Consider the following 120,094-nt stretch of genomic DNA (forward strand, 5'->3'; position numbering starts at 1 on the left):
ACTTTTTCCATTGTCAATTTGCCAAGCGTCGGCTTTTGAGGTTCTTTGATGTCGATGCCGACCATTGGCGTGGAAATTAAGAAAAGGGATCAGTTATCAAACGCATATTTCAAGAAAAATCATATAATTTTTATTAATTTTTACATAATTATATTCAGGAAAATTTCTCAATTTTTGGGCAGAAATTGTTTAAACAATTTTTTAAACAAATTCAAAATATCACCTTTTGTGCTCCAAAAAATATTTTTTAGGTTTTTGGGTGACTCTAAATAAGATCTATGTCATTTTTCTCAAAAGTTAATAGTTTTGGAGATATAAGCGATTTAAAATCCGAAAAATGCGATACCTAATATGCATTTTCGAGGCTTGAAAAATATGTAAATGAGTATTTTTGAGATTCAAGAGTATCTAAACTAAAGTATCAACATTGATTTTGCTGAGAAATCGGAGCAATATTTTCCGTAGCAGAAAAAGGTGATCTTTTGAATTTGAATTGTTTCCGGCAAAAATGTCCGGCACCCTTCAACCTTCGATTTGTTTAAACGGGGCATTTTTGAATAGGACTCTTCAAAGGACAGAATCAGTTTTTTTTTTCAAATGGGAGCGGGCTCACAACACCGAATAAATAACAAATTAATTCTTTCAAATTAAAGCTTGTTAATTTTAGTGATTTATAAGAATATTGGACTTATTATTTAGTTTTTACATAAACCATAATATTTTTTTACAATTATCTGTAAATAATGGCTCATTCTGTCAGAAAATTTTAAAACATTGTCTATCCAGCAATTAAGATAGTCAACTGAAATTTAATTTTTAAACACGGCCTACTGTTAATGCACAAACAGGGTGAATCTTCAATATTTTGCTTCGAGTTAGAGATATCTGAAAAAGTTATTTGGAAAAGATGTTCCAAATATTATTTTAACCCCACATAACAAAGTTTTATGTCAAAATTCGCACTTTTACTTTTTTCATTAATTGAAGAGCTTATTTCCAGTGTCTTAAATCCAAAATTTCGATTTTTTAAATTTTCTTTTTTTAAACTTTATAGATTTCTTCAAGTCTAGAATAAAGTTATATGTACCAAAACAACTTCTTATTTACCATTTAAAGTGCATATGAAAATTGTAAAATTGTATAATTTGTATGTTAAATTTGTATGAAAATCTGTAATTTCATGGATTTCATTATATGGATGTAAGACACTTTGGAAATAAGCTCTTCAATTGTAGTCAGGATTCTAAAACGGACAGTTGGCTGTCCCGAGATGCATCTTAAGACAGCCAATTGTAGATTTAGGATCGAGATTACAAATAATACTGAAAAACTAAAATTGCGAATTTTGTCATGAAATTTGGTATGTGCGGTTACAATAAGTGGAACAACTTTTCCAAATAAGTTTTTCCGATTTCTCTAACGCGAAGCAAAATATCGAAAATTTACCCTGTTTGTGGATTCGCAGTAAGCCGCGTTTAAAATTTAAATTTCAGATGACTATCTTAAAAAAATGTGCACTAACAACATGTATGACTGTGCAAAATGTCAAATCTGTATGTATTTTAGTAGCTGATATATAGAGTTGTCTTCATCTTAAATGCGACACACTGTATAATAATGAATACTAGTGTTCAAGATGCATCGCGATAGCTGTAAAGAAATTAATTAGAAGGACTGAAAAGAATCGTCAGTGTGCCTGTAAAATTGTAAACTGTTCCCTGAATAACGTCTTTTGCAGCAGTGTCAATCCTACCCAATTTTTTATTTGGTCGCTTTCGTTTTAAGGAATGATCTGTAACTGTGCCTAATTTAATAATTGTATATATCGTCTTATACCCGATTTTTTTAATACATGAATTCTCGAAACAATTGCATTATCAGCCATCCCAATATTTTCTTTTTTCAAACACTCATACATATTTAAAACTATTCTTTGGGATTGTACGTGCAAATCTTTATTTTTTAATTCAGAGCTGTCATTAACATAATTGTCATTATTTATTGATAACACAGAAGTTGATGCATCTTAAAAAATGTCATCCTAGAAAAATATAATATTACTTATAACTTATATTACCTATACCTTATAAGCCCCCGCCTCTGCAAAAGGAAATATTTTAGGGTCTCGCCTAGCCAGACAACAGGTGTTCATTAGAATTATCGGCTTTGCGCTTCGCGCTGTTGCCGCCATAATGCATGAGTTTAAAATTAGTGAATATAACCTTAATACCATTATTAATATATCTGCAATTTTTCATGTTTCCAGGTAAGGTATAAAATCAATGAAATTTGGAAAAAAATAATACAATTCTTGAAACCGTTTTTGAGAACTTGGATTCTTAAAAGTTGTCTGATTTCTTAAAAGTCGATCATTATATCTATAAAAGTATTACCGCTAAATTCACCAACAGGGCAACGTCGAACGTTCAAATTCTCTCCAGACTACAATGTTGCCAATATTCGAAAATTACTTAGAATATAAGTAATATATACAAAGTTCACGGTTGCTTTAATTCATTAGTGAAGAGTCCATGTAAATATTAGTACCTAGTTAATTAATTTATATATATATTTTTGAGAATAAGTTCATATTATTTTTTAAGAGTGTCGTTCGTTGACTAGCAATTGAATAATAACGAATAGAGAATAGAGAATATTTTTTAAATATAACCTTAGGAATTTTAGGAAATATGTCTGACAACCTTGATTTGAAAGGCGGTCTCTTTGATACCAGAATAAGACATGTTTATGTTGGAAAATTATTAGTGGATGTACTATACATTAAAATTCTCAACCGGCTAAAGACAGTCCTGCACATTTTGCTACAATGTCTCTGGGAAGTACTAACACATCCAATGATCCAATAACAAATACGCCAATACGTATTTTTAGAATACGCTGCGGTTGCATGTTGCATTACCACCCGCCGTCGCCGGTCGCCGTTCCGTTCGTACATCAAATTCAAATTATCTATTGGAAATTGGAACATTGGAAGTGGTTCCCTCTTATCGTTTGATTTTTTTATCCTATATAAGTGTGTAATAACTTTAGATTATTATATTAACGTCAGATCTTGATTGTTGCACATAATACAGACATATTCGATTGCCATTGTTTTTGTTTAAAGTGGATAATAGGTAAGTTTTAAATTATTTTAATATAATATAGGTACTTATTGCTTTCTTGTTCAATAAACATATTTCTTCTTGGAAAAGTTATTTCAATGTGTGGTATTAAAAAACTGTTTATAAACAAAGCTATAAATATTGGATGTTTTGATTATTGTAAAATTTTTTAAATACTATAAAGGTATTGATTGTTTAATGTTTATGAAAATATTAATCGATAAATTTTTGTTTTAAATAATTTTTGACGTAATACCGAAAGGGTTTTTATCAGTAATAAATAAAGACAACAGGTCAAAATGTTGCAAAATATATGTAGCAACAAAAAATATAACTGTGTTCATATGACTCGGCGATCAGTTAATACCTTCATTCAAAAACTCCCTATCAAATTTGTCATATCCCAAATAAAAATATAAACTTGATCTTGATTCAGACTTGCAACAAGTTTGATATCAAAAAAGAAGTTTGCCATGTCAACTGTGCACACTTGCAGCAAGTTTAAATCAAACTTACTAATAGTTGCAATGAGACAAACTTGCTGAAGTTTGTTTTTATAAAGAATATACAATGTTGATATACCAAACTTGCAGAAGATTTGTTTGACACAAGTAGTTGCAAAGTACACAGTTTTTTTATGACAAATTTGCCATATTTTTGTTACTACTGCTACATTAATAATCTGATAATATTCCTCCACAATGTTTTAAGGCTGATTATCCGTAAAACGTGAATTTTCACGTGACTTATTCGTGAACACAACCTGTAAAAAATAAATAAAATACAATTTTTATTCATAACTACTATATTTACTATATAAAGTATTTTCCACCTAAGAAGACCGCTTTGCAATTAAATGCTGGTAACTTTATTACTAGCGGACCATATAAGCGGCGATATATTTTACACTACCTTTATGAATAACATTTTACTGCTCTGTTGTTTCAATCAGCACTGCTCAACAAGTTATCGTTTTCTGGTTTTAATATTATATTGCAATAGTACGAGTACGGAATATTTATTTAAACAGTGAATAGCAAAATACATAATCAGCAAAAATCTTTTTAAAACATGCGAACAGTTTTTGCAACCACAATCAATGCAGCGTTTATGCTTGTTTAGCATTGGCTGTTAAATAATTTGTGTTCGATTGTTTCGTCTGTTGTACCACCCTCCACCTTTTTAGGGTATAGTAGTTGTATATAAGTACCTATTTTTTTTATAGTAGTGTAGTGAAGCGGTACTTTAAAGTAAAATGAATAATTTGGAAGAAAATAAAATACAGTCGAAACGTAGAGTGCTACCGTCAGAAGAACGGCGTTTAGTTCTGAATGTCGAAAGTTATTTCAATTTGGAAAAAAATAATACGGGTCCATTGACATCCGTTATGGCAGTTCAGAAAAGCACCTGATATTTTCTTCTTTTTTTTAAATTTAATTAAATAAGCAGAGCTCATCACAACAAAAGCTGCAGATGCAACAAGGAGATTTTCTGGTCGACCACTGTCACACCACAGACGGAACTGACGTCACATTACTAGCTACAATGTCTTCTGAGGTGAATTTGACAGGTGATTAATTCAGGAGCTTGGTTCTAAAAGGGCCAGTGTCAGTTTTAGACTGTTTGGGGTTATGTGCATTTTGGTCTTAGATTTCAAATAAACAATACTGTGTAAAAGTGGCTAATATCCAGATTGAGTATCAACAGACTTACAGCATTACTTTTGGCCAATGTTTATCTCTAAAGAACACTAAATTTTTAAAGCAATAGGACCAATGTAAACTTCAGCCGCAATGCTTGTAAAAACTTTTATTTCTATACAGGCCAATGTTGACATTGGCCCCTTCTTTAACCTTTTTTAACAGAACTTCCTTCGATTTGATTTGACATTGGTCCATGATTTCTAGGTTAGATTTCTGTGTGTACATTATTGTGACTGCAATAATAGTAATCTTTGTATTACAAAATCAACAGTGGCTCTGAGTGTGTGTTCTAAAATACAAAAAGTGATGGAGCAGTTATACCGTGGCAAGAAACTTGTTAACTTGTGTAAGTTAGACCAAAATACAATAAAGAGTAAACTGAGATCGAAATCTTCTGTGACGTATAAAGAAGCAGATGATATCTCCAAATGATTTAATATTTTTGATGGAAGTTCAAGTGATGAATTTCAACCTTATTATAGTGACCCTTCTGACTCAGATAATTCAGAACCTAGTAAAATACAAAAAGACAATCATATTACTGCAGAATTAGCAAATACGATGGATGCCTGGAATGAAACTTCTTATAGAAGAGGAGGAAAAAAGTTCTGGACGGAGAAAAAATTAGAAAAAGGTGACGTTTCCTTTTTCTAATTTCCAAATAATTGGGAAAAGAATAAAAGGAAGTGCTTAAAAACACTTGGAAAAGAATATGTTACAATTAAAGATAAAAAGGTTTCAGAGAAATCATTAAAAAGTCCATGTCAATGCAGAAAGAAATGTTTTGAGAAATTATCAAATGAAAAAAGGCAGAACATTCAACAACAGAAGCTCAAAATCAGTCACATCTAAGAAAGAGAGAATATAAAGCCTTACAAAGAATAAGAGGCCGTAATGAAACCAGTAAAAGAAAGTATACCAGACAATATTATTTAGATTGTAACTGACCAAGAATTGAAGTTTGCCAATTTATGTTTTTACCAACGTTAGATGTTAGATGTAACCTTAAAAAAAGTTCGGGTAATAGTTAACAAAAAACGTTCCTCAACATCAAATATTTGTTCAAGAAACGATCGTGGAAAACGTATGAACTATCCAAAAATAAAGAAAGAGGAGACAGATGTAATAAGGCAACAAATTCTTATGTTTCTTTCATTTCAAAGTCATAACTCTCGAGAGAAAACTGCAAAGAAATATTTGTCTCCCGATCTTTATATTTCAAAAATGTATAGGCTATATTGTGAGTATTGCCAAGACAACAACATAACACCTAGAAACGAATCACTGTACAGACAAATTTTCGTAGAAGAATTTAACTTGTGTTTAAAAAAAACCGTATAATGATACGTGTACTACTTGCGATAAGCTTTCATTACTCCTTAAATCTGTTACAGATGAAAATGAAAGAATCCACCTTGAAAGTGAAAAACTCGAAAATTAACAATTAGCAGAGTTCGCTTATGATCAGAAAAAGAAAGATAAACTGGCTTACAAACTTAATCCAAATTTGGTAGTTTCAGTTTTAACCTACAAAAATGTTTACCCACTCCCTACTTAAAAAGCAGCATTTAATTCTATAAAAGAAGATTGTGGACTCTGAACCTTACCATTTTTAAGACGCAAGGAACTACAAACTCGGCTAAATGCTGTCTACGGAAAGAAACTATAGCTCAAAGAGGCGGGCAAGAAATTCCTTTTTGTCTATATACCTACCTAAATAGTATTCCCTCTTATACCTATAGCGACTGCTGCCAAGGGCAAAATCGAAATATTTTATATCAGTTATGCTTCTTACCGTTATTGAACATTTCAAACACCAAGAAAGGGAGATTGATATTTATCACAAATTTCTTATCCTCGGACATACTCACATGGAAGCAGACACTATACATGCTGCAATAGAAAAAACTTAAAATTCTACTGCTGCAAGGATAGATATTCCTAGAGACTAGGCTAACTTAAAACCACCAATTTTTGTTCATGAGATGAAGCAAGAGGAATTTCTTTGTTTTAAATCACTATTATCTGGCAAATTTCAGCATGCAAAAACCAATAGTCAAGGACAACCAGTAGTGTGGTCTAAAATAAGGCTTATTTACTATTCAAGTGAAAATCTTGGCGTGATGAAATACAAAAACTCCTTTACCGACGATGAGAATGCATGACACGATGGACGAGCAATATTACACATTGGAGGCCAAGAGCAGACAAACGTAGTGTGTAGGAAGACCACCTACACGTTGGGCTGACGGCATCAGGCGTATCACCAAAAATTGGCAACAAAGAGCACAAAATCGCAAAGAATTGAGGAGTTTAAGGGAGGCCTATGTCCAGCAGTGGACGTGATAACTAAAGGCTGGATGATAATGATGCCACAAACTTCATCTTTAACTTAACAATATTGCAGTAATATTGTCGCAAACTTGCCTCGTCATATTTGACTCAACGATTTAGAATCAAACAAAAATCAAACTTGCTTTAACTCGGGCATATTTTGACAGATTCATAGCTGGAAACCTACAACACAAAAGTTAGTAGCTCACAGTATTAACAGCTTAAATAAACTTTTATTACAGACTTCTTTCACTGAAAAAAGAAGAATTATTATAAATAGTGAAAGTGTATACCAAACCCTTAAAATTTTGGGTAGTATATATTATAAAAATATATTTCAGTTGTTATAATTTAACATAACTATTTATTATATGGTGCAAATAAATAAATATTGATTGCCGGTAATTCGTAAAGTTCTATTTTATTTACTATTTAGTTTGTTTACTATTAATATTGGCTATGAGTACATGTGCTTGGTTGTATAGTAATTTCCAGCTACTTCTAGTCTGTCAAAAAGTAACTAACTTCGCAAAAAAATAATTACTAAATTCACTAGACAGTTCGGACTGGGAATAGCGAACCGACTAAAGTATAATTTCACTATTTCAGAGAGTGAGTCATCGTTTAAAGGCCCAGAAATGCGGAAAGCCGTTTGGAAATCCAGTGACGTACACTTACTTTTATTTTAACGTTAATTATATTTTATTTTTCAAATATTAATGTTCGAAATATGCCACAATATATTTATTTACAAGTTTTTACTGACGTTTCGATTTATATATCCAAAGACCGCTTACAAAGATATAAATGATAGTTATATTTATTTTATTTGTTTATTATTATATATTTTTATAATCTTATATTGTCTATTTTCTTTTTTTTTTCTATCTTTAAAAACGGAATAGAGATCGAAACGTCAATGGATTAAACATGTAAATAGATATATTGTGGCTTATGTCCAACGTTCTCCCTAAAAATACAGAATGCCACAAACAAGCAACTATAGAAAAATAAATATATCTGTCATTTGTATGTTTGAAAACGGTCTCTTTATAGAGATCGAAACGTCCGTAAATTAAACATTTGAATAAATATATTGTGGCTTATTCCCAACATTATTTCTAAAAATACAGAACGACAAGCGAAAAGCCATAGAAAATAAATAGTACTATCATTTGTATAATTGAAAACGATCTCTGGATATAGAGATCGAAACGTCAATAAATAAACATATGAATAAATATTTTGTGGCTCATTCCCTACATTCCCCTAAAAATACAGAATGCCACAAACAAAAAGCTATAAAAAAGAAGTAATTTTGCAGAAAGTTTACTGATACCAACCGGCTGTCGCGGAAGTTACGCTAAAACGTCTTTTGACGTGACCCGTCCTTAAAGAGTTACACAATGAAATTTTTTTAAAACAAATTTTAAGACAGTTTCCACACCACCCCAGAGGTATGTCTTGTGGCGCGATACTTTTTTTAAATGGGTGTTCGCCAAGAGCCATATTGTCTTATTAAATAAAATGAACAAAACACTTAAACAGTATAAAACAAAACAAAATAAAATCCTATAAAACAAAATAAAATTCTATAAAAACAAAATAAAAATAATGTTTGATGTGTTTAAACACAAACACTATACACACTTACTATGTTCTTCTCGTTTTTTTTTGTTTTTGGTTTTTTTTATGCTGATGTTCTTATTAAACTATTAGAAAATATTATTCGCTGTCTAAACCTGAAGATGCAGTGCTGCTATCGCTGTCATTATCTTCACCACCTGGTGTAATTATAATTGGCTCTAGTAAAACTTTGATATGAGTGTCAAGTTCCCACACACGATGTTCTTCTTTAATTATGTGGCCTAAACATTTAGCCCATTTCTCTGGAGTTACATGGAGGATTGCTTGAATCAAAAGTTTCTTAATTTCGTTTAATTTGAACGTTTTGTTCTTGCGGGCTACTTCTCCTTTCACTTGCTCACAGATAAGTTCAATGGGATTAAGTTCGCAATGATAAGGTGGTAGACGCAGAACTTTGACACTATAATCTTTTGCAGTTTCATCTACAGCATATTTAAGATATTCAATTTTCCTTAACCGTGCAATGTCAAGTAGCTAAATTTTGAGCATTGATTCTTCGTATGCCTTCGTGATCTCCTTTTCTGTAAGCCATTCTTGAATCCTCCCTTTAAATTTCTTTAATAATCACCTGTTTTTTTCGACTCAAATTGAAGAAAACCATCATCAAGAAACCCTGTATCACTTCCTATATGGGTGACGATTAAACGCCGTCTCTTTCCTGATGGAGCTTTTAATCCTGTATATCAGTCTTCTATAAATTCTTCGCGTTTACTTTTGACATTTAAATCTTGCCAAACTTTTCCAATTGTATGACCTTTTCCAACCTTGGTTAATCCAGGTTTCATCCAAATAACATATTTTGCGTCCAGTGCTGCGAATTTTGCGTATTTCTTCTAAATATTTTCTTCTCCGCACAATAATTTTATTTTTTTCTAATAGCATACTTTTTCTGTTGAGTTTTACATATCGAAAGTTCATTTCACGCATGGTCCTGGTTAAGACTCTACGAGATATCTTGGGTAAGGAGTCATCGTTTTCGAGCTCTTGAGAAATATTTTTCAGTGTTGGAATTTCACTCCGAAAATAAAATGAATGAATTTTTCGACGTATAATATTCCTTGTCTCGTCATCCAAAACAATGCTTTTCCTACCTCTAGTTTTACCTTTTTCTTGCTTTTTATTTTCCGATGTATTTTTAAGTACACGATAAATACAGCTAACGGATACTTTTGTTAAACTGCTACAAATGTCGACCGCTTGGCTAACATTTAATTCCATTTTTCTGCCGATAATTCCTTCATAGACGTTTCGTATTATTACCTTCTCTTCGGACGTTAACATTTTCCGTCTCTTTTGCGGCATTTCATTTTTGGAATCAACATCAGAATTTTGCAGTCTTCTCTTGGAACAACTCGTTTTTTCGTCCAACTCCAATAAAACTCAAACCAAATAATCACAGAATATAACTAAAAATTTACTATAAAACGACAAACTATAACACTCGTATTATCAATAACACGTTTTATCAATAACACAAACTTATCGCATAAAATACCCTACCCTCAGAAACGCCAATGTAATGAACTATTGTTGATGGGCACTCGCTTGACAAAAACTAGTTTTACGGGTTTCTGTGGATCTGAATTGAAACGGAGTTCCGTCGCTAATTCCAAAGTTGCCAAACGATTGAAAAATATTGTTTTAAAATATCGATTTTTATTTTATAAATTTAAATATGTAACGAAACGGAACATATAAATAAAATTTATTTCATTACAATTTTGTGCTTAATTTTTACTATTGAAAAAATCAGGTTTTTTTGTATTTTTATGACAGTAATAATCGCTGCGTGGAAGAATACAGGTTTTGTATGACCATAATTACTACTTGTGAACAAGAATTGGCTACACTGTACGACAATTTCTGGTCAAGTCTACTATAGAGAAGCACAAATAAATATACTACTTTATATATTCTGTAGTTTCTTATGAAGAAACGCAAATTGCAATCGAGGCAGTTTTCGAGGGCCGCTGTGTACATTTAAATTTGAGGATATTCGGCGTTTAAACTATGATATCACTCTTCTAAATTGAGGGTTTCTACTATATATAAATAGGTGATGCTTTGTAGCATCTTATTTGACAGTTGACTACTGGGCCTCGATCTTGCAGGCAAAATAGCCACGCTTTTGAGTTGAAATTCTGAGAGAGATATTTCACCCTCAGATTGATATCGAATTCTCATCTTTATGTGCTTAAGCATTCAATTGTAGATGATGTGTCTCTGACCTTGTATAAATTCATTAATGTTGGTCTCTACCAACTCTATTCTTTGGAAAATAGACAATTCTTTTGATTTTGTATAATAAAGGATGCATATTGGGGATGATTCATATATTGAAAGAAGAATTAAATTAGAAATACATATTATTTATTATTTCCTATGTTATCATTTACACAACTCATAGCTTACAACAAGGTCAACTGAGTTCATTGATATATTTAGATTTTGTAATACATAATATCACATAATAATGTACTTAAAACTAATATTTGGATCGTTTTTCTTTATAGATCAAGGTGTAAAACATGGTAGATGTCGAGGAAAAAAAGAAATACAAAGTGCTGGAAAACGTGCTTAATCATATAAATCAAAAGTACATTTCGTTTCCTGAAGATATTAGGAAGAGAAATAATGAAATTCTTAAGCAGGTATTATTTTACAGTATACATATATTTTTATATTTCTTACACACGATTGGTATCATACTGATTGGTAATAACGATCGATAATAGTAAAGTCCGCATTACATTTACAAGTACTCGGATCCGAGTTACTCTACTCGGAGTGCAACTCGGAAGTATAAACGTCTACTCGGAGCCTCTTGTCACTCGGATCCGAGCTCGAATTGAAGTTGAACGCAAACCGAGTAGCAGTACGAGTTCCTGTCAGTTCCTGTACGAGTGAGCGTCAAAGTAGTGGAAATTCAAAATTAAAAATGGCGGAACTAAGATTTTCTGCAGATCAAATGGATCAATTTATCGATCTTTACCGTTCTTTTGAATGTTTATGGAATGTGAAACTGAAGGACTATCGGGACATTATCAAAAGAAATAAGGCGTACGAGACTATTACGGATATCATGACCATTACCACTTCTTCTTCTTCCTATGCCGTCCCTATTAACGGAGGTTGGCGACCACATTTTTAAAGGCTTCTCTATCTTATGCAACGTGGAATAATTCGTCTACAGTCATGTTTGTCCAGTCTCGAATATTTCGCAGCCATGACTTCCTCTTTCTACCTATTCCCTTTTTGCCATCGACTCTACCCTGCATGATGACCTGCAGAAGACTATATTTATTATTTCTTAGTATGTGTCCAAGGTATGCAGTCTTGCGTACTTTCATCGTTCTCATTACCACTTACCACATTTATTTTTCTCCTTTAAAATGTTTAATAACACTAATGCAACAGCAGCTCGTTTCTTTCTTGATGGCGCCATTTTTAAATTCTCTTTGAAACAACTCTGATCGCTCGGATTTAATGTAAACGATCGCAGTTCTACTCGTAACTCAAATCCGAGCTACTTGGATCCGAGTACTCGTAAATGTAAAGTCCGCATAACTATTGGCAATATTAGTTTGAACGATTATACACCAAGTAGTGATTTTGTCTGTCACCATGTGACGGGGAATCCAATTAATTGCCATTTACAGTCATACCACTCACTTTTTCCTGGCTTCCTCCTATTTAAGGCTAGGACGGTAACAAAATGATATTTTAGTCTGTTGTACAACTTTCATAATAAATAAGTCACTTTTGGAGAATCGCTCAACTTTTGCGTAAAGTCCTCTTATGAAACTTGAAACAAATCTTGTGTATTATATTTTTTACCGATCACCAAATTCGCAGCCAATATTTTAGGATCAGCAAACTTTAAAAAAAATATTAAAAATTAAAGTTTTAAAATAATAAACTTTGCAAAATTGCATGCAAGGGTCGGACTTTTTACCCCCAGATAAATATTGTCCTATCTGACTGATAGTTATCTAGAGGATAGACATTTATTAATAGATACCCGTCTTTTATCGTCAAATTATGTTGCGGTTATTTATTTGTAAGATAAACGTAAAAATCATTCCGGAACACACCAACATTTAATTAATTGTCAAATAAATCACACTAATGTTTTAATATCTCTTTTAATTATACAATTTGTGATGGCAGGAATAAATTAAATTATGTAAGAAAAATTAATAAACGAATAAAAAAATAATACATGCATAGTGATGATTCTTCTGGAGGTTTCTCCATAACACTAAAATATTAAATAAGGTTAGCTCAAACAGCTTTAACTTCAGAAAGTTTAATAATGTCTTCATTTAGCAGTTCATCTTCAAAATTGTCTTCATTTTGATCTCTTGCTAGGTTATAGAATGTTGCTGTAGATTAGAACGGTTGAATCTATTCAACTTCAATTTCAACTTCCAATGAAAGTGGCTGTACACCAAAGTGATTTAGTACATACACCTTCTCTTCTATACAAAAAAGTTCTGTTACATATCTGGTTTTAATATGGAATTAATTTTAGAAATTTTCTTCATGGATTGTTTAGTGTACTCCTTAAAAATGGCTTCATTGTATAATCATAATCTCCAAGTACCAACCCACTTCTATTATTATATCTCCATTTAAACTTCTTTTCAAGAATACAGAATTATTTATACCTATATATTTTTCATTTTGGAATCATATACTGCTATTTTTTAATCCAGCGTTTCTTAACCTTTTTTAGTCCCCGGACACATAGAAAATCAAGCACAATTTCAAGGACCCCATTAACACGTTCCCTGCCATGTTGGTCTGATGGGACCATCGCTGATGTTGCTTCAATAGGTCACGTTGGTCCAATGGGACCAACGCAAGTTTTGCATTAACGGGCCATGTTGGCCCAACATGGCCTATTGGGCCCTATATGGGACCAACATTTATTCCCATATGTACCGAGCCGTTGGTGTTTATTTAGTATTAAATAACCATGGGAACGGACCAACGAGGCCTACAAGCTTTGTGCTGTATACAGAATTTGTGTAATTTATGGAATATGAAAAATGTGGTCCCATATAAGTCAAAAACGTTATTTACAACCTTGGGATAATATTTATTGATGCAAACATGTTTTTCGACAACAGCAAAATCAAATAATGTAAAACAACCAATAGAAAAAGTTATTTAAGTTATATGTAATTCATTAAAGCAACTTATACACAGAAAAGGTTCCTTGTCACAGCTTTTGCAAAAGGTGTCTACCTTTTTAGTTTTGTTCATAGCGTACTGACGGCCGTGTTGCTCACTATTTTTTTTTGTAGCAGCTCTTGCAAATCTTCCTTCGTTCATGTTTACTTCCGTCTGCCTTTTGTTCAAGCTGATGGTGATTATTTGACACTCTTCTTGGTGCTGTGGTGGTTTCATTATAAGTAACTAGATGTTTCACTATTTGTTTTTTAAAATCTGTCACCGACATGTTATTTGTTACAAGCTTATATATTAAAAAATAATTTATAACTGCTGTAGTTAATAATAATTCAAACCCCACTTTTTTAAATCATTTTACGCTTTTCCTAAGAGGGTTGGAATTCGCTCCCATTTGGTCAGATAAGTCTACTGCCGCTTTGTCTTTATTGTAATCTATTACCACCTTGGGTTTCAGTTTAGTTTGTCGATTACAAGATACTTCGACCATTTCATTGCCGTGTTTAGTAGAAAGCATGTAAATATTTATTTTGTCTTTCCAGTTCGTAATGGTCACTCCATCATTTTTCATAGAAGCAATCTGGCCTTTATTTAATTTTGCAGCTACTACTTCTTGGGGTAAATATTTTCGATTTTTTCGAACAGTTCCTATCAGGTGTGTATCGACGGACATTTTTTTTGCTAGCGGTAAACTTGTATACGAATTGTCGGTTATCAGCGTTCTTACTTGATGTACTAAATCCTCCATAAGATACAGTACAACGCTTTCTGGAGTGACGTTAGAACTATTTTCTTTCCCTGCATATACTTTGAAATTGTAAGTATACCCAGATCCAGAACATACTTTAAAAATTTTTACACCATATTTGTGTCTTTTTGATTTAATGTACTGTTTAAACCCCAAGCATCCCCTAAAGCGTAATAGGGTTTCATCGATGCAGACATATTCTTCCGGCACGTATAAAGACTTAAAATTTGCAGTCAGAATGTCGACAAGTGGCTTTAACTTATACAGTTTATCACTTGTATCTGCCAATAAATTATCATTAAAGTGAAAAATCCTTAACAGCATCTCGAATCGATTTCTAGACATTACATTCTTTGCAAAATTATTATGGAACAATTTATCGTTACTCCAATAGTCTGCGATTTTCGGCATTTTCACTAAACCCATCCAGGAAACCAGTCCTAAAAATTTTCTAATTTCAATATTTGTCGTTGGAATCCAGTCATATAAGCGAGAGCTTGGTGTTGCGTCTGCAGCCAGTACAGACTGAGTTGCATATATATATATATATTTTTTTGGTTACAAATCAGACTAATTACTCTGTCATCGACCACAGCATCAAATAAGTCTCCAGGCGTACCATTTGCCAACATTACAGCTACTTCATCATTTACTCCTGACGGAATAGAAAAAGGTGCTATTAGTTTATAATTACCTACTACTGGACCCCAATTTGGTTCTATATTCGGTACTGGATCTTCACTACGTTGTGGATCTAAGTTCGGTTCTGGATCGAGTATTGAATTTAAGTTCGGCCCTGGAACGATATTACCTTGAAGATTACGATAAGTTGTTCTGGATCATGCATTGAATTCAAGTTCGGTCCTGGATTGATATTATCGTGAACATGACGAGTAGGTTGTGAATCTAATTTTATTTTTTTTTCTCAGTAAAATCTTTCGTACATTTTCCACCGTTTCTTCTGAATCTGACGAATCTGATTCTTTTTCTGAACTACACAGGTACTCACTATCAGAACATTCGAATGGTTCATCATCGTCATCGAAAAGTTCTCCAAAATTGATTGGACCAACACATTTGTTATATGGTGGCTCATAGGCGCACTTAAAAAAATGATTGGTTGGCTCACGGAGGCATTGATTTAGAAAATATAGTCGGCAGCGAACGTGTTAATAAAAAACACAATTACATTAGGACAATCTATTGAAGTACTGAAAAAATTATCAATTTTATGAAAATAAAAAACATTATATTAATGTGAAGATTGGTGGTGTTTTCTTACTACTAAATTTGGTATATTTGGGTTGATATTTTTACTTAGTTGTAATCTTAAATCGAATTCCAATTGTAGTCTGTTTCTGCACTTGTTTTTGATATATACAAGAGCAGAGAATCCCTTCTCACAAAGGTATGTAGATGAGAAAAGCAGTAAAGGTTTCAGTGCTTCTTCTGATAATTCTTTATAAACTGTTTTTAAATTCACACAAAAACTTGATAAGGAAGATTCTTTAAAATTAGGTTTTAAAGCTGAATCATATGATATTTCTATTAATTGATTTTCCTGTATCGTTGTCAAGCCGATGATATCGGAAACATCTGCGTTGAAAGGATCTGCTATCCAGTTTTTATTTCTGTCCGGTTCTGGAAAATAATCTCGAAAAAAGACCTCAAACCGCGGAGGTGTGTAATTATTTATTCTTCTACTTGCTTTGGCAACATTTCCACACCAGAGGATTCCAAAAACTTTGTCAGTGTAAGAAAATGATTATAGTTTTTTTTTAATTGTACGATTAGTCCAAAGGTCAAGTTTTTTTTATCATAGTGTCTATTTTATCTTCAGCCTGGAAGATGTTGTTATCTCTTCCTTGTAGATGTAAGTTTAGTTCGTTAAGGGCACTGAAGATATCAGCCAAATATGCCACCAATGTAAGCCATTCAATGTTATTAAAATTATCAGCATGTTTATTTGTGCTGTCTACAGAATTTTTCCAAAAAAAAACATTCTGATCTCATACCTGAGCTCAAAAACACGCAACACGATTTTGCTACGAGACAACCAACGCACCTCAGTATGCAATAATAACTGCTTGTGAATGCTTCCCATTTCTTCACAAATCATACCGAAAATACAGGAATTTAAGGGCATGTCTTTAATAAAATTCACGGCCTGCACTATTTCGTCTGACACTGTTTTTAATTTTTCGGTCATTTTTTTAGCAGCTAATGCCTCTCTGTGAATACAACAATGATGCCAGATAATAGATGGATTCATATTCTTTACGTGAGCCTGAAGTCCTGTTCGAATACCGGAATACCGGTCGAGCACCGTTCGCACTAACTGCCACACATTTATTCCACGGTATTTCATTAGTGGACATAAAGTCGTTCAATACTTCAAATATCGCATCATCTAATTGCAAAGCATAAAATCTGCTTGCTTTAACATTCAAAATCACTTGCTCCTTAACATTTCCTGACATTCATTAATTCTATTCTTCACTGTACTATTGGATAACGATATAATGTCCAATTCTTTTGATGCTTTTTCTCTCACCATAGCGGAAACCATAATTTTAGCGCAAGGTAGTATTAATTCTTCTGCAATGGTGTGGGGCTTACCACTTTTTGCAACTAATAAGGATACTTGGTAAGACGCTAATACAGCATTTTCGTTATTGGCTCCAGTAGCAGTCTTAATTATTGTTTTTTGCTTCGTTCTAATTCCGAGGCCTTAATTTTGAAAAATGATTGAGATTTCTCACGAAGGTCTTGGTGTTTTGTTTCTAAATGACGTCGGAGTTTGGACGGTTTTATTGACTCATTCGACAAAACTTCGTAGCATATGGCGCACTGAGGTCTTTCGTCACGTTTAACTTGATACATCTAAATCCGAAAACTAAGTAATCGTCACAAAACTTACGACGTTTAACCTTTGAATTCGATGATGTTTCATTTGCTTCGGAATCGTTTGGTTTTAACCAGCGTTTCTTTGTCACAATCATACTAAAAACGTAATGCTTATCTATAAAGTTATCTACACTTCAACGCAACACAGTGCAAAACAGTGCCTGTAAACAAAACACACGACTAATAAAATTAATGTAAACAATAATTTCGATCCTTAAACTAAACAGAACAGATTACGGGACCATGAACCATTGACTCATTGACTGGACAATTCAAATGTACATATAATTTTACAGTTTTGCAGTTTGCGAGAAGAGTCTCGCCGTTCTGAGAAACTGAAATCAGCGTTTGAACGATACTTTGCGGTTCATGCATTAATTTAACAGAGCAACGTGTCGCGATCACACAGTTCGTTTTGTAAACACTAGACAGCGTCATTCATAGGCGTGATTCATATTCATAGGGTCATTCGAACGATATGGTCACAGAATGTGATTGTATTAATAACGGGTCTTCACGAAAAGATTCGATCTTTGCGAACGGATCGTTTGTGACCTTTTCATCACTATTAGTGCGCTTTGTATGTTGTTTTTTTGTAATGATCGCTGACATTTATTTATTCATTTAAACGTCCATAGATAAGACCGCGGACCCCCTAACACATGCTCGCGGACCCTTAGGGGATTAAATGTCTAAAAATGCCTAAACTAAGTAATGAAAAAGGGATAGAATACCTACTTTTATAATCTTAATCAACGGTTTATAATATATTCTCAGAATATAGATCACTGTCGGTTTATCTAAACCTAAAAAAAGTCTTTAGGATTACAAAAATTAAAATGGTCAATTTTGTCTCAAATAGTATTTTCTCGTACTAAGTTTATAAACGATAAACATCATACTCTTTGATTTCATTAAATCTTCTAATACCGGATCCATGTCTCTCACCCACAATAAACAACAATATTTAGGTTACATTTTTGATTGCGCGATAACTTACAACATAATAACAAACTACAATAAACACAATTTATCTTCCAGATAACTTCTTGTTCGGTACTTTATTCGGCAAATAAATATTTTACATTTTATCTGTCAGATAAGTTTATACAAGTCAGTTGGTAGTTAAGATTTCTTTCCTAGGTGGCGCTAGGGCTTAAATCTAAACTAACATAAAGTTTTAAATTATTTTGTTTATTAAATCTGGTTTTAAAGTTACAGGAATCAATATTTTTGTCAATTTTGCGAAAAAATTCATTGTATTATTAATTATATTAATATGTAATTAATATTATTAGTATTATTAAATAAACGTATCATTTCAAGAAAAAAATATGATTGAAATGTCAGATGTTGGCAGTTCAGATTTCTTTCCTAGGTGGCGTAGTTACCCTACCGGACAAAAAGTGCGAATTGTCGTTCTAGCCTTTTATATAAATAGATTTTTTAACAGTATTTACGTTCAGTATACAGGGGGGTAACCGAAAACTTTTCATCCCGGTTTGGTTCTTATTAATGCAAAAAAACTTACATTTTTTTTTAGCATGAGATATAAAGCAGGGATGACTTAAACTCTTAAATAGAAGAGAATATCGTGCGATATATCATTTTGAAGATTATTTATTTATCCTTTCCCCGGCAGCTCATATTTTTATTTTGGATGGTCAGTTTTCGAGAAATTTGCTACGCCGACAATAATAAAGACCATTAATGAGAAAAAGGCCGAATGGGTGAAAATTATAATGTACGCTCTCCATAGATGACAGATATTCCCTATCGTATAAAAAACATTATCCTTATCTCTAAACCTGGAAAAGAAATTAAAGAAGACACCAATATGCTTACTAAATATTCTAGGCAAACTATTCAAAATCATCACAAAGTCAAGGCTCGAAAATGAAATAGAAGAAAAGGGAGGCCTTTCGGACTGATAGTATGGGTTCAAAAAAACTGGATCTGCTGCCAGAAACCGAATAATAAGGGCGAAAGAAGCCTGCAGGAGCAGGTGGATGGTGGAACTCTTCCTGGACATCAAGAACGCATTTAACAACGCAAGCTGGGGGAAAATCATCAGATTATTGGAAGAAAAGGAAGTATCTCCATACTTGCAGCATTAACGAGGGGTTATTTCACAGACAGGAGCATTACTATAACTAAAGAGGACACAATCAAGACATCTGCGGGAGTGGTAGGACCGCTGGTCTGTAATGTACTCTATAACGACATACTAGAGATAAACATATGAGAGGGAATACAGGCAATTGCATGCAAATACAGCTCTTGAACTAGTTAGGATGTGACTAGAGGAGAGATAACTGACGCTATCCACACAGAAGACGGAGTCCAAAATCTTTAAGGGCCCAAGATCATATCCTTCACTTTGGAAGAAAAAAAGCATCGTATCTGCTAAGAAAGTCAAATATCTGGGCGTAATACAGGACACCAAACAGAGCTTCAGTGAACATTTAATATATGCCGCGAAAAAAGCCGACGAAAACACAGCAGCGCTAACAAAGATGCCAAACGTAGGGAGGTCCAGGGGCAGGTAGAAGAAGAATTCTTATGGAAGTGGTCCACTCCGCCATACTATACGCAGCACCAGTATGGCAGCAGGTAATGCGTAAACAAAAATACTAAAGAATTCTAGAGCAAGCTCAGACAAATGCCTTCCTAAGGGTCGCCTGTGTATATAAGACGATTTGACCTATTGACTTTGAACCTATTGAACTATTTTCTTTGTTGATTGTCATTGCATGTAAAAATCCATTAATTATTTATATTTCAGCTTTTGGACGCCTTGATACCCAAAATGACGAAAAAGAATACTCTTTTTAAGGAAATGTATTTCACCACATTTTTTGGAGGCAGCTTCTATGACGGTTTAAGAGTCGGTGCCCCAGACGAATTCGATTTAGATTTGCTTATGAATCTGCCAAAGATACTTAACAAAGATTTAACCGTTAGTAAAGAGCCAGGCTTCGTTCACTTGAAGATAAATAACCTTCTAGAACTTTACAAGCAGCCTTACGCTGAACGCTTTAAGTTAGTATATTTCAGATTAATATTACCTTATTTTCTAAAAGAGCTTATGTTGACGTCACTTGTCATTGTCAATAAGAATGAATCATTATATTTGTTATTATTTCTATGTCTTTATTAAACTCTTTCAGGTTCATCTAGGTTCTTGTCTACCACCAGATGTTTCTACGTATTCTCCTTCTACTTCTCTCTGACACTCATTACCCAGCAATTCTTCATATTGGATGATTTGCTTAACTACATTGAATGTACCTTAGCATTATTAACCAGTAACTCGTAAATTTTTTCAATTTATTTATTCCTTTTGCGTTTCCGTAGCCACATTAACTCCTTTTATCTTGTCTATTCGTTATTTAAATAACTATCGATGTTTTGCCGATCCACTGTCACATATCAATACCTCAGTTCAATAGCATAACAAGTCCAAAATTAGAATATTTGAGAAATCGAAGAAAAAGAAATTTCGTATACAGATCACGACATTGTTTTATTGACCATACAACACAATGGCAATCGCTGTGACATGTTACATGTTTCCACCTCTATATTCATTTCACAGTAGGTACGAATCACATACCACTAATAAGAGGTAGGTGATTTGTGGTACGAATTGTCGTAATTGTCACATTGACATTAAAAATTTCAAACGAGATTCTGAAAGAATAAAGAAATAATTAATAAAATGCCTATTACGTTGTATACCGTCCAAGAAAAAGTGCAACTTGTAACATGGTACTTTCAGGGTCATTCGATACGCGAAATAATTGATTTATTTATTGTTGCCTTCGAAAATGGACCCTCACCAACATTTTCAAACTTCGGGATGTGTAAACAGTTGTAAAAAGTGTCATGAAGGTAATGAATCACGTGTTAGACCTGTCGATGAGGAGCTTCAAAACAGGGATATTGATATTTGTGCTTTTGTCGAAGCTAGTGAACCCTGCAATAGTGTACAAATTGCTAGGGAAGTTAACGTGAATGCTCGAACTGTCCAGCGAGTTCTCAAAAGGAATGGGTATCACTGTTTTAACATACAACCAACACAAGAACTGTGTCCGTAAGATAACTTTAGGCGGATGGAGTTTTGTGAATTTATGTTAGATAAACAGAATGAAAATGTACACTTTTTAAAAAGTATTGTATTTTCTGACGAATCGTCATTTTCATTACATTAAAAACACAATCCATCCGTTGCAAGGTATTATTCCGGAAAAATAAGCACCTCAGTGTTGCAGTGAGAACGCAGTATCCGCAAAAGTTAAATGCTTGGACTGGGATTTTAGGTGACCAATAGGATGGGTGTTCGGCTCACAACTCTAAAACAACTATTGACTTCCTCAATCAAACGTTTCCTGATCGACTGATAATTACACGTGGTACAATTAAATGGCCCGCTAGATCCTGTGACTTAGCGCCTAACGATTTCTTTTTTTGGGGTTTTATAGGCATCAGTTTGAAGGGGCCACAAACCTAGTCGAGTTAAGGGCAAAATACTTCATTTCCCTGCAAGCATTACACCAGCCCTACTCCAAAATATGAGGAGAAATCTGTATGACAGATTTGGTTACTGTTTAGCACAAGCAGGATATTTGAGCACTTAATTCATTAATCTGCTTTCCTAATTTTTATTTTTAGTTAGGTACATTTTACGAAGTTTGTAGGTTCTTAATTAGGTAGTATTTTTTATGTTTAAGTTTGGAAGAATTTTATTGTTTTTTTTTCTATTTAAAAGTACAAACGATTCTTATTCTGATTTTTTTTCTTCTTTCTTGTCTTTCTTCTATTGTTATAAGCTTTGTCCATAAAATTTGTACAATTTTCAATGACAATAAAGCATATTACTTATTTACTTACTTATTTATTTGTATTGCTATTAAGGCTAAAAAATAAAAAAAAAATTAGTTTTAGAGCATTATAATAAATATACTCTAGAGATGGGATTGCAATAAATCTTAATTCCTATGGTCAACAAAACAATGTCGTTATCTGTATTAATTTTTTCAACTTTAATTTTTTAAGGTCGACAATAATTAACTTAGATTTATATGGCTATAATACATTTTAGTGCATGAAAATATTCAGATAATATTTGTAAAAGTAACACAAATTTTAACTTTAGTGACATTGTTGCACTTTTGAACTAAACGTTTTTCTTAAATTATGACATAAATTACCTACTTTTTCTAAATGGACATCTGCCTGGTGACTGTAGGAATTAAAATAAAATTAGCTTTTTCGAAAATTAAACTTTTAATTTGAAACAAAAATGAATAAATAAAAGTTATTCAGAGTCGGACTCAGGCCCCTCCACCGCTCCATCTTTTTTGGTAAATTTGGATACTAAAAAATAAAAAAAAAATTAGTTTTAGAGCATTATAATAAATATACTCTAGAGATGGGATTGCAATAAATCTTAATTCCTATGGTCAACAAAACAATGTCGTTATCTGTATTAATTTTTTCAACTTTAATTTTTTAAGGTCGACAATAATTAACTTAGATTTATATGGCTATAATACATTTTAGTGCATGAAAATATTCAGATAATATTTGTAAAAGTAACACAAATTTTAACTTTAGTGACATTGTTGCACTTTTGAACTAAACTTTTTTCTTGAATTATGACATAAATTACCTACTTTTTCTAAATGGACATCTGCCTGGTGACTGTAGGAATTAAAATAAAATTAGCTTTTTCGAAAATTAAACTTTTAATTTGAAACAAAAATGAATAAATAAAAGTTATTCAGAGTCGGACTCGGGCCCCTCCACCGCTCCATCTTTTTTTGCAAATTTTGATAAAAGGGCCAATAAACCTGTCTAAAGGCATTGTCCTTACGAAGATCCAGTAGATCTTTCTGTATATTTTTATCGATTGAAGGGCTTTTTTGGAGGCTTGTTTTAGCTGGATTTTCTTATTTTGTCCTTGATTTCTAAGTTCTTTATTATTTTGTTTGATGCCAATAGCATAGAATAATCGGAATGCCCACTCTCAGGTGCCGCCTTTGAAGTCTGTCAGCACGCGGTCGCCATATTTTAAACGGATCCACAGTCTCTGATTGAGAAATTTGTGACAAGCTACGACAGAACCGTAATTTAAATTTTTAGAGATTAATAAATTAGTAAATTTAAAATAATTTAATCTATTCTTCAACTAAAAGTACGACAAAATATTGCATATTATGTCTATGGTTACCGTAAATAAATTAAACCGGGTTAATTGTTCTATTTCTGGATTAAGATATTATACTTGGATTGTACTGAATTAAAATATAGAATAGAAAAACAAAACATTTTGTGAAAGTTATATACAATACTAGAAATAGATACATATATATATATATATATATATATATATATATATATATATATATATATATATATGTATATATATATATATATATATATATATATTTATATATGATGGATTAGGATTACTTCCGTACTGATATAGTCCCAATATTTTTGTTAGTGTGAAGTGAACATCACCTAAGATGCAAACTTGCGGTTACACAACATAGGACGATGCTCTTCTGTTAAATATAATTTTACTTTCATGCTTTTAAATTGGAAATACAAATATAAGTAATTCCTAGCTGTAAATCAATAAACAACGGATAACGGAATTTATTAATTGAGTGTGGAATTACTAGAAATAAAAAACAAATGTCATTCATAAATGGTTTATTTGTAAAATCCGTAAAATAGTTTCGAAACAAATTCAGATTTCTGCTTTAATCTGAACCTTCTAAAAATTGCAAGGTATAACAGACGTTGATAAAGATGTTAATAGAGACATGGGGAATCTAAAATTTGCATTCCATGACATGTCTATCAACTAAGCAGAAATCCTTAACGAATTTGTTTCTTGTACTCATACAGAGTAGATCCGAATAAAATGAAAAAGACAGCAAAGATTTGATTTCACGCACAAAGCGTCTATGTATCTGTTGATAGGTATTTCGACTTAATAAGTCTCATCAGAACAGTTGTTATTAATAGGCGTTCTCAAAGTGAAAAATAAATCTTTTCTGTCTTTTAAGAAGCAACAATAAAATGGCTTCGTTATGGACGCAATAGCGACATCTGATAGAAAAATCCGTAAAATAGTTTCGAAACAAATTCAGATTTCTGCTTTAATCTGAACCTTCTAAAAATTGCAGGGTATAAGAGACGTTGATGAAGATGTTAATAGAGACATGGGGAATCTAAAATTTGCATTCCACGACATGTCTATCAACTAAGCAGAAATCCTTAACTAATTTGTTTCTTGTACTCATACAGAGTAGATCTGAATAAAATGAAAAAGACAGCAAAGATTTGATTTCACACACAAAGCGTCTATGTATCTGTTATGGACGCAATAGCGACATCTGAAAGAAAAAACCGTAAAATAGTTTCGAAACAAATTCAGATTTCTGCTTTAATCTGAACCTTCTAAAAATTGCAAGGTATAACAGACGTTGATAAAGATGTTAGTTATTCTATAGTATATTTCCTACTATACCCCAGCCGTTTAAAAGATGGAATTCAAGGTCGCATGATCACTCGATGCAAGCATCGACAGGTCGTACAAAACTATACCTTCTAAGAAACTGTTTACACCGTCTTCATTATTTGTGTTTAACTTCCGCTGGCTGGTGAATTTTATTAGGCAGTCAGGCAGTGCTAAAAATTGTTTGTTACGAGTACGTACATTAATTTGTATTATTTGTCGTGTGGGTTAGGTTTATTAAAGATTGTTATTAATTGTGTGTTACGTTTAATAAATATGGATGTAAAGACTCTTTCATCTCCAAGTAAAAGAATATAAAGTAAATTATTGGCAAAAAAAACTTACTTAACATCCTTTATAGATATATATATATATATATATATATATATATATATATATATATATATATATATATATATATATATATATATATATATATATATATATATATATATATATATATATATATATTGTCATACTTCTTTTTTCCCAACCAAAGAAAAAAATTAAATAAAAAGTTCCATTGGAATAAACTTTTAAAATTTAATTAAATTATAAACAAAATGTATATAGTAATTTAAGATAAGATTTAGTGTAGATAAGCATAGAAATTTGTTTGGCAAACGACCTTTTCCGTTTCCAACAAAATTATCAAAAAACCCTTTGTGTAGAATTAGAAGACATTTTAACTGTAAGTTAATCTTGTCATTGTTTGTGTATTAAATGACCATATTCTAATCTTTGGAAACAGGTATAGATTGTGTATTAACAGACTGAGGATAGAAAAATCAATTTATATTTATTCTTTCTCTGAAACAGTAATTTGGTCTTCCCAAATGATACACAGAATTTTTAGAACAAACATTAACAGTAGTAAACAAGATTTGAGCTTTTGATTGGATAGTCGTTTTTGAATGGTAATGGGGTTAGCCTGATTAGGAGACGGGGAGAGGCAGTGGTAATTTGGCCATCGAAGGAAACAGTCGTTTGTTAGAAGATAGGGTGTGGTTCGTGAGTTTGGATACCGGCATTGTGAAAAGAAGTAATTAGTTTTGCAGAAGATAACAAGTAGATTAAAAGAGGTCCTTGTATCTACCGTGGGCATTTTGTGAAGTATATGTGAAAGTAGTTTTACGGCATCAAGTTGAAAAAAGAAGGTCCTTGTGGCATAAATAAGTAGCTGAGTTTTTGGAGAAGTAAATTAGGTGTTTTTGTGTAGTCTGCAGGAGGTTTGCAGAGACGTTAGGAAGGAGCCGAGGTGCCAAAGAGGAGAGATCATATCGTTGAGGAGACTGGATTTTTCTGGGTATGTGCCAACATACAATGCAATGAGAAAAAAAAACTGTAAGTGTTTTGTACAATTGAAATTGGTATCTGTGATGGATCTGTGTTGACATCATGTTCATTATCAATAAAATTTAAAGAATTGAGTTTTGTTTGACTAATCAAAAGTTAAAGTTTTGTTGTTTTTTGTTTCAAGTAAAGAAAAGTTTAAGAAAAATTGGTTTTCACTTATTATAAATTTTAAGTAGATTTAAAATCTTATTATTATAAAAATTTTATTTATTTTCTTGTATGCTGATTGATAAGATAGCGGCAGTTGTTGTATTGCATTGTTTTATTCCTTTTTTTATATAAAATAAAGAATACTTAATTTTTGTAATATACTATTTTCTTTTTTTATTATCCTTCTTCTCTATCTCGATAAAGGACAACTAGAAAATCTTTGAATCCATCGAACACAGGTAATATAAGGAGTCTTATTATACATTTGATAACAATTAAATTATAATTTTTTTATTGGCTCAATAAATTAAAATCAAAGTCAAAATAAACAATCATAACAATATATATATATATATATATATATATATATATATATATATATATATATATATATATATATATTATTATGTATTAATTCTAATTATTGTAAAATTCTTGACATTTACTTTTAAAATTATTAATTTGTTTACTAAATTTAAATTTTACTATAATGTATATCGAAACAAAGACGTGTTTTTCAATCATTTAAATCATATTTTTCTTTGTCAACCGATTCGTGCGAATAAAGGTATTCTATTCAAACGAATCGCATTCCATCAAATTTATAAGCCGAATTTATCTCTTAATTCTTTTTAAAGTTGACTACTTTTGACATATTATATAAAAAAAATTTATTTGTCCACCCGGTAAAAATAGAAACTTAGAATTTAAATCTATACGCCAAAGGCAATAAAATGTTTAAATTTAATATAAATCAATAACCTGTAAAAAACTGTATAAATGTATTATAGCGAGAGTTAGTTCGTTTTTGTTGAGCGGTGTAAACGTGGGAAAAGTGGTAACATAGGGAGAGGAACGTTTAAGAGTGCATGCCATTCACGTGATCATTCCATCTTTTCAGCGGCCAAACTATAGAGATATAAATATATCCTGTCAAAATATTGCATATTGTAACAGGATATAACTAAAATAATTATTTTTCCACATTGTTTTGTAATGTTTTTAGAGGTTTGGACAAATTATTAGACGATAAACAGTATCTTGATAATAACAAGGTTCGTCGGTGGATGGAAGGTATAGTGTCACAGACCTTAAACGACTTTCCTCTAGAGAAGGACTACCGCGTAATTCAAATTTCAAAGGGAAAGTTTTTGGTAAGTACTTTTTTGCACCTGATATCCATTTTTCAGTTTAATTATTTGTTTCTTGTGCGGATGTTCTCAATACATTTTTACTAGTAGGAATATCCACTCTTTGAACTGAAAATCTAAACGTCAGAATTGTTATGATATATTATTAGGCAACCCAGACTACTGTGTAATAGCGTCGAAAAACGGAAGATAAGCAGGAGGTACATATTTTTTTACTGTTGGTATAATAGTGTTTCTTGTATTTAAGTGGGAGTTTTTCTTTATATGCCAATGGAAGCATGTTTAGGTCTATGAATGTACCTGGGTTTTTAAATAAAGGGTAACAGGTTACACAAGTAGGATTGTGAGATTCTGTAAGCCACACATTTTCTGGCATTGTAGAATCATAAATAAATATTCGGTACTTGGATATTGTAAATGGTTTTTTCTTGACAACTGAAGTCTTTTTAAAGTGTGCCTCCAAAAATAAAGTAACATCAAAGTCGCGATCACATGGTAGAAAGCTGTGATTTGGCTCTGGAAAATGATGTATGTACTATTTTTAAACATCGTTTATTATTAACTAAAACTGTTAACAAATGAACCATTACAGCATTTTTGTTTTGCCCGGCGCAGTTGACAGAAAATATATAAAGGGTTTTTACTTGGTCGCTTATATAATTTTTAATAAAATGCCATAAATACGAGGTAGTCACTATGCAACCCTTTTTTTATGTAGTTTCATCTGGCATGTAATTAACCGACTGATTTTTTTCTGCACGAATGAAATAGTTGATTGTATACCCAAATCAGGTATACAAAAATTGTATACCTGTTTTTTCTTTAAGATCATCACGCGCTTTTCGCACGTGAAGTTCTTTTTGAACTTCCAACTTTTCTTTTCCTTCTCAGTTGAGGCAGACTCTAACTGCACTTTCAATGCATCGCAAGTTGAGCACGTATCAGTTCTTGCATATCCAAAAGACAGGTTAAAATTTTCTTTAAAATATCTATGATAGAAATCATAGGTTAGGATTAATTTTTTCGTGCTTCATTAACAAAGTGTATTGTTCTAACTCGTACTCCTGCAAATAAAGTTCATGCATTCTCTTTACGTTAAGATCGGCTGGAAGGTATTTTTTTTGCGACTCGTTACGAGAATAATGGGACTCGCATGAAGAAAACTTTTAATGTGGTCATTGAGAGTAGCGACTATCTCATCTGGTATTTTATTAGGCCGATTATGATGCTTTCCCCTTACATATTTGTCAGGTAGGTTTCCAGTAGCTCGAAAATTTAAAATTCTTTGAACACGACTTTTAGTAATAGCGGGCATATTACAAAATGCAGTGCGACAAACTGAAAAACTTTTTGTTGATACTTTAATATGGTACCGTTCGCGTCATAAAAAACTGGTACAACTCTTATTACCGAAAATCATGTTTTTCAAGTTGTGTAAGTTGATCTTGTCACATGTGTCATTCTAATTTCTAGGGCACTGTTGCCAGTTCAACGAAAATATTATATGAAATCAGCTAAAAGCAGGGCTCTGTGACAGACCGCCAGTTTTGAGTATTCTAAAAACTAAAACATCGAGCATTCTCGATCAGTCAGTCACATTAAATTTGTTTAAACATGCAATCCTAAAAAATTCTCATATTAATTTTGTAATTTTTCATTATCTCAATTAAGTACTCATACCTTGATTTGTATTTTATTATAATTTATGAAAATATTTCAATTCAAATATAGTGATAGATAAAATCAATCTAGACATAACTTTAAATTATTATAATAAAACATTACAGTGAGGTATTGGATCTGTCACTTTATAATCTACGTTGGATAAAGTATAATGTTAGTTTTTGTTAATGTTATCGTTCATATAATAAATAATAATTTAATTTTGGTAGTTGGCCTGTGACTAAACTTATTGATACAAAATACAGTTCGTGTTCGCTAGGTAATTGAAGTAAAAAATTAGATACAGTAGATGCGTTTTAATGTTCCCTGTGCCAATAATCTAGGTTTAAAGATCCTTCAAATATTTTGGATATTAGCTGAACCCTATCTCTGGTTATTAAATTTATTAAATACGGTTTTTTATTGTTAATGATAAAAATAATACCTATCTAATAATAACTTTATTTTTTTTTTTAATTAGATTTAGTGCAATTCCGTTATCTGTGATGGCAACAGCGAATTAATTCACGAACCACTGTATCCAGTCTGAACCCAGGTTTACATTGGGAAAAAAAAGTGTACCAGTTTTATATGACGGGAAGTGTACTTATATGAATTTTTTTTCGTTTCGGTAAAACGAACGAAACAAATTGTAAAAATTTCTTCTTTTTCCAGCTTTGTAAACTTATCGAAGCACTCATTCTTACATGTGCATCTAGGTCCTGTCTTTTCTGAGGAATAACTATTCTCTTCGTGGTGACGTACTTCTTCTTCTTCTTTAGGTACCGTCTCCTCTAAGGAGGTTGGTAATCATCACAGCTATTTTCACTTTTGAGATTGCAGCTCTGAACAAGTCGACGGAACTGCAATTATACCACTTTCTCAGATTGTTGAGCCAGGATATGCGTCTTCTTCCAATACTTCGTTTTCCCTGCATTATGGTTTGTAGTAACACATATTTATCTCCTCTCATAACGTGGCCGAGATATTGTAACTTTCTTATCTTAATCGTATTCATGATTTCCATTTCATCATCTTTCTGAGGACCTCAACATTTGTTATTCGGTCTACCCAACTTATTTTTAATATTCTTCGGTACGTCCACATCTCGAATGCCTCAAGTCGATCGCTCACCTCTTTCTTTAAGGTCCAGGCCTCCACCCCATACAGCAGCACCGAAAACACATATGAACGTAATATTCTTATTTTGAGTTGCAAACTAAGGTCTCTACTGCATAATACTTTTCTCATCTTATTAAATGTTGCTCTAGCTTGTCCAATTCTCATTTTTATTTCTTCTGTATACTCGTTATTTTCATTAATAATTGTACCAAGATATCTGTATTTTTTTACTTTTTGTATTGGAACTTCTCTTATGTTTAAAATATATTGTTGTTGTGTTTTGGAAATTGTCATAAATTTTGTTTTATTAGCGTTAAGCGTTAGTCCGCTTTCCTCACTAGCATTTACTACATAGTATCATCGGCATATCTGATATTGTTGATGGGTCTGCCGTTTACTTTTATTCCAATTGTTACATTATCGAGTGATTTTTTAATTATTTCTTCCGAATATATATTGAACAATAAGGGAGAGAGTATGCAACCTTGTCTTACGCCTCTTTTTATCTCTACATACTTCCTCCGAAAGTTCTTTGCCTACTCTGACTTTTGCCGTTTGGTTAAAGTAGAGATGAGTTATTATTCTTAACTCTTTTTTGTCAATGTGTTTATCTTTAAGTAACTGTATAAGACGGTTGTGTCGGACCTTATCGAACGCCTTATTGTTATCAATAAAACAAACATAGAGTCGTTGATTTACATCCATACATCTTTGCATGAGGACGTTAAATCCGAATAATGCCTGTCGTGTACCCATGGCATTCCTAAATCCAAATTGGGTTTCAGTGATGTCTTGTTCCACTTTTCTGAAAATTCTTAAATGGATAATTTTTAAGAATATTTTTAGTATGTGACTCATTAGACTAATTATTCGGTGGTCATTACATTGCCTTGCATTAGGTAATGTAATAAATGTTGATTTGAGCCAATCTCTCGGAATAATACCCGTATTATATATATAGTATTATATAAATAAAAGTATAAGTAATAAGTAATAAGTATAAGTAAATAAAGTATAAGTCTACTAATACATTGATCTGATCTTCTGATATTAATTTAATTATTTCAGTTGGAATTGTGTCAGGCCCCTCAGTTTTATTAGATTTTGCCAGATTTATTGCATGTCTTATTTCATCCTTAGTTATATTTGGACCTATATCATGTTCCTCGCAATCGTTCATGCTATCTTGTTGTGTCCTGTCGTCCTCAAACTATTCTTGGATGTATTCTCTCCATCTGTTTAGTTTGCCTTTGATATCAGATATTCTTTTACCGTTCGTATCAACCAGGGTGTTACTATTGTTGGACCGTCTTATACCTGATAATTCTTTAATTTTTTTGTGCAATTCAAAACTGTCATGATTTCTCTGGAGTTCTTCTATCTCTAAACCTTTGTCGTTGTACCACTTCTCTTTAGCTGCCCGTATTTTTAACCTGATCTCCTTGTGTGTGGCTTTCTATTCGTTTACATTTTTGTTTTTGTATGATCTTCTTTTGTCCATTAGTTGCCGGATCTCATCTATCAACCATGGAGTCTTAGCTTCATCGATTTTGTGACTACTCAGCGTATCTTTAATTGTCATCATTAATGTATTCTTAAATGTTTCCCATTTTTCGTTGGAATCTTTATTATCATTGATTATTGTTTTGCTTAACTGCTTGTTAATTTTCAACGTTAGTTCTCCTTTTATATTCGGGTGTTTTAGCAGAGTGCTTATTTGTTGTGTCTTGTTGATTTTTTATTTTCTTTAAGTGGATTTCGAATTTTACGATTACTGGATTGTGGTCTGATGACACATCTGTTCCTGGCTATGTCTTTGCCGATTTGATGGAGTTACGGTATCTCTTATTGATAAGGATATAATCTATCTGGTTTCTGATAATTTTTTCTTTGCTATCCATAGGTGATTTCCATGTATATAATCTACGTGGTGGTAACTCAAAGAATGTATTTGTCGCTATCGTTTCAAACTCCTGACAGAATTCGGTCATTCTTTCCCTTCTTTCGTTCCTTATTCCTAGTCCGAATTCACCAATACTGTCTTGGAATACCTTTTCCTAATTTGGCATTAAAATCCCCGATTGTTATTGTTATGTCTCTAATATTGGTGCTGTCTAGTGCTTTTTTAATGTCAGTGTAGAACTCTTCTATTTAATTTTCATCTTTATCTGCAGTGGGGGCGTACACCTGTAAGATATTAAGGTATTATTAAGACATTGATTTTTCTTTCATTGGGATTAATACCTTTTGGCATTTCCTAATCCCTCCAGAGCTTTAGAAGATGAACCTCCAGGTGACGTACTGCTGACTACTATTCCCTGCCAGCATCGCCTGTTTCGTTTCCATCCTGAAGGTAAACGCTTTCTGTTTTTGACCTTATAGATGTATCGGTTTTGGTATTATCTAAAAAAAAATTAACAAAATATACAGAGAGCAAGGTAACACCCAAAAATACGCCTAAAACTGTACTCGTAAAATTCTTAATTATTTTTCTACCAGACAGGGAACAAAAACGTTTTTTTCTGTTTTTGTTTTTTTTTTAACCCCCGATGTAGAACGGAGTGGGGTTATAATTTATTTTAATGTGTGTAAGTGCGCAGTGTGTATGTGTATGTGTCTGTGTCATAGTAGCTCCTAAACGGATAAACCGATTTTGGTTTAGTTTTTTTAATTTGAAAGATAATTTAAGTGTAAAATATCTACCTATTGTTAGTCCTGATTCAAGAAATTCGGTTCAGCCGTTTAGAAGTTATGAACGGTTAAAAAAAATCGGAATCGCTTTCTGCAGTAATATGCTTGTTTTGGAACTCACGTATGTTGCTTGTGATTCCAGAACAAGTAGGAGTAGCTGGTTCTACTTTTGTAAAAACCATTTAGATAAATAACTAAATCCAAAAAAGAACCAAAATACTTATTCCCTATATTTTTTTGGCCAGTATCACTTTCCAATACATAATCGGAATCATCATCACTATTATCAGCAAAAGGATCACTTTCGCTGCCAGAAACACTCTCAAAACTACTCATCTTTAACAAGTTTAATATTCGTATCAACACCACACAAAAAGTAGAGTTCCCTCTCACTACCTGTTGGGAGCAAAAACCGGTCATGTGCAGCACCTAGCCGCTTTTCGTGATTAATAGCGGAGTATTTTTTTGAGTCAAAATCGGCGAAAATCTCATTTTTGGAAAAATTGATCTTAAGCCGGTTTTTGCATCAAGCCCTTTAATTGATTTTGACTCAAAAGTACTTTACTTTTTGGGTGAGATTTAATTTATTGGAGAAATCTGTTTTGAAATTTCTGTCTGCAAACTTTTTATTAAACGTCAATAATTTATATTTTTAGGCGAAAGTAATCAAATCAGGTCCAGCGTTTACACTGAAAGTAAATGGACGAGTAGGAAACGATAATGTCGTTTTAGACATAGACTTGGTACCATGTTTTAGATTTTCGCAAGATAAGTGGCCTAAGGGTCAGTTCAGACCAAATCCAACTTCAACAAAGGTAAGAATATATTGTTATGACGACCAGGACTCTTTTTCTAACTAGATTAGTCCATATACGGTGAAGAACTCAACACATTATACACTACACACATCTTAGGAGCGGTTTTGTTTCTTAGACATATAGGTTTCTGCGCCAAAGGTTTTCAGTTATTAATTTTCTTATCTCTTTGTACTTGTTTGTAGGTAAATTATAGACCTAGACCCCGCAAATACTATAATAACAATAAACACAGTTTCCTTCGTCCTTATATAGTGACGTACACCAAGAGGAGGGTATGTATACTCGTATAGAGCGTTTCTCGTTAAGAACGGAGCGTTGTTAGATAGTGCTACGTATTTCTTATAATACAAGATCCAACTGTAGGATCATTACGTTCATGACGTAGTTCATCAAACTCATATTTTAGATACATTTAAAATTAGGAGAATACATTGATAATAATAGGTTGCCAGTGAAAAAGTGGCCGCAAATATTTTTAATTCAATCAATAGTAATTAGTTTTTGACAAAAATTCTTTGAAAAAATTATTTCGTTCATTTATTTTTTAAATAAAATACGCTGCTCATGATGTGTATGCATGTTTTTTTTTTTATATTAAATTAAAGTTAATTTTTTTCTTAACCCATTACTGGCCGAGACAATAAACAAAGAGAAATTTGAAAATTGATTTATTAGATTGGATTAAAAACACATAAATTAAGACTAATTTACAACCAAAAAGAATTTTTTTTCTCATGGAAGAAAAAACAAGTGCGTATACGCACCTTTGGCCGATTACGAGTACAATTTTTAATAAAGGAACATATTGTATCTTAACTGTAAATTAAATTTTAAAATGAAAGTTTTCGAAACATTCGGGGTGTAGATGCACTCTACACTTTTTACATAAATAAATAGTATTACTTTTGCACATCCGACATTTTTTTCTTGCACTATTATCGTCTCTTTTTATAATGTGGCCAATATAGTCGAATCTAGTTTCGTCCGGTAAAGCAAAAAACGTTGCCAGCTGAAGTCCTTTTGAAGAGGTCTACCCTCCGGACGCTGTTACTCACGTGAGACATGGTTATATGTTACCTGAAGTGAAATCTAATATAATCTTAAACATCCTTCACTTTTAACAACAATATGTACATTTTTTGGTAACTTTAACTTATGTAAAGGGTTTTACCCTAATATTTTGGTGGCTCAGGCATGTTAACCTGCTTTTAACCTGACGACGGAATTATTATTCCGAAAACGTTTTTTATTTTAATGTAGCCCTTCTAAGGATTTTTTAAATATACCTACTTACAAAGAATTAAACCTCTTTTTGTGATACATGGTATACAGCTAGCAGCAGGAATTTAATTTCCTTGTGGATTTTAATACAATATAATTTTTACTGCTAGAAGATTAAAAAATATATAAGAGAAACCATTATAAAGTAAAAACAATATTAAAGTTCAGAACTGGTGCCTCCGTTCTCATCATCGAATGCCTCTACATGTTCTCATGGTCCCGTGTCATCCAAGTTCTCTGTTGACGTTTACTACCTACTTACAAAGAATTAAACCTCTTTGTGATACATGGTATACAGCTAGCAGCAGGAATTTAATTTCCTTGTGGGTTTTAATACAATATAATTTTTACTGCTAGAAGATTAAAAAATATATAAGAGAAACCATTATAAAGTAAAAACAATATTAAAGTTCAGAACTGGTGCCTCCGTTCTCATCATCGAATGCCTCTACATGTTCTCATGGTCCCGTGTCATCCAAGTTCTCTGTTGACGTTTTTTAAAGTCTTATAAAATTATGTGATAGTGTGAAAATCGGCGGACATAAAGTTCCAAATCCGAAAAGTATGTAAGTGATAGTCCGGCAAAAAGTGAAAATTAGGTAATCATCATCATTATTGGTGCTACAGCCCTGCAAAAGAGCCTCGACCTTCCCAAGTCTATTACGCCAGTCAGTTCTATCCATTGCCAACTGTTGCCAGTTTGCTGCGCCTATTTGTCTACCATCCTCATCTACACCATCCCTCCATCTGAGTTTTGGTCTACCCCTACTTCTACTTCCCACAGGTTGTGACATAAAGATTCTTCTAGGAGGGTTGTTCTGCTGTGATCTTGTCAGATGTCCTGCCCATCTTAGTCTTCCTATTTTTATAAAGGATACTACATCTTTACCGCCAAATATATGTTTATATCTGTGATATATCTCGTAGTTGTACCTCCTTCTCCAAACACCATTTTCACAGATGCCACCAAATATTCTTCTCAGGATCCTTCGTTCAAATATAAGCAGGAGATTTTCATCTGCCTTGGAAATGGTCCATGTCTCCGACCCATATGTCAACACTGGTTGTATAAGGGTTTTGTATATGGTTATTTTTGTTTTTTGGCTTAATTTTCTGCTTCTCATATGTCTACTCAGTTCAAAATAGCATTTGTTTGCTAGGATTATTCTTCGCTTGATTTCTTCCGTCATGACGTTCTCCTTGGTGATCAGGGAGCCTAAGTATGTGAATTTGTCCACCACTTCAAAGGTAGAATTATCAACCGTGAATTGGTGGCCGATGTTTCTGGCTCTATTGTTGGGTGTGATGCCATTATCTTAGTTTTATTTTCATTTACTTGCAGGCCCATATTTTTTGAGGCGTTTGACAAGGTGGTATACATTTCTTCTAGCTTACGTGTTGTGCGGGCAACTAGATCAACATCATCTGCATATGCCAAAATTTGGGATGATTTATTAAAAATGTTTCCTCTGCTGTCTATTTGGGCATCCCTGACCGCCTTTTCCAAAGCTATGTTAAAAAGGAGACACGCCAGCGCATCTCCCTGTCGCAGCACAACATGCGGTTCAAATGCCTGTGATTGTTCGCCCTGTATTTCGACTTTGCAAACAACTTTACGCATTGTAGCCTTAACCAATCTTATCAGTTTATCGGGGATGTGGAATTCATCCATGGCTTCATACAATTTATTTCTTAGGACACTATCATAGGCCGTTTTAAAATCTACGAAAAGATGGTCTGTGTCGATATTGAATTCATTGGTTTTTTCCAGTATTTGCCTTAGCACAAAGATCTGGTCTGTTGTTGCTCGACCAGGCCTAAAACCACTTTGATATTCGCCAAGAAGCTCCTCTGAATATTCACTCAGGCGACCATATAAAATCCTCGAAAATATTTTGTATGCTGTATTAAGGAGGGTTATTCCCCTATAGTTTCTACATTCTAATTCATCGCCCTTTTTGTGTAGCGGGCAAACGATCCCAATACACCACTCTTCTGGGATTTGTTCCTCATTCCAGGCTCTCAGTATAATTTTATATATATGATTAGCCAGAGTAGCACCTCCACATTTAATAAGTTCCGCGGGTATACCATCACTTCCTGGAGATTTATTATTTTTTAGGTGTTCTATTGCATCCCGTACTTCCTGAATTGATGGAGGCTCCAATGGTGTATTGTTGTTTGCTCCTGTGGGTGGTTGATTTGGATCTTCTACTTCGATAGTAAGCAGTTCTTTATAGTGTTCCACCCACCTTTTCAATACTTCTTCTTTTGTATTGAGTATATGCCCCTCCTTATCCTTACATAGTCCGATCCTTGGTTTAAATTCTTTTCTTGCTTTATTTAGATTTTTATAGAATTTTCTTGTTTGATTTTCCTTTTTTAATGCCTCAAGTTCTTCCAATATTCTATTTTCATAAGTTCGCTTTTTTCTCCGATGGATGTACTTCTCTTCTCTTCAGAAAATTAGGTAATAGTGCGAAAAATTTTAAGGGGAATGCATGTTATATAAAAGAAAACATTTTTATGTTAGTAATTGTTGTAATTATTTACATGCAAATAAAATTAAAGTTGCACTTGTTTTTGTATATGTTATTTAAATCTTATCTAAAGCGTTAATAAACATGTAATGTTAAACAACAGTAAACTTTAACTATTTTTATCACCTATAATAATTACATACCTTTATCTGTCTATTAAAGAAACAACTATTTATAATGCATTATTCTGTATTCAACTATACGTATCCGCTTATTAATGAAATTAAGTTAACTACATCTACACAGCGCTAAATACGGCTCTGATTAGAATGACTCGTATATTGGCAGTCTAGTAGCAACACGTGCCAGATAGTTTTGGCAACATTGATCTGAATAAGCCATACGTTTCGTTCTTAACGTGAAATAGAGTTTAGATAAACAATAAATGTTGGGAAATACTTCTTCATATCACATTGCTTATCATGTGGATTGCATGTTCATATGGACTAAACTAGAAATTGTTGGTACTAAGGGCTCAAAGCCTTAAGTACTGGCGAAAGAATGCCAGATCTACCAGCTTACTCGGAAGCTCTCTCCATAATGAATCTTAATTCTCCTGCGGGCAGTCTCATGATTTCCACTTAACGAGCTATCGGTTGAATTTAGCAATTCCTATTCATACAAACTTGGATCTCAAACCACATTATTCCATTCTATGATCAAAACACATTTCTTACAGAGAAAACTTAAAGAGAACGCGGATTCAGGGCAATTATGACTTGTACAGGGTGTCCCAAATTTGTATATTTTGCAAGGTACACCGAAAACAAAATGAGATAGAAAAAAAGTAGTCGATATGTCATGACTTCTTTTTTCGTTAAAGTGGTGGTCCAATCAATTCATCAATAGCTCTTAACATTAGCGAGATACATGGCGATTATTGAAAAATGTCGAAAAAAAAAATAGGATTCTGTATATTCTTTATTAGGAAAAATTAAAAAAAAACTTTATTAGAATTTTTGATAGATATATTATAGAAGGGTTCAGTGGCGTACAAGAATATGACATAGTATATATCTTTTTTCGATCTACTCTGCAAATAAAATTTTTATACATCGTGTTAGACATAATGTTAAAGACACTTAAAAACAAAACGCATTCTGACAGTTTATTATGCAGATATTAATCATACACAGTTTTATTTACTAGAAATAAAATTAATCAACTTAAAAATTATGAATAACAAATTTATCAAAATATCAAAAAACAAAAACCTTATCTAACAACCAGAATTAATTTTACAAAAATATTAATATTATTATAAACATAAAAACAATAATAAACAACAGAAAAAATGAAAATTATAATAAATCTTCGAAATGCCCCCCGTTTTTTTAGTAATAATTGACACCTTTTTCTTATAGATCTTACACAATTGAGTATATGCACTGGCTTTATTTTTTTAAATGCTTAATGGATGCTTTGTAATAAGTCTTCCTTAAAGTTAGTTTTATAAATATTGCTTTTAAAAATCCCCAACGAGAGGCCACCTAACAGGACCATAGGTTGGTTCCAATCCACCGATTATGAAATTTTTCATTTAAATAATTTCCAATGAATTCAGCATTATGGGCAGATGCTCCATCTTGTTGAAACCAAAATGTGTTCGTTTCAGCCAAATAATCCTCATCAAAAATGTCATTTAAATTCGTTTCTTCTATATTGTCCTCGACGCATCAAGGAATTTGGATATCGGTTAAAATACTTGGGAATTCCAAGGTTGGCCAAATCCAAATTTCTAATTGATTCGATGCAGGGAAATTCCACTTTCGCTACGTAAAACAAAGGATTTGTTTTACATAAAAGCAGGTAGATTTTCTCTCATCGGTCAGTCGAGCTTGCCTCTTCTACTGTAGACCTAGTCGGTGCTATTATTGTTCCTACTAAGTTATTGTTTTATTTCTGATTTTTTTATATACCATTTTATTTTAGCATTATTGTATATTCAGACCTTTTTAGGTTAGAATAATACATTGATCTATATTTGTTCATGTACTGATTGTTTGATATTTTATTTGAATATTTTGATTGTTTATTTTTCTTGTATTTTGTGTTTAAGTTGTTCTTCCGTAAGTTAAGAACACTTAGAAATATTTATCTTGCTTTTTCTATTTTATATTTTGATTTGTACTTTGTCTAAGTAGTTCTTTCCGGTAAGTCAAAGAACTCTTAGAAATATTTCTCTGAATATTTGACTTGTTATTTTAATTGTGCGTCTAAGCCGTTCTTTTCCGGTAAGTCAAAAGAACACTTAGAAATATTTTCATAATCATTGTTGCATTATTATTTCCGATATTTTATCTAAGATATTTTCTTCCTTAAGTTCAGAAAATACTTAATACATTTGTCTCTTTCATTTTCTATTTTATGCTAAGTTGTTTCTTCCGTAAGTCAAGAAACACTTAGCAATAATTCCACATCTTCTCTGTATTTGATTTTTCGTATTTGTAAGTCGTTTCTTCGTAAGTCAAGAAACACTTATAAGTATTTGTATTCTTATTTTTCCATATTTGATTCTCTTGTCTGTTTTCACTCTAAGTTGTTTCTTCCGTAAGTCAAGAAACACTTAGAAACATTTTCTTTGCATTGTACTTTTATACCATTTTATTTTTCTTGTTTACTAAGTTATTCCTTCCGTAAGTCAAGGAATACTTAGACTATTTTACCTGTTCTGTTTTCTATTTTTGATCTGTTATTTTGTAACTGCTCCTTGGAACTGTTACCTATAACAGATACTTGTCACGGTAACCGTTATTTTATACCAGTAGAAGTATTAAACCATTTTATCAGTGACAAGCAAAGATGGTCAACACCCGGTCTAATTCCGAGGACAGGAAGAAGTCCGCAGAGCCGGCGATGGGTCCTACAGGCCCAAATGCCCCCTCTCGGCAACAATATCAACATATCCGGCAGCAGTTAGTTTATATATACAAGATAAACTGATTTATTATGCGTGACAAAACAACTAACGTTAAAACCGAATCTTCCTTGCCGCCTGATCCCCTGAAGTAAGTGGGGATTTGAGTCATTCATGAGACAGATGTACAATGCTGTCTAAATTTATGTTTCGTTAAAATTGTTCCAGTATGTACTTGTCTATGGAGTACCTATTTCCTTCTCAATTTGGCGTAAGGAAATTTTATGGTAGGCTTGTATAAAACCTAACGTATTTTACAACTCTCGCTTCATTATTTTTTTATACTGACGCCATGGTTTTACGAAACATTCATACCGTAATAAATTTGAGTCAAGCTTTTTAAAAATTCTATTGTCTGGTTGCCTTCTCTCTGGATATCGTTGAAAATATAATTTAGATACGGCAATAACATTTTTTTGACATTCAAGCATATCGCATTTTTCATAATTTTCAAAATTTATGTTTTTTTGACAATAATTCATTATTTTTAAGTTAGGTATGTACCGATTTTATTTTTGCTAAATAAAACTGTCAGTGATTAGAATCCTCACAATAAAATGTTATAATATGCTACTGAGTGTTTTATTTTTAAGTGCCTTTACCTTTAACATGAGGTCAACTCTAAACATTTTATTTGCAGAGTACCTCCAACGACCGAAAGTAGATATATAATATGTTATAGTAGGTGAAAGTATGTAAACTAGGTGAAGTAAAAATGTAAGCGAAAAATATATAGGGTGTCCCGTATAAAAAAAAAACATAAGTTGGTATCATATCTCTGTAGTGAATACCCCTAAAAAAATTTCTTGTACGCCACTAAACCCTTCTATAATATATCTATCAAAAGTTTTAATAAAGTTATTTAAAATTTTTCCTAGTAAAGAAGATATATAACCCTGTCGTTTTCGACATTTTTTAATAATCGCCATCTATCTCGCTAATGTTGGGAGCTATTGATGATTTGATTGGACAATCGTTACTTTAACGCAAAAAATCATGACATCTCAACTACTTTTTTTCTATCTCCGCTATTTTTCGGTATACAATGCAAAACATACCAATTTGGGACGCCATGTATAGATAAACACTAACTTACACAGATAAACACGTCTTTATGATAAACTAACGTTCGAATATATAAGTGGAAGATGGATGCAGAACTAAAAACATTATACAGGGTCGAACCTGTACTTATTAGACTTGACACAGTCAATCCTGATTTTTCTAACCTATAGTAAGTACTCTTTGAAATATTCTTAACAAACCCAGAATTCTGAAGATGATAATGTCACTAGTTTTGTTGATTTTTTTATTAACACCGTGCCCAGCACCATACCACTTAACACAAAGATAACGAGTTTTTAACTTCATCAATTTATTTATATAAAGAAATTATTAAAAATTAAATACTTCTGTTGATGAACTCTTATGATTTAGAACTTTCCACTCACCCTCCATAATTTTATCACGATGTCACAACACAGCATTCAAGGTTCTGGTTAATTTGGTACCCTGTCAATCAATATTGGTGCATGTACTATATTTCAATCAACGAATTTAAAATTTAGCACGGGTTCTTCCATCTCTATTCGTATTTTTTAGTTATATCTATTGGTTCTTGTCAAATATACATTTTAAATTCTATTGATGAACTTTTTAGCTTTGTCCGCAACTTAGCAATAGAAGAGTACTGGATATTTAATTAAATCGTTTCATTCAAATTTTGTTGATTGAAAATGATTGCAAGAGACCTTCCTCAATACTTGTTTTCAGTGCTAATACACTACACAAAAATGAAAATGAATCAGTTCATTGTCATTATTCGTTTACAGTTTGTTTGTAGGAAAGAGCAAATACTTTAAATGTGAACTTCTTTTGCATGATACTTCTCGTAATAATTGTAGTAACCCTTTGTTATTATAGTCGGTTCGCTATATTTACGCGGGTTTCGGATTAACAAAATTATGCTAATGACCCATTGATAACCAGTTGCAGTAAACGACTTCCCAGAAAATTAGGTAAAAACTGCATTAATGGTCATATTTTAAAATACATTAAAATAACATTAGGGTAGGTATAAATTTGTAACAATATTGCAGTTAAATTGATTCTTTGCCAGTGTTGACATTGTATGTTTGGTGGAAATATTTTAAAATGCCTAGACGTGTGTTAGATGTAGATAGTCTAATTTGTAGTGTACATAAATATTTTACGGATAAAAAAGAAAATGGCGGTCCTTTAAAATCGGTAATGTCTGTTCAACAACGCGTATGTGATGCTCTAGGAATTCTTCTTCTTCAAGTGCCGTCTCCATCAATGGAGGTTAGCGGTTATGGTGGCAAACGTTTGTCTATCTTCAGCTGTTCTTAAGAGTTCCTCAAATCCAAGTCCTGTCCAGTTTCTGATATTACGTAACCAGGACAATTTTTTTCTTCCAATTCCTCGCTTTCCTTCTATTTTGCCTTTTATTATCAACTGAGGGATGTAGTATTTCTCGTTGCGCAACAAATGCCCTAAATAACTGGTTTTTCTTCTTTTGGCTGTTCTCAATAGTTCTTTTTCTAAATTGAGTCTCGCTAGTGGGTCAAACTAAGAGGAGTATTACAAAATCGCAATAATAAACGGCCGAAAGAAGATCACCGAAAAACTCGCCTATCATTGAAAACGAAAGATATTCCAGATGGAAAAAAATTTGAAATTCGTGATACCATTTATCGAATGCGAGCCAACAAGGAACATGTGACCTTAAATACAATTCTCTCGGAATTAAAAGATAGAAAATTTGACGAAATTGGCAGAACAAGTCTATGGCAAGTGATACATAATTTGGGTTTCAAATTTCAAAAGGAGGATAACAGAAAAGCCCTTTGTGAAAGAAGTTCTGTTGTGCATAAAAGAATTAACTTTCTAAGAAAATATTCTAAATTAAAAGAAAAAAGGGCAAATTTTATATATTTAGACGAAACATGGATGTTTTCTAGGGGTGCAACCAAGAGAATATGGCAAGATGATAACGTAAAGTCTATCAAACATACTGATGGAGAAGGGAAGCGACACATAATTTTACATGCAGGAGGGAAATCGGGTTTTATAGAAGGTGCTGATTTAATATTTTCATCTAAATCAAAATCAAGTGACTATCACGATAATATGAACACAGAAATGTTTGTAAAATGGTTACATGAAAAACTTCTCCCAGGTTTAAGTGAGCCCAGCGTAATTATTTTAGACAATGCACCTTACCATTCTGAAGTATTAAACAAAAGTCCAACGAATTCTTGGACTGTTAATAAAATTAAAGAATGGTTGACAAAGGAACATATACCATTTACACAACATATTTTAAAATCAGAATTATTACGCTTGGCAAATATCCACGCAAAACCAAAAACCTTTGTTGTGGATCAGATTATTGAAAGTTACGGTCATCAAGTTTTACGTCTGCCACCGTATCATTGCCAGTTTAATCCCATCGAATATATATGGGGAATAGCAAAATAATATTATGACAACCATATTTTGCCTAACGGTTATAGCGACGACGCAGTTCGGGAAACTTGGCGAAAGGCACTTTCAATTGTAACTCCAGAAGTGTGGTGCAACTGTATATTCAAGTGCGAGAAACTAATAGAAGATTGGTGGACTCGTGAAAATAAAATAAACGAAATAAGTCCAATCATAATAACAATTATTGGTGATGACAGTGATGATGATGACGATTATGATATTTTTGATGATAATGACTGATTTTCATTTTTGTTGGCAAGTTAAATTTTTTTATTTTTCATTAGAAATTCTCTCCATGGAACAAATATACATAGACCATATTTTCTGTGTGAAGTGTAATATAAAATTATTATTAGGTTTATATTAGCCACATTAGACTCCATTAATGAAGTAATTCTCCTTATTATACTGTCAATAATTATATAAAAGATTTTCCATTATTATTTAATTAAAAAAAGTTATGGATTATTTTTCATTTCATTTGACCAGTTGATATTTCCCCAAAGAGCAGGTAATTAAAACTGGGTACTTACAATAAAATTTTTAATCCGAAACCCGCGTAAATATAGCGAACCGACTATAACACATTTAGAGGAGAGTGGGGAATATCGATCGCCGTGCAAAATCGACCAGTTTCAAATCTTATAAACTTGGCGCCATACGAGCGAAATGTACCGATCGGCCGAGAGATGGTCATGAATGTACCTATAGGTGCCTATACCTAATGGCACCACTCATCCTGGGTGCACGTTATCAGTCTCACTTGTATAACTATTTTCTTTATTAAAAATGCGTTGCTATTATTAAGGTAAGAATACTGTTGTGTTTTCTAAATATAATGAATTTTACGTTTCAATGGATTCAGATGATAATATTTTACCATAATTTGTATGCAATCTTACGTATGTTTAATCTATATTTTTAGTTAAAAAAAATGGATTAAGTGTACTGTTTCGGGTAAAATCGATCATGCTGGTCGATTACTCTGCAGGGATCAATATTATACTTTAAACTAATATTAGATAACATTTAATTTCAGATGCCGAGAACATAGATTAGAAAAACAGGATGTGCTTCATGGACGGAGAATTTTACGAAAAGAGCGATAAGGGCCGTGACAGAACAAAAATTGTCAATTAGGAGTGCTTCTAAAACATTTGAAGTCCCGTATGGCACACTCCAGGATAGGCTTAGAGGTAGATTTCAACCAAACAAACTTACGTTGGGAAGAAAACTGTCTGTTTTTCCCGAAGATCAGAAAAGACAAATTGTTCATACGGTATTAACACTGTCCCAATTATTTTATGGATTGACTGCTCAAAGTATACTCACGTTGATGTTCAAGTATGCAGAGAAAAATAAAATTTCAATATACTGTTAATACAGCTAAAGGAATGTGTGGTAAGGATTGGCTCTATTCGTTTATGCGACGTTATCCGCAACTAAGTTTTCGAAAACCAGAAGGAAGCCACTAACATTCGCAGAGTTACCGCATTCAACTAAGGTGAAATTGACATATTTTTTAATAATCTAGAGTTGCTATTTGAAAAATACCATTTTGAAGTTCATCGCGTATACACTGTGGACGAAACCGATATTTCTAATGTTCATAATCCGGGTCGGATATTGACAAAAAAGAGGAAAAGCAAGTTTGTGCGATAACAAGCGGAGAAAGGGGACAAATACTACCGTAGTAAGCTGCTTTAGTGCATCAGGGCAATATATCCCGCCTATGTTTATTTTTAAGAGACTGAGGATAAAAGATGATTTGGAAAAAAATGGTCCCGCAGACGCGATATACAAATGTTCGAAATCTGGATGGATTACACAAGAGCTGTTTACCGAATGGTTGCAACACTTCGCAAAATTTGCTGGCGCTACTCCAGAGCAACCTATTCTTCTAATACTTGATAATCATTCCACTCATTCCTCTTTAACTTCGTACAATTTTTGTTGAAATTCTGACATACGTTTATTATCACTCCCGTCCTACACATCCCATAGAACGCAGCCTCTGGATGTAACTTTTTTTAAGGCATTTAAAAATTGGTTATCATCAAGAATGTGATAAGTAAATGAAGAGTAGAAATTATGAAAAAATTAAAGATAGTGATATAGTCGAACTTTTTGGAAAAGCTTACAATAATGTTACCTCGGTATTGAAGGCTTCTTCCTCGGTTTTCTTCCAATCAACGAAAATAATGAAGATAGGTTTAATACAATGGCTCCAGAAGATTTACTATTTTCTAGGAAAACACCCCATGATATTTCACAAGCAATAGAACCCAGAAGGCTCCTTCTCTAGAACCAGGATCAAGTCATAAGACTAGTTCTCCGGAACCTGGGGCAAGTAAAATCATTTCAGAAAGATTGAACATCTTACGTAATAGATTCTTATCAAATTCGTCCGATTCTGAATTTAGTTTGAAAGAAGACAACTTAAGCGACGATGATGATAAAACTATAAAAATTAGGGAAAAAACGGAAAATAGGCCATTCCAAGATTTGTGTCCAGTTCTATTCTTTTAACTTCGAACTTCACAGCGAAAAAGACAACATTCGCAAATATTAATATCTACTCTATTAAAAGCTGAGCTTGAAATTTAAAAAAGGAGAAAAATTACAAAATATTACAAGAAAAGTTGCAAAAAACGGGAAAACTCCAGTTGAAAAGACAAAAGAATGGACATGATAATGGCATTTCGTGGCGGTGCCGCTCTTGTGCAACTTGGACCCATGCTGACTGTACTAGCGCTAAAAAAGCATCGATGTATATTTGTGACACATGCTCACTGTAAAATAATGTTCCTCCGTCCGGTCTCGCGGAGATAAGAATACGGCCGGGGTCAGAAAGCCCTGTCTGTCGTAAGAGGCGACTAATGGGTAGGAATTGGGAGGTGGAGAGCCGTCGCTTGAGGTGTCGGGTTTGTAGAAACGCACACGGTCGCTTCGGCGACACGGTCACCGGTCTACACTCCTAGTATCCGAGACGAAACTCTCGTGGGACCACTCTACTCTCATTCCAAAAGAGCCTGGTGAGGTTGAACGAGCTGAGCCCGTACATACCTCTCCTGACCTTGTGTCAGGCGTGGTGTGGGTGCCCCGGCACGTACCCACCGGGAGATCCAAGAGTGGTAGAGGAGAGATCCTCGGCGGCGACCTGTCTACGTGCGAGGTGGAAATTCCTCCGCCTGCCGAGCCTATCCGCCCGTGGTGTGGGAATAACGAGTAAGTGAGGTACTCGCAACACAAGTACTACGGGGAGGGTGAAGCCCCCACGCGGTGTGACTTAAACACGCTGCGTGGCACCTTCACTTTGGTGTCGGACTCGTAGGGGCAGAGGTTTTACTAAGGGAGTATGTCGTGAGATAGGTAGCCCAGGGTCCTGCCAGGTCTTTTGTACTTGGAGGGCACGCAATTCTGCAATGTAAAATAATGTTTCTCCGTCCGGCTCGCGAAGACAAGAATATCCTCTCGTGGGACCACTCTACTGTCTACTCTCAGTCCACAGAATTAAGGTGAGGAGAGCTCCTCGGCGGCTACCTGTCAAACGTGTGAGGTCGAGCCTTGACCTGCGTTCACCTATCCGCCCCCTTGATAACGGACGGGTGTGCGTACCGCAACATAGGTACTACGGGGAGAGTGGAGCCCCGCGATGCTTCGTGCAACGCGCCACCCTCAAATGGTGTAGGGGTTAATGGCTAGCTAACGGTCGTATGCCGAAAGGCCAGGTAGACCAGGGTCCTGCTAACAATTATATTGATATAAGGTTGAATGCTCAAATAAATGAACTTTGATCAAATAAAAGGCAGATATCGAGCACAGTTTTATTAATTAAATCTTGCCCAAGTACTTTTGCTTCCTAGAGCATCTTCAGTGGCATTTCGTCAATTGTGGCCTATCCAACAAACGTTAAGAATGTCATAAACATAAATTTGTACATTACACTACACTATACAAGGACAAGCAGTTTAATTTTTTTTAAAAAAGGTGAAGCTACATTATGGTTGGCACCAGGAGAGAGAATGATTCTCTCTCCTGATGCCCGCCCCTAGGATTTTGCACTACATTATGCTCGATATTATCCTACCGGTTGAAGTAACCCGCTTTTTTCCTCTTTCTAAAAAAGTGCGTTTTAAAAAAATGTATTTGTTTGTTTGCAAAACCAATTGAAAAAACTCATAATGGATAGAGTAAAAAAAACATATCCAGTGTTGGTCATCTTATTACAACTATTACTACTTGAAATTTTTAATAGCGCCTAAGTGGTCGATATTCCCACACTCTCCCCTACATTAGCTTCAATACTCAGAGAAAAGCAGTTCATGGGTGTAATAACTAAAAGCAAATTTTTGTTTCAAAAAGCATAGCAATTCTATGAACTAACATTTGTGCTAACAAACCACCGCGAGGAATTGAATAATAAACATGTAAATAATTAAATCTAACAATTTTTTTCTTTCAGTCAACCTTCTTCATTGTGCCCAAACCCCAAAAAAACGGAACTGTGTTAGGCGATCACTATTGGAGGTTGTCGTTCCAAGAGCAGGAAAGAGAACTTATTGACAAAAAGCAGTATTTGAAACCATCTATAAAAATTTTAAAGGTATTTTTTATTTTATTTTGAACTCAGATGCTTATACACATTGGCGACGCGTGATTTTTTCCAAACTGTTACCAAAACCAAGTAAAAAATCTTAAAAACAAAAAGAGAAATCAAACGATTTCTACCTAGCGAAACCGAATTCAAATCTTAACCACTGTGTTTCCTAAAATTTGCGAAACAAACAGCTGGATAAATTACTCGGCAAGGGAATCTAAAATTGCATTCCACATGCCGTTCATCCTGGTCAAAATTCGTAGTGAATTCAGTTTCTGGTACTTCAAACGAAGTAAATAATAAAACAGAATGACGGTATTAGATTTTTTTTCGATACAGTGCAGCGACAACCGCTGATACGTATTTCGACCTCCTTAGGTCTCGTCAGAACGGTATAGTCACTGCTCTGAACCAAAACAAAAATCTCTCCCGTCCTAGACAATAGTTATTAAAATAACTATATACGGACGTAACTACGCCATCTAAAAACAAAAAGAGAAATCAAACGATTTCTACCTAGCGAAACCGAATTCAAATCTTAACCACTGTGTTTCCTAAAATTTGCGAAATAAACAGCTGGATAAATTACTCGGCAAGGGAATCTAAAATTGCATTCCACATGCCGTTCATCCTGGTCAAAATTCGTAGTGAATTCAGTTTCTGGTACTTCAAACGAAGTAAATAATAAAACAGAATGACGGTATTAGATTTTTGTTTCGATACAGTGCAGCGACAACCGCTGATAACGGTACCGTTCTGACGAGACCTAAGGAGGTCGAAATACGTATCAGCGGTTGTCGCTGCACTGTATCGAAACAAAAATCTAATACCGTCATTCTGTTTTATTATTTACTTCGTTTGAAGTACCAGAAACTGCATTCACTACGAATTTTGACCAGGATGAACGGCATGTGGAATGCAATTTTAGATTCCCTTGCCGAGTAATTTATCCAGCTGTTTGTTTCGCAAATTTTAGGAAACACAGTGGTTAAGATTTGAATTCGGTTTCGCTAGGTAGAAATCGTTTGATTTCTCTTTTTGTTTTTAGATGGCGTAGTTACGTCCGTATATAGTTATTTTATTAACTATTGTCTAGGACGGGAGAGATTTTTGTTTTGGTTCAGAGCAGTGACTACCGTTCTGACGAGACCTAAGGAGGTCTAAATACGTATCAGCGGTTGTCGTTGCACTGTATCGAAACAAAAATCTAATACCGTCATCCTGTAAAAAATCTTATTTAAAAAAATTATTTTAAACCTCGCAAATATAAGTTTTTGCTTACTTTAGGTATTTTATATTATTTTGCGTACTGGAGCATCGTATGACTAACCCAAGCCTGTCGGATAAAAGTAAACCAAGTACAAAAATGTTTTATAACAGAATCGTAGAAAGAGGGTTTTGTCATTGATCCATTTAAAAACCATCTCTCCATGGAAATTAGAGAAAGTGACAACATTCGATCTTGCAATTGGGTATTTCTTTGGCATGTTTTAATCCGCGTCATTGCTGAAAAACTTTTTTCAACGGATGCACTTGTAGCTGGAATTTTTAAAAATAGGTTTGCAAATTAAAAAGCTTCCGGAAATGCATTATCAAGATTTGAAGACTTTAAATATTGATACAATCCTTGTACATTTTTTTTAATATAGGGGAGAGTGTTGTACCTTGAGACACTTTTTTTTAATGACCTGTAACTATTTTACTATTAAACGTATTGAGTTGGGATTTAACATAGCAAATTAGCAATATATTTCTTAAGCACCAATATATTTAAAAGGTTTAAAGAAATATGTTTAAGACATAAATTTAATCATTTTTAATTTGGTGTAGAATGGACCAAGGTACCATTTGGTCTTGTACCTTGCACTTCCTAGTATTGTACCTTGAAACATTAATTCAGTTACCAAAATGATGTAAAAAGATAGTTATATCACAACTTAAATAAACTGCTTCTTTCAGATCTAAATTTTATTCAAACGGAACTCTTAAAATTATTTTTATAAAGAAAAAAAGCAAAATTAAACATATTTGTGATCATTCAATGTCATATTGTCCACAACTTATTCCAAATCTCAACATTTGAGCTTGACGAGCTGTTCCACTAACGTAAATAGGAGGGGGTAATTTTGCTATTACATCTTCTTCGAGAAAATTAATGCTTGTAGTTGCATCATTGAAGAACTTATCGGTGTTTTTATACCAACGTAAATATTTTAGTTCGTTTTCGTCGTCACAACGTATTATTTCAGCTAAATTATAACAGAACCTTTTTTCCCCTGAACTTTCACCAATACAAAGTCACCAGCTTTTAAATCATCATTTTCATGCTTGTTCTCCAGCAGTGTTGCTTCTTCCTCTCTTTGAATATGCTCCTTCCAATTTTCTTCGTCACTGCTAAGGGATAAGTTTTCATTTTCGGATTCTGAACTTGATGATAATTCCTTCTTGGTGTCCTTAGAAGTAAAAGTTTTTCTTTTTAATAAACTCCTTTGAGTAGAATCTCCAAAAACTTGCCTTTTAGTATTTTTAAGAGTAGTTGGTTTTACTTTTTTTAACTGTGATATTTCATATTTTTCGGGAGTGTCTGCCAATATGCGAGATTTCCCTCGGGGTCTTCCTCCACTGACCTCTTTTCGGGGAGGCGCTTTAGGAAATGGACGTAGCATTTTTGGAGTAACAGCAACATATGTCGAAGGAGAAGTAATTTGGTTTCGGTTATTTAGAATACTACAACAGTTTCGGTCTGATTAGCTAAAGCAACACTTGAACAGGCTACAACATCACATGAACCATTTAAAGTTTTATATTGAACATTAAAGTTCTCGGTACTTTCAGATTGAGCATTAACACCATTGTTGTTGTTTTCTAGTGGACGATCCGAAACATAAGAGGTGAGAAATTCGTGTTCTTGGAATATGTCTTCATTAAGGGGATAAAGCCCCGATACTTCAAATCCTTTAAGAATATTCGATGGACAAAAAACTTTTGGAAATGCTTTCCCTATTAACTCTGCAACGTCGTAGATACTTATAGGCCTCCCTGGGTGCATAATCATCCATTCACTACAAGCTGTATTGTAATACGTTTTCAATGGCCCAAAGACAGTCCTATTGAGCGGCTGAAGCTTGTGGCTTGTGTGAGGATGGAAAGTAACCAATGTTATACCATTGTTTTGACAAAACTGAATCACTGGTATATTAACGTGACTATCATGGTTGTCAAGAAGTAAAATAACTGGGTCTTCAATAGATGGTTGTACAGGACATTTAAAATGCTCCAGGAACTGCAAAAAAAGTGACTCATTAGACCAGCCAGATGAATTGGCACCTCCAACTGTGCCTACAGGAGCTCTTTTCAACATATGGGATTTGAAATGTACTCTAGGAAACACCATTATAGGTGGAATATGAGTACCAGAGGCATTTACTGCCGCAATTATAGTAGGATATTCTGTCCACTTTCTCCACTTGTCATCTGTCCAAGTTGTTTTATGCCTTTTGGACCAATTATTTCAGGAGGGACATGGACGGTTGTAAAACCAGATTCATCACAGTTCCAAATTTTGTGTGGCGAAAATTCATTTCAAGACAGAGCTTTCTCCTAATTTGTAAAAAATGAGCTGACATTGGCTTTATTAAACGAGTTGGATCTTGCTAGACTTGTAGGCTCCAGTTTTCGAAGTGATAATTCTACTGTGTAACGCCTTAGGAAATATCTTAGCCATCCTTTACCGGCTTTCTTATTTTGCTCTCATGATGATGGAAACTTTTTATCATTTGTAAGAGCGAATTGGTAAGCAAAACAACGAATCTCCATTCTTGTCAAGCCATAGTGAAGGCGTGCTGCTGTTATTAAATAATCTTTCAAACTATTTTCTTCTTCAATTGAAAAAACTTGTTTAGTTTTATTGCTCGCTTCATAACAAAACTCCGCCGTACTTTCTAAATTTTTATGTTTAGTCATGTGCCTAATAAGTGTTGTTTTAGACACATTATAACAACGAGAAGCTTCCTGTATGGACAATTCACCATTGAGAGCTTTTTCTACTGCACACTTGATATTGCCTGGATTAATAGGTCGTCTTTTATTTCCGCTTTTGCTGCGAGACATTGTTGGTTACCTTTATTCTGAAAAAGAAAATTAGTTTTCTAAATACAAAAATAAATAAAAAAAAAAATAAAAACAACACACAATCAGATAATAAAATAATTCAAAAATTATGGCATTGTACTTTGGACCGGTCCAAGGTACACGCCCTAAACTAGGTCCGAGGTACAAAATGGTCACGTCCTGATTTTTTATTACATAAAACATGTGAACAACATACTTTTAAGAAAAACTATTTATGGCAAATAAAAATGTAAACTAAAATTTATAATTAGGCATAAAATTGAGTACATATTACTTACCATCAGATAGGATGATTGCAGATTTAAAATAAACTAAATTTTACAAATACAGTATACTCCCTCTATAACGAACACGGTTATTACGAGGTTTCGCTTATAACGAGATACATTAGATGTCCCGTGAAATTTCTATTGAACTATAACCATCTATAGCGAGGCAAATTTGGTTATAACGAGAGAAAATAAGATCCAAAAACGTGTCTTTTACGTTTTTAGTCTGGTCGTGGCTATAAATAAATACCTTTTCAAACAGCCCCTCAATAAACTTAACTGTAGCCCGCAATAAACTTCTTTACAATGAATAAATACAACTGTTTCACATCTTTAGAAAATATATGATAGAATGATACTGGACCATTTAAAGCAGTTAAAAATAACAGAGTTCTTAAAATTGCAGAAGCAATAGTTTATGTGATCCTTGAAAATACGATTTATACATTATGTAGTTGGAAAAAAATATAAGTACAGCTTTTTTGTTTTAACGTATATCATTGATAATAAAAGTCAACAACTCTTTTATGTTTTAATATATTTCATTGACAATAAAAGTAAATAACTTTTTTTCAAAAACGCCATTCAAGCAATATTTATTAGCATCTTATATTGCTCCGAATGGCTTCACTATAGGAAGTTAATGGTTTAGAAAACTACAGATTCATATATATGCACAGTATTATGATTGTCTGATATAACGAGGTAATTAGTCTGTCATTTCAGTTCTCGTTATAGAGGGAGTCTACTGTATTCATTTATAACGTTCAAATAGCACTTTATCGCCCTCTATGACTGGTGGGAACAATTAGCTATTGGTAATCGTTAAATCCTTTCTTTGTAGTACATAGTATTAGCAAGTGGGCCAAGGTACACGCATACCCAAGGTACAACACCTTCCCCTAATCTGGATCAATATAAAGAACTGTCAATTCTGTTTTTAACTTTAGGGTGTCAAATTTTTGTCCATATAGCTTTACAAGTAGATGAAAGGTGCTATATGGGAATTTTTTTGCAGAATTTTTAAAATTGTCAAAATTATATAGTGCCAAACGCTCTAGAATGCTTTAAATCAGCAAACCTATTTTTAAGTTGAATAATCTTAGTATCAACAATTTAAAAAAAAAATCGTCGATATGACGTCTATCATTGTTAATATTGATATTCGATGCCTCTTATTGGGTTTGGGACATCATCATTTAAAAAATCTTTTTGTTTTGACCATAGACTTTTAAAATGATTCCGCTCTAATTGCAAAAATTCGATAAATTCAATGTCAATTCAACATTTCTCGTGCAAAATCCAATGTCATACATTTCTTTCTATATCATACAAAACTTCTGATTTTGGTAGAATAATCTCAAATAAACTTAAAAAGAAATTAAAATCAAATTCTTGCTGTTTAATGTAAAAACCTTTCGAACAAATTCATGTCTCTCCATTACATTTTGGTGATAGTTGGAGAAACTCATAGATGTCCTTTTGATAAAAAAAATAAACTCATTATAACATAAACGAGCACGCCATTGTTGTAGTAAACATACCTTCAACCTCCAAGCGATAGGTCTCTATGACACCCGATTATATAACAAGCATAGCCGACTGCTGGGTCTATATATATGCCATTGGGTTTATCTTTGAAAAACCACCAACACGCTATTCTCTTGGGTTTTTCTTCTTCTCTACTGTCTATCCATAACGTTGTAATTTTTTATACGAATATTCTATACGTTTATTTTTCTTGATTATAACGTCGCCAATATCCGTTTAGTGGATGCGGCATTTTTTCAAATAGCACAGCTTGTGAACACTGTATCTCTTTTTACCGTTTTAGAAAATGAGAGATAAAGAGAATCATGCCTGCATAGCTAGTTACTACCTCAAAACTATAGCACTGTGGGAAAAAGACGAAAAACCGCAAGAGTTCTGGACGAGCTCTTTGAGTTATGTATTCATGACAGTAAGTATTAAAACATATTCTTCTATTTGTAAATAAATAAACAATTAAGTCGTTTTTAACGCTTTCGCTTTTAATACTAACACGTATCCTGATCGAAATACCGATCTGTAATGGGACAAATAACTATTATTATGGACATTTGTGTAATATATATTTGTGTAATGTATAATAGTGCGAATAATACCTATATGGTCTAAAGTAAACCTACATAGAAAACACTTCAGTGCACACGATTTAAATTACCACGGAATTAAAATAAATAAATTTAAATAAATGATAATATTTATCAATTAATTATCCAATGGACATGGATCAGCTCAGATGGCAGTGTCAAAAATAAAATATATCATAACAAACAGAAAAGAAATAATCAAAGACATCGAAGTACTCAACAAATTTTCAATAGGAAGCGACCACAGATTAATCCGAGCTAAGATATTATTAAATGTCAAATTGGAAAGAACAAGGATGATCTTAAAAAAAAACGGGTGTGGCAGTCCAGTGGGAGTGCCGGTAGAAGTTATACTTCTATACACGCGTTCGCCGTTACAAATTTTTATGGGAGTCAATCTGCACAATCATTACATATGTAATGCTATAGGTAAGAGAGAGCAGAAAGAGAAACAGAATTAGGTATATAGGTATATGGTGCATCGTTTGCTGTATGTAAACAACATTTAACTTGTAATAGGAGGATTTCATCAAAATATAATAATATCTTGATGAAAATGTATATTTTTATTTTCATATATGTATGAAAGGAGTTGAATGCAAAAAATATTTTTACACATACTCTGCAGTAAAATTCATTGTTTATTTTGTTATTAATATAAAAATACAATACAATACACCGTAACATAATTCAATATAATAATACAATACAAATTAAAATTCAATAGTCATAAGTATTTAAAATGACAATATACATAACTTACTTTCGCATATGCTTAATATACGCATATAACTTCAGAAACTGAGCAATGAATCGCTGTTGTAAAATTTTTATTCCAAACTCCATTAAAAATTTGTGAAATCGTTATTTTTATATAGATAAACAAAAGTATCATTTTTAATCCTACCCTGTTATCGAATTTTTCGTTTCCAACAATAATTTTTTCAAAACAATTTTTTTTTGGAGCGGGTTAGAGTATTTTTTATATACACCTGTTTGTAAAAAATTGTTCAAAATACATTTTATTGTTTTAAACACAGTAATTAATATTTTTAAATATTTTTTAACAAAAAAAAAACAAAAAATTGCCTCACCGTGACATGTTGGCACATTGCCATGACCAGAATTCGAACCTGGGTTACCACGGCCACAACGTGGGATCCGAACAACTAGTCCACTAGACGATCACGGCTAATTAGGCGATGTGTATTACGATTATAGTACGAATATTTTAAAACTCCATACCTAAGATTCCATTAAAACAAATTTAGGTCATTTGTTTACAAAAGAAACAATGTACTTAATATTAATTTATTATACCATTTTATATAAATGTGTACGCTAATAATTAAAAATAAAGTAATCAATCAGTGGAAATAATAACAAATAAATGTTTCCGATTCTAAAAATGCTAAGATATTAAATAAATAATATTCATCAGTATTTAAAAATCACAATAGGTATACATAACTTACTTACCCATATGTTTAATTTACCAGGATAATAATATTAATACAAATTTAATTAAAATTAAATATTCATAAGTATTTAAAAATGACAATATACGTAACTTACTTACGCATATGTTTAATTTACCATGATAACAATATTAATAAAATAAAATATTGTTTGGTGATACAACTGTCAATTTATCTGACATTGATAAATACAATATTTAATTGTTGTTTGTTGTGTATATAAGTACACATTTGAACTTTCTTGAGATATTTACAAGTTTTAATTTATAATTTAACATGCCTAACGAGGCTTGTTACTCCCGTGCAAATTTCCGATTTACTCCTGTGCAAATTTCCAAAGTCAAACGCGCGTCTAGAAGTATAACTTCAAAAACCAACAACTCGGATTATGTTTTTTATTTTATTTACGAATTTTTATTTTATTTTAAAATTTAGCATTTTTGCGTATATTACATATATTTAATAAAATTAACGTGGGGTTTTTAAATATTTCAAAAATAAAAAAGGAAATTCATATTGGGATTCGAACTCACATACACCAGCGTATGAACCAAACACGTAAAATATTTGCCAATTAGACATGACACAAATGTATTTCAAAATTGACAGTTCTCGGTCATACAGTAATTTATTGAGATTATTATTTTGAAATACAAAAGTCTAAAATAATTATGAACATTTAATAAATAATACAAAACATCACATAAATAATATTAATAAATATTATATTATATATTATATATATATATATATATATATATATATATATATATATATATATATATATATATATATATATATATATATATATATATATATATAATATTAAATATATATACAAAAGGAACATTTTTATTTTCGAGAGAGGAAGAGAGAGAAAATATATCTTCTGTCTCTCTTACTCATTATCTTACATATGTAATGATTTCACCGATTCACTCCCGTACAAATTTCCAACGTGGAGCGCGCGTATAGAAGTATAACTTCAAAAAGGAAATGGATTCCCACAGAAAACAACGTCCTGTATGAAGATATACTAACCAGACATATACAAGACTTGCAAGACGAAATGGAAGATGTAGATCAAGCAAATGATGACATAATGAAGGCTCCAAAAGAGGCGGAAAGGGAGTGCTGCCCGACCGTTCTGACCCATAAAGAAAAACTAAGCCAAAATACCAAAGAGCTAATAAGTAAAAGAAGACAGCTGACGGAAAAATACGGCTCCAACTACACAACAATGAAGAAATTAAATGAAGATATCCACCGGTCAATCCGAAACGAAATAAGAGAAAATAATACAAGAGAAGTAACTAAAAGAATTCAAGAAAACATAAGTTCAAAAGTTTTGAGGCGAAATACGAACAACATAGGCAACAAAAACATGTACAAAATAAAAAACAAATGTGGAAACATTACTACTGATAGAACTAAAATCCTTGAGGTTGTCGAATCCTTTTATCGCGAAATGTATGAAAGCATTGGCGAAAGGTAAAATTAGCCCTTGCCCAAAATCACAAACCAGGGATCACAATTAATGCCAGAAATAACTCCATACGAAATCAAAACGGCACTTTTAAAAATGAAAAATAACAAATCCCCAGACGTTGACGGAGTAGTGATCGAAGCGATCAAACTACGTGGAAATAAAATTATCCAGGCTTTGGCCAAGCTTTTCACTGAATGCATCTACCAAGGAAAACTCCTTCTCAATGGAATAATGGAGTCATTACTTAATTACACGAGCAAGGAGACATAACAGATTTAAAAAACTACCGTCCTATCAGTTTGCTTTCACACATATATAAACTTTTCACAAAAATTCATGATACTAGTAAGGTTTATACATCGTTTATATTAATATTTCAGAAATGATGTGTTTACTAAGGATAAGATTCTCAACTTTAATCCATTTCTAACACTTGTAACAACTCTCAATAAATAATATCAATTTTCGAGGTGGAAATTTTTTACCCACCCTTGGGCATACATGGAACCTACATATTGTTGGGCGTTTAAGGGTTATTAAGAATTTTTTTTTTCTAAAATTAACGCAATAATGTGGTTTTTTATTTCAGCTTCTGAAATCTTACTACGAAAGCATTAAAAATGGAAAGATATCATATTACTGGAATAAAAGTAATAACCTTATCAGTGGTCCTTCATCTGCCACATTATCTAATGTTGAAAACAGATTAAAAGGAATTATAAGTGACATTGATAGAAATTTAGCGGTCGATCCTACCGTTGTTGCAAAATATATTTGTAAGTATCCAACAACTACAATATAATTGTCTATCTTTTAGTGTGAACTATAGTTAGATTATAATTTGGTTTACTTTAAGTTGTGATTTAAAAATCCAAGATATTCTTCGTTCAACAAAAATAACTTTTTAATGGTAAAATATTTTCTAAGGTATTACAACAGATCAAAATTTCTATTTATTTTTACTGGTTTTGATGAAGAGGTTTAAGGGGGTTAATAAAGGCATACAATTACTCGTAGCGATGTGAGTATAAAAAATACTTTTAACCCCGTCTCATTGAGGTGCATCTTAATATAATTCAAGAATAGTATCACCAAGATAATATTAACCCTCTAACTGGAAAGAGTCGGGTAACTGCAAACTGTTTTGAATCTTCCCCACTAGTTCGTCTAGAGACGTTTCAAATGCATTCTAAATTCATTAAACCTTATCGTTACATTTTTGTCTCAGTTTTGTGCGACAGGTCGAGGTCAACAATTATCTCTCATTTAAAATTTTTTTCGAAGTAAAATTATGGTACTGCAAATAATCTGAATTTAGTGAAAACATTTTTGTATGAGTGGTTTAGAGCTTCAAGTTTCATAATATATATGGAATTATTACAAAACAAGTATTCTGAGTGCGCTTTAGAAGCGAAAATAAAAAGGGTTCTTGAGGGACCCCTTGCCGGTTTATGTGAAGTTTCGTCTCACTTTGTTGTGATTGTTATGTTGTGTTGTTGTGCTATTGTTTCCCAACGTTTCATCACATTTTTATATTTTGCTTCTGGAAATGGCAGGCAATAACAACTGGAGAAAGAAAAAGTTTAATTTATCGGTAATGACCGAAGATGAAATCCAAGAACTTATGGACTTTGTTGAAACAGATTCGTCAGAAGGTGATTATAGCAGTGATGATCCAGACATCGACCCAGATTACGAGCCGGATGAGATCGCTCCAGATGACATTATTACAGAGTGTATTCGTGAAATGCAAGCAGGTGAAACAAGCGACTAGTTTATTCAAAACGTGAACATATCGCTAAATATCAGTGACATAGAAGCGCCTGCTGCATCATCAACAATAACAATGGCGGTGCAAATCGAAGCTGACGAATGTGTCGAATCTTTAGAAAAGGAGGCTGGGCCGTCTACATCTATGAAAGCAATTCCATCTACTTTAGCCGCCGATGCCACACATGCTGCAAGTTTTAAGCCAACGAAACGACCCCGTTCGCCATTACCTATAATGGAAGATTCTGGTTTTTTGATTACGCCTTCTATTGGTGGTTTTACTGGGAGAGGTAATAATTATATATTCATACTTTAGCAATCTTATATACTAAAACGCTAAGCCCTTTTCTTGTCCACCACTTTACTCAAAAACCATATTAGATAATTAAAATATTTTTTCGGAATATTATTAGTATTACGTATGAGATTGTCAAGATATACTTTTGGTACAAAAATTCACTTCCGGTTTTGAGATAACCGGAAGTTAAAATTTACTTTAAGTTTTAGACCCCACAATGTATATATGGATCGAAAGGTCTCGATATATGGATCGACATTTAAACAACTCGATGTCGAGTTGGTCCGCTAGTAGTGTACTATTTTTATTCTCATTTCAGCTATTCAGGATATCAAAAAAGATTCGGAACAATTTACCAAGGTAACGCGGCGTAAGCGATTAATGCGCTTGCATGTAAACGAAGTAGCTTTCCAAGGAGATGCACGGTTGCCATCGTCAATAAAAGAACTGAAAACACCAATAGAACTCTTCAATTATTTCTTCACCTAAGAGATTATTGATTTCATGGCCAATGAAACAAACGCTGCAGCTCGTCAAGAAAATATCAATACAAAATTCGCTACAAGTAGTGAGGAGATTCGGAAATTTATCGGAGTGTTGATGTACATGTCGATGTATCGACACCCTAATCTCGAGAGCTACTGGAGCAAAAACGCATTCGGCCTCATCCAGAAGACAATGCCTGTAAAAAAGTTTATGGAAATGAAGAAACACATATCGTTTCAAGATGAAAGGCAGCGCATTCGAAAAGGTCAGCCAGGCTATGATCCACTGTTTCGCATCCGGAAATTGGCTGATAAGGTCAACAATCGTTTCGATTCGATTCCAATACATCTAGATTTTTTGTTGATAAGCAGATGTGTTCGACCAAACTCAAGCATCGTCTTCGTCAATTTATGCTAAATAAGCCCCACAAATGAGACATCAAACTGTTTGTACTCTCAAGGTTACGCATATCGTTTTGAAATTTACAACGGTGCAGGCAACAATAGTATTCTTTCTGGCGCACTCGATCTTGGAAGCACATCAAATGTTGTACGTTTGTCACAAACCATACCCAGCTTTTCTCATCACATCCTTTACTTCGACAATTTCTATACGTCTTTACCTTTGTTAGTTTATTTACGTGCAAGAGGAATTTATATCCTTGGTACAATACGGACAAATAGAATCCCAAACTGTAAGCTTCCGTTGGATAAGGATATCAAACATAAAGAAAGAGGATATTCTATTGAATATGTTGGATTTGCGTACGGTGTTGATTTCAGTACAATTTCATGGAGATACCAAGAACGTGCGGCTTCGATCGACTTCGTTGGCATTGAGCCGTTTTTGAGAGCAAATCGAAATCAATATATTGCAAAAGTACCACGATATAATTGAAAGAAAAAGAAATACATCGAAGTCAACTATCCGCAGATCATTCGCGAATACAACAGACATAGATGGGAGGACTCGATCTGATGGATGGATTGATGGGTCGCTACCATATTAGAGCGAAGACACGTAGTGCAATGGTTCGAATTTTATACCACTTGATCTATATGGCTACAACAAACGCTTATATTTTGTACCGTCGCATACATGCTGAAAAATGTAATGATTCGAGCAATATCTCAGCGGAACATCAAAAGTTGTTGCAGCTACCAGAATTCGGAACAAATTGCTACTGCTCTCGTTGTATTCAGTGAGAAACGTGTACTTGGCCGCCCTTCAACATCAAAATCACAATCAAGCTCACACTATATATGGCATTGGAAAAAAAGCAAAACATCCCATTGATGACATTTGCTTCGACGGTATTGATCACATTCCACTTTGGCTCAACAAAAAGAGTGGTAAAAAAAATGTAAATTTTGCAAAGTGTCGAAAACTCAATGTGTGTGTAGCAAATGAGATCTTCATTTATGTTGTTCTAATGCAAAAAACTGTGTTTATAATTATCACCATAAAAAATAGTGTATACATATTCTTTTCCGTTTGTTTTTAAGTTTATTTGAATAAAATACATTCATTCATACATACATTTGAAATTTTAACTTAAACCGGCAAGGACCGGGGGACCCCGAGGACCCCTTTACCTGTTTTTACCTGGAAGCCAAACAGAAATTGATAATTACATTTTAATAGCTTTTCTAGGTTTCTTAATACATTATTAAACTTGAAAAAAATTCCCAACTAAATAGAATAATTTTTATAATCTTGCCAGTTAGAGGGTTAACGAGGAGATGGAGAGGTAATTCCATCATATTCTAAATTTATGTATTTGGGGACAAAGACAGAAAGAATTGCACGCACTGAGACAGAAATCAAAAAACGAATTATAAAAGGGAAAAAATAGATGCAGTGAACGCATTACTCTGGTTAAAAATTATGTCTAAACAGAAAAAGATACATCTATATAACATATTTTTCAAAGCGTTGTACTTTATGAATGTAAAACCTGGATAATGATGCACGTCACAAATGACAGAATAAGACAAATCATGGACAGAACAACCACGATCATGGAAGAAATACATTCATACAATAAAAAAACGGGTGTGGCAGTCCAGTGGGACTGCCGGTAGAAGTTATACTTCTACACACGCGTTCCCCGTTAAAAATTTATATAGGAGTCAATCTGCACAATCATTACTTATGTAATGCTATAGGTAAGAGAGAGCAGAAAGAGAAAAAGAATTAGTTATATAGGTATATGGTGCATCGTTTGCTGTATATAAACATTTGACCTGTAATAGGAGTATAGTAAATGAAGGATTGTATCAATATTTTAATGAAAATATATATTTTTATTTTTATATATGTATAAAAGGAGTTGAATGCAAAAAAAAATTTTACACATACTCTGCAGTAAAATTCATTGTTTATTTTGTTATTAATAATAAAATTACAATACAATAAATACACTGCAAAATAATTCAATATAATAATACAATATAAATTAAAATGTAATATTCATAAGTATTTAAAACTGCAAATATACACATAACTTACTTTACGAAGATAAAAATAAAAAACCAACAAGTCGGATTATATTGTAAATTTTCATTTTATTTTAAAATTTATGTTTTTTGCGTATATTACGTATATTTAATAAGATTAACGTGAGGTTTTTAAACATTTCAAAAATAAAAAAGGAACTTCATAATTAGGATTCGAACTCACAACCACCAGCGTATGAACCAAACACATAAAGGATTTGCCAATTAGACATGACACTAACGGATTTCAAAATTGACAGTTCTCGGTAAAACAGTGATTATTTTGAAATAAAAAAGCCTAAAATAATTATAAACGTTTAATTTTAAATAATACAAAACATATCACATAATATATACAATATTATATATATATATATATATATATATATATATATATATATATATATATATATATATATATATATAATATATATAATATTAAATACAAAAGGAACATTTTTATTCTCGAGAGAGGAAGAGAGAGAAAATATATCTTCTGTCTCTCTCTTACTCATTATCTTACATATGTAATGGTTTCACAAATTCACTCTCATGCAAATATCCAACGCCGACCGTGCGTATAGAAGTATAACTTCAAAAATACAGCAAAAACAGCGTATTTGATACGGACATGTACAGAAAATGACAGACCATCACCTACCAAAGTTAATATTGGATTAGCAGCCACCTGAGCGTAAAAAACCGAGGAAGACCGAAAATAACATAAATTGATAGATTCCAAAAGGCAATTTTAGAGAGTGATCTACGACCAGAAGACTGGACCGATAGATGTGAATGGATACTGGAAACCGGAAGGAGCGGGACGCTATAATCGAGAATCAAAATTGTAAGCAGTAAATTCTTAGAAGTAATAGTGACGTTTCAGCGCTATTGTAGGTCTTCCAATGGCGTACAACAATTTTTTATATAATAAGAAGTTATAACAAAGCTACTTGTATTTAATACCTATTTATAATATGTATCACGATAATGTAGGAATAATGATTATTATTGACATTTGGGTTAATTACAATAAATAATTTTAGGTTAGTAGGTAGTATTAAACCTCCCTAAAACCGCGATCGTCGATGAAAGCCGGCAACTCAAGGATTCAGTTGTTTTGCGATCGAAGTAAACAGGATGTCAATTTTAGGACGCCAAAAAATATAACCAATTTAACCCCCGGGCTTTTCCCCAAAACCTCCCTCGTTTAGGGAGAAACGAAAAAAAAAACGATTTACCAAGAATCTGTACACCATAGAAAAAAATATTTCAAATAAAAAATGTACTTAAGATAATTTTGAGCAAAAATGTTTATTAGAATTTTTTGTGTAGAATGAACCGTTCTCTCAGAAACAACGCTAGAAGCGATCGGCGATTTTGAAGCTAAGTTACGCGCGTGAAATCAATGTCCAATAAAATTTGTATCTGCTGGACGGTAAAAATTTGATATGTTTTGATCCGACTGTCATATCGACAAAAATCAAGATGCGTTTTAAAGATAAATTTTTGTATTTTGCGCAAATGAACTCAGTTTTTGTAAAGGTGTCAAATAAATAAACGTGACGCGATTTTTGCCATTTTTTATGATTCTCATGAGATCAATAAAATTTATCCCTTTCATTGACCGGTCCTAGTGGAATTTCCATTGCTAGAGCCTATAACTTGTAACATGAAATCAACCTCTTCAATACATATAACATGAAATTTCGATTTTGAGTTTTGGCAACAAATATGAGGCATTTGAAATATGCTTAAAAAACGCTGAATTTAAACTTTCACATTACAATCTACATATCTAAAACGTTTAAAACTGCTGTTTTTCAATAACACTAGTAAGTTTTTCAAAAGTATTTAACTTTTGCTACAAACTACACCCTAAACCGTCTTCTTGGATGTATTTCCCGTGACGTGCGATGGTTTTTAATGTAAAAGTTTAAATTCTGCGTTGTTTAGTCATATTTCAAATGCCTCATATTTGTTGCTACAACTCAAAATCGAAATTTCATGTTATAGGTTTTGAAGATTGGTCTCTACAAATGGAAATTTCACTATGACCGGTTAATGAAAGTGATAAATTATATTCATCTCACGAGAATAATAAAAAATGGCAAAAATCGCGCAACGTTTATCTACTAAACAGATTTATAGAAACTGACTTCATTTGCGGTAAAATATAAAAAGTTTATACGAAAGCTGCACTATTCATCTTTAAAACTCATTTTAATTTTTGTCGATATGACACTCTGATCAAAAGATATCGAATTTTTACCATCGAGTTAATCCAAATTTTATTTAACATTGATTTCGTGCGCACATCTGACATTCAAAATCGCCAATCGCTTCAAGCGTTGATTTTAAGAAAACGGTTCATTCTACACAAAAGCTAATAAACATTTTTGTTAAAAAGTATCAGAGTGAGCACGGAAAAGAAATTAACCAAGTTAACAATGTTTTTGATTAGGTCTTGTTTGTCCTTAACAAAAATGGATGGTGAAATACGAAGAACTCAAGATATTAAAGGAATGGTCCATTATAAAGAAGGAATAACTTAAGATAAACGATTTTTGTGTCACCCCAGGAAAAAATGCCTTCATAAACTAGTAAAACCCTGTTTTACCGAAGTAGAAAAATGTAGAAATCAAATTTTAATCAATCAATAATGCCGTTGTATTTTCCATCTTTAAAAATACAATATTCTGTTTTAGTGACATTTGTTCTCCTTGGTAAATGCCATCAGGAGGAACAAATCAAATTTAAAAAAATGTCAAAAGGGATACCGTTAAAATATTCAAATTAATAATAGTATAGATGGGTAGTTTTTTGTAGAGTTGCATGTTCCAATAATGTTTTTTGCAATATTTGACTAATCTAACATTTTACCTTTTAATTTTGTTAATACATTTGCATTTTAGTGTCACCAAAAGAACTCGTCTCATATCGGCGTGAATCTAAACACATAATTCGAAGCCGACTCTAGAAAAACGCTGTGGTTAGCAAGTTTTTAATCGTAAAATACGATCAATAACTTTCTATAACAAATAAAGTAAATATTTTAAGAATACTTTATTCACATTACTATAAAATATGGGATGGTTTATTTTTAGATGGTTTAGAAAAAAAAAATACTTCTCTTCTTTTTTTTTTATTGAGAATAACCCGCATCAACCATAGAAGGTTATTAGCGGTGGTACAATATTGACTATAATATATGTAATAATGATTAAAATAAAATATAAACTAAAGTTTATTCATTTAGCAAATTCCCATCTGTAAACATAAGCACGTGTTGATATTCGCCCTCTCATTCGTCAAGAGGCTATTAAATATAATTTATTGCCTTAAGCCAGACGGATTCTCATGTCACAGATCTAAACTTGCCACTCTGTTTAAATTCAAATTGTAGCGTGTTGCTTTTTTATTCAAAATGTTTACTTTGTTATGTATCTCTCAGTTAATGAATATTTTATTTTAGCACATTTTCCTTCAATGGAACATTAAATTTTGCTCACAGTGATTAAATTTCAAGAAATTCTTACACTATAGTTTCAAAAGTAAATATTTTTAAAAATCATATAATATACCTCAGTACGATCGTTTGGCTTTCACGTACGTTTGTTGAGAGATGGGAATTTGTAAAACGAATTAGGTATAGGTTAGTGATTTCGGTTAAAATCCAAAATCTTTAACTCCGCGAATGTTGAAAACGCATCTGCGCATGCGAATCAGTCAGAAACCAGTTATGGATTGTCTTCACGAACAAAGCTTAAATACATAACGAAAATTTCTGTACTAAACATGGGGAAAGTCAGTGATTGCTGCAAATCATACTTTTTTTAAAATATTTCATGTGTAGTTTTTTTAATTCAACAGTTATCTACTACATAAAAACTTTTTATTTTTAGCTTTTTATATGCTTTTAAATTGTTTACATTTTTTTTACCACATACAGTTACTTGCAGTTTACTGTTTTTGGGTCAAATCTATCATATATGATTCAAAGAACCTAAATATGTACCTAATACGTACGTCCGTGAATCATATGTGATTATGAGGAAGAAACCAAATATATTTTGGTTGCTCAAATCCCTCAAAAAATGGTTCAATATATAATCCAAATTAATAACCATACCTTTGAGCAAGTCAAAGGATACAGATATCTTTGATTGCTAGTAAACAAACACGACAAACGACGAAATAAAAAGTCATAGCAGTAAACATAGCAATAGCAAACAGAACTCTCCATGATCTTCAGGTCATCTGAAAAAAAAAAAACCTAAAACGCGCAACAAAGCTCAACATTTACAAGACCGTAATAAGACCTGTAATCAAACCGTCACTGGAAAATCACATTTTTTGTTGGAACACTCGAAAGGACGATGCAATGAACCATCATCTTTGTGTTGGAGCGTATTTTGTTTACTGCGCAAGAGCGTGACCCTTACGTGTCGGTTTTTCGTTGTGTTGTAACGATCTTATGTATACCACTGCGTTAAATTAATATGTTATTGGGATTGTAGTTTTTCATAGAACTGTATTTTTGATTAATTTATTTTAAATTTTTCAAAAATTTGAACCTATAATGTGGCCTTACTAAACATTCTTATAAATACATTTAAATTTTAGTGTCACCACCGGAACTGCTCGCTTTTAAGACGTCGTATTTGAAAATTTAGGCTAGATTGACCAAATTTTGTATTCCAGTATTTTTCACGCCAAATTTGTGCAATTCCCATAAAAATAATTTTATAAGTAAGCTTAAGTCAAATTATGTTTTATACTTTGTATCTATCTAATGTAAAAATTAATAAATAAACTTATTAAAATGATATTTGTGTATGATAATTTCATCCTGCCTTATGCTAAGGTGAACAAATGCTCTAACCGAGTGCATCGGTTACCAGAAAAAAGTATATCTCTACCTCATCGATTACCAGAAGGCTTTTGATAGAGTCCAGCATGAAAAATTGTTGACCGAACTGCAGAAAATGAAGCTAGCCGGAAAAGAACCCCACATAATTCAAAACCTTTAATGGAACCTCACTAGATGACGTTGAAATTTGTATAAAAATAAACTGTAATAAAAATATATTAACAAAATCAGGTATGCCGACGACGCTATTCTGATAATAGTAAGAATAGAAGATCTACAAACTATGCTAGCCTTAACAATGCAAGTAATAGGACGGACAATAAATCTTAAAAAAAATAAAGTAATGGAAACTAGGAAAACCGATGAAAACCATCGCATTGAAACCACCCAGTTAGAACCAGTTCAAGTTTAGGACAGTACTAAATGATAAGTGGGATCCAGATATAGAAATAAAAACACAAATTAATATATACAATAAATGAAACTAAATCATCTATAACCAAAAACCAAGCTGAGACATCCGAATTGGAGTTATCAAATGCTACGTTTGGTCACGCTTCAGTATGGAGTTGAAGCGTGGACATTAAAATCATACCATAAGATGGGTAGAAGCCATTTAAATGTGGCTTTATGGCAGAATGCTTACAATATCATGGACGCAATACATAACGAATTGAATAGAAGCACCATAAACATGGATTTCAAACCTAGACCATATAAGAGAAATGACAAATGTAACTTACTACGAATAATAATTGAAGAGGAGTAGATAGAAGAACCACGTCAAAGAGATGCGGCGCGTAATAGAGATTTGGATTCATTTATTGCAAACCTCTAGTAATGGACTACACAAGAAGATGCAAGACAAAATGAAAATATTTTACCTTGGACATGGTTTTCAGGTTTCAAGTGAGTTTTGCTTGGTGAAGACCAGGTAAGTCCCTTGATTAAGTAATTATCCCTACCCTATCGGATCTTTTCTTCCAATATCGATAATCATTAATGTTTTTTTTTTTTTAATTATAGCAATGATAGTTTTTTTAGGTTATGCTTTGCTTTAACCAAAAAGGTATTTTCCTTGGTCTTCTTCAGGAACTTCTGGCACAGTGCCACTTTTATCTGTTATATTACACAATTTCATGTGTTAGGTTTCACTCAGTTATAGACTGATCTACTTCTAACTTAGTAAAAATAAACTGGGAATAAAAAAGGTTGGAAAATTCAAAAACGAATATTTATTTTTTAATTATCAAAAACAATAAATATCTATAAATTTTATGATAAACAATACATTTGCGACAGTTTTAAACACCAGAACCAAATATACATATAGTTCCACAACATATGTTATGGTTTCTTCTTCCTTTGGCAACATCCATATTAACCTTAGTGTCTATAGCTAGAAAAAACTCCAGTAGGCTATAAACCTACGATATTTAAATAGAAGCTTAGTAGAAAACTTAATTAATTCAAAAAGTTTACATTTAATTTGAAATAAATTCGTTTTACTTGGTAGGTCTCACATTCAGCAGTGGTACAATAATAAATTTACACATGTCTACATAGTACTGGCATAGTAGTGGTCTACATTGTGGTGGCATCATTACCATTTTATAATGAAATAGCTTTTGCTTAATATATTAAAATATAAGACAAAAAAATAACAAAATAAATATTTATTTTCTTGTATTCAGCACTGGTGTGTAGAACTGCTTAAGTTTTGGTACATTTGTTCAATGTAATACTTACACAGTACATAAATGAACCTATGTACTACCAATCATTAGTTTCTGCTAAATCTGAGAACATTTTGTCCTTAACTTTTGGTCTAGGGTCTTCTTTGATAGTTGTTTCTATTGCACCAGTTTTCCCAATAATGTACTCAAATTCTAAAAAAAGATACAAATTATAGAATGTATTTCGACATTAGAAAACTAAGTTAAGCTTTAAATTTACTATTCAATCACCTACTATAATTTGTCATAAGTTACAAAGAAGGTTTACAGGATTACCCTGCAACAATATCGGACTTTAAGAAGACTTGTACCCAATGTTGGACAATATATATAATACTCAACGGTTTACAAGACTGACTAGCAATCAAGAATGTGAAATAAAAAGATATGAGTAAGTAAGCTGAAATAAAAAGATATGCGTACAAGTAAATATTGCTAAAAATGTGAAAAAGATATGACACTCCTGAAGCAGTACATTTTAAACTATTTTTCTAAGTATATTTCCTATTATAAAAAATTTTGAGGAAAAGCTAATGATAAAAATGCACTTTTTAAAGGGACATACAAATTTTGCTGTGGATACATATCTAATTTGGTTTGTTTAAAATAAAAATAGGTTTATTTCTATGTGATAGGATTTTCAGAAGTAATTTTTTCCTTAAAAATAAATGCTTGTATCATAAAATGTAAGATGTGGAACATAGTGTAAAAGAAACATTTTATGTACTAAAGAATAGTAAAGGATTTTAATCTTAAGTTTTAACCTCATTAACACTCCGTGTAAACACACTTTATGATTTACAACCAATTAGAATTAAAATAAAAACACACAATGACATAGATAATCTGAAACCTTACCATCTTGAGTTAGATTTGGTCCTCTGAACTCCAATGGGCCTGCTATTTGTTTTTTTAGGTCACCCTCAAAATAGACAAAAACAGTGGGTAAATTTTTGTCTGGGTAATTGGGTATGCAGGTGGTAGAAATGGATTTTAGAAACTTAACTGTTGGGTATTTGACTGCTAAATGCTTCATGTATTCATTGATTAAGGCACACAGGGGTATTCTATAATAAATAAAATATTGGTTACTTATTAAACATTCAACAGTTAAAAAATTACTATTAACATAAGAAAAAACAAGTTTTAAAAAGGATATTGTTTAAATTTAATAGTAAACTGGCATAATGAGGTTTAGATTGTGTTAATCGTACACTTACCCTTGCTTGTATAAATGCAAAATAACCCATATTCCTTCTCCTGCTTTATTCACTTCATTGATGTAATCCTGAGCAGATATTTCTCCAACAAAACCAAACTTCTGACGCTCAGATAAGGCTCTTAACTCTGCTATCCTCTTGTTTCTGTATTCAAGCAACACGGCTTCATCCTCCGAGTCTTCCAGTTCATCTAATTCATCCAGGTCAAGTTCAGACAAATTTTTTCCATCTAAAAACGCAATAATATACTAAATGAGCAGATATAGGGCCACAATATTTGAAAGTTATAATAAAGGCTTTATTAATATACGAGAACAGTTTTACATAAGATAAATATTTTTCCACACTTACTTGAAGTTTTCTTTTCTATAGTTTCTTCTAACATAGACACAATCTGATCTTCAGTAATCTCTTTTTCTTTTTGGGGGATAATACCCTTAGCTCGTAAGACATCATTCCATTCAGTATCTTCATTTGGATTCTACAACATCCACATTTTATAAAGAAATGATCTCTACAGGTGTGAAATAATTCAAGCAGAACAGTAAAATGTAAAATATTTATATACCAACCTGCATATTTATCAAAGAAACTTTACAATGAATTAAATAAGAATTGTGTAAAATAACTAGGACCTAATAAATTATTTCAAAAATACTTTTTTATAATCGTTTCTCTGCTCCAATTTCAATATTTATGATTCATACCTTAAAAGGCGATTTTAAGGTTAAACCAGAAATTATTCTTCTTTTATTGCAAGTACCTGATTAAATCAATATGTAGTTATGTACATGTTTCTATTTTGAGAAATCTGCTACATATTAATATAATAATAGGATATTAAAAGTTAGTCCTACAATATATAAATAATAAAAACATAGATCAAAATCAATTAAATTAAAGCAGTGTATTTTATAACCTCAGAAGTGAGGTTAGAGTTAAAATATGTTTACAAATAGAAAAATGGTTGTCAAAATATTGCAACTATTTCCTAATTATTCTAAAAACATTCACAAATTTGGTATCGCAGCCAATTATTCGATACAAACAAATAGCCTTAATTTAAAAGGAGTTCGTGACAAAAAAGTAGGCCCTTTTGGTTGGTTTCTTCTGGTAAGTAGATAAATAATTTTGCCATTGGCTGCATTTAAAGGCTGCCATTGAATCAAAATTTTGTAGATTATTCCTGTTTCAACATTTTCTTTGGGTGTTTGGCAAGTACAGAGGAAGAAGTGGAAAGAAGGGCTTCTAGCTGATTTACAAGAAAAAACTTCCAGTCAGCCAGTGCAATTACCTGAAAAGTATGTACTTACTCTAAATTGTTATGAGAGGATCTAAAATATTTTTTACAGTCTGGATCAGTTAAGTGCACTTGAATACACGCCAATACATGTAAAAGGACAATTTCTTCATGACAAAGAGTTGTATATGGGGCCCCGTTCTGTTTTAATAAAGGGAGATGCTTCAACCAAGAGTTCACTTGTTTCTGGAAGTGCCAGTTCTAGTCAAGGGTATTTAGTAGTAACGCCTTTGAAGCTTGAAGGTAGAGAGTAAGTTATATTAAAAATTTTAAAGCAATTATGTGCATAATCATCTTCCATTTTTAGTGAAACAATTCTTGTGAATAGAGGATGGGTACCAAGTAAGCAAAAAGATCCTAAAACAAGAGAAAAAGGTCAAGTTAATGGTATTGTCGATGTAATTGGTGTAGTTAGGACAAATGAGCCTAGACCCAATTTTACGATGAAAAATAGAGAAGGGAGCAATATTTATTTTTATAGGTACAAGAATTATCCTACAAATACAGATATTTCAAAAGATAACAGATTGTTTGACATTGTAATTGATATTCTCATCTTTTCTTTTATTTATTTTAGGGATTTGGATCACATGGCAGAGGTAACTGGTGCCTCACCAATATTTTTAGATGCCACTAATGATTTTGATGTACCAAATGGACCACTTGGTGGACAAACTAGAATATCTCTGAGGAATGAGCACATGTCATATATATTAACATGGTTTAGTTTGTGCGGTGCCACTAGTTACATGTGGATTAAGAAGTTTATTAAGTAAAATGTATTTGTTTGTTGATATGCAGTTAGTTGTTAAAATATAAATATGTATACAGATATCAGTGTTGTTTAAATATTTTTTTAATAAATGAATACATGTGCACAATATATTCATAAATGAATAGTTTTCCTTCACATGTTCCCACTCAAAGCTTTTTATCTTCTACTTTTAAATTTTTATTCTAACATTCCCTGTATGGAGACTTATTTGTTGATGAATCCATCCAATTATTTTCAGCTAGATATTATTTTAAGTGCAAACTAGCCATGTAATTAAACAATTCGTACAAAAAATTGGTTAAATTCAGTCCAGGGTATTCAGAGCATTCTTCTCTCTCTATCTACCATTATTTTTGACATCCTTTTATTAATTTTTAGGCCAACTTTCTTGCTTTCAAACTTCTTTTTGCTTAATATCCATAATTTCTTCCTCTATTGTTGCCATTAGTTAGCAACAATAGCAAGAACATGAGTTATAGCCATGGCCAAACGAGTTGGGTCTGACATGTTGCTAGGACAAGGATGATATGATGGACAAGAAATATTCTGGAACAGTGTGCAAGGCAAGAGGTATATATAAGCAACTGTTATGGACGCAATAGCGACATCTGATAGAAAAATCGGTAAGATAGTTTCGAAACAAACTCAGATTTCTGCTTTAATCTGGAGCCTTCTAAAAATTGCAAGACATGACCAGACGATGATAAAGATGTTAAAGAAGACATGGGGAATCTAAAATTTGCATTCCACGACATGTCTATTCATCTAGGCAGAAATCCTAACGAATTTGTTTCTCGTACTCATACAGAGTAGATCCGAATAAAATAAAAAAGACAGAAAAGATTTTATTTCACGTTCAAAGCGTCTATGTATCTATTGATACGTATTTCGACTTAAAAAGTCTCATCAGAATAGTTATTCATAGCCGTTCTTAACGTGAAAAATAAAATTCTCTGTCTTATTAGAAGTAACAATAACATGACTTCGTTATGGACGCAATAGCGACATCTGATAGAAAAATCGGTAAGATAGTTTCGAAACAAACTCAGATTTCTGCTTTAATCTGGAGCCTTCTAAAAATTGCAAGACATGACCAGACGATGATAAAGATGTTAATATCGTGGATGGATCGCTATTGCGTCCATAACGAAGTCATGTTATTGTTACTTCTAATAAGACAGAGAATTTTATTTTTCACGTTAAGAACGGCTATGAATAACTATTCTGATGAGACTTTTTAAGTCGAAATACGTATCAATAGATACATAGACGCTTTGAACGTGAAATAAAATCTTTTCTGTCTTTTTTATTTTATTCGGATCTACTCTGTATGAGTACGAGAAACAAATTCGTTAGGATTTCTGCCTAGATGAATAGACATGTCGTGGAATGCAAATTTTAGATTCCCCATGTCTTCTTTAACATCTTTATCATCGTCTGGTCATGTCTTGCAATTTTTAGAAGGCTCCAGATTAAAGCAGAAATCTGAGTTTGTTTCGAAACTATCTTACCGATTTTTCTATCAGATGTCGCTATTGCGTCCATAACGAAGTCATGTTATTGTTACTTCTAATAAGACAGAGAATTTTATTTTTCACGTTAAGAACGGCTATGAATAACTATTCTGATGAGACTTTTTAAGTCGAAATACGTATCAATAGATACATAGACGCTTTGAACGTGAAATAAAATCTTTTCTGTCTTTTTTATTTTTTATTTTATAAAATACAGAAGAATTCAGGAGGAAGGTCCTACTCAAGGTCGTCTGTGCCTGTAAAACGACTTCTGTACGCAAAAGAGCAATCACGTACGGCATGAGTGAAAACGACAAAGCAGACGAGAGAGGGGTTATCAACGCGAAATGACAAGAAGAGTGGGAAAACAAACATAAGGCTGAGTGGACAAGAACACTCATATCGGACGTGAGAGACTGGGTAAGACACAGCCATAGGGAGACCATGATACTATAACAAACAAGGTATGCTCACGTGTCGTTTAATCGACAAAGCCAGGGGACTTCTGTGGATCTTATTTTAACGATACATCATATGGCAACGTTGTTCCATTACTGTAATGGACAACTTCGAAACTTAAACTGTTATCGGTAAGTATACCTCGATGCCATATCTTGCACTAAGAAGTCATTACTAGTTACTTTCTGTGAAAACGTGGTTTGAAAATTAATAAGTAATTTGTAAAATTAATTAAAGAAATATATGAATCTTAGATTTGATTGTGTGTATTACAAACAAAATAGATATTGCTACAAAACATAAATTAAATATAAAAGGCCGGTAAAATGTAAAGAATTTGAAACATAAGGAAAAGCAGGTCATACTTCAGACTTTATGAATATCATTTAGACATTTATTTTACAATCTTCGTGATTTTTCTCTAGCGGATATTGTAATTATCTTTAATATTTTTATTTAGAATTAGTATTTTAAAATACATTTTACATATAAACAAAGTAATTTTATATCTTCGCTAACATTTACATATTTTGCAGCTTCTATTAGTTTTTTTTAAATAATTTTTAGTTATTTTTAATTTGTTGCCATTATAACTACGAAAACTACGTTCTAGTTCACTACATTTAGTAACAAATTCCAATGTTGGTTTGAGTAAACCACCCTCAGAAACGTGGTTTACCCAAGTAAACGATTTATCGTTAGCGTCCGGAATATATCCAAGTATTTCTTTTTTTTGTAACTTAAATGCAATGAAACCGGCTAAATTTTCCAATCCATCCCATTCCAGGTCTTTTATATTCGAATTAATAAAATCTTGATGACTGTCAATTAAATCTTCAGGGTTAATTTCTGTATCATCACTAGAAAGGTTTAACGAGGAAAAGATCTCTTCAGTGACAATTTCATAATTAATTATACTATTAGTAGTAATATTCCACTATAGTTTTTCTTTTAAACAATAGTCAGCTTCTGTAAAATGTTTTGATCATATTCTCGCGGTTTCTACATTAAATTTGTCTCGCTGAACACTTGAAGAACCATACTTTACGCATTTGTTTGTCTCTAGGAAACACAAAAAAACGACACTTCGAAAAATATTTACTTTTTTTATTATAATTGTTTAAACAACCCACCAGTGCACAATATATTATGGCAACCAAATAATTAGTCTTCTTTATAAAGTAACTACAGGTAGTCGAGAGGAAAGTTGCGTACGATAAATAAATTAGGTGATATTAACACAGTAAACTGAATGTTTTCACCTCAAAATTTATATAACAATATAATATACAAAGTCTTTACTACATCAATGAATAAATAAAAATCTCATTCACTGCGTTTTGAAGCACACAGGATAGCAACAGGTAGAGCATTTAACTTGGCATCATTAAAGTTGTCTCGGGCTTACGTCACAGGTATGCGAGAGAGAGATGCAAGAATATGCGCGTTGACTTATCTTGTTAGTTATAGTATCATGTAGGGAGACTAACTACTTCTTGACACAGCTCCTTACGGGGCACAGCTTTTTCAGTGCCAACTTAGTAAGGATAGGGAAGCAAGAAGACGGCATCTGCGTTGACTGCGGGATTAACGACACGGCGGAACACTGTGTGCTCAATTGCAAAAGGTTCATGAACGAGATTGCGGTGCTATATGAAGGGGTGGGAGAAGTTAGAGCGAATAACATAATAAAAAGGAAAGAGATTCTAGAAAGGGAACGACAGAAGACATAAACGCTAAAGAAAAAAACAGAAAAGAAGGAAGCCGCGCAAGCGTGTTAGGGCCGTTTATAAACAAAGAATTGCACTCGGGCATCATTTTACTCTGAATCCAACACACGTCTTTAGAAGATTTTACACCTCAAAAAAAACCTACTGGAGCCTAAAAACTTAAAGAGGTTTCAAACTGGACCAGGGTATTTTGCAAATTGCGTAATAACTTTCACAATTCAATTTTAAAGCAAAATTAAGGAATTTCATAAAAAATGTATTTTATAGTAGTGAGGAATAACTGAAATTTTAATTTTAAACTATTTTAAGTCAAATTAATGGGTTTTTTATTTTTATGTAACTAGAATTTAAGATTTTTTAATAGAACTACTGTTCTGCTTTTATTTCTGACGTGTGTTAGGCTATTGGTAAACTTACATCAATAAATGAATTTGAAAGGGAACACCATAAATTGGATGCAAGAAGCTCAAGAAGGACATAAGTGGAAAAGCTTACAGGAAGCCTATGTTCAGCGGTGGACAAATACAGGCTAATTGATCAACTAGGTGTATTGGTGCGCCCATATTTAAAAGGATAGCACAAAGATTTTACCAATTAATGCCATCAAATACTTCTTGATAGTCCACGAAACATTTATTTTTCGACAAATTATCACAAGTTTAGAATTTGTTCTCGAGAACCGTTTACAAGACCTGCTTGCTCAGTGTCATTTACAATTTTTATTTCTGATTCTTAAAGGTAAATTAAAAAACTAGTAATTTCGGAAGATACAAGATTTTACTTTTGGCACTAACATCAACAATACGTTTTACAATTATAAATAATATAAAATTCTATATATTCTCTGTAAAATATAATAATTAGTCTTTTAAAAATATGAATATATTCTACTAAATTATATAACTAATAATATGTGATCTTAAACTGGGCTCAACACTGAATCTGTAAAGGATTTACTACATGTCCATGTTGTACTACAAATATTAATGATTATATTGGTACTAGATACCACAGAAGACGCTGCAATTCTATTTGGCATTGAGCTTCAAGCCTTGTTCTTCAGTTAGAAGTACCCCGTATCTTTCAAAGACACCTTCACCTGTTTTTTTCTTCATACTAGCACTTAAATGTTTAACAGAAGGAACAAAAAAAAGTACAAATACATTTTCGAAACAGTAAGATTTAGAAAACGTTTGCACATACAAGAGCATAGAAGACATTTACCAACTGTAAATGAAAAATACACAATATTGCTCAGTTACTTTGTATCTCACTTGTTTATATACATGTACATATAGAGTTCAAACAACAGATAGATGTTGCAACGCCGCAAAATATTCTATTCGTTTTCTCTACCACAGTAATAGTTGGAAGGTTACACATTTTTGAGTAGGTACTTCAATTTTTTAAATTGTTTGGCAAAATTAAATATTTTGTAACTAGAATATATTTTCTGAATAACAAGGAAGATATTGAAATATAACGAGTTCAATCTCGATGGTATAGATGAATTTAATAAATAAAATAAATTATTTAAATACAGGTAGCGAAACAGTGGTACCTAGAATTAGAAGTATACAAAATCTAATATAGATTTATTCATATTTATTAACATTGTCATGACTACGTACTCGCGAAGACTAACTAAAATTAATTTTAGACTTTTATGGAAGAAAAATATTTTTTTCACCTGCGTGCCAGCGAAAGTTATTAAAAGTTCCGGTTATTACAGCTATCGCGCAACGCTACTTGTTTGCAGTGTCAGTTGTGTGAGTTTTTCAAGCATGCGTCGATAGATATATAATAATATATATATGATCACTTGTCAAACCAGTGTCGTTGCGCCCTAAATCTATTATACTTTATTCTTGATACTTCGCGTTTTTAACAGCTGGCAACTGTAATTTCTGATCTTTTTTTCAGGCAACCGTATATTATCATACTAAGAAAAAAATTAGCTTTAATTTGATATAAAAAACATGCATATACGTCATGAGCAGCGTATTTTATTTAAAAAATAAATTAACGAAATAAAATATTTGTCAAAACCTAATTACTACTAATTGAATTAAAAATATTTGCGGCCACTTTTTGATTGGCAAGCTATTATCAATGTATTCTCCTAATTTTAAATGTATGTAAAAATGTGAGTTTAATTAACTACGCTATGAACGTAGTGATCCAGCAGTGGGATCTTGTTCTATAAGAAAAATGACAATAACATATGTATGTATACAATAAAAAGCATTATACATTATTCACCAACTTAAGCAGATTCCAAATGACATGCATTTCAGATTCGCCAGGTATTCCTTTAGTTATACTAGTACCTTAGTATTTTCTAAACTTAAATTCATTTCAAAAATTCAATTCTCGTTGTTTTTTTTTTAATTTAAAGCAAGAAAAATTTAGATAAAACAAATAACTGAAATATTTGTAAATATACCGGCTAAAAGTAAGTGCTATGACGTCATCTGTCAATTGTCATGGGCTAACCGTCACCTGTAGGATTCCATCATCAACACCTATAAATTTTCGCCCCTCACATTTTACAGCATCGATTAACTGGGTATCTAGTTTCAATTCAAAGCATATTTTGGCGAAATTGTTATTAGTAAAGATAGTGCAAACACTCCTTACTATGGAGCTGCGCGAAGGCGGAGTCAAAATTCACGTAATGGCAGAAAAGTTCTATTGTAAGTGGAATTATACAGTGCAGAGTACAGTGCGTTTCACATGGAAGTGGGGACTAAACCAAATTTCGTCTACTGCGCCGTGGTCAGGAGTGTTTGCACTATCTCTAATGGACTATCCGTTAAATTAATAACTATACTAGGTCATTCAATACGTTTGGCGTTCGATAAAAGATGCTACCTACTAATGGTAACATATTATCATTATAACCTTTTAAATTGGTTGGATATAAAAATTCGCGAAAAACAATTGTTCTATAAAAGAAAAAATTAGTTTTAATCATGACACATAATCTCATACAGCTCAAAACAATTATCGTGAATATCAATGAATGACAGCGAACAGCCTCCTTGTTCTCCAGATTTAGCACCAGAACTAAGAACAATCAGCCGTGGAAGCGTATTTTGACAGTCTTTATGACTTAAGCGATGGAATTCATAAATCAGATTATTGTTGGAACAAGTATTGTTGAGGGAGAATATTTTGATTAAAAAAAAATGTATTGCAAACTATAAAATCGTGTTTTTCATATCGAACGGCAAACTTAATTGAATAATCTACTATATCTGTTTAATTAAAGATTTTTAATATATATAAAAATAATAATATAATCTATACAATGCCCTGAAGAGTTTAAACACTTTTTTATAATGAGTTGTGTGGATGCCAGCACGTTCAGTGCTGGCATGAAGTAATGTTTAAACAGTGTCTCAGAATTTTGGATGGTTTATTTAAATCTCAGGACGTCTGGGAAATTTTCCTATAACGTTGCACTTTATCAAAATGTTGAACAATGACGTAGTATTCGATTTGACATTTGAAGAGCTTAATGTGAAACAATGACAAGCCACACATGAGTTCAAAAAGAGTTAGTGCTATGATCGGTTAAAGTAATAGTATAACAAGCCACTAAAAATTTATTTCAGCCCGTCGTTAATAGATGACGCGACAAACCTATGGTAACAGTGTTGCATAGATCTAGTTTGTCTTAGTATCTACTCGACATAATGACAAGCCACATCAAAATGGCGAACATGGGCGAAAGCGATTCAGATATTTCTGTGAGTTCTGACGATTCTAGTAAGACAAATACTGAAGTTCAGTCGACATTCGATGACAGTGACCGTGATCCTGACTATGTACAATCTAGAAGTGACTCAAGTGATGAAAATACAGCGGTACGTAATTTTTTTGTTAAATGTGGCTTATCGCATTATTACCATTAAAGATTAAAGTATGATTGTTGTGGCTTGTGACATGGCTTGTTATATTATTGCATTTTGTTGTAGGATAATGAACAAGGTCCGTCAAGAAAAAGGACAAAATCAAACACACCCGACAAAACTCCCAACAAGTCGATGGAGACAAAGCAATGAACACTGTTATTCAAGATCAAAAAGAAAAATTCGATGAAATTTAGGGCAACCATATGTAAGCGACAAAACGAAAAAAAATGTGCCTGGTCGAGAATTGGGACCGCCTTGCAGTTGCACTAAGAGGTGTAGGGAAAAGCTTCAGGGCCACGACAGCAATATTTTTAACGAATTCTGGAACCTCGGTTCATGGGAGTTACAAAATAGCTACTTATTCGGATGTATAAATATTGTTAAGAAGAAAAGGTCCTACCGAAAGAAGAAAAAACATCAAGAATCGCATAGAAAGAGCAATGCAGTCTACTCCATTAATGTTAATGGTGAAACTACACGTGTCTGTAAAACAGAATTTTTAAATATCCACGGACTTCAAGCTTCTAAGGGCAGAGTAAATAACATTGTTCACAAGAAGATAGAAGGAAATCTAGTGCCAGAAAGAGACAACAGAGGAAAGCATACAAACCGTGTGAACAAAATATCTGATTCTGAAATACTAAGTGTTAAAAACCACATACATTCGATTCCAAAGTATCAAAGTCACTACAGTCGACACAAGAACATGAATAAAGTTTATCTGGATCGTAACATGAGTATAGCCAGTCTCTATTTGGATCGATATGTCCCTTGGTGTACAGAAATAGGAATTGAACCAGTCAAGGAGCATACTTACCGTAAAATATTTTGTACCGAGTATAATATTGGATTCAAGCTGCCAAAATCAGATACTTGCAAGACATGCGACGAAATTAATATCCAAATAGAGTCAGCAAAATCAGAAAAACATGATTATAGCGAATTAACAACAAGACTTAACTTGCACAAGTGTAAGGCTCAGGCAATGCAACAACTACTAAAGAGCGAAACAGCCCAGTCCAAAATTGATAACAGGACATGTGTTATATCGTTTGACTTGCAGCAAGCGTTACCGATTCCCAAATTAACCACTGGTCCTGCATTTTATTGCAGGAAAATTTGGATGTATAATCTAGGAATCCATGATTGTACGGAAGACGCTGGTCATATGTTTGTCTGGACGGAAAACATTGCAAAAAGAGGAAAGAGGAAGTGATGAAATTGCATCAATACTCATAAAATTTCTAAGCTCAAAGATAGGTGAAGTAGAGCATCTCGTTTTCTTCACGGATAATTGTCCCGGGCAAAACAAAAACTGGCTTTTAATGTCTTTATGGTTCCAGCTAGTGAAGGAACAAAAGTTTAAGTCTATTACACACCATTTTTTAGTCAGCGGACACACTCACCTTCCCTCCGACAGGGATTTTGCTCTTATAGAAAAACGACACAGAAAGTATGCTCCGGTTGTGTACTCTCCTGAGGAATGGCAAAAAATTATAAAAGAATCTAATAAAAAGAAGCCCTTCAATTTAACTGTTATGAAGCAGGAAGATTTCCTCAATGTACAACCACTCTTAGAGAACATTAAAAAGAGTACTCGCACTGATGACCAGCAATCTTTGGATTTTTCCAATGTTTTTTCCTTTTTGTTCAGGAGTGATAACAGACAAGCATTTTACGTTAAACATTCTGTGAATGGTACCTACAACCCCGTTAGTGTTGTCAAGAAGGGACGTCCTAATGTGCTTACTGTATCTGCTTTAAAACAGAAGTATATTGAGCCCATTCGGATTGCAAAAAAGAAACTCGAAAATGTAAGATCATTATTACCCTACATACCTTCAGTGTATCATCCATTCTACAAGAGTTTACAAGAGGATGTCAGCCCTGATGTTGCTGATGAGGTCGCCGAGTTGGTAGATTAAATAAGATTTTGGGTACTTATCATTAATGTAATAATGTAACAAGCCACATTTTTTTTAAATAAAGACTGTTTTTATCTCAACTTTGGAGTAATTTTATTAATATTGTTATAAATATAGTTCCATAGCGCAACATGCACCCACATATCTAAATTAAAACAACAAAAGTTGTTACTGGATTTTATATATTATTTTTAACATTCAAAGTCAAATATCTCACTTTTGCCTTTTTGAGGCTTGTCATTGTTTCACATTAAGCTCTTCATTTTTATTTGCTTACACTTCAAAGAGCCAGAGCTTACTCTGTTTTCCCAATAAATAATTAACCAATTTCAATTATACGGAACATTGAATAGATTATATATACATTTGGGCAGTATCATTATAGACGATATAAATCTGTAAGAAAGATAACATTATCTTATTCGTTAGTTTTAAGTAAATAGTGTAAATAGGGGACGAATCAAATTTAAACCAGATTTTTATAACTCCGTATCACTACTTTAAAATACCCAATCTGATTTCGGCAGATCTGGGTAATTTTTTGAGGACGTGACAAAAATACGGTGCTGGAATTTACCGATCGTAAAAATTCTTCGAACATGAGCCGACCTCTGGTGGACAAAGAATGCCCAAGCTGTGAACACTTTTAGCCTTTGTATCTAATTGTTATTCTTATGAAAACGCAAAAAGATTAAAAATCTTATTTGGGCTCTGGGCTTGTTACCTGGTTGCTTTTCTTCTGAAAATTCAATATAATTAACAACTGCAATATCAACTTGTATTTGGATTAAAACGCATGTTTATTTGAAATATATTAAGTTATAAACAAAATATATTTTCAATTGAAAGAAGTTATATTTAAAAGCTTTTAAAATTAATTTTTTAGATTAGTCAGCTGACATTATGTTACTGAGTTGCGCCAAATGTAGGCAACTTACATTTCTCTGTAGTAGTGTTAATTGCTTGTGTAACGTATCACCAAAGAATATAGACGAATAAGCGTCTATATTCTTTGGTATCACTTTACTAAATATTTTGGACTTTCAAAGAACTAGGAGAAAATGTAAGCGACAACAATTTTATGTTTTTTAAAGCTGGATTTGGTATACCTACAGATCAGTATACAGATCAACATCGGACCCGAAGAACAAGATTTTACAATGAGATTCCGAGTTTTGTAAAATTTTGCATTTTTTGCAAAAGTTGTGCGAAAATTAATGGAAAATCCTGATACAAGTACGTGTGAACAAGAATGTTGCAATTTATCTGAAAGTGAATGATAATAAAAAGGAAATTAATACACCCATTCAACAGACCCTTTAATCGATATGACTGTTAGAGTTAAGGAGAGAGTTCTTTGTGCATTTGAAAAGCTATTAAGTATAAGTACTTACTAAATAATGTATTTCTTTTAATTTACTTTAATTAAAGTAAATGCACCACCAGTAGCATCACGTCTGAACAACACTATATAAAATCTATATACTCATTGCAGTTTACTAATGTGATAAGATTGTTAAAATTACTCTGAAGTTAAATATATTGTGTAGTAGAGCCCAAATTATGATATAAATCATCTCGAATTCTGAAATGTCAAAGGTGTCTGGAGAAGTAGTGGAGGAAATCACTATGATTATGTTGTTCCCAACTTTTTTTTGTAGAATCTGTTTACAAAACTCTATATACTAGGGACTCTTTACAATATAGAATGAGCTTATTAGTAAAAATGATAAAACACCGTTGTGTCCAATCCGATTTGTCCGTCAAAACAGTGCTCAATCTTGAAAACACACTATAATTTTTCGATATTTGCGACATATACTCATGAATACATGAATTAATAATAATAATAACCTTAAAATTTAATTATTTCATAATTTCTAGATACTCTCCTATCCAGAGGATACGGCAACACTGTGCAGCAAAAATGATAACGTCAAAATGGACGTCGTACAACGAATTTACTATCAAAAAGACCAACCTTATACTTTTTTCTATACCATAACATATTTTTTTGCAAGAAAAATCCGTTTTACATTTGATTCATCCGGAAAACGTGTTAAAAATCATAAATGTAATATAATATTAATTTCGTTATATACTTTTGTACTACACGTCAAAAAAATTAAACCTAAAAATAATATATAAAATAAATCTTACTAAAAATGTTCGAGAGAGCGTTTTAACTAATTCTAGATTATATATTGCATTTAAGGACCTATTTAATAATTAAAGAATGTCTTATAAATCTTGTTCAAAGTAATAAAATATTAAATTCAAATAAAGTTTGTCTTTCGACATATTATAATATTTTTAAATAAGAAATGTTTGTATATAGTTTTAAAATTTCAAATTAAAAACTGTTTTTGTACTGACAACTGACAATTGACAACCGAAACTATACAGAAAAAACAGTATACTCGGTTCGCTATTCCCAGTCCGAACTGTCTAGTGAATTTAGTAATTATTTTTTTACGAAGTTAGTTACTTTTTGACAGACTAAAAGTGGCTGGAAATTACTATACAACCAAGCACACGTACTCATAGCCAATATTAATAGTAAACAAACTAAATAGTAAATAAAATAGAACTTTGCGAATTACCGACAATCAATATTTATTTATCTGCACCATATAATAAATAGTTATGTTAAATTATAACAACTAAAATATATTTTTTAAATATATACTACCCAAAATCTGATGGGTTTAGTATACACTTCCACTATTTAGAATAATTCTTCTTTTTGTAAAGAAAGAAGTCTGCAATAGTAGGATACTTGAGCTATTAATACTGAGAAGAAGGAATTGTTGTGTTGTAGGTTTCCGACAATGAATCTGTCAAAATATGCCCGAGCTAAGCGAATGGAGTATACCTCATAAAAGATTCGTCAAGGTGAATAATTTAGACGAAAAATATTAGATGTGTTTCTAATGTGGGCGGATGGAAATAGGTAACTTCTAATTCAAATTTGGCATAATTTTTTTAATTATCATGGTCTGGGTATTTACTGGGTGTTTTTGATTTATAAGACCTTCAATAAAAAATCAATTTTCCTAAAAGAAATAAATCTCTATAAAAAATTAATATAAGTATACACATTTTATCTTGAAAATGCTCTTTCTGTCAAAATAATAAACAATTGCGTCTTTGAAAAAATTATACATCTCCTAATTTATAATTACAACTTTTTTTTTTGTATAAAAACAAATCTTTGTAATACTATAGATTAGAGTATGACTAATGACACTTCTGACAAACAAAATTTATAACCTCAGTTTTGGGTTTTTTTTAGAGCAAAGACATTTGGGTGAAATATCTGTATTACTTTTCAATTTTAGTTTATAATTATTTTTATCGAATGTCTTCTAGAAAAGCATAAATTGGAGAGGCTTGTAATAAAAATTTGGGGATTTGAAGTGCAATTGTTGTAATATTTTCCTTATTCACCAACACTGACTTCATCTACACTTAAATATTAAAAAAACATGGACTGGAAATTTTGGAATTTGTATTCGGGTCAAAAGTAGAGATGAATATTTTGAACACGTTGCCGAACAGGATTTTAGAGATGAAATCTTGAGAAACAGTGGACATTGTATTTAATTAAAAGGAAAATACATTGAAGATGTGGATAATAGATAATAATTAATTAAATTGTTATATATTTTACCATTGGATCAAAGTCTTGAATGAGAATAGTCATTTTATAAAATATTTTGGCACTTTTGAAAAGAAAATAATTCTCAATTGTATTAACTTGTAACTAGTTCGAGCATTTCCAATATTCAAATGATTAAATCTCTTTAAAAACCGGAATGTTTCCTTAAAATCTAGTGAAAACTTTTTAAATGTCAGTCCAGAAAATTCTATATCCTTCTCCTATAGTTAGAAATTTGAATTATTGAAAAAACTAGCTAAAACCATCGATCTTCCGCATTACTTTTTCTTTTTCCCGGAAGAGCTTCTTACATTGTTATTTACGTTATCTGGAGGGGGGTGTGGAACGCTACCATTCGCCATTCTGTAAATGATATTCTATCAATATTGGATATACCGTACAATAAATAAGACTTAATTTAAAATCCACAAGAAAAATGAATTGTAATTGGCTGTATACCATAAACCACAAAAATTTTATTTAAAAAATCCTTTATAAAATGTATAATAATATAAAAACCCTATCGGGATACATCACAGAACGTTTTCGGAATGAATATTCCATCATCAGTGCTTTTCCTAAAGTAAGCATTACCAATTTAATTAAAGCAGACGTGAAAGCTAAATTTTGACTAGGGTTATAACAAAAACGTGGTTTAATACTCACTAGATTGACAATTTGGAGGCACCCAATATAAATTAATTTTAAGTTACACTTTTGCTGATAATAATCTAGGATGTTTAAGTTATAAATGGAATTTACTTCATGCCAAGGTAGGACTCCAACACTGTCGTTGCTAGGCCCTTAGACGAAGTGTCTACAAGGACTTGTTGATAGCAACTGATCAAAAGACGCATTAGGACGGAACTCCAAACTAAGCAGTCAATGTAATTGGTAGTCTGTGTCTAAATGTGACTATAGCCAACATTGTGGATAATTTACGGCCGGTTTCCGAAACTTTATTCAAATCTCCAATCATGTAATCAAGTATCAAATTTGATCAATTGTTAACAAGCGACAGGTTTCCGAAACGAAAATTACGGTAAAATTACGTGATCACCGATTATAGATTATTTGACATACGATTTTACATGGAAACAGTAAAATCGATTGTAATCGTTTATTATTTCTATACGAATTGTTCTTTATCTTGCTCTAAATTAAGAAAGTAATGTTGCTGTTTCACTTTACCATCATTCCTGTTTATGTGTAATCTGCATTCTGAAAATCAACAAACAAACATAACCTAACTAACTAATAATTTTGTGTCGTTCGTTAATGTTTACCAATTTGTCATTTATCATCTTTAATTCTTAAAATGAACCTTTGTAACAATATTTTTGGGTTCTTTCTAAACAACAGCTTTTTATAAAACACCTTAGGTTTATGTATCTTACAACGTAACCAAAGATTTTATTTTATTTACTTACAACCATTGGTACATAACCAAAGATTATAAGATTAATCATAGATTAATCGTCCAAAAATCTCAGATTACCTGACAAGCTAGTATGACAGAAGTTTGACATAGATAAAACGATAATTAGCGTTTCGGAAACCCAAAATACTTCTGACAGGCTGTTAATCATCGATTATTTGCTTGTTAGATTAGTTAATGTGTGTTATGTGATTGAAGTTTGATCGATGTTTCTGCAACTCAAAATGCATTTAATCGACTGTTAACAGTAGATTACCTAATTTTGATAATGATCAGCCTTTCGGAAACTCACTATTAATATGTTAAAACTTGATTAATTATATCAGTATATCATCAATATGTTGGGATTAAAGTGTAAGCTACCCTAAAGGTTAAATTATTAAGTTTTGATTGTAGATAGGCAAACATTAATACATATATCTGATTAATCTGGGATCAACTGAAAAATTAAATTATACGGCCCTGTGCCTGTATGTTTTAAATCAGCATTTTTGGTGCCTGAAAATTTGGAAAGCAGATATGTATTGTGTAAGATGCTGGATTATTGATCATTTAAGATTGAGATGTTAACTAATGTACATTGCCTAGCATAAAATTAGGGTTATCCTGTAATTTGAATTTATTTTAGAAATTATTATTCTTTTCTCACTATTTTAGATTGTAACATAAACATAGTTTACTCATGGATTATTTGAAAAAATTGTTGTTTCTATTTCGATAAGCGTTTGAGACAAAAGGACCCCTTACCCTAATTCCTAAAAACCCATTAACAGTATAGTTTTTGTTTCTGTGGTTTTAACGTCAATTGTAAATTGATTGTGTAGTGTTGTCACTGTCAGTGTGTTGCAATGAGCATAAGTTCTGTTATGGCGACAAGAATTGTGGCGCTATTAGAAGATGGCCACGGCCAGCGCGAAACTGCGAGAAACGCTGGTGTAAGTCCCTTGAGTGTGCAACGAGTATGGGGACGGTACGAAGAACGTCTGCTTACTCGAACACCTGGTTCATGTCGAGGTAGAGTTATAGCTAGAAATGACCGCTTTGTTGATTCGGTACTTTGAGAAACCGAACGGTCACGGCAGTTTCCCTTCAAAATCATCTGCAAGAAGTGCGAAATGTAAACTTAAGTGAATGGACAGTTAGGAGACAACTTTCATGCTGCTGGTTTATCTTCTCGAACTAGAATAACTGGACTGCCGCTTTCCCGTGAACACCGAATTGCCAGATTGAATTTTGCACTAGAACACTTGGCTTGGACGATACAAGATTGGAGTCGTGTATTGTTTTCTAATGAATCGAGATTCTGTCTTACGGGCTCATAAAAACGTGAAATAATGTGGTGAAGTCCAGGCGGGAGATATGCACAAGCAAGCATTGCCGAGCGACTTTCATTTGGTATAGAGCCAGTTATGGAATAGTGAGGCATATTGTTTGACGCTCACACGGAGTTAGTCTTTATCAAGAATGGAACATTCACTGCGTATTCACCTGACACATGTTCAAAAAGACCATGTTTTACCGTTTTTAATATTCTTGGAGACGATGCAACATTTATGCATGATAATGCACGACCCCACATTGCTCGGATAGTTACTGAGTATCTTGACGAGATTCAAATCACACGATTTGTTTGGCCTGCTCGCAGTACAGATATCAAACCCATAGAACATGTTTGTAATAAAATAAAGAGACATTTACGGAGTCATGTGCCGGCCTCAGAAATTCAAGAGTTTTGCGACATATTGGTGTAGGAATGGATTCGCAGAATGTGATGGAATGTTTTATACGAACTGGAACAAACAAGCGTAAAGAGCGAAGTTGCAGGAAGCGCTATACTACCGCTTTTGATGATCGTTTTATTTGAGTTAACGCTTTGCGGGATCGTCATTTAACAGCGGTGCAAACAAGAAATCAGCTTCAAGAGGTTCGAGACAATAATGTAAGTGTATTTACAGTTCGTCGAAGATTACATGAATTTGGTTTGCAAAGTTGCAGACCAGCAACTGGACCAAATTACTTCCAAGGCACAGAGTGGCTAGACTACAATTTTCCAGGGAAAATTTACATTGGAAGTAATGTTCTTTTTACGGATGAGTCGAGATACTGTCTTCACTCATCAGATGGAAGAGAACGAGTATGGCGTCGAAGTGGAGAGAGATTTGCGGAGTGCGCTTTCAGTCCCCTCGTTAGCCATGGATGGGGAACGGTTATGGTATGGGCAGGAATATCCCGAGAGGAGCACACTGAATTGGTATTTATTGAGGTTTCGTTGACTGCAGACCGGTATATTGAGTAAATTTTATCGAATCACGTAGTACTCAATATACCGGCGATGATTTTCTATTAATGCAAGATAATGCGCGACCCCACTCTGTAATGTGTGTCATGCAATATTAGAGGAAGTTGGTATTAATAAAATAACTGGCCAGCGTGTTCGTCAGATCTGAACCCAATAGAGCACGTTTGGGATATGCTTGGTAGAAATATTAGAGGTCCCTAAGTCGCACTTCTATTGGATCTAGAAGAGGAATGGCAAAAAATCCAGCAAGATGATATTCGCAACCTCATAGACAGCATGAGCCGACGTGTACAGGCAGTTATAGAGGCTAGAGGAGGCAATAAAAAGTATTAAGTTATTTTTTAGTAGTTTTTCTTTGTTATTTGCGTACTTAAGTTAAGTTACATTTAAGTTGTTTTTTTATGTTTTGTTATTGTTATCATTGTTCATTAAAACCAAGATCATGTCGTTGCTTTTAATCATTATTTAAATACAGTGCTTCTGGGATGTCGATATGACGTTCCTTCGATATCCGTCACCAAAGGCCCCATCGTCGTATTACAAATTAATACAAAAGATAATGGTAATAATAGGAAAAGTTGTAAATTGTGGGTGGCAAAGTCGTTTCACTCCTAAAACTGAACCAATCCAAATTTTCACACGAAACAACAAACATAATACTTAGAAGACATGGTTGCAACCGAAAAACAAGGTTTTAGGAAAATCCGCTAACGGAATTATTCCACAGGATGTTTCAAAGTTAGGATAAAAAACCACCTTTCGATTAACCCCGTATAATAAGTCAAATACAAAATTTTATTAAAAAACTCACTATACTAAATTAAAATTTATAAATTTTTACACAGTGTGCTAAAAAAATCATCAAAATAGGGATAAAAATAAAAAAAACTTAAATACTTTGAATTTGACCAAAATTTCCTCCGTTGCGTTTTTTTGCATATGAGTGTAGTCATGTATGCATTCCTGAAATACATTACTACACTCATATGCAAAGAAAACCGACAACATTGGTGGATTAAAGGTGACTCTATTTAGCTAAAAGGACAATTTGTGATGTTTACTTGATTTTAAGTTCTGTGATTACGGAAAATAAAACAGTCAATAGGCCTTTTTGTCACATTTTTTTTTACGCATGCGTCAATATCAGCCATTTTTTTTGTACTGTGTGTAAACAAGTATGTTAAAATTCACAAGGAAAATGAAATTCCTGTAGTTCGCTGTATACCATGAATCACAAAAATTTTCGCACTAAAAAGTCCATCATCAGTGTATTATCACCAGGTATACATGAGTCAAGCCAGTAAATATCTGGGTAAAAACCTTAAAAAGCTACAAAATTTGTTATGTGTTACATTATTATTGAAAATATGTTATGATGTTAAAGTATTTAACAGATACCCTGCATGGCAATGTAAAACTCCCAATATGGGAGACCCTCAGACCTTGGTTGAATGGGTTTTTGAATATTATTCCTTTCATAAAGGATTTTTAAATAAAACTTTTAAGTATGTTAAAGTAAAATATTGTATTTATATGGGATTAGTTTCTCCAACATAGAAATTGTTGCAGTCACAAGATACTTTATATATACCTCACACTTAGTGGTCTGGCTGTTTCTCCCACATAGAAATTTTTGTAGTCACAGGATACTTTATAGATACAGTTTTTTATCTCCCTTTTGTGTTGATAGGTTTGCTTTGAAAGTTGTGATGTTGTACTTATTTGCTATTCTTTTAAAGTTTTCTGATAAATCTTTTACGTATAGTATTGTAATCGACATGTAAGTCTTATATCGGGAGCAGTCTGATGACTGGGTTAAAAAATACGACATTTCGCGCACCTGATCATAATCGTAGTTGGCGTGACTTCATTAGTTCATCATTGACACTTTATGAATTTAATCAAATTCCTCGACGGTTTCCACAAATAAAATCCATAAAGGTCCACAATAAGAAAGCCGCAGATAAAATACAACGAATCTATTTACCTTGTTTCTCTTCGTGGCACCGACGCCCTTTGGTCATCCATTCTACCCGACTGGAATCTCATAATCAGCGAGAAGAAATCCTCGTCGGGAACTGTGGCTCCGCTTTTACTATTGCTAGCGGGAGGTGGCGGGTCCGTTTCGGCGTCGACCGCTGCAACTGGCAGTGGAGATCTCTGGTCTTCTAAACGCGATCCTTGGCATCGCACCAACTGATCTAAGAAATTATCGTCAGGCACGCTGTTGACACTATTCGAACGGTTCGGTTCGGAGAGTCTTTGGCGGGAGTTAGATTGTAAACCTAAAAAGACATATTAGATATATATATATATATATATATATATATATATATATATATATATATATATATACAAGAAAAAAGAAATACTTGCTGACTCGTTTGGAAAAAATAAAACTATATTTGGAGAAACTATGAGTTGGAGTCAATAAAACTTGGTTAAAATAATCCTTAGAGAATTATCGAAGTTATACTTCTATACGCGCGTTCGACGTTGGAAATTTGTACGGGTGTGAATCGGCAAAATCATTACATATGTAAGATATATGTAAGAGAGAGACAGAAGATATATTTTCTCTCTCTTTCTGTCTCGGGAATAAAAATGTTCCTTTTGTAAATATATTTAATATTTATTAATATTATTATTATTTTTCCATTCTGTTCAGATTTGTCTTGAGCCTCGTTAGGCATGTTAAATTATAAATTAAAACTTAAGTAAATATCTCAAGAAAGTTCAAATGTGTACTTATATACACAACAAACAACAATTAAATTTTGTATCTGTCAATGTCAGACAAATTGACAGTTGTATCACGAAAAAATATTTTTATTTTATTAATATTATTATCATGGTAAATTAAACATATGTGTAAGTAAGCTATGTATATTATCATTTTTAAACCCTTATTTATTATCCCAAGACGACAATAGTAACCGTAGCAATTGGTCAATGTTATTAATAATACCTTTACAATTAGATTTACGGGCTATTATTAATTCTTTCCTAACAATCCTGGTTAATGTAATAAAAACGCATTTTGGGCTTTGCTATTGTTTATTTATGAAATTTGGTAATACAATTAAACACTTAAATACTTTCAAAGTATTTAATTAAGTAAAGTCACTTATTACAAGAACGCTTGATTTTTTACATTTGCAGCGTTGTAAATTGCATTGGCCACTACAATTGCAGTGACGGAATCCTTGACCGCCTACATTCGAAACTTGAACAGCGCATTCCCTAAGACTTATCTCAGTAGCAGGAACTTCATCCACTGAAATAAGTGTTTTTTAAATTCGTTTCTTGCATAAAATTGGTTCAAAATACCATGCTTGATGCCTAGCTTATATTGTTTTTCATCTTTTCTTTCTTTCTTTTTAACATAAATAATAATGGCAATAATATTTCGCCTATCGGCCTTAGCTCTACCAACTTCTGGAATTCACACTCTGACCCTTTGACCCACTTTTGCAACAGGGAATCCATAATTAGAATGTTTTAACATTCTGTCAGCTTGTTTTACAAGTGACTGTTTAGCAAGATCTCGGATCTCTTGAATTTTCTTTGAAGTTTTGTCACTTGCAGTGCCATTTTCTTCGTCCCCTCATTTTCTTTAACTCCAATACTGGCATTACCTAGATCTTCAATATTAACTGTGAATCCTCGGTTGTACTGTTGACATCCACATTACCAGGGTGCTTTGCTCCATCATCAGCCTCATTAGACTGATCTGCTAATATTGCTTCTAAATCTTCTTCGCTTCTGATTTCGGATAAAGTAAGGATGTTTTTTATCCTACTTTAGCCTAACAACTGAATAGTGCTTCGTATGGACTAACATTAATGTAGGAATGGTATCTCTATTTTTCATAAATTGGATGAACTTTATGGATTGTTTCAACCATGTGGCCAACATTTTTTCGATATCTTGATTCGCTCTCTCTACCGAACCTTGTGACTGGCTGCGTCTGGGTTTTCCGTGGACAATTTTCAGTTCGTCTCACATACTGCAGACTTCTTAATTAACCTTGGTTGCGAATTCTCAACCATTATCACTGTGCAAAATGTGTGGAGCTTGAAATATGGTGAACACATTCACCAAATTGTACTCAACTTCTTCGGCACGCTTGGTTTTTAATGCTCTGACCTGGACAAATTTGGTAAGATGGTCTTGATAGACCATAATAAATTTGTACTCACCATCCGCTTGTGACTGCATGTCAATAAGATCGACTTGACATCTAGAATTAAATGCTGGGCTTAAAATAGGCTTCACAATGAGTCCCTTTTTGGAATAGTCTTTTTATTTTGATACGGTACACAAAGATTTAAGTAAATCATGACAAACTCCACAGTGGTGTTTTTATATTTCGTCTTAGTTCTTTCATCACTCTGTTACGACCCCCATGTCCAATTGAAATATAAGTCTCGTGAACGATATCGAAAGTTTTCTCCATAAAGACATAACAAACAATAGGATCTCTTTCATTTTTACTGGCACGAGTTTCTTGAGATCACCAATTTTTAGAATATCATACCGTGATAACCGTTGATATTCCTCAGATGTTTTGTAAGAAGTCTTGTCTTTGGTTGTTTTAACTTTTATTAAAAATCATCTCTTGTGAATAACTGATTATTGTTTCCTTTTCCAGATTCAAGCGTATTAATTTGATCGTTAAATCGTACTTTCATGGAGGCTAAATCTCTCATTGTAAATAAGTTTGCACAGAACACCCGAACTGTGACACTGCTCGTTCAACTAAAAGAGTGTACTTACACAGTTAAACCTTCTACTAGCACTAATCTGCACTAACCATGATATTTCACACTGGTATGTCGCAGTGACTAATACACCTCCCTCTTCCATTCTGCAAGCTTCTTGGCACTTTGAAAGAGTGGTATTGAAATATTTATCACGTTTACCGTTTTAATACGAGATTTATAAATAATTACCGGTCGATGTGATTAATTCTGGTATATTTATTACATATATATGTATATGTATATATATATATATATATATATATATATATATATATATATATATATATATATATATATATATATATATCGCCTCTTTGCTTCAATAATGTGTTAAGTTAAAAAGTACAATTTTACAGGAGCGTCATTTTTAACTTAAAAAAAATTATTGTCTCGAAAGGAATGCATTTTTATAGTCCATCTAATATTAACTATAAGTGTTAACTAATTAAGTCTCTGAAAATATTAGATAGGCCTGATGATGTAATAAATTTAGCTAAAAATTTGCATATTTACGAAAAAGGTGATAATATGTCACACTTTTCCTGCAAAAATGTAATAAGACGAATGTTACAAACTGACTTATCACGTTGTTGATGATATTATTTTTGTTATGTTACTGGGTTATACAATAAACAAACGTTGTCGAAATAAAATATTTTAGATTTGAGAATATGTTCTTTATTGAAAAAGTGTAACTATAACAACCAATAACAGAACTACAAGGCAAAATTAAAGTGCAATAATTCTTAAATTAAAATTATTTCTTAAAGGTACTTAATAATGTGTAAAAGCTTAAATTCTAAACGAAATAATTTTATTAAATTACGAAAATGTAACACTGAAAATATTGTCTTTGTCAAAACAAGCAATAACACGTGACTTTTAAAATTACAATGATTCATAAAATGGCCTGTGATATCTTGGAATTAGGTTTTTATTAACCAAATCCATGAGATCCGCTTTTTTCTTTTCAGGCATACCTGGTTTTGCGCTGTATGCATCTCTCAATTCCAAATTGTTGCTCTTTTTCTTTTTATTAATAACTACAGCTTTCTGAAATTGTTTGTCAGCGTATGAATTTTTAAAAAATATAGCATCGGGTTCGCTTTTTTTAAGTTGAATCACCTTTAAACCTGCTAGTTTTACTGTCTCATTATTTTCATCTTTCAGCAAAGAAAAGTTCATTTGATTGCATAAACTCTTCAAGTCAAAAAAATCGGCGAAACACATTTCATTAACATGGAAGGGCTCGCTTTTCTTCCTTGCAGCCTTTACGGCACCAATGAATGCGTCAGGTGTATACATAGGGCCGGATCTTAATTGGCGTTTAATTTCTCTCTCAATTTGAGAATGAGCAGAATCTCCCTCGTTTTGGGTGTGCCCTTTTATCAAATATTTATGCGTTACTGAGTTAAGATTTTCAATTGTTTTTACTGCGTATAGATACATACAGATCATAAATTTATTTTTTTGCTGGCCTGCACAATTATCCGAGTAAAACACAACGTCCAAATTGTTGGATGTTTCTGAAACTTTCTTAAGGTACTTGTAAACACATGTACCGATTTCATTCACACCTCTATGGGCGTTTGACTCATCCCAAACATAGCTTTCAACACAGTTATTCTGAATGTTGTATATGGTTAAATTAAAAATATTCAATTTCGATTTATAGTAGAAGACCGAGATTTCCCCTTTGGGGCACTGGAATACTGCTTGCAAGTCATACACTGCGACCAGAATTTTATTGTCTTTTTTATCATTTTCTTTCTCTATACGTGAGAGAACTTTTTCACTTTGATGTGTTTCGTATTTCTCTTTTATTTGTTGTTTCTCTTCCTCGGTGCTATTTTTATAACCTTCACACACATCACACAAGTCTTTTTTAGGAACAAAAAATGATATGTTGAAGTATTGAGTAAATATACGGTAGAACATCAAATATGTGGCAAAAGGTACATTTAGTGATTTACACTTTGTAACATAGTCTCTGTGTAGGTCGGTAATCGCTTTGCTGCCATCAATGTAATATCTTTTTGAGTTAGCTCTTATGTAATGAGATTCAATTTTTGGTATTGATTCTATAAATGTTTTAACGCCATTTTTAACGCTTTCATCTACCTTATATCTATTTTCATGACGTCCTCGATTATCTTTCATTGCTGAAATGTTGCTCTCTCTATTTTTCTTCTTTAAGGCCGTTTCAATAGGACGGTTATTAATTGCTAGAGTATTTTTAAAAAATAGTTTACACACTCTAGTCTTTAGAAGCCACGAGAAGGTGCAATATTCCCATCGGCATCTATTTTAACGTGTCTATATTTTGGGATGACTGCTTCAACACTGTTTGCGATAAATGACCACTGTTTTTCGATGTTTCCTAAATCCCAATATTCTTTAAATAATTGCAAACGTCGCTCCTCTGTGATATTTAACCGACATTTAAAAGCACATTTTTCTCTGCAAGATGGTTTCAATGTTCGTTCTGGAATGTTTTTCTTTGCCTTTAGTGTTTGATAAGATTTTCCACTATTTCTCAGTTTCTTTACTACATTTTTTTGCCAATTATCTTCTTGTCTCCGTCTTTTTTTCCTACTTTATTTGGACTACAATTTGTATTTGTTAACTTCTGTTGAGAGGCACTTATATTTTCTTTATCAGATGGGTCACTTTGTATTGGTGTAAGGTTATTAGGTATCATTTCATAGTCTTCCCTAGGTAGCAGATTCACACTTTCACATAAAATATCGTCTTGATTTACTGTGCTGAAAGGTAAATTTTGTTCATCAGAACATGAAGCATTTCTTCGATTACGATGTCTTAGTTCTACATCTTCATAGTCTGGGTCTTTTACGGAGTCGTCGGTATCTGTAAAGAAAATTATGATTAGAATATTATCAGAATTAGATAAAAACATGACATGCTTTTGATTACATTAAATAGAATATTACTAGAATTAGGTAAAAAAAATTAAATGCTTTTGATTACATTAAAATGAACATTAATTGAATACATAAAATTACCTTCACTGAAAGAACTACTACTTGATGAGCTGGTTGACGAGTCACTAGACGAGCTACTGCTAGTCGAATTACAACGAGTACGATTCGGAACTGTTAAATCAACTTTTTCTTCTGTTAACATTGAGTCCTCTATGTTTGAAGTTCCATTCTGTATGTTTAATGTTGTGTCATTATCTAAAAAACGGTACGTCAAATTTAATAATATTATATAATAGAAGATAAGAATAAATCAGAAGATAATAGTAATAAAAGTCATATACGCGAACCTGTTAGGCATACCGTACCTGACACAGATATTTAAATTTTACACAAGTTTTCGGTCAATCGTAGCCAGAATCGGCGATAAATGACAGCAAAACCTATCGTCTAATGGGTGCCTAAATAATTCGTAGATAACTAAAACTTACATACCTGTACTACTCATTAGAACGGAATTGTTCGATTTCTCGGTTGTCATTGCAAGTTCAATGATCCTCTTAGATCGCGATTCCATCTGAAAAAATAAGTACATACTAGTTATTTATTTTAGTATGAACAATGTAATATTTAAAAATAATCCTCATAAAAATATTGTTTTTTTCTGGAAGAACGAAACATCAGTATGTATCTTGATCTTGTTTTTTGTACTGGGAAAACTTTTATCATATACAACGTGGTATCCGTAGATAACACAAAGCAAAGTTTATATATTTTCAGCAATAGTGTGACACGAAGATATATACCAATTCACACTCCAAGGACATTTTTCAACAACACTGTTTTAAAATAGACATATCACACTATAGAATAAAAAAATAATATTGAATGAATACATACCTTTGCAATCACAATGTAATATTGTGGTGATATCACGTTCTTGTCGAAAAACTAGTGCACCTTCCTCTTCGCGCGCGGAGTGACAACTGTCTTGTCTCGTTGTTGAAACAAAGCACTCTGAAGAAAGAGATAGCGTGACATCGCAAAGTAGCACCTTTCCGCTGTCTCTTTTCCTTATATATTTGCCATTACTCACTGAATAGATACCGCGTTTTCGGAGAAAATAAAGTTTGACACGGCGGTTTTAATTATCAAATAAAAAAAAATTGAGTTTTTGCACTTGTCACGTTATTGAAGCAAAGAGGCGATATATATATATATATATATATATATATATATATATAGAGTTGGCATGCAAGTAACGATTGGTATGTGTGATGTGATGTGGGTTTTCGATATACAGAGTAATGAAAACCTTGGTATTGGTTTTTCTTTATGATACCGTCGAGAAACGGTAGGGATGAATCAGTTTCCATCTCCATCGTGAACTGGATACTAGGATGTATACCATTCAGATGGGTTTGAAAAGACACCAAAGCATCCCTGTCCCAGGGACACATCGGGTCTCGAAGTCTTCCATTTGAGTTGAGTTTAATATTAATTCCTGTAATAGTATTAATCCTAGCTCTAGGTTTAATTGTCCTAACCGCGGAAACCTTTCGGAACATATAATAATAATATATAAAAAAAATATGCAAAAATATATGGACCTCACCTGGTAAATGAGGCAGTGATACTCTCTGTTCGTCCATTCGCTTGCTCTGCATACCGGCGATCATGTCAATGAGGTCCTCTGGAGTTTCGTTGTTGTACGGAATGTTATTGGTGTTCCTATTTTCCTTGTTGTCGATGGTAAGCGAGCACCGTTGATCGTCCATTCTCTTCGACTGGAATCGCGAGAGCAGATCGAAGAATGAGTCGTCTTCTTCACCTCCCGTTGCTTTAATGGAGGCAAGGGAATTTTTCTGTGGTAAAGAGAGACCTGGACGTTTTCCATCTGGAGTCAACTATAAAAGACTCAATGTCAACAATTTGTATAATATATAGAACACTAATTGTTGAATTAGGCATATATCTACAAAACACAACAATGTACCGCAGTGTTTTTAATAACCGTAAAAGGATCTGTACGATTTCGAAACAAGGTATTTTAGTTTTTTCTATGCAGGGCAATTGTGTCGTTGCACTGCGGTAAATTAAATAAGTGTGAGTACTTATTTTGTTATCAAAAGAGGGCGGAACCAATGAAAATTAAATGAAATGTCAGTAGCATACGAGTCAACACCAATTACCAATCTATTTGTTAAAAAACTTCGATTAATCTTATATATATATATATATATATATATATATATATATATATATATATATATATATATATATATATATATATATATATATATATCTATAGAGAGAGAGAGAGAGAGAGAGAGAGAGATAGAGAGAGAGAGAGAGTTGGCATGCAAGTAACGATTGGTATGTGTGATGTGATGTGGGTTTTTGATATACAGAGTAATGAAAACCTTGGGATTGGTTTTTCTTTATGATACCGTTCAAATGTCTTACTAGAAGAACTTAAATGTTATTTAAAATTGATTTCGCGCGCGTTGCCGCGTCGCTTCAAGCGATACTTTTGAGAGAACGGTTTATTTTACCCAAAAATTACTAATAAATATTTCTGTTCAAAATTGTCTCAGCTACATTTTTTTTAATATTTTTTCTATTGCGCACAGATTCTTGGTAAATCGATTTTTTCCGTTTTTTTTTTCGCTACGAGTGGGGATGGTTTTAGGGGGAAGCCAGGGGTAGGAATAATAAATTTTTGCATATTTTTTGGAGTCCCAAATCAGCTTGTTCAGTGATTTTTAGAGTTGCAATGGCATTTTAATCTCTGACGACTATAGTACAAATAAATAAATGTATTTATAACAAAACTAAAGCATCTCTGGCATTTGGTAATGCGTTTTTTAGATGGCTCTATTCGATTTACGTCGGATTAAAAAAATGAAGAAAATTGCTTTATTGGAAGCCGAGAAAATACATTTTTTTACGGATATCGATTTTGATATTTGAAATTCAATTTTCTTCAACCTTCAATTTTGTCGAGAAAGAGCTCCGAAATAAAAAGTTAATGGTTTAAAGATTATCATCCTATTGTTTACATCTTCTTCGCAAACGCCGGTCAACTTTTACCGGTTGTGTCTCAGGAACCACTGCTCGTAATTCAACTTTTTTCCTTTTATAAGAAAAGTCTCGAGTCTTTTTCAACGCCGTTTCCTGAATTTAATTTAATCTAATAGTTACCGATATATTCTTTTAATTTTTATGAAGGTCTTAAGTCTGCAGTTGCCATATTTAACGCCATAGGTATGCCAAATCCAACAAGTAAAGTACTACAATTAGAAATAAATTCTGAAATGATAAGCCAGTAGTCAGTAATTAAAAAAAAATGAATCCAAGCTAAATTTGTAACAACATGCTCACAAAAACATGAAAGTCATAATGCACTTTCACAACCATGCTATCAATGAACACATATAAATATATCATCTTAAATTGTAGCATTTTACGAATGTTTTCTCCGAAGACACCATTAATTTATCGTGAAATCGTTAATTAAAAAAAAAATCTAAAGAAAAAATTTAAAAGTATCTACTAATTGCTCTGTAAATAATATATCTACTTAAAATAGGGTCCAAATTTAATAAAAATATGGAAAATGCTATAATTTATGCACACTGTCGAACAATTACCCATTATTTTAGTCGTCTAATGCAAAAGAATTATAGTTGTTTGTGGGAAATAAAAGAAAGGCACCAAAGTCCATACTGAAAAGAATTAAAAATGAAGACAGACGAATACTCGGAACACCAAGAAGTTATCGATACTACAGTTGCTGCAAGCGAAGAAAGTGCTTCTCCGCCACGAAAACGCACCGGCTCACACATCCGTTGGGCTACAAACTGCTGCTCCATCCACCTTATTCACCATATTTATCCCCGTGCGACTTCTTTTTCTTTCTTAACTTCGCCGCCACGGAGGCCTACATAGAGAAAATGTATTTTTCAGACGGATTAAAGAGGTTGAAGCATCGCTGGGCCAAGTGTAGCAAGCTAAAAGGAGACTATGACGAGAAGTAAACGCCACATTTCCAAAATTGGTACTTAGTAAATCAAACGTACATTACATATCACTTTTTTAACTTCTTAATTACGTTTAACCTTTAACTACGGGCTATGGTGTACACAGTACACCATGCGTGTTAAGTTGGTTGTCGTTTCTTAAAACTATTTTCTGCGTTTACGGCGCTCGACGTAACCTATCAGTATAGTATCAACCATTGTCTGTTACAGTCGATACGTGATTTTTGATCGAATAGTTGAGTTGTGATTAAAAATATCAAAGTGAGTTCCCGAACGGTGTCTTCAGTACACCACGCACATAGTTATGTAAGTAAATTTAACGAATGTTAAACTTTAAATTACCTGCAAACGAGTTATTTTCTGTGTAGTAAATGTTACATTGTACCTTTTATACAAAAATGTGAAATGTAAACTTAGGAGAAATATTTTTTATAGGGATCGAGTGCGTGTTAGAAACCCTAAAAGTCTCACACAAGATGAGCTTAGAGCTGTGGCTGAAGCATTGTTCGAAGAACCTGAGGAAGAAGTTAGGGGAGAAGGGGATGCTAGTTCGTTAGAAGAAGAGGAAGAAATTACGGAAGACAACGATTATAACACTGAGTCGGAGATAGAACTAAATGATAAAGAGTCTTCTGATTCTCATAACGAGAGCGATAGTGAGAGTTTAGAAAGCGATGAAGATGAGTATTTTATAGCGAAAGATAAACAAACAAAGTGGTATAAATATTCAGTGGTGAGCAAATGTAGCAAAACTTCCAGCAAAAATATTGTAAAAATACTTCTTGGACCAAAGCTGAGTGCTAGAGATATTACCAATGAGAGAAGTGCTTTCGAAAAAATTTTTAGTGACGACATTATTGAAAATATAGTTGAGTGTACAAACTTGAAAATTGCAAATATGCGAATAAAGTATAACCGGCCGAGACGGACTAAAGACACAATAACAGAAATTATGGCATTTATCGGACTACTACTTCTTGCAGAAACTAAAAAGCAAAATCATACACATTTTTTTGAATTGTGGACTAAAGACGGAACCGGCTCAGAAATATTTAGAGCGTGCATGAGTGCTGGTCGATTTTCATTTTTGCTTGCTGCTCTAAAATTTAATGACAAAAATAGTAGAGGGATGCGCAAGGAAACTGATAAGCTTGCTGCTATTCTAGTTACACTGGATCGTTTTGTGGAGAACTGCAACAATAACTACTGTTTAGGAGAAGAAGTAACAATTGACGAAATGTTAATACCTTTCAGAGGTAGATGCAGTTTTATTCAATATATCCCGTCCAAACCTGCAAAGTATGGGTTAAAAGTATTTGTATTGTGTGATGCCCAGACATTTCATGTTACAAATTTAGAGGTGTATTGTGGTAATCAGCCACAAGGACCTTACAACAAATCAAATAAACCTGCTAATATTGCACATCGTTTACTTCAAGACTGGAAAGGGAAAAACCGGAACTTGACATGTGATAATTGGTACACAAGTTACTCATTGGCCAATGATCTTTTGAAAGATAAAGTAACAATGGTTGGCACACTAAACAAAAATAAACGGAAGCTGCCGTTGGAGTTCCTACCACATAAAGAAAGAGAAGTTGGATCATCCCTTTTCGGATTTCAAAAAGAGGTAACTATAGTGTCATATGTCCCAGCAAAAAATAAAGCTGTGCCTTTGATATCAACCATGCATAATGATTCTGCAGTAGATCCGGAGAAAACAAAGCCAAATATAATTTTAGATTATAATTCTCACAAAGGAGGTGTCGACACAGTAGATAAAATATGCGGTACATACTCGGTATCAAGGAGAACGCAAAGGTGGCCGATGGTTATATTTTTTCAGCTCCTAAACATCGCAGGAATTAACAGCCAAATCCTGTATAGTGCTGCAAATATAAACAATCCTCAAAAATATAGAAGGATATTTTTAAAGGAATTATCTTTATCTTTGTTGAGACCACACCTTTCAGAACGAGCTGAAATACAGAGTTTGCCCTTAGATTTAAATCTATTCCCGAAGAAATATAAAGCTACTGTAGTGGAACAAGAAGAAGAAGAACCACCAGCAAAAATACGAGGAAGGTGTTATTGCTGCCGAAGGAGTAAAATTAGAGTGACAACCATTTCGTGTCAGACATGCAGCAGAATGGTTTGCAAAGAAGATTCCACCATTATTTGTCCTGAGTGTATTAACTCAAATAACCAGGAAGAAGACGGAAGTGAATAAAGATTCGTATGTGTTTATTTTTCTACCTAGTTAAAAATTTAAAAATTTTCGCATATTTTTTTAGTTTGGTGTTTCAATATGTAATAAATTACTGTTTTCCTTTTTTCTCACTGGTTTACCATTTTGAATTATTTTTTAGTTTTATTTTTTATTATATAATAACTAATTATTGATTAAACACAAATTGTGCAATTTAATATAGTTCTAATTATTAAAGAAATTTTGTTTCTGTAGCTATTTGTAACTGGTGTATAGAGTACACCGCGCCCGTATTTGAGATTCATAGTTGGGCGCCCGTAGTTAAAGGTTAATACACAACTTCTTAAATAGCTTGGGTACTTGTTCAACAGTAAAAAACTCATCGCAACGTTTAAAAACAAACAAAAACATTAACAGTGCACCGCGTAATGATGTGCAAACAATGAAAGAAAATGTAAAAAAAGAAAAATAATTCAGGCAAAGCCGCTACCTTAATCAGGCTAAGCTGTTCCATGCTTTCACGTCTCACCCTATGTAATTGCGAATGACCTACATTGTTAGAGCTGTCTGACTTCGTCATGTCCGAATCGTCGCTGGGACTTTCGGGTATATCCAGTATCTTTTTCAGATCAGCGATGTTCATTTTTGCAGTAGCTTCGCCCATCGAATCGCCCAACTAGAAAAAAGTTAATCATAAACTGATAGGTTCGTCTGTAACTGTACTTGGTTTTGTTCAATTTAAAGTTTGAAAGATGCCATACAATTAAAGTTTGGTAATTTTTTAACGATTTTAATGTACCAAGAGACATACAATTTTATCAACTAGAAATAATATGTATTACTAAATGAAGTACCAAATCATATTTTGTAGAAAATTCTAACCGATTAATTAATATTACTACAGATTATTACTAGATATATCGTGGAAAACAGAAGTTTAACAGTTTTACGAAGTATGCTAAATAACTTTTGAGATATGGCAACACTGCAAATACATACAGATTGAACGAATTTAAAACGGAACATACAATTTAATATATGTCTGTTTGAACTGCATTTGAAATAGTGGAAAAATATAAAACTTGGACAAAAATAAATCCATACCCGGTGATAGACATTGTATAAAATATCGTTCAACTATCTGTTTCCTTTTAGGACGCACCATAGTCTATAGCGCCGCCCAAAGTCAATGTTGCCAATCGCCGTGTAATAATCCGATTTGCGGATCTTTTTGAGAGTTATATCTTCTTCGTATCTTTAAATAAATCGGATATTTGCCTATATTTTTCATTGTATTTACCAATCTACTACAACAGACTAATAACAAAAATAAACTTAATGGTTTGTAGTTATTTCCTTTCTTTCCTGTAAATATTTTATGGTTAACACCTTATTTGAAAAACATCTAGAGGAATGAGATTGGCAACACCGCTCAAAATATCCATCTGACTGCTTAGATAAAGTTAAGAGGAAGAGGAGCTTGCCTAATAGTCGGAGAGATACAGCCGAAATTTTGAACTGATCATTAATATGACATTTCTCTATTGGAATATATTCATTGTAACTGGGTTAAGACTTTTGCCTTACAGGCGGACGCCCCTCGTCGTACAGGGGGTGGCTATACAGGGATGAAGTTGTCATTTTTTTCCGAAAAATTAAAGATCGATAATATGGTTGAAAATTTGCCCAGAGTAAGATCTTGGTATAACTAGACGAAATCCCAAAGGGCGGACGCGAGAGTGGATACATAAGGGGTGGCGGGGTAAATATGACTTTAGTTTGAAAAAAAAAAACATTATAATATCATTTTAAAACTACAAAATATTCTATAAAATATTCAGACGATGACGTAGAGTTTTATCAAATGTATTAGAAAAGTTTTTCTAAATTTTTTTTTCTTATCGGAAAAATCGTTTGAAAATTTTTGGAAAAAAATCATGGTCTAACTGACAGAAAATCGAAAGGATTCTACAAATTAGATTTTACCTCTAAAAATTATGAAAATTTTCATTTACGGAAATTTTTTTGGAAAATTTTGAGGAAAACTCTACTTGACGCTTTTCAGAATAGTAACAGAAGTGAGCATACAAATTTTCAAATCAATCGGTATAAAAATATCATAATAAAATCAGTTTGAAAATTGTTACCAAGACCTAAAATGCGCAGGCAAGTGGTACATTTGACCCCTTTTATGGCTCTCTGTAGCAACCCAGCTGTCCGCCCTTTTGGATTTAGAGTTTTTAGGGGCTAAATAATGAGCCATGAAAATGGCGGACATATTACTTATCGTTAATTTTTCCCCAAAAAATTGCAATTTTACCCCTATAAAAAAATGAAAAACCTTTAAGATGTTTGCTGTACATGAACTTCTAAATATATTTATATCTGTAAAATTTGCAGATAATCACAACAATTGAAGTATGCTGTATTTTTTTTATTTAACAGTTTTTAATTTATATCAAGAGTTCTCTTATAATAGATAAATCTTTAAAAACTTACCTCTTTACTTATTTCTAGATGTTTCTTGGCAAAACTAAGGGCTTTATCGTGATTTCCTAATGACGCATAAGCGTTACCGAGAGACCAACACGCTCTACCCTCTCCAACTTTGTCTGATAAATTCTGAGCGATCAGGAGATGTCTCAGATGATATTCTATCGCAGCATCGTAGTTTCTTAACAAAGTATAAGTGTTTCCTAAGCTGTAGCACGCTTGAGCTTCGATGGCTTGGTCGCAAAGTTCCTGGGCCAAGGAAAGTGTTCTCCTAAACAAAATATATTCTTTTAAAATGACAACAAAATAAGTAAATAGTAAGGAATACGATTAAATACTTTAATATTTGATCTCAGCTCTTATTCTCTACTGATTACTGAAAAGAAAAATAATTACTAATAGTAAAAAACACAGAAACTCTTACTTGTAGTGGTGAGCAGCTTCTTCGAATTGTCCCATGAATATATGCGAATTTCCCAAGTTGCTATGTGCTCTTCTCTCGGCAGCTTTGTCTCCGAATTGTCTAGCTATCGACAATCGTTCTTCGTGGTACCTAATCGCCTGGGCGAAATCGCCTAGTAGATAAAACGTATTGCCCAAATTTCCACATGCGCGCCCTTGCGCCGCAATGTCGCCTAGATCTTGCATTAATGTTAGATTCTCTCTGCAATTATTTACGTATATAAAATGACGTACGTATATATGAGGATGGTTTGACATTAATGTAGCCTCCGATAGATGTCGTTATTTTGAGTAAGAATTTTTCTGATTAGATGCCAGACATGGATGACACGTGTCATCCATGTTAAATTACATCTACCAAAATTTCAAGCAAAAAAAAATATTAGTTTGTATGTATTGTGAAAAGCACACAACTGCGTTTTTGTGGGATTAGGTTTCAAATTGTTTTCATCAAAGTATAGTAATAAGTCTTCTAGAACATTTGTCCATTCTTGGGAAACCATTTTTTGGTTCCTCCACGGCCTGTTCCTGGACGTGAGTGTTATTTAAACGCGTCTGTTCTGGAGAAGACATTTCACCAACCTCGTGAATCAGAAATCCTTTGTAGTTTTATACAGTTTTGCCAGCAGCCGTTGATGACTAAATGTGTCATAGGCGGTAGTTAGGTCTATGAACACTAACCCTGTAATTTCTTTCCGTACAAAACCATCTTCAATGTGTTGGGTGAGGTTAAGGGTTTAAATTTGGGATTTCTACCTCTGAAATGGAACCATCTCGACTATATAATGCTCTATAGCACTCTTAAATGATTTTCAGGATCTCTTGTTTTTCATATATGATACGTCTTAGTTTATTTTTTAACTTATAAATATTCCTCATTCCAGTCTTTCGCTTTAAAACTTTTAGGCTTGTGTTTTGTTCTACGGTATTAGTTATTTCTTTTACTACTAGTATAGCACTAGTTGTTTGAAATAATCTCTTTATGACACTATAGCGCAGCCCATGCAGTTCCCAATGTATGTCCTATGATTTAACAGATAGTACTCAACAATAAACACAGACCCAGTTGATTTATTATTTCAAATCTTTTTCAACCTATTTCTCCAACACATTCAACAGGTTTTTTACATTTATTGTACAGACGAACAAAAAAATTTCAGTAGACTGTTGACCTGGATCAATTTTCAACCAAAATATGCCCCAGTTGAAAGAAAAATCGGCGTGTTTCGAGGTTTCCTATAAAATATTCTTTTGTAAAGGATATTTTAAGTGGACGGTTTTAAATGGAGCACCTCGTATAAAAACTATAATAATAGACTATCTACATGCATAACCGACATGGTATTAATTCAGAGTCAGGATGCAGAATAAATTAGTAGTAATCAGAGTAATTTTGTTAGATAACATATACACTTGATATTTTTTTTTTATTTTTTATGAAACATACTATGAAAACATAATTTTTTTATTAGTTATATTTTAATTTATCCAGGACTTTTCACTGTAATTTATATGTTTAATGAAATAAAGCATTATCCAATTACATATTATATTTCCGATATGATGACAAACTACCTAAAAGTGTGTAAACTTTAAGGAATTTTTCATCAGAAGAAAAATTTCTGTGTTAATATGGTTTGATAATGATATGCATAAGATCATATCTCATAGATAAAGGATATGTAGAGCGTGAAAAACTTACTCGTAGTATGTTACAGCTTGGAGTAAACATCCTTTGACATCTTCAGGAAAATCACCGGGATCCTTATTCCCAACTCTACCTATATGCTTTCCTTTCGCATGATACACATTTCCTAAATTGTACAAAGCTCTGCCTTCACTTAGTTTGTCACCTAGTTCCCTTGATAGTTCCAGGTGTCTCTTGCAGCATACAACAGCTTCGTCAAATCTACCCATCACTTTCAAGGTATTACCTAAGTTACCAGAAGATTTGGCTTCTCCTAGTTTATCTCCCATGGTCCTTCAAATAGAAGAAACAGGAAATAGAAAGATAAGAAGAATATGGTAAGTAATAGAAATATACAATAACTTTATAGTGCAAATAGGTAGTTTTTTAAGACACTGTGCTAAAAAGAAAACTTGAGATTAAGTTTTATTGTCAGTTCATGACTTTTTGGGTTTGAAGGGTGCAAAAACTAATACAAAAAATTTGTTCATATCAATTTGAAAATTAAATGTTACCCTAATACCGATCCATAATCAGTCTAGTAGTTTTTTTAGATTCTTGAGATAATGAGATGTAATTTTTGAGTCATAAGTAATATCGTGTTATTTTTGGGTAGCAGAGGCGAAATATTTTTAAGTGCTGTACTTACAATCCAGTCAAGAATCAAATTTAAAAAAGAAATTTTTAATTAAATTCAGAAGAATAAATAAAAAGAGTCATATATTCCTACGTTAGGCAAAAAATAAAAAAAAAAGATCTGGGCGAATCTAGATCCGTTAGTCAAAATCCGTTAGACAAAAATAATCCTAAACAGATTAACCCACAGACTCACTAGAGTTCTACAACTGGTAAAACACAAGGACTTTCACTCATATATTACACAATTATTCTCTGAAATTATAAGCAAACAATAAAAAAATGAAATGAATAAGAAAACCTGATAGAACATGAGTAATTGATGATGTTTCTGGCATCATTGATAAATAATAAAATGATTAAGACAATGAAGACATCTTAAATGCTCCTTACTGATTGTCGCCTACTGTAAAAACTCGCAGAAAAACTACATTCAATAAAATTGTAAAACTAGCAGAAGTCTAGCAACAAGATTTAGTAGTAGGTAATATTTTTAAGAACTTGACACTAATCCATTTGGAATCATTAATTTGGATTTATAAATGAACATTTAACAATACATAAGTGTCTTCCTATAATTAATAAGATTAAAACTAGTTTAAAATGAAAAGAATATCATACTTTGTTGTCTTTAGATGTTCAACAAGCATTTTATAGAGTGTTGCACAATGGACTGCTTTATAAACTTAAAACATTCCTACCTGATCAATTTGACATTATCCTGAAATCAAATTTAAATGATAGATACTTACAAATGATAATTTTTCGACTGTTCTAACAACCATTCAAATTTCGCCATTTTGTGTCATGTGGAACAATTTCACCCAATCATGTCAACATTAGACTGATAATTGCATTCAGTGCAATTTTCAATCCCTATGACAACACGATCGAGTTTGACAACTTCATCCAAATAAATTTCAAAATGTCACGTTTCGGCAATGAGAATGTTCAAAGTATAAATGCGCTAATCAAAGAAAAAATTCCCAGAAATACAACCTACAGTCACAAATATATTTGGGGAATATTCATGGAATTTTGCTGCGGACGAGAATATGAACATAGAAGCTTAGAAGAATTGGCGTTGATACTAAAAGATTGGGCCGTCAATATGAGAAAGAAAAACGGGGACGAATTCAAAGAGGCAACGGTGAAGACAATGTGGAACGTTTCGTGCAAACTATTGCAAGAAAAGTACTATAATGACTATAATATTATGATTGACTCGTTTAACAATATAGTGTTTAAACCAGCCCGAGATGCAATCAGGAAGAAACTACAAGCAGATCCATGTAAACGTAAGGCCAGTTCAGTTTCGTTAAATTGGTCTGAAATTAACAAAATAATATTGCTTTGGGATGAAGATACCCCTGAAGGTCTTATGCGTAAATTTTACCATATTGCTGCTGTAGAATTAGCGTGGCGAGGAGGAGAGGCAGTTGCTTGTCTGGTGGATTTTTTTCAAATCGAGAAAAATAACGATGACACTCCAACAAATCGCATTGAATACAATCCGGTATTCAGTAAAACGTGCCAAGGTGGTTCTAAAAGCTGTGCAAGTAGTAAATGGTTGGTTATCAATAGTGAGACACAAAGATGCCCTGTACATCTTTTTCATAAACTGATATCAAAACGAGGCGACAATATTACCTCACCACGACTGTTCTGAAAACCAAATCGACACTGGAAAAATGAAACTGACAAATGGTACGATAATGTACCTGTTGGAAGAAATACAATGAATGTATGGACTAAATCTTCTGCTGAAGCAATTGGCTTGAATGTAAAGGAGAAAAAGATAACAAAACACTCGAATAGATCAACTGCTGTTAGCGAATTAGCAAAAAGTGGTGTAGAAGAACAACAATTGCTAAAAATTACTGGTCATGGCAATCAGAATTCTGTAAAACCATACTTGAATCTCGATCAAGAACACCACAACAAGATTATAAATATTATGCGTGGTAATAGATCTTCTATAGTAGAGAACAGCAACGAATCTAATGTTAACTTAAATTTTAATAATTGTACTTTCACTAACTGTACTTTTAATAAATAAATGGTTCGTTATGTTGAGTTATGATTTTTTTTTTTCGAAAAATTATCCGCCGAATATCCCTCGGACATTGATGAATGCCTCATAATTCCATGACAAATTTTTCAAGCTCGTTGCTTGGTAACAGCACTCAGCCTTCGGCTTCGTGCTGTTACCAAGGAACGAGCTTTCGATTGTCATGAAATTATCTCGTCTGTTATCAATGTCCTAGGGATGTTACTACTGACAATAGATGATAAAATTCATCAGATTACAAATCTATAGAAACAGATGTCCCTCAAAGTAGCATACTTTGCCCTTTCTTATACATATTATTTACTGTAGACCTTCCACAAACTGACGCTATTATAACAGCTACATATGCACTCAATACAGGTGTTGGTCTCACTAGAGCATCTCTAAAATTACAATACTATCTGGATATTATTTTTAGATAGCTACAGAAATGGAAGAATAATGTCAATACCAACAAATCAGTCCAAATCAGATTTACCAAACAAAGAGAACACCTCAGGTTAATGTAAATAACAAAACTATGTATGTATGCATGTACAGCGTTCACAGGCCTTTTAGGCCCATTGCTGGATGGATAATTTCCATCGTTTTCTGTTTTTAGCTATCAGCTTCCAATCTCTGATTCCCATCTCTCTGACATCTTCCATCACTATATCTCTCCATCCCTTTCTTGGTCTTCCTCTCTTTTTTTACCCTCAGGTACTCTCCAAGCAATATTCTTGACTAGTCTATAACCTTGCATTCTTTATAGATGTCTGAGCCATTCTAGTCTACGTTTCTTCACCACTTTTGTTATTGTAGGGTTAGCATACAAATGGTACACTTCTGCATTAGTTCGTCTTCTCCATTCTCCCTCTATTACTTTTCCACACTTTTGGTCTTTGGCCTTAATTTTTTGCTCATGGCTCCAGCACACCTGTTGCTCTTGGTCAGTCTCAGGTTGATTTCAGTTTCTTCCTTACATGTCTGATCAATAAGACTACCTAAGTACATATATTCATCCACCTTCTCGAATTCTACACCTGATCCATCCTCCACATCCAATTTAAAGGATCCCCTTTTTGCTCGAGATTTCCATATACTTTGATTTATTAATATTAACCTTCAGTCCCATTTTACAGCTTTCCCGAATCAGTCTTTTTGCTATATTTGCCAGTTCTTTTCAATTTCTTGCAATGAGAATCACATCATCAGCGTAGGCTAAGCATTGGTGCTCCTTGTATAAAATAGTGCCGGACCTATTTATCCCACTAATTCTTACAATTTTTTCTAGAACTATATTGAATAGTAATACAGACAACGGGTCTTCTTGGCGAACATCTTTTTTCACTTCGAATTCTTCTGTACCATTGCATTTTACAGCACAAATGGTTTATCTAATTGTCATCTTTACCAATCTTACTATTTTTTCTGGCACTTGGAATTCTTTTAGCGTTTCTATTAATTTGGTTCTGTCTATTGTATCGTAGGCGGCTTTGTAATCAATGAAAAGTACTTGTGCTGAAATGTTGTATTCATAACAATTGATCAGGATTTGTTTTAGCATAAAAATTTGATCGGCTGTTGATCTTCCTTTCCTAAATCCTCTCTGGTATTCTCCTAGATTCTTCTCTACATATATTTCTAATCGTTTTTTAATTAGTATTACGAGCACTTAATATATTACCTCTAATAAGGATATTTCTCTATAGTTTGCACATTCAGTTCTATCTCTAGTATAGTTTTATACTTCTATATTTTAAGTTAAGTTTAAGTGTTAAGTTCTCTGCCACAATACCGCTCTCCCCGGGACCTTTTTGATTTTTCATATCTTTTATTATTTCTTCAATTTCTTCTCTTGTGGGCTTTGATATTTCTTCTATTACTATTTGAGGTTTAGGAACGTTATAATTTTCTTCAGTAGTCACTCCGTCATTTAGCATCTCTTCGAAATATTCTTTCCACCTTTCACATATTTGGTCTTCATCTATTATCAGGTTTCCTTGTTTATCTTTTACATTAATCGTTCTTCCCTGATACCCAGTTTTAATGTATTTTACCTCTTTGTAAAAATTTTTATTTCATTTTTATTGTAATTTTCTTCAATACGCTTTACTTTAGCATCCATATACTTTCGTTTCAGCTCCCTTAGGATTTTCTTTACTTTTTTTCGTTGTTCAGCATACCTTTCTAGGTCGTCTTGTTTTTGCGATCGTAAACTTTTTAATCTCAAATGTGATCTTTTTTTAACTCTGTTCTACATTCGTCATCGAACCAGTGCTTTTTTCTAAATCTTTTTGTTCTTGGTATGTTCTTCAACGTTGTTTCCTTTATAGTGTTTGTCATTTTCAAGAACTTTTGTTGTATGTTACTCATAGTAGTACTATCTTGTTTGGCGTAGGTTTCTTGTATATCCTTTTGATAATCCTGACTACCTCAAATTTTCGCTGTTTTTTTTTAATATTGCTTCTCTCATATTATTTCTAACCAAAAGTGAGTGAGGTGAGTGAGCTTGGTGAGTGAGGTCAGGTGAGTGAGCACTCACATAGAAATTGGAATAAGTAAAGTATCAAGTACTCATAATTATGCACTCATGGCAGATAACAATCAAATTACTAGAGCGGATAAAATGGCTGCAGATGCAACAAAAAAAAGGCAGAGTTCATCAAAACCAGGAGCAAAAATATGCTCTAGATATTTTAGCAGGAAGCACATCACTACATGGGCCTGGAATAGATGATACTGTGTAAACATAAAAAATAAGCTTTTTTTTAAATGCATCTTGCTCAGAATTATTTTTTTAAGCTAGTGGGATTATATCTCAGAAACTATTTGATTGATCCTTCTCAAATTTTGCAAACTTCTTTTATAAATAAATTACTAGGTCGCATTTTATCCATTCTGTTGTTATAATTAATTTTACATCAAATTAGCCAAATTTAAAAAAAAAATTTTCAAAAATTTGTGTTTTATTACTTCTAAAATTTGAAAAAAAAAAAAACGATAAAATGAACAATAGCTCGAGGTTGAGCCTAGGGAAAATCATAAACTAACTAAATCTTTTTGGTTGTTTGCCAACAGACCATCCAGTTATAAGGGTGAACACCACAAAGTACCTTCTTTTTTAACTTGGAAAATTGTTGTACTATAATGTACTAATATTATAAATAAATTTATATTAAACAAAAAAAAAGAATATGTTTAAAATACATAGAAAATACATAGAAAACAAACTAGTAGTTGGTACAATCCTATTAAAATACCATCTATGTATAGGTATACTAATTACTTGAATATTAGTGTGAAATAGATTGTGAATTTGCATTGCAAATAATAAAAAAAAACTGATACGAAGAACTAGATTTCATTTATATAAAACAATAAATATTAAAAACAATTTCTTAAACCAAAATCAGGCCTATTATCTTTTATAGAAATATGTATATTTTCCCATAACTTTTTCTTAGAATATTTTTGTGTTTATACACTAAATTTTATAGCTTCCATAAATACTTCAAAAATATACTTAATTCTTGCACAAAAATTTTCTTTAATCTTATCCTGAGTTTATCACTCCCAATTTCATGTTCGTTCTTGCTCTACACAATGTAGAATACAAAGTAGCTATGTAATTCAAAATATTAAGAGGAAAATTCCTAGAATGTCCCCTGGTATATTCCAAACCTAATTCTACACAGAGGCTTATAACATACCATAGGCATCATAAGTTATTATAATTATAAAACCAGCTAATAAGAGAACTTTTTAACTAATCAGCAAAAGAAAACTGAGTAGATTGTCATTAACTGGAAAATACAACATTAGTACTGAACTTTACTCTTATTAATAAAAGAATCAAACCTTGCTAAAGTTAGGTCATGTTTATGATACTGCATTGCCTTTCCATAATCCCCCAAATAAAAATAAGCATTTCCCAGCTGACTGTAAATGGCACTAAGGGTTCTCAAATCGTCTGTACCAGCTTGAATAGCAGCTTGGAAAAAAGCCACTCCTGCTTTACAATCTCCTGCCTTACAGAGACGTTCACCTTCTAATGCCAACTCCAAACACATATTACCTGATCCGTCATATTCCTAAGACAAAAATTTGTTAACAACGGTAAGAAATGAACTAAATTGTTGCTGTTTTATATGCTTACTTGAAAATCTGCGCCTATATTTTCAACACTTGTACTAGACATTTTTTCTAAATAGTTATGATTCACCTATTTTATCTAGAAAACCTTATGTTTACGTAGTTAACAATGTCTAAGGTGGATATTTTAACAATATTTACCTATATATTCAGTAATTAACTTAACAATATGTTATAAAAAGTGAATATTATAGAAATAAATTACAAAATTATTCATTTAAGTGTGATTAAAAACACCCTTTGCTTTGATTTTTTTATACAAACAAAAATGACAGTTGTTCATGACATTTAGGAATTGACAGAAGGCGTAATATGAGGTGCGGTAAAAATTAACGAAATAATATATAATTTTTATTCTATTAAAGCAGGCTAAATAGTATTAAACTAATAAAATAATTATTGTCTCATTATAAATAGACAATTGAATTATTGAATTTTAAATTCGCAAGATAATAATTAAAGTTGAGTTGTTTGGCAACTTTACTTACACTCATGAGTGATATAAGTTGCGAGAAATTAGATGCAAAAAACACATAATAATTTAAATTTTAGAGTTGTGTTTAAGATTCTGTGATTTAATTTTAAGATTGTTCCCTATTAGTTTTAAATGTCACTTTTCAATTGATTTTAACATAATCAAATACTAGTTTACTTCTTTATTAGTGTACGCATTTGGACGAAAGCACTTTAGACATCTTTGGCAAGATATAGCACCTCACTTATTACTTCCACCTTAGATATAATAAAAAGTATGTTGCAGAACAAGATTTTATGTATATTACTACAAGAAAAGAAGAGTAGACGAAGGAACTTAAAGAACTGTTTACCTTAAGGCAGTATTTTGTATTTTACTCTTTTTATTTAGAATAGTTGTCTAAGTATTATAAAGCTAACCACCTGAAGACAAATCTAAAGACTACCGAGATAGCTAAAGTAAATGCAAGAAATAACTTTATCCACAAGATGACAGCCATAGGGATATACAAAATAAAATAAGATAACTAAAAGACAAATTATTAGAAGAACAATGTTAAGACTCTACTTGTACCTATTATTCACAGCAACATTTTAGTTTTGACTGAATTCGATTAGTCTGTCTCCTCTCTAATTTCTCATATCTAATCCGAATCCTCATTTACTATTTTCTACTATTATTAGAGTCACCCATCGAGTTAGAATCTAATTCGATGGAGTCACCCATGATGAGTGTTATCTCAGGTTTTTTATTGACTTGAGAACTGTATCCACATCTTCGTATAATCTCACAATTAAGTCATCAGTTTTATTTGCAGCTGGAGAGTAAATTTATATAAGATTGAGATTTTTCTTAGGTTAGGTTAGGTTCAATACATAGATATATAATACAAATATTCTGAGCGTTGCAATACAGCGTCGTTTCTCCAGTGCGACAGAGAAAACTGACACAAAGCAGTCCCTGCATCTCTTTCTAATGGGTAAAATTTTTTACCACATAAACGAAATGACCAATGAGAAGGTCACGTGGTCAATAAACCCGGACCATTAGAAAAGATGCAGGTACTGCTTTGGGCCAGTTTTCTCTGTCGTAAATTGCAATTTTAGATCGCTATTGCTTTTTCTTTTAAGATTTTTTTTGGCCCAAAGGAGAAAAAAAAACATAAAATACAATCAATTTCGTTGGAAACGAAAATTGCAATTTTAGATCGCTTAGGAAAGGGTGAGGAATCTACGTCAATTGAAAAACATTTTAATTTAGGCGAATCAATTTTGAGAGTGATTAACCCTTCAAAACCTACCGTCTAAATATCCATACGCAAAACATACCATTTTTGTTTAACTTTACAGCGAAAAGACGGCGCTGGTTTCTGTTTATTGTGTCAAATATCAATTAAACAACGTGTGGTGTTTATATTTTACCGGTTAATTGGTGTATTTAGTTAAAAATTTGGCTTCTAAATCAAATCAAACTGACGTGACAACTAAATTCCGTCAAAAGTGGGAGAGGAGGTAAGTCTTTATACAAAAATATTGCTAAGTTGTTATGTTTTTAGTCAGATTCTTTGTTTATTTTTTCATTTAGAGGTTATATTACACTACTGTTTATATTTAGTGGTATACAGAATTAATTTGTGTTACCGAGGGTATTCAAAAATTAAGCGTATGAAAATTCATACGTTAGGATTTTATGACCATTAGTTTAGTTAGGCATTGTAATTTTATATTTGTTTTTTTTTTAGGAGACCACTCACTACCGAAGAGCTAATAGCGTGTCTGGAAGAGTCCAATAGTGACGATGAACTTGCCGGTGCACAATTAATAGACATTACATTGTTTCCCCCTGAAAACGACGGAGACACGGATACCGATGAAGTTCCAGAGGAAGAAAATTTGGTGAATACTAATAGCGTAAATTAATTGGGCCCTGGTCTACTAGCAGAGTGCTCTCAGGTGGAAATAATTACACACGACCGTGAAAGGATGGAATTGAATTTGGGACCCTCTCTACTTCAAAAATGAGAACAGGATTAGCATAGGTACCTAAGCCTAAAAAATTGAAAGTCGAAAAAACAAGACGTTCGTGGAAACCCTTGCATTTTGTAGAAGAGTTGCCAGAGGATTTTAATTTAAAAACAAAAAATCAAATTCAAAATCGACCTCAAATCATAAATGATATGATCGAGTCAGGAGGTCGCCCAATTGATTTTTTTAAGCTTTTCTGGCCATTGGAATTTGTTCAACAAATTTGCGAAGAGTCCCAAAAATATGCGAAGTACAAAAATGGAAATGAATCTTTTACAATTGCTCCTGAAGAGTTCTATAAATTTTTGGCTATTTTGTTGCTTTCTGGATATGTGAAACTTCCAAATCGAAGAATGTATTAGGAGAAATCGGCTGACACCTACAACCCGGCTGTGTCAAATGCTATGTCCCCGGATAGGTTTCTGGTTATTTTTAAATACCTTCATTTTAGTGATAACAACGAAACTGATCCACAGGATAAATGCAGAAAAGTAAGACCCGTTTTGAAGCATATGTCATCAAAGTTTCAATTGTATGCAAACCCGTTACCTACTGTATGGTCTCTGGATGAGGCGATGGAACCCTATTACGGTCGTCATCATTTCAAACAATTCATTAGGGGAAAGCCCATTCGATTTGAGTTTAAGTTTTGGTGTTTAAATACTCCTACTAATGGATACTGCGTTAAGTTTGAACTATATGAGGGGAAAAGCCAAAGAGATACTAATATACCTTTAGGCAGTTCTGTTACAAAAAGGATGGCTTTAGGATATGTTCCTGAAGGAAGTGAAATTTTCCTAGATAATTATTTCAATTCCTTGCTGTTACTTGAAGAAATGAATGATCTTCGTACTCCTACACCTCAAAGAACCTCAAATGTCCTTGATGAAGTTCGATATGACAGACTGAATCATTGGCCGATCAAAAATCAAACACAGAGACGTTGTGCAAGATGCCATAAATGCGTTACTTTTATTTGCAGCAAATGGAATGTTGGACTTCACATTAACTGTTTTAAATTGTACCACTTGAGATAAATTTATTTTGTTTATAATTTTAAGTTTTCTTTGTAAACGTTCATTAGTTCATTAGTTTCGTTTCTATTATTGTATAATTTCTAATAAAAACATGGTGTTGTGAAAGCCTAGCGTATGAATATTTAGACAGCTATTTACGACCACCTAGGTATATTTGAAACAAAAATGCCTGAAGTTTATTGTATCTTAATCCATTTTATTGCCAAATTGAAAAGAAAAACATTTTTGAATAAGTTTTAAGGGGGTCAGGTTTTGGGGGGTTAAGAAGAATGAAGTCGCTATAAGAAAATCTATAATTTCTGGTACAAAATTAAGCTCGAAATTTTTATCTTACTCAAGGGATGTATGATTAGAAATAATAAAAAGAGCCATCACAATTTGGATTGAGGAACTAATTCAAAGGAGAATTCCTGTAAGTGGTTATTTAATCCAGGAAAAAGCTCTTCAGTTTTATGAGTTAATGAAACAGTCAGAGCCACCAACTTCCAATCCTCAAGCTGCTAAAGAAGTTTCAGCTAGCAAAGGATGGCTAAGAGGGTTTATAAAAAGAAATGCACTTCATAATATCAAGATTACAGGAGAGAGTGCTTCAGCAAATGAAGCAGCAGCCAAAATATTTCCACAGGAGTTAGCGAAAACTATTGAGGATGGTGACTAATGTGCCGATCAAATATTTAACGCTGATGAAACGGGACTGTATGTATTAGAAAAAAATGCCTAACCGTACT

General features: G+C 32.7%; 5 protein-coding genes across 9 annotated transcripts; 2 read left to right on the plus strand and 3 right to left on the minus strand.

Annotated features, from left to right (window-relative positions):
* The first annotated feature begins 3,046 nt into the window (after nucleotides 1-3,046).
* On the plus strand, nucleotides 3,047-68,369 carry LOC140431189 (cyclic GMP-AMP synthase-like receptor). 3 transcript variants are annotated; one of them, XM_072519108.1, is made up of 10 exons: nucleotides 3,047-3,137; nucleotides 11,323-11,460; nucleotides 20,446-20,702; nucleotides 27,707-27,854; nucleotides 33,983-34,141; nucleotides 34,327-34,416; nucleotides 48,855-48,995; nucleotides 55,224-55,349; nucleotides 59,078-59,264; nucleotides 68,167-68,369. In XM_072519108.1, the coding sequence occupies exons 2-10, from the start codon at nucleotides 11,338-11,340 to the stop codon at nucleotides 68,214-68,216; spliced, it is 1,281 nt and encodes a 426-aa protein (XP_072375209.1). In that variant the 5' UTR covers nucleotides 3,047-3,137; nucleotides 11,323-11,337; the 3' UTR covers nucleotides 68,217-68,369. The 3 variants fall into 3 exon arrangements, with proteins under 3 accessions (XP_072375209.1, XP_072375208.1, XP_072375210.1); XM_072519107.1 differs by lacking the exon at nucleotides 68,167-68,369 and adding an exon at nucleotides 66,456-66,620; XM_072519109.1 differs by lacking the exons at nucleotides 34,327-34,416; nucleotides 68,167-68,369 and adding an exon at nucleotides 66,456-66,611.
* Nucleotides 68,370-69,633: 1,264 nt separating this feature from the next.
* LOC140431207 (viral IAP-associated factor homolog) lies at nucleotides 69,634-72,094 on the minus strand. Its single transcript, XM_072519133.1, has 5 exons — nucleotides 71,942-72,094; nucleotides 71,721-71,850; nucleotides 71,370-71,598; nucleotides 71,008-71,216; nucleotides 69,634-70,302 (listed from the first exon to the last, which is right to left on the minus strand). Exons 1-5 carry the CDS (start codon nucleotides 71,945-71,947, stop codon nucleotides 70,187-70,189), a joined length of 690 nt encoding a protein of 229 aa, XP_072375234.1. The 5' UTR covers nucleotides 71,948-72,094; the 3' UTR covers nucleotides 69,634-70,186.
* An 87-nt stretch (nucleotides 72,095-72,181) lies between these two features.
* On the plus strand, nucleotides 72,182-73,503 carry LOC140431206 (surfeit locus protein 1-like). Its single transcript, XM_072519132.1, has 5 exons — nucleotides 72,182-72,482; nucleotides 72,549-72,670; nucleotides 72,722-72,919; nucleotides 72,977-73,150; nucleotides 73,247-73,503. Exons 1-5 carry the CDS (start codon nucleotides 72,315-72,317, stop codon nucleotides 73,443-73,445), a joined length of 861 nt encoding a protein of 286 aa, XP_072375233.1. The 5' UTR covers nucleotides 72,182-72,314; the 3' UTR covers nucleotides 73,446-73,503.
* A 13,376-nt stretch (nucleotides 73,504-86,879) lies between these two features.
* On the minus strand, nucleotides 86,880-116,079 carry LOC140431192 (G-protein-signaling modulator 2-like). 2 transcript variants are annotated; one of them, XM_072519115.1, is made up of 9 exons: nucleotides 115,835-116,079; nucleotides 115,537-115,769; nucleotides 109,005-109,283; nucleotides 107,265-107,504; nucleotides 106,847-107,111; nucleotides 104,901-105,023; nucleotides 99,711-100,002; nucleotides 92,378-92,675; nucleotides 86,880-87,016 (listed from the first exon to the last, which is right to left on the minus strand). In XM_072519115.1, exons 1-9 carry the CDS (start codon nucleotides 115,874-115,876, stop codon nucleotides 86,932-86,934), a joined length of 1,857 nt encoding a protein of 618 aa, XP_072375216.1. In that variant the 5' UTR covers nucleotides 115,877-116,079; the 3' UTR covers nucleotides 86,880-86,931. The 2 variants fall into 2 exon arrangements, with proteins under 2 accessions (XP_072375216.1, XP_072375215.1); XM_072519114.1 differs by having other exon boundaries at nucleotides 104,838-105,023.
* Nucleotides 95,628-99,296, minus strand: LOC140431194 (uncharacterized). 2 transcript variants are annotated; one of them, XM_072519116.1, is made up of 3 exons: nucleotides 98,591-99,296; nucleotides 98,180-98,353; nucleotides 95,628-98,024 (listed from the first exon to the last, which is right to left on the minus strand). In XM_072519116.1, exon 3 carries the CDS (start codon nucleotides 97,314-97,316, stop codon nucleotides 96,045-96,047), a length of 1,272 nt encoding a protein of 423 aa, XP_072375217.1. In that variant the 5' UTR covers nucleotides 97,317-98,024; nucleotides 98,180-98,353; nucleotides 98,591-99,296; the 3' UTR covers nucleotides 95,628-96,044. Both variants share the same exon structure in this region, with proteins under 2 accessions (XP_072375217.1, XP_072375218.1).
* Nucleotides 116,080-120,094: the final 4,015 nt, after the last annotated feature.

Source organism: Diabrotica undecimpunctata, unplaced genomic scaffold (genome assembly GCF_040954645.1).
Source record: "Diabrotica undecimpunctata isolate CICGRU unplaced genomic scaffold, icDiaUnde3 ctg00000593.1, whole genome shotgun sequence".
Lineage (NCBI taxonomy): Eukaryota > Metazoa > Arthropoda > Insecta > Coleoptera > Chrysomelidae > Diabrotica > Diabrotica undecimpunctata.

What these genes read in the sequence shown, in the direction of transcription:
- LOC140431192 (XM_072519114.1), bottom strand. Translation starts at nt 115,876, where the DNA reads ATGTCTAGTACAAGTGTTGAAAATATAGGCGCAGATTTTCAA. An exon ending in CAAGCTGTAACATACTACGA is followed by an intron (nt 107,505 to 109,004) that starts GTAAGTTTTTCA and finishes AAATAATTGCAG; the next exon opens with AGAGAATCTAACATTAATGC. An exon ending in GAAGCTGCTCACCACTACAA is followed by an intron (nt 107,112 to 107,264) that starts GTAAGAGTTTCT and finishes TATTTTGTTTAG; the next exon opens with GAGAACACTTTCCTTGGCCC.
- LOC140431189 (XM_072519107.1), top strand. Translation starts at nt 11,338, where the DNA reads ATGGTAGATGTCGAGGAAAAAAAGAAATACAAAGTGCTGGAAAACGTG. An exon ending in CATCTATAAAAATTTTAAAG is followed by an intron (nt 48,996 to 55,223) that starts GTATTTTTTATT and finishes TTACCGTTTTAG; the next exon opens with AAAATGAGAGATAAAGAGAA. An exon ending in CGTTGTTGCAAAATATATTT is followed by an intron (nt 59,265 to 66,455) that starts GTAAGTATCCAA and finishes TTTGCATTTTAG; the next exon opens with TGTCACCAAAAGAACTCGTC.
- LOC140431206 (XM_072519132.1), top strand. Translation starts at nt 72,315, where the DNA reads ATGTTTACAAATAGAAAAATGGTTGTCAAAATATTGCAACTATTTCCT. An exon ending in TTGAAGCTTGAAGGTAGAGA is followed by an intron (nt 72,920 to 72,976) that starts GTAAGTTATATT and finishes TTCCATTTTTAG; the next exon opens with TGAAACAATTCTTGTGAATA. An exon ending in AGCAATATTTATTTTTATAG is followed by an intron (nt 73,151 to 73,246) that starts GTACAAGAATTA and finishes TATTTATTTTAG; the next exon opens with GGATTTGGATCACATGGCAG.
- LOC140431207 (XM_072519133.1), bottom strand. An exon ending in TATAGAAAAGAAAACTTCAA is followed by an intron (nt 71,599 to 71,720) that starts GTAAGTGTGGAA and finishes TTGCGTTTTTAG; the next exon opens with ATGGAAAAAATTTGTCTGAA. An exon ending in TTGCATTTATACAAGCAAGG is followed by an intron (nt 71,217 to 71,369) that starts GTAAGTGTACGA and finishes TATTTATTATAG; the next exon opens with AATACCCCTGTGTGCCTTAA.
- LOC140431194 (XM_072519116.1), bottom strand. Translation starts at nt 97,316, where the DNA reads ATGAAAGATAATCGAGGACGTCATGAAAATAGATATAAGGTAGATGAA.